At 39.3% G+C, this 142,576-nt stretch overlaps 10 protein-coding genes and 6 non-coding genes across 18 annotated transcripts; 9 read left to right on the forward strand and 7 right to left on the reverse strand.

Annotated features, from left to right (window-relative positions):
• Positions 1–17,773: 17,773 nt before the first annotated feature.
• On the forward strand, positions 17,774–18,809 carry LOC122659268 (4-hydroxy-tetrahydrodipicolinate synthase, chloroplastic-like). Its single transcript, XM_043854401.1, has one exon. It carries the CDS (start codon positions 17,778–17,780, stop codon positions 18,744–18,746), a length of 969 nt encoding a protein of 322 aa, XP_043710336.1. The 5' UTR covers positions 17,774–17,777; the 3' UTR covers positions 18,747–18,809.
• Positions 18,810–22,828: 4,019 nt separating this feature from the next.
• Positions 22,829–22,951, reverse strand: LOC122649259. The gene has a single exon (XR_006331228.1). It is a non-coding gene; the product is annotated as a small nucleolar RNA snoR83 (small nucleolar RNA).
• A 947-nt stretch (positions 22,952–23,898) lies between these two features.
• Positions 23,899–23,968, reverse strand: LOC122649241. The gene has a single exon (XR_006331214.1). It is a non-coding gene; the product is annotated as a small nucleolar RNA snoR60 (small nucleolar RNA).
• A 92-nt stretch (positions 23,969–24,060) lies between these two features.
• Positions 24,061–24,130, reverse strand: LOC122649243. Its single transcript, XR_006331216.1, has one exon. It is a non-coding gene; the product is annotated as a small nucleolar RNA snoR60 (small nucleolar RNA).
• Positions 24,131–30,904: 6,774 nt separating this feature from the next.
• On the reverse strand, positions 30,905–31,029 carry LOC122649258. The gene has a single exon (XR_006331227.1). It is a non-coding gene; the product is annotated as a small nucleolar RNA snoR83 (small nucleolar RNA).
• A 771-nt stretch (positions 31,030–31,800) lies between these two features.
• Positions 31,801–31,870, reverse strand: LOC122649244. The gene has a single exon (XR_006331217.1). It is a non-coding gene; the product is annotated as a small nucleolar RNA snoR60 (small nucleolar RNA).
• Positions 31,871–31,968: 98 nt separating this feature from the next.
• LOC122649242 lies at positions 31,969–32,038 on the reverse strand. Its single transcript, XR_006331215.1, has one exon. It is a non-coding gene; the product is annotated as a small nucleolar RNA snoR60 (small nucleolar RNA).
• A 7,235-nt stretch (positions 32,039–39,273) lies between these two features.
• On the forward strand, positions 39,274–55,641 carry LOC122641437 (puromycin-sensitive aminopeptidase-like). Its single transcript, XM_043834673.1, has 31 exons — positions 39,274–39,282; positions 39,553–39,693; positions 39,897–39,972; positions 40,127–40,203; positions 40,694–40,807; positions 41,450–41,524; positions 41,621–41,728; positions 41,824–42,036; positions 42,131–42,189; positions 42,275–42,302; positions 42,405–42,491; positions 42,607–42,632; positions 42,791–42,854; positions 43,002–43,082; positions 45,786–45,833; positions 45,954–45,972; positions 46,108–46,112; positions 46,598–46,609; positions 46,762–46,818; positions 51,692–51,801; positions 51,888–51,968; positions 52,066–52,249; positions 52,667–52,815; positions 52,934–53,072; positions 53,181–53,327; positions 53,412–53,493; positions 53,623–53,798; positions 54,398–54,508; positions 54,928–55,041; positions 55,155–55,226; positions 55,420–55,641. The coding sequence occupies exons 2-31, from the start codon at positions 39,631–39,633 to the stop codon at positions 55,498–55,500; spliced, it is 2,658 nt and encodes an 885-aa protein (XP_043690608.1). The 5' UTR covers positions 39,274–39,282; positions 39,553–39,630; the 3' UTR covers positions 55,501–55,641.
• A 1,556-nt stretch (positions 55,642–57,197) lies between these two features.
• LOC122641360 lies at positions 57,198–58,263 on the forward strand. Its single transcript, XM_043834575.1, has 3 exons — positions 57,198–57,630; positions 57,711–57,839; positions 57,965–58,263. The coding sequence occupies exons 1-3, from the start codon at positions 57,286–57,288 to the stop codon at positions 58,154–58,156; spliced, it is 666 nt and encodes a 221-aa protein (XP_043690510.1). The 5' UTR covers positions 57,198–57,285; the 3' UTR covers positions 58,157–58,263.
• Positions 58,264–59,810: 1,547 nt separating this feature from the next.
• Positions 59,811–65,698, reverse strand: LOC122649076. Of its 2 annotated transcripts, none has more exons than XM_043842438.1 (9): positions 65,499–65,698; positions 65,273–65,353; positions 64,459–64,554; positions 64,067–64,233; positions 60,719–60,788; positions 60,532–60,611; positions 60,351–60,413; positions 60,146–60,222; positions 59,811–60,027 (listed from the first exon to the last, which is right to left on the reverse strand). In XM_043842438.1, the coding sequence occupies exons 1-9, from the start codon at positions 65,574–65,576 to the stop codon at positions 59,927–59,929; spliced, it is 813 nt and encodes a 270-aa protein (XP_043698373.1). In that variant the 5' UTR covers positions 65,577–65,698; the 3' UTR covers positions 59,811–59,926. The 2 variants fall into 2 exon arrangements, with proteins under 2 accessions (XP_043698373.1, XP_043698374.1); XM_043842439.1 differs by having other exon boundaries at positions 64,465–64,554; positions 65,499–65,696.
• An 8,590-nt stretch (positions 65,699–74,288) lies between these two features.
• LOC122672232 (UPF0496 protein At3g49070) lies at positions 74,289–76,057 on the forward strand. The gene is made up of 2 exons (XM_043869729.1): positions 74,289–74,415; positions 74,984–76,057. Exons 1-2 carry the CDS (start codon positions 74,364–74,366, stop codon positions 76,042–76,044), a joined length of 1,113 nt encoding a protein of 370 aa, XP_043725664.1. The 5' UTR covers positions 74,289–74,363; the 3' UTR covers positions 76,045–76,057.
• An 8,521-nt stretch (positions 76,058–84,578) lies between these two features.
• Positions 84,579–87,130, forward strand: LOC122672227 (BAHD acyltransferase DCR-like). The gene is made up of 2 exons (XM_043869724.1): positions 84,579–85,134; positions 86,200–87,130. The coding sequence occupies exons 1-2, from the start codon at positions 84,652–84,654 to the stop codon at positions 87,082–87,084; spliced, it is 1,368 nt and encodes a 455-aa protein (XP_043725659.1). The 5' UTR covers positions 84,579–84,651; the 3' UTR covers positions 87,085–87,130.
• Positions 87,131–93,967: 6,837 nt separating this feature from the next.
• On the forward strand, positions 93,968–102,085 carry LOC122648761 (ATG8-interacting protein 1). 2 transcript variants are annotated; one of them, XM_043841980.1, is made up of 3 exons: positions 93,968–94,032; positions 95,161–96,037; positions 101,697–102,085. In XM_043841980.1, the coding sequence occupies exons 2-3, from the start codon at positions 95,180–95,182 to the stop codon at positions 101,793–101,795; spliced, it is 957 nt and encodes a 318-aa protein (XP_043697915.1). In that variant the 5' UTR covers positions 93,968–94,032; positions 95,161–95,179; the 3' UTR covers positions 101,796–102,085. The 2 variants fall into 2 exon arrangements, with proteins under 2 accessions (XP_043697915.1, XP_043697916.1); XM_043841981.1 differs by lacking the exon at positions 93,968–94,032 and adding an exon at positions 94,095–94,113.
• Positions 102,086–114,892: 12,807 nt separating this feature from the next.
• Positions 114,893–115,648, forward strand: LOC122655704. The gene has a single exon (XM_043849993.1). It carries the CDS (start codon positions 114,893–114,895, stop codon positions 115,646–115,648), a length of 756 nt encoding a protein of 251 aa, XP_043705928.1.
• Positions 115,649–115,952: 304 nt separating this feature from the next.
• On the forward strand, positions 115,953–122,925 carry LOC122656953 (N6-adenosine-methyltransferase non-catalytic subunit MTB-like). Its single transcript, XM_043851662.1, has 7 exons — positions 115,953–116,191; positions 116,985–119,938; positions 120,232–120,315; positions 121,583–121,687; positions 121,812–121,920; positions 122,134–122,285; positions 122,397–122,925. The coding sequence occupies exons 2-7, from the start codon at positions 117,119–117,121 to the stop codon at positions 122,838–122,840; spliced, it is 3,714 nt and encodes a 1,237-aa protein (XP_043707597.1). The 5' UTR covers positions 115,953–116,191; positions 116,985–117,118; the 3' UTR covers positions 122,841–122,925.
• Positions 122,926–128,677: 5,752 nt separating this feature from the next.
• On the forward strand, positions 128,678–133,890 carry LOC122648680. The gene is made up of 2 exons (XM_043841900.1): positions 128,678–128,874; positions 132,253–133,890. The coding sequence occupies exons 1-2, from the start codon at positions 128,782–128,784 to the stop codon at positions 133,555–133,557; spliced, it is 1,398 nt and encodes a 465-aa protein (XP_043697835.1). The 5' UTR covers positions 128,678–128,781; the 3' UTR covers positions 133,558–133,890.
• The last annotated feature ends 8,686 nt before the right edge of the window (positions 133,891–142,576 follow it).

Consider the following 142,576-nt stretch of genomic DNA (forward strand, 5'->3'; position numbering starts at 1 on the left):
TTCCACCGTGATCCCACGAACACGCCGGAATCCGAGAATTTAACCCGATTTGTGTTTTCAGTCAAAACCTAAGCGTTTGGGATCTTTTTTTCCCCCTTTTTTTCTTACTGCGCTTTCCTGGACTGTTTGGTAGTATTTAAATGCGATTTAAAAAATTCCTTAATCGAACGCACGAGTGCACGGCAAGACTGCTCAGAATTACTCTCGGAACATGTCCGAAATTACCATAATAACCCGAGTTTTGCAAAGAAACGAAAGCCATTGGTTTGGCACTTTGGCCTCTCTTGGTCTATCAAACTGTCGTGCTGGTGACAAGAGGGATGCAAACCGTAATTATATGAACAGAGAAGGACAATTTTTTAACATTCTACCCTTTGTTTACTGAACCCGTGGCACGTGGATCACGGCAATATCAGGAAAACCTATGTGGGCCAAGATTGCCTTACAAGACAGTTACACAGTCCAGCTGTGTCCTGTGTGGGTCCCATAATTGACGCTTTACGCCTAGCAGCTTGCTTTTTGGCCGCTTGCAAAGAAAGCCCTCGTCTTAGGTCCATTTTTTTCGTGTACGGTTTCTTGATCGGTGTGGTTTCCTAAATGCCTCTCACAAGAGGGGGTGGGATCCACCTGGGGCATCTGACCAAACACCTTGCCCAATTGGGGTCCATCCTCCTCTTATGAGAGGCACTAGGAAACCGCACCGATCAGGAAACCATAGATGATAACAATTCCATCTAGGTTGGGCTAACACGCTCCCCTACCCTTGACGATTAGGGCTTTCTCGCTTGTTGCCTCCAATCTATGACCACCTGTCGTTTGCCATTTATTAGTAAGGAGGAAGCACTTGGGCAGAGTTGTCACACCCAACTTGTGTCCATAAAAAAAAAATTCCTTGATTTGAGTCTTTTTCATTCGTCATGCATTCGGTTAATTGTGTTAGGTCAATCACTTGACTTGACTTAAGGCCCGATTTCATCTCCTTTTTTCATGATCTTGAGTCTTAATTTATATAATATATAAGATTTGTTTACCAAAAAAATGTATATATAAGGTTTAAGATGTATATTTGTTCTGGTTCCACCGGTTCCTAATTGCTAGATTTAAAATTGAACCAATAACTTATCAATATATTTGGAACTGGACCCATGATTTTGCCATTATCAATGCGCGAGGTCTTCGTAAGCAATTCGTATAGCACCTCCATACGAATTTGCGAGATCTCTTACACTCTCAAGAATACTAACAGGTCAGTCAATAGTACTTCGATCTACTACTGCTTCATTTCTGATTATTTCTTCTTCTTCTTTGTTTAATTTCTCAGTAATTTGTTTTGTTTTGTTTTCTTGTAAGAGTAGAGAGATAGCGTCGGGGAAGATGCTGGATCCGGGATCGTTGAAGGGGAACGATACGACATTGCTGGAGGTGCTGGTGAAGGTGTCGTACTCGATACTGTTAAGCTTGGTGATGAGCCATAAAAGTAAATAGTCAATCAACGAGTGACACGTGACCGGTCCAGAACCGAGCAAAAGAACCCGATCCGTGGAAGAACCAGACACTGACCCATCTCAGACGGTGGATCTAATAAAAAGACAAACCCTTCAGGGTCGGCAAGAGACTGAACTTGTCAAGGTCGGCAGCAAGGCAGAGCCTACAACGGTCAGCAAGGAACCGAGCCCTCCGCAGTCGACAGCAAGGTAGAGCCTACAACAGTCGATAAGGAACCGAGCCCTCCACAGTCGGCAACAAGGCCGAGTCATTTATGGATGGCAGACAGGCCGAGTACTCCAAGATCGGCTATCAAAGGGACCATCCATGGTCGATGGTCAGGCCAAGCCTTAGTGATAAGCCGAGCCTCCCACAGTCAGAGGCCCATCGGACACGGGGGTTAGACCGAGTCATGTACACTCGGATGTAGGGTCGGATCCCACATCCTCGGGGTAAAGATGAGCCCAGACAGCTCCACCCCTCGATGCCAAGCTCAGTCTGGCCTAAAGATCATCGACATATCTGAGAATTAATGGTCGGACAAATCCAGCCGAGTCATAATACGAAGCGATATTTGTAACTCGCCTAAGTCAATATCGCCTAAGTTGTGGGGCCACATCAACGCATTCCGACGTTCACGGGATATGCTGAGTCAGCTGAATCTGGCCGTTATCCAACGACGGAACCGTATCACACTCAAATAAGGACTCTTACCAAGTGAATAGTTCCTTTTCAAATATAACTCTACTTAGAAGATTCCTACAAAAAATTGGACTCTTACCATACAATGACTCTTCTCCACCGCCCTTTATTGCTCTATAAATTCCCAGGTACGAAGCTAAAACACCATCTCACTTTTTGCAAGGTAGAATTGCTACTAAAACGGAGACTTAACTTTGGCTTCGGAGAGCCCTCGGCTGGAGCCACACTGGCTCTCCTTTGCTTACTCAGTTTTTTGCAGGTTCATCCTAGGTGGACCAAACTGGAGGTTTCCTGACGCAACACTTGACTAGGGATTTGGCCAAGGATTGGGACATTGATTACGAGCTGGTGTTGGGTCTCACCGTCGACTTGCCCATCATTGGTAATTTTACCATCCCTCTTATCGCCAAGGGAGAGCTCAAGCTGCCTAGCTTCTCTTATCTCATCTAAACTTACTCTAATTCCTTTTAATTTCGCTTTCTAAATCCCAATTTCTCTTTCTTTCTTTCTTTCTTTCTATGTAATAATAATGGAATCTGTATCGTACTTTTTTTTTTTTTTTTTGGGGTCTAACTACATGTAAATTTATGAGAAGAAATGAAACACTAGTCATGGTTGTTGCATCTGGGGTTGATCTTTCTAAACATTCGTTTTACAAATCAGATACAGGTCAATTTTAAACAAAGTTTATCCTCACCATCGGTGAGATGGAGGGTCATAAATCTCTGGACAAACTTTTACTTGATCCATTTTGAAGGGTTCATCCATCCATAATTCTAATGAAAAAAAACGAGGCGGTAATAGTGGGAAATAAAGAATTTCCAGCAGTTTTGAAATTCCAATTTCACATATTTGGATAAATGACTTGCGCTTCAGATCATTCCAACTCAGAATATTGGAATTTTGTAGCCTGTTGAGGAGATCTTCCTCCACTCTTTCTCTTACCCATCCAAACTTGTGAGTTATGGATATCGGAAAGTCTACGATTTCCTCAAGAAAGAAGGTAGTGTTAATGATAAACCACCATAGCTGGTTATACACCGAATCATTTCCTATGTAACTGATGTAACTGACCATGTGCCTCTGTTGAGCACTATGGTTCACTCAACTTGTATATATATTGTAATGACCTGCCAAGTGATTTAATGAGAAATTGTTTCTTCTATATGGTATCAGCTTTTTCTCGTGCTCATGTGAGCTTTGTCAGATCCTGTTGACCTGTCTTGAAAACTCTCTTGCGAACTTCTTTTTTTTTTTCTTGAAAGCCTTTTCTCTTTTGTCTTTCCATGGCTTCCTCTGCATTTGAGACGAGTTCTCTGAGTCCTTCCTCTGTGTCTTCTTCGGCGTTTCTTGCGCCCAATGTCACTCCTCATCTGTCGTTGAAGCTTACTTTCGACAAACTACATGTTATGGCGTGCTCAATTTGTTCCTCTTCTCCGTGGATATGGACTTCTTGGATTTGTTGATGGCTCAAATCCGAGACCTGCTCCATCCTCACCGCCGACGGATGCTGAGCTTGCTGCTACCACTCTGTGGGATCGCCAAGATCAATTGATCTTGAGCTGGCTGATCTCCTCTCTGTCTGAAGCTGTTGTTTCTCACATTGTCAGTGCGACGACTGCTCTTGACGCATGGACGATCTTAGGCAAAGTCTTTGCTCCTACATCTCGTAGTCGAGTTCTTGACCTTGAGGATCGTCTTGCTAGGGTTACCAAAGGATCTGATTCTATCACGGATTACCTTCTGTCAATTTGATCGATTGCAGATTCGTTGGCAGTGATCGATCAACCGATCTAAGATGAGGATTTGGTTCTTGCAACTCTTCGTGGTCTCGGTGCTGAGTATCATGACTTTGCTACTTCAGTCCGCCTTCGTGCTGATCCGATGAGCTTTATTGAGCTTAGTGGTCTGTTGTTGAGCCACGAAAGCTTCTTTCGCTCTCTTTCTGCTAAAAATTCCTCGTGTGTGTTATCCACTGCGAATGTTGCTACTGTACGCCCTCAAGGTGCTCGAGGATATGTCAATGGTGGTTATCGAGGTTCTGACCGTGGCAATGGCCGCTATCGAGGATTCTCTAGCCGTGGTGCTAATCGCGGTCAATACCGTGGCAACAATTACTCCAACCAGAACACACCTCCACCCGCACAGCAACCTAGTGGTTATCGTTTTGCAGCAAACACTCAAAATCACTCCTCTGCTTCGGGTGGTTATCGCAAAGGTTTTGATTCACAAGCAACTCAGGCTGCCTACAGTGACCCATCACAAGGATTTGCTCATCCGCCTCGTGACTGTTGCCAGATCTGTAATGGCTTTGGTCATACGGCTTCCCATTGTTCTAAGCGTTTCAATCACGCCTTCATGGGTATGTACACTTCCTCTTTTGTGTCTCCATTTGCTACTTGGATTCTTGATTCTGGTTCTAATAACCATCTAACCGCAAACATTAGCAACCTTGCTATAAGTGATCCCTGTACTGGCCCTGAGCAAATTGTGGTTGGTAATGGCCAAGGTCTGCCTATTACACATTCTGGTTCTTGCACATTTATTTCTCCTAGCTGTTCTTTCAAAGTTTCTAATGTTCTTTGTGTTCCTGGGATACATTGCAATCTTTTATCTGTCAATCGATTTGCTATTGAAAATCAAGTATTCTTTAAATTCACTCTGATTTCTTTCTCATCAAGGACAATCACTCGGGGAAGATCCTCTATCGCGGCCAGAGTAGCAATGGCCTTTACTCCATGCCACTTTCATCTGCTGCTGTCTCCTGTCATCAAGCTCTTGCTGCTACTTCCACCACCGATTGGCACAATCGTCTTGGGCACCCCTCGTAGCGTACTGTGGATGATGTTCTTCGAACTTTTGATTTACCTTTTTCTACCAAGTGTTCTTTTAAGTACTGTGACTCTTGTTGTTGTTCTAAGAGCCATCGGCTCCCATTTGCACCTTCTCTTTCTGTTAGTTCTCAACCCTTGGAGCTGCTTCACTGTGACCTTTGGGGTCCAGCTCCAACGGTGTCCATGGACAATCATAGATATTACATTTTGATTATAGATGACTATAGCAAGTACACCTCGGCATATCCTTTAGCCCGTAAGTACCACGTTTAAGTCTTTAGTTGAGAACTTCTTCTCTTGTAAAATCAAACTATTTAGACTGATGGTGGTGGTGAGTTCACAGCCATGGCACCCTTTCTTGCCTCTCATGGCATTTCCCATCTATTGTCATGCCCACATACCCAAGCTTAAAACGGGGTTGTTGAAAGGAAGCACAGGCATGTCATAGAAACTGCATTGTCTCTTTTGTTTCATGCGCACTTGCCTACAAAGTTTTGGTCCTATGCTGTCCAGACTGCAGTCTATCTAATAAACAGGCTGCCCACACCAACTATTCAGAATGACAATCCTTACCACAAACTCTTCCAAGTGGAACCAGACTATAAGTTTTTGCGCACCTTTGGATGTCTGTGTTATCCATGGTTGCGCCCATACAGCTCTACCAAGCTTGAACATAGGTCTCGACCTTGTCTATTCCTTGGTTACTCAAACACTCACAAATGATATAAATCCTTGATGTTTCCTCTGGTCGTCTTTTTGTCTCTCGACATGTAACATTTGTAGAATCTGTGTTTCCATATTCAACCTTGCAAACACGTTCTCCCACGCCAGAGGATTCCACACAGTGGTTTCCATCTTCTCCACCGGGGGTTCATCATTTCGGGGCCTACTGCAACTGGGCCTACTGCGACTGGGCCTACTGTACCACCAACGGAGCTTATTTCAACCACCATAGCTGGGTCATCTCAGTCCAATACTGAGCCCACTCTTCTACCCATTACTGCAACACCTAGTCACGGGTTTGTTGATGTTGAGCCCAATGGAACTGCTACTACTGCGCCCAATGGGCCATATGTGGATGCCGGATCCAGCAAGCCTCGTGGGACTGTTGTATCGTCTCACCCTATGCGTACACGTACCAAGATTGGCTCTCTCAAGCCAAGTCAGAGGCTTAATCTCACGGCTACTAAGCATGCTCCAGAGCCTAGTAATGAACCCACATGTTACACAAAGGCCATGCAATCCACTCCGTGGCGAGCCGCTATGCAGGATGAATTTAATGCTTTATTACGCAATGGTACTTGGGTTTTAGTCCCACCTCAACCATCTCAATATGTCATTGGTTGTAAGTGGGTATTTCGTTTAAAACGTACAACCACTGGAGAAATTGAGCGCTACAAGGCTCGGCTAGTAGCTAAGGGCTTCCATCAAAGCCCTGGAATAGATTTTAATGACACTTTTAGCCCAGTGATCAAGCCGGCAATAATTCGAGTTATCCTCTCTCTTGCGGTCACTAATCATTGGCCCATCCGCCAATTAGATGTCCAAAATGCTTTCCTATATGGAACACTACGTGAGTTTGTCTTCATGACTCAACCACCCGGCTTTGAAGACCCTGCTGTTCCTCACTATATGTATCGGTTGACAAAATCACTCTATGGGTTGCGACAGGCGCCACGGGCCTGGTATGCCAAACTCAGCAATTTTCTTCTCTCACAAGGTTTTACCACATCCAAAACGGACACTTCATTGTTCATATATCGCCAAGGAGACATCGTGATATATTTTCTAGTGTATGTTGATGATCTACTGATCACGGGCAACTCACCGTCCTTAATTCAGGATCTAATCCGTGCTATGTCTACGGCGTTTGCTGTGAAAGACCTTGGGCCCTTGCATTATTTTTTGGGCATCCAAGTAACCTGGACTGCTGATGGGCTGTTCTTAAGCCAGCGCAAGTATATCTCTGATATTCTGGCCTAGTCCAATATGGTTGATGCTAAACCTGTCTCCACTCCAATTGCAACATCACCTCTTCAGGCCACCTCGGGTTCTCCATTGGCGGATGGCACCATGTATCGTCGTATTGTTGGTCCTCTACAATACCTTACAATGACTAGACCAAATATTAGCTACGCCATTAGCAAAGTGGCCCAATACATGCATTGCCCGACGGATGTGCATTGGAGCGCTGTTAAGCGCATCTTACGCTATTTGAAGTCCACAATGGTGGATGGTCTTCATTTCGGCCCACGATCGTTACTTACTTTCCATGGATACGCGGATGCTAACTGGGCTGGATGCCCCGACGATCGCAAATCCACATTAGGTTATGGGATTTATCTAGGATCTCATCTGATCTCTTGGTGTTCACGCAAGGAGAAGACAATCTCCAGATCATCTACTGAGGTGGAATATCGCTCTGTCGCTGCTGCTGCTACTGAGTTAATATGGGTCAGGTCATTACTCAAGGAGTTCGGTGTCTATCTAGCTACCACTCCACTGATTTGGTGTGACAATGTTGGTGCGACCTATTTGTCTGCTAATCCAGTATTTCATTCTCGTACTAAGCATATCGAGATTGATTTCCACTTCATTCGTGATATGATTGCCAAACACCAGCTTGTGGTTCGTTATCTCTCCACTGTCGATCAAACAGCAAACATACTCACCAAAGGCCTATCTCGACAACGCTTTCATTTGCTTCGTGGCAAGCTCAATGTTGGTTCTCCCCCCATTGGCTTGAGGGGGCATGTTAGTGATAAACCACCATAGCTGGTTATACACCGAATCATTTCCTATGTAATTGATGTAACTGACCACGTGCCTCTGTTGAGCACTATGGTTCACTCAACTTGTATATATATTGTAATGACCTACCAAGTGATTTAATGAGAAATTGTTTCTTCTACAGGTAGGGGGTGATACAGAGAGGAGAGACCGAGTTCGGACTCAGTGAAGACGAAACGATCCATAATTTGCTCTTCATCGAGTAAAAGAGGAGAGATGAGAAGTTTAAAAAAAACAAGTGAAAATGAAAATGAAAAGTCAAATTTAAAAAGTGAAAATTCATTTTTCAATTTTGGTCATTGGAACTACCTTGCCACATGTTGAGCATCTAGGGTGAGAAATTGGGAAAATAGGTTGAGGTTAAATTTATCATTTCACTTTTTGGTTTGATTTAAGTACACGCCGTTACTTTAGAGGGGGATGGATGAGTATTTTCAAATAAGAGGGGGTGAGTTGAATATTGTTCGATTTTCAAGGGATGTTACGTAATTTACCCTTGAATTTTTAAATGATTTGTTTTATTATATGTTACTACAAAACTTGACATATGAACAAGAGACTTGAGATCTATTCTCCACAGATTTCAGAATCATTGGACCTGCAATATAGCAAAGCTAGATGCCCACCCATACTCTTGTATGCATGTGAGTGTATGGATATCCTTGCCCATAAGTCTTGCTCCCATGTATGTTTCTTTTGAATGTTGGTCAATTGTACCTCGACATGTGAAATTTTTTTTATTTTTTTATTTTGAAAAAAACTGCAAGAATGAGATATGTGTAGGTCCTTTACTACTTTGATCCATCTTTGTCCATCCAAATTTGAAGGGAAAGGTGGACAATCGATTTGGTTGATTTGTTGTGTCTTTGATTATCAAAGCTTTGGCCGAAGCTTATACTTATTTTGAGTCTCCTCCCAGACACCTGGGTGCTCAGTCAAGGCACTCCCTTTCTTGCTCCTCTCCCTCTGGGCCCACTGGGTACCCAATCCCCCCCTCTAGACCATCATAATGGTGTGCAGCGTGTGATCACCATTGGCACAAATTAAAGGGAAAAGTATCTTCTAGAGGTTGGCATACACAACACCTCTACATATTTTTTTAAGAAGAGGGTTATCAGCAAGCAATATTGTGGAGTACACGAACCACAGTGTCATACATTAAAGGGCAATGAGATTATTTTATGTGAGGAGAGAGAGATAGACAGAGAGGTACTAGTGTCCAGCATCAGAAAAACTTTTTTTCTAAATTTTATTATTATTTTTAAAAAATATAGAGAAATAAATAATTTTTTTAATGAGAGAGCGTAGAGTACACCGACAGCGCAGAGACCATTGGCCCAAGTTTTAATTTGAAACAGCCGATCCAAATTTGCCACATGGCAAAAGTGTTTTATCGATGCGCTGTTTAGTAGACGTGTTGTTTTTTAGTGGAAACCCGTTCGTCATTTAATTCTTTGACTGTGACATTCAGTAGTCTATCTACCAAAAAAAACAGACATTCAGTAGTCTAAGAATCGGATAAAACCCAAATATTTGAGGGTTTCGCTGCCTAGGGAGGGAGGACGCTTGAGAGGCTGAGAGCTGAAGTCGTGATGGTAAGTGCCCTCTCTCTTATCGGAGCCTCACAGCCGAGTGATCGTTACTCTCAGTTTTTAGATTCTATCTTTTGCAGTATCATTTTCTCTTTCAGGTCAAGTCTCAGACTTCAATTTCCTATCATTTGCAGCCTCTCTGAGTCTCTTCTTTTGCCGGAATCGGTTTGAGTTTGAATTCTATTAGTTACAGAGAATTCCAATCTATATGTTGGATAACATTATTGTCATTGGTTTTATGGAATTAAGTTTTATTTTTGAACAGCTAGAAACAAATCGGTTTATTTGTTTTTGGTCGTTGTTATTGATTCATTCTACTTCTGATTTCCACCTGCTACTTATTTCATTTTTCAAGTTTGGATCAGAATATTAGTTACAAATTATTATTATTATTTTTTTCGTTTTACTTGCTGAGGTTGGATGGAATCATTCAAATGTGTTAAAATGGTAAATGAGTTCTCAAAATGCAACAGAAGGCAGGGAACTTTTCTCGTTTGTTGCCTGCAAGACATTCAAAAATGTCTCTTGATAGTTAGCACTTTCTCTTGTAATGCTGCCAGAATATAAAGTTTAATGATAAATTTTTTCTCACCCTGCTATCAAGTATGCGAAGGTGATACCTTTCCTTAGGCAAAAAGGCATTATAAATGATCCTTTTTTATTCATTTGAAGGATACTGGGCTCTTTCCATGCCATACCGCGTTGTTGTTGCCCTGTTTATATTTGTGACATGTTGTTGTTGAGGGATGACTCTTTGTACCTACAAAACGAATATCCTGAAAACACTTCAGCTTCATCTTCTAAGTTGCATTTGCTTAAAATGATAGTTCTGTAGTTGTTCTTCCTTAGTTTAACTTATCAAATCGGATGTACTCGTGGAAACTGTAATGCTCTTTCACATCGACATAGCTGATTTTTCTCTGTTTTACTGCACACCACCTCAACGGTGCTCGGACCTGCTCTAGCTCCACGATCACTACCTACTTGATTGTTCTTTTCATTTTCCCATCATTACAACTAAGCTTCCATTATCTATTAGAGTAGTCACAATCTTCTTTTGTCTCTTACCACTCTCTTACAAAACAAATTTGTTGGAAAATTCAATTGTAGAAAGTACATGTTAAGCCCTAACATGTAGCTTTTGGATTTAAAGCATCTGAGTGCCTGATTATTAATTCTTTTTACGTTGCTGGAGTGTATTGTTATTACTAATATAATACCATCTTATTGTTCTGTTTGGTGTTCACAGAATATTGTAGTTGGATCTCATTAACACTGCTCTCAATTAGTCTCACAGATGCGTTCGTTGAAGAGCTGTAGTGCTCTCTTAAGGGAGGCAACCTTAAAGCTGCCACATTTTGCAGGCATCAGTAACTGTAAGAGGTCTCTCTCTCTCTCTCTCTTCCTGAAGAAGATCCATTTGCCTTATTTATGTTTAGAACTTGAAGAATGTGGTTATGAATTTTCTCCTGGCAATTTTCAGATTATAATCTGGTTAATCTAATAAAAAAGATAGGAAGGTGCTTCAATTTCATTATTTATCTATTTATTTTGATTTACATTCCTACATCTGAATTAATAAACTCTGTTACATACTCATTATCCCACCTTAAATCGTTGAGTGTCTGGGTTGGGGGAATAGATGGAATATCTGCTTAACTTTTCATTGGAGGAAATTTGCTTTTTAACCCCCCCCCCCCTTTTTTTTTTTGGGGGGGGGGGGGGGGGTGGTTCTGGTTGTGTCTGAAGTTTGGCTACAACACTATGCAGTTTATTGCACTAAATTCTTTCTATGTTCAATAAACAGGTGGAATGTAAGATGGTGTTCTCCAGAAGCAGCCATTCACCAGGATTCCCATCTTCCGATGCCCAGTCTTGAGGACAAAAACAGGTAATTCATTATAAATTTAACAGAAGCCTCTCCTAGATTGTTTTATACTCGACCACCAATTCTCACCAACCACTTTCTATATTGACCTTGTGATTTTATTTAATTTTTACAATTCTTGATTTTTTTCATTTTCTATTGTGTAACTCTTCTCAATCCATATCTTCTATAAATTGGACTGGGATTGAGCCTTTAGTTTTCCAGTATGTTTTCCATCTCAATTCGTTAAAAGAGAGTCCCAGTGCATGAGGCTCCTGCAGGGTTTGGGAGGGGCAAATTTATGCAGCCTTATCCCCTACTTCGCAGGAGAGTCTGTTTCCAAGTTTTGAATCTGCAACCAATAGGTTGCAATAGTGCAACTTAACCGTTGCACCAAGGCTCACCCACTTTTCATCTCAAGTCATTGAAAAAATTGATTACTTATAATTTTAATAAGTCTTATTCTTTTCTGTTAGTTGATGTCTTCTTCCTTAATTTGATTGTGTGAATCAAATTGGCTTACAAATCCAAACTTTGTTTTCTTATAGTTGGAGTTTGGTATATTTCTAATTGGGACAATTTATACATTTGAGTTGATTATACTTTTTCCATAGTGCTTTGTTAAATATGCCCCCTTTTTTTTAATGTTTGTAATATTTTTCTCTTGGACTCTAATTCATTAATAAAACACTTTTGAAGTCTTGAGGTGTAACCAAGGTTTTAAAGACCGGTATCGGAGGCTGGGTCGGTGGCTGCCAATCCTGATGTGATATGGACAATCAGCCCGATATCTTATTGATATCCACTAGTATTGGCTGGTTTCTGATCGATTGGTGATGCAAGGAGGGTTGATGCAGATTCATCACTGAAATGGGCTTCTTTTATTAGGAAAAAGTCTAGGGTTGGGTTATATACATGTTGAGCCTTTGATCCCATGGGTTTTCTATGTAATAGGCCACTTTTATGGGCCTGAAGTTGGGGTACATGAGTTGCATACGGGATTAGCCCTATACATAGTTTCTTTTCATGTTTTCAATGTTTTAAATTGAACCGGTTCAAGGCTGGTTTGAACCAATGGTTCAATTTAAGTGATTTATTAGTTTTTCTTTTAGTTGTTTAGTTGGGCTGTGGATTAGGACTCTATTTTGAGTCTATTTTAGTTTCCTAGTCAGTTTAAGTTACCTAATAGGTTAAGGATTGGGTTAAGCCTTTCTTTTTTAGTGTAGGAGTCTAATTTTGAGTCTTTTATATAAGGTTGTAAGGGGGCAAAGTATTGAACACGAATTTGATTAATAAAAAAAAACTCTTGCTTGCTGCCATTGTTGTTGCTGCCTTGCTCTATTGAATGTTGCCTTGTGAGCATAGTTGTCATGGCGTCACGGCGTCACGGCGATCCAAGTCTGTGGAGGGGTGTCACGTCGATATATCGACATGTCACCCGCTATGGCGAGCATGTCGACCATGTTTTATTTTTTATTTTCTCTATTTTTAATGTTTTAATAGATGTATACTTAAGCCATGTTTTATTTTTTCTCTATTGTTTCTCAAGTTTTAAGAAGAAAATTCAGAAATCGAAGAGGGAAAGAAGAAATCGAAAGAAATCGAAGAGGGAAAGAAGAAATCGAAGAGGGAAGAAGAAATCGAAGACAGGAAGAAGAAATCGAAGAGGGAAAGAGAGACAAGAAGAAGAAATCAAAGAGGGACGCCATGGCGTAGGTCGCCATACAACCTTCTCCAGCGCCAGGACGCCATGGCGATGCCGTGACAACTATGCTTGTGAGTCATATCAAGGTGAAGGGACTGGTGGATCTCCAGTTGACTCCTTGCGTCTTGTAGACTGGGAGGATCTGTTATAAAGGATTGGTGGATCTCCAATCGACTCCTTGCATCATGTAGATCGGGAGGACCTGCTTCTAGTCTTCAAGCTGCTGCTATTGAAGACCTACAACTCCAAGAAAGTGTTTAGCATTATTCATCATTCCCTTCTGCTCCTAATCGTCTAACCTAACCCCCATCGATCCCCATTGCCAATACTCAATCCTCAATACCTTCCTCGTCCTCCATTAATACCATAGATCCATTAGAACCCTAAAACCTGCAACTATTCTTCTTCCCTTCTAGAAGGTCACATGCAAGGTGATTTTCGCGAGAATTCTGCCTAGCCAAATCTAACCGTTAGAACTTGCTAAAATTTTGATTGAATCTTCGTCAAACCCTATGAGAGACTTGATCCAAATTTCAGTACCATCCATGCAGCCGATTGTCGGAAACACTTTTACCCCTCTCTCCTATTTCTACTAGGAAACCTTCATAACTCCATATTTAACCACCTGATTTAGCTGTAACTTTCAGCAATTCAGCATACATTCCCCTCAACCCTACCCACACTGGACCTAAATATTAAGCCCATTCAACCACCTGATTTCTTACCCTAGATTCCATCATCTTTCACCTTTCAAAACCCTAATCCTAGTTGCTGCCCAGATCCATCTAACCTACTTCCACCCATCCAAAACCCTTAAACCCTAGTTCATTAGACTCCCCTACACCTGCCTAGCGTTACCATATAAGACTTACCCCCATTACCCTAAATCTAACCCTAAATTTGACCTAAATCCTCAAACCTGTCCAATCAAACTAGCAGTTCTACAGGTCCTGGTTGTCTGGCACCTAGTAGGTCTCCTGCCTATCTAGGGCTACATTAGGGGTTGATAGAATAACCGCCCAATTAAGATCCCAAGCTAACCCAACTCAGATAATCAACCCAATAGTTTACAGAAAATTCAACTCTCCCAGATGAGAGTCAAATTCTGCGAATCAATCACAAATGTAGAGAATAGGGATCATTGAAAAGATGGAATTGAGTTAACGGTCAGATTTAAAGTAACTAGAAGATTACTAAAATCTGAATCTGAAAATCAGAAATCAATGGACCTCAATTAAATCAGATAAAACCAATAGAACAAATTGAAACTTGGATCGAATCTCCCTTTCAGCAGTCTTAGTGATTCCCCAAAATATGAGATCCATCAGCTGGCTAGATTGAAAGTAATTTAAAAAAAAATTTCAAATATGAAATAGAGAAGTTGCAGAAATAGGAGATTTTTAAGTAGCAGCAGTTAAAGACCTTAGAATCAGTCAAAACTGGGTCGAGTTCTACTCCTAGGCAGCCCTTGGAAACCTCGAAAGATGGGCTCAATCTGATCTCCAGATCAGCCTGCGGTTGCAAAGAATTTAGGCTGAAATATCAACTCAAAACAGGGGTGCCGTAGGTTAACAAAGGTGGGGTTAAGGGGTTTTAAATTAACAGGATCATAAACCACAGATTTGAGAATATAAACTCATACAAACCCAATTATTAAAACTAAGATCAGATGTGCAGTGTGCTAATTGATAGGAGGAAGAAATCAGCACCTGGAGTGAAATAAAACAGAGAGTATGAGAACAAATATAAAGAACTCAGGTTTCCCAGCCAAACAGATCAGATTCCCTCTGTCTAAATAGCTTTACGCCATGCTGATTCTCTCAGGATATGCAGAGCAAAACTTCAGTCTGAATAGCGAGGAGCCAGGGCTCTTACAAAGTTTAAATAGAAAAGCGGCAAGTTTACTCCTATTCTGAATAGGAAAACTAAATCCTTGTCTAATTAAAAGAAAACATAGTTTAACTAGGAAATTTAACAAATCAACTTAGGCAACTCAATTTAAAGTTTACGTAACTAAACTAATAAGCCCACATCTGGGCTGGAAAGCCGACGAATTGGGCTGGACCACCTAGCCGAGAGCTAGACCTTCAGTGGGGGCCTGAATGCCTGATGCCCCTTTTCTTTTTGCGGAAATAAATTTTCAGCTCCTTCTCCCCTGCATCAATTGGTGACCACCGATCTCCTTTTGATCCGGTCAATTATGCATAATCCTTGAAACCATGGGTATTGCATCTTATTGGTACTGATTTCCTTTTGGGCAAACTGGCAAAAAATCTTTAAGAGAATAGAAAAAATAACAAGATAGCGGCCATTTGGTACTGATTGCTATGTAGGGCATGCAGTCTCTAAAAAAAGGCCATAATTGCTTTGTATACATGCAGTATTTACAAGAAATTTTTCATTGCTTGGGAAATGGCTTTGTTAATTTCTTAGGGAGAAACAGGCCCTTTGGCCTTTGGCATATTGTAATTACATCAGCATGACTTTGGCTGGTGGGATTCCAACCTCCCTCCGAGATTGACCTTTAATGCTCCTTGGAAGAATATACATTAGGTGCTTCCTTTTTAACCTTCATGTATCAGATATGATGTAGGGAAGGGGCTATAGGATCTGGTTTTGGGAGGACATTTTATGGGTGAGACCACCCTTATGATAGGTTTCCTAAACTTTATTCCATATATATCTCCAGGAACATGCCTATTGAGGTTTGTGTTTGTTTGTCAGATAGCGGCATGAGCTTGAACCTGGGGTTCAAAAGGTTGCTTCGGGGACTTTGGGGTTGACATTGTTCAGTCCCTTGTTGAGTGCCTTCGAGATGTTTTCCTTATTGAGAACGAGCAGGATTCAAGGATTTGGATTCTTACTTCTAGTGGTTGCTTCTCATCAATCTAGATCTTTTTTTTGAAAGCCTTGTGGAACTTATTTTATCTTGAGGATCACTATCACCCTCTGGGACCATACCCTTTTAAATCTATATGGAGATTTCATGTCCCATCTAAGTTTAAAGCTTTGGGGCAGGATTGCTCACAGAAAGGTCTTACTGCTATCTGTTCCTAAAGAGATCCAAGTCGATTTCTCTCTCTTTTGTACATATACATGGACAAGGCCGGGAGTTAGACATTGACTTTGGCAAAATTTAATTACTGAGACGTGTTTATGTCTGAACTCTTTCCTTGATCTAACTGTCACTCATGATAACATTTTTGGCATATGTTTGATGCTTGAATGAGACATGGTATTGGTCCATTGGATGTGGCCAAGTTTGAAAGGGAGTGCCCTTGTGCATTTCCTAGTCGATTGTCTAATGGAGTGTGGTCGAACCTTCTAATAAGTTCAGAACCAGTCCAAGATAACAGGATCACTACACCCAAAAGTGATCAGATTTAAGAGAAATTTTCAAAATTCAAAATAGACTAGATGCTGCTGATTAGAGAAGTCCAAAACAAATTAAAGTTATTGTAAACAGGGTATCGCTGGTCTGTTATGAGTGCAGTATATCAGTATTAACTCAGGTTCTGTTATGCCCGAATGGTCAGCAATAAGTTGTCCTCAGATAACCCATATGAACAGCAGTAACTAAATTGAAATAAACTGCATATACTCACTTAAAATTGCAGAGACAAAATAGAGGAAATAAGATAGAAGAACAAGGATAAAACTTGAAGAGTCTCACCCAAAGCCTAGGCTAGTATCTCACCAACCACCCCGGCATCTCACTACAACTATTTCTCCCACAGAAGAATGGTAAAAACCAAATTTCATTCAATTTTTTATTTCAAATGCTTACAGGTAGCTCCTTTTATAGAGAGGCTGGAAAGGTTCTAGATCCTCATTGGAATTTCCTTCTAGACTTAATGGCATGTACATTTCCAAGGACATGCATTGGGACATCTTTCAAGATATTTAAAGAACTTTACATTTTCAATATCTTTCACAACTAACAATGAAACTAACCCACTGAGACCCCGAGGCTTCACAACTTTAGAGGACTAGATACAACTAACTAGTTAAATTTGTATGGACTTTCAAAATAGGCCCATTACAATAGAAAACATAAAAATACTATAAGCCCATGGCCTCGTATAACCCATTAAGCTCCTTATTTAATTCAATATAGTAGGATTTGGGCTTGCTTTGGCGTGAATACTTGTGCTGGAACCTCTCTTGATCTGCATCATCGTCTCCCTTTAACTTCAGCATGTGGTTCCGAAAGTTGTTTTACCCGGGGATACTTGGTAAAATGAAACAGAAGTTACAAGATTGGACAGACTTGCCTATATTTTCTAAGGCGTGTAACAGCTAGACCATAACATGTTCCGATGTTTGCACCAATATTCTTCATAAATTTTTAAATGGATATTAAAGTTTCTTGATGTTGATGCAATTGATTTGCTCTTATTGAGTCTGCCAAGTTATATTGATTGATGTTAATGTTTGTTTAGATAGTCCGTACAAACCCTGAATTGCCTCCTGAAGGTAGAATAAAAAATCTAGTGCGTTCAGCAATGTGAAGTGAGGAGCAGTTGTTGTCCAGTATGTTGACGTCTAAAAAGCATATTGTACGTGAATATTCTATATAAAGGAAGATGAAAATATTAAATAGCTTTGCTTGGGAAATAATTACAAATGAGAGGACCAAAGCCATTTAGAATTAACAAGGAAATGAATAAGACAGAGGAATGATGAAGTTGTTATAGACTTATAGAGAAAAATGTAGATAATGGAACAGGATAAAAGTTCATTAAACATTGGAGTGTAAGAATCTTACCAGTCCTGTACACTGCTACTTTTGTGTTTTACTCATGCTTATTTTGTTTCAAGATAATGTTCCTTTTAATTGCAGGACTTCGGTAGAGGAGATAAAGTCACTTAGATTAATGACTGCCATTAAGACTCCATATCTACCTGATGGCAGAATTGACCTTGAAGCTTACGATGCCTTGATGCATATGCAAATTTTAGGTGGTGCTGATAGTGTGCTAGTGGGTGGCTCAACAGGTGAAGGGCAACTGATGAGCTGGGATGAACACATCATGCTCATTGGGCATACAGTTAATTGTTTTGGCGGATTGATTAAGGTGATTGGAAACACCGGAAGCAACTCAACAAGAGAAGCAATCCAGGCTACCGAACATGGTTTTGCTGTTGGGATGCATGCTGCCCTTCACATCAATCCTTTTTACTGCAGGACATCCATGGAAGGTATGATTGCTCATTTTGAGGCCGTTCTTCCCATGGGGCCTACCATTATCTACAATATTCCAGCTAGGTCTGGTCAAGATATTCCTCCTCCTGTTATCCGCACCATTGCCCAGAATGCTAACATGGCTGGTGTCAAGGAGTGTGTGGGCAACAATAGAATCAAAGAGTACACTGATGAGGGAATCGTGGCATGGAGTGCCAATGACGATGAGTGTCATGACGCAAGGTGGGACTATGGGGCCGTTGGAGTGTCATGTGTTACCAGCAACTTGGTTCCACGATTGATGTGGAAGCTAATGTTTGAGGGCAAGAACCCTTCGCTGAATTCAAAGCTCACACCTTTGAATGACTGGTTGTATTGTGAGCCTAACCCCATTGCCCTGAACACAGCTCTAGCCCAGCTTGGTGTGGTCAGGCCCGTGTTTCGGTTGCCTTATTTACCTCTTCCTAGAGCAAGGAGGGTGGAATTTGTGACTATAGTGAAGGAACTTGGACGTGAGAATTTTGTGGGAGATAGAGATGTACAAGTTCTCGAAGATGATGATTTTGTCGTGGTCAGTCGGTATTAAGTAATGTATCCTGTTAATGTTGGTTAATTGGCCTTTCTGATGTTTACATGGCTATGTTCGCTCTGGAAAATGCCCATTTGTGAGGTACAACAGTGGCATATTGCATTAGCATCCTTCTTTTGTGGCGTGGGAACTAAGGATCTCTTTGGCATAGTTTATATTTATATTTATGATCTATTTATGAATAATAAATTATGGGTTATAAACAATAATAATTTGATTACTACTATATATAGGTCTGATAAATTTAAGTGAAGAATATAATTATGTACTATATATATTATATTATATTATATTATGTACATATATATATATATATATATATGATATTAAGAATGTCAATAGGTCGGTTTGGATCGGTTTTGGTTTGATTTCAGTAGTTTTGGTACCATGATCCAATAAAGGTACACCGATTTCGGTTCGATTCGGTTTCTCTTATCGATAGGGATAGCAAATGAGAGGTATGTTCAAGCTTTCTGATTTTGGTTATTTGAATTTTTATTGCTTGCTTTAAGAAATTTTTATTTTGTGGATTCAACCAATGGTGCTGGATCCAATCATCAATTTTCAATTGAGAAATATATCCCAACTTTCAATGGCTTGTGTGTATAAAACCAGGCACATCGTATGATATATTAGGTTTAAGACTTTATGCTTGTCACATGATTGCCAACTGGCTATAGCCATCAGGTATATTGTGGATGATGTGCTTCCTATGATTGGTTATAAAGAAATTCTACTAATAACAACATAGCCTTATCTAATACAAGATTATCAAATACCAGCACCGATTGTCTAATTATTAATACTATCAATCAGATAAGATTTTACTACAATCATAAAAGAAATCTTACGGAAATGACTCAAAGAAATTCTATTAATAACGAAATAGATATACATGAAAAATTAACAAATACGTATAAATCTATCGTCCTAAAAAATATCCTTTATGAAATATTAAGAGATTCAGTTGATTGTTGTGATAAGATTTTATCAAAATCACACAAAAGAAAACAACTCCATTGCTCCCTTCATATCAATGCTGCTCACATAACACGTTCTAAACTCAGCCACTTCTGTCATGGAGTCACCTTTTTGAGTCTTTGAAACATTAAAAATATTTTTTCTATAAAAAAAAAGAAACCAAAAAAAGGTAAAATTTCCATTACTATAAAATGAAATAACACGACGTAAAATTTTACAACATACTTTGATAAGAGTTTAAAGAGATGGCAACCATACAACTCAATTTATAAGAAATATAGATATAGCACTGGAAGGACACATGGAAGTGTAAAATGAGGCGTTTTAAAAGTTCAAAGAGAGAGCAATCATCTTACTCAATTTATAAGAAACATAGATGTAGCACTGGAAAGGCATATGGAAATGTAAATTGATGGGGTTTTAAGATGAAAGAATTGGTTTTATCAATAATAGTGTAGTGGAATTATATTTATTGTCTATAATGAAACAAATAAAAACAAAGAAAGTGTTAAATTTACCACATTTTATTAAGGGCCTTCAACTTTTATAATAACTGTATATTTATTTTAAGATTAAAGTACTAGTTTTATCAATAATCTTAAAATAGAATCTAAGAATATATTACGATCCTACTGTCCCACTCGATAATAATGAACTCTGGTGTGAACTAATATAATCCTGGGCACCCTCATCTACCGAACAGGTTTTGCGGACTGAGATCCAGGATTGTACCACTGGTATCAAAGTGGGCTGCCATGTCTACGGGTCGGGATACCAACAGGGGCAACCTATGGAAAGGGCTACCTGGTGCTGGAGGGGTCCAGAGTGAACGCCGCCATGGAATAGCCTGTCATTCCGAAAGCGTGATAAAATGTTACAATCCTGCTGTCCCACTCGAGAGTAATGAATTTTGGTGAGTATCCCACATCGGAGAGTAATGAACTCTGGTGTGAAGAAATATAATCCTGACACCCTCACCTACCAAACCTACCGAACCAGTTTTGTGGGCTGAGATCCAGGATTGTAACAGAATATTCCAAAACGAGACCTAAAAATTAAACATAAGGGTACATCTGAAGTCATGATTGTTGTGAAGTGTTCATAAATCAAGATGTTCACCTAAAATTGTTATTGCATGTTAGATCCACTGAAAAAGGGAAATAAAAAGGAACACTTGTCCATCTTGGTGGCCTAGGCAACGCATAGGTAGGCGCCTTGGTGTCACCTAACCTCTTAGGCACTCCTCCACAGCCTTGGGTTGCCTTGATTATGATTTGTCAATTGATCCCACTTTAAACCAATTGCTTAAGCCACGACATGCTATCCTAATGATATTTGGTTTTGTCCATCCCATGAACCATGATTGTGATAGCACATGCATTGCCATTTTCTACATGTATTACACCCTTCCTACTTTCTTATAAATTGGGTTGAGGTTCATTAACCCCACTGTCCCTACACAAAATTCAACCATACTTAACCAAAATAGGGATCCAGCAGTTTCTTAATTTAAACTCCCCATTATTCATGACACTCACTTCCACATTCAGGTAATAGGTATGCAAATTAATTAGCTGCATGTCTGCTCTTGAATTTAGAATGCGAAGGTGGTAATTGATGGCTTCATTGAGCAAGAAAAAAATAGAGGATACAAGAGAGGCAATATATTCCAATCATGCGCCCAATAAGACCATCGAAAGTGAGGATCAATTCAATCATTCCCTTCTCAATCTCATGAGCGAGTGAATTGGAAACAGAAACTAAATAGCAAACGAAGAAATTGAAACTTGAAAAATCCTGCTATGCTTAGAAAACCAGAACAGCGAAAATCGTTTAGAATAAAAAATTGAAACATGAAAAATCATGAACCCTATAAAGACAAAAACAGTTAAATTCAAAAAGACGAACTGGTATACATATGCACGAGTATCCATAGTCTAATGGGTGAAGTTGACCCATGTTTTGGGTTTGACCTTGAGCTCAGAATTAAATGACTGAGAATATTGAAGGAATAACTACATACAATTAAAAATTCAGGATGATTCAGACTAATGCAACAACAATCGGGCTATAAACCTAGACAAAAACCATAGAAATGCTGTGTTTATATAATCAATCAAGCAATCTTTTTTTTTTTTTGGTAGAAATCAATCAAGCAATCAAACAATTAAAAGTTGTGCACTAATTTGAAATTAGACTATTTTCATACACAACTTTACACATAGAACAAACCACACAAAATCGGCCTCTGATGCATTAAACTCTAAACGGAAAGAAAAGGCCAAAAACAGAAAGAGGTAGAGCTTACAGACCTCCTTTTGTCCTTTGGATCAGCAGATAAGATGAGAAGCCGGAGCCAAGTCAACCTTGAGCTTCAGCGGCGGAGATCTGAGACTTGCACTCTGTAGGACCACGAATATGGAACAGTTGAGAATATGAAAAGAATATACTTAAACCGTGAAGCCCACACTAGGGTTAAGGATGAAGTGTGATATTTGCAATTACATAATGTCCACTACAGTATTCTAGTTACTAGTATTATAAAAATTTATGTTATAAAAGTAATATTTAATAACATTTTATAATCGGATATGGATAAACATTTCGCATGTTGAAATAACCATCAGATATCTAATCTAAACGAATCACATAATATTTGGTTCAAAACCAAAACATATCCTCATCCGACTAGTTTCAAAATGGTTTCAGACAATACTAACACGAACTAACATATTGCCAAAGGTTCGACTAGTCCAACAACCAATGGGAGTGTATGTAATGACAATGATGATGATGATTTTGCCTTAAATTTATTTTCCAAGGAGAAAAGAAAATTCCTTTATAGCATTCAAATAGCCAATAAGAAGTCCCCACAAGAATTTGTTTACTTAGAACTAGAAGAAGAGCTCCTTGAGAGGATGATAGAAAGGTTAGAACAAGGAGATTAGTTCTATGGTTTATACAAACCACAGTTAACCTTGAGTCCAATAAAGCTGAGATCTATACGGTTGGTTTTGAATCTATAGCTTCCATGGTGGTGACATCACCCAAGAAAAATTTTACCAAAAAAAGTTGGCATATTAGTGAGAAGAATTCACTCATGTTCGGCAAGCTACTAGTAAAACACCTCTGAGTACTAAAAAGGTGTTATCAGCGAAACTTCCATGGTTAATATTGGCCTCCCATGAATCAGATAAACACCACATAGTTTTATCTGGGATTATGGAGGCACGATCAATGAATCTCTCTAAGACGCATTTACCATCAAGAAAAATAAAAAGGATGAAAAAGAGTGTTAGCAACATGATGAAATCCATGGTAGCGTTAACTCTTTCGGGAGAAAAATAACAGCATCAGATCTTCAGCAACAAGTAAATCAAACTGGTATTGGGTTACAAAGTAAGCTCCAGTCTTAACAAGATCAAAGCTTATTGTGGTTAACATGCAGGGGAATTAGAAAGAAGGATATTCAATGCAAGAAACTAACCTACTCCACACATTATCAAAACAATTGAAGTTCTAGAAGAACTACTACCAGAAACTCCAGGATGGTAAGAAAAACCACCCTACGAATTCTTTTTGCTGTAGACAAACATGCCTAGATGACTACCAAGTTTTTTAAATGATAAAACAGAGAATGACTGGGGGGGGTTAAATAGCATCAGGAACCTAAAAACTGGAATCATCCATGATGTCCCATGGGAAAATGTTTACCAATCACAAGCTTCAATGTTCTCTACTGTAATGGACAATAACAGAAAAGTAGACAGAAGCATTACAATTGAAAAAAAAACAAAAAAGTAAAGAACATGCTGCATTTGATCAGACAATAACAGAAGAGTAGACAAAAGCATTACAACTGAAAATTTGAAGTACAAAACATGCTGCATTTGATCCTTGTATTGGAAATCAACATTTACAAATTAAAAGAAGCTGACTAAGATTAAACTTTACGACTAATTACTGATCCACACCTGAACTTTTTATGCCTATGAAAAGAAAAGGGAGGGGGGGGGGGGGGTACCCTTTTCTTCAAATAAAAAAGGTAACTAATAACGAAAGCAAGGGAATGAACCATGACATTCTTCCCACTTGTTACTCTAGCTTTAACAATTAATACAATATAAGCAAATCCCCCCAAAAAAACTCAAACTCTAATACAAGAATTTGCATCAGAAACTCGAAATTACATCACCCAAATGTCTTGAAGGGGAATCCGAGTAACTCATCATCTGCTTGATCACAGAGAACTGATTGAACAAGTGCATGTACAACACAAGCATATACAAACATAAAACTAAAACAAAATTTCAAATTTATTATATGTATTTCCATCAGAAACTCGAGATTACATCACCCAAATGTCTTGAAGGGGAATCCGAGTAACTCATCATCTGCTTGATCTCAGAAAACTGAGGGAAATAAGTGTGCATGTAAATTACATTAATGAGCAACCTATTACACAGAATAGAACAGAAATAAATTTGTCAATTGATCGCACTAGAAATCAATTGAACACTAATTTGCTGAGGTATTGTAATTAAAGGTTCACCTCCCTTATATGCAAACTCAGTAACCAATCCACCTCCCTTGGATATGATTCATCAATGACGATCAGCATTCAGCCCAGCTAAAGCCACACATACATTATTTGCAAATGGTTAGCATGCCCCTTTTAATAATATACTTAAGAATAGTAGTCACAACATGGAACCCTGATGATATTTGGTTCTATCCATCCAATGAACTATGATTGTGATAGCAAATACACCGCCATTTTCGACACCATGTAACTGAGATTTTCCTGGTTTACTAGGCTATCCTCTTTCTTTCATTTTTCATACTCACTTTTCTTATCCCATTTCTTCATCCTCTTACTTTCCCTTCCCTTTGTGAGGACCTTGGTTTTTCTCTACTTTGTTTTGAAAGGATCCATGTAGCTGAGCCCATTCGGTTGGGAAAAGGCTGAGTTGTTGTTGTTGTTGTTGTTGTTGTACCCTTCCTACTCTTTTATAAATTGGGTTGGTGTCATGTACATGAGGTTCATTAAACCCAATGTCCCTACGGTACAAAATTCAACCATACATAACAAAAAAAAGAGATCCAGCAGTTTGATAATCTAACTCCCCTTTATTCATGACACCCCTTCCAAATTCAAGTTTGCAAATCAATTAGTTGCATGTCTGCTCTTGAACTTAGAACGTGAACACAATGGTGGTACCTGATGGCTTCATTGAGCCAGGTTCATTTAACAGATGCAAGTATTGGTAACTAAACTGATTCAAAAATTCATCATGTAAAAGCCCCATAATCTCAAACCAGAAATATAAGATTGTTTTCAAACATTGCAAAGCTAGTAAAAGAAACCCAAGGCTAGAAAAGAATATTCAATTGATACCAAAAAATAACAAATTTATAAGAAAAAACCAAATGAGCTTGTACCCTGCCAAGGAGCTCCAGTAATAAAGTTAATTATGAAGCCCTACATCATACCCCTATTCACTTGCGACAAATGAGCTGTTGTGACCTAAGTCTAATTGATAATTTAATATCTACTAAATTTCTAACGTGATTAAAACCCTTCTGTAGTGGATCATGTAATACTCTAATACAGACCATACAACTAGACAAGAAAACCAGTCCGACTGGGTTCCACCTGTTAATTCCATGCCCCTCACCTTTAAAAAAAAAATTCCAGGGGTGAATAAGCAAGGAAAAAATAGAGGATAGATATAAGAGAGGCAATGTATTCCAATCATGTGCCCAATAAGATCATCAAAAGCATTGACCAATATTCAATTCAATCAATCCCTTCTCAATCTTATAAGCGAGTGAATTGGAAACAGAAACTAAATATTACTCTAGCAAACGAAGAAATTGCCTCAAAACACTGATACAGTTTCAGGACAGAGTGCGTTTGCATGTAACTCTTCATTCTTATAAAATAGCCAGTTTTTTTCAAATTAAATAGATTGAAACCTTCAAAACCCAGATTGAAAATCTCAGAACTCCCAACCAGATCAGAGAAAGAACTAACATACCGCCTGAAAAGAGATTATAATTACTGAATGTTGGAAGGGGTGAGAAAGCATAGTGTGAATGGAAAAAATATGTTACGGAGTTGAAAGGGGCTGAAAATCAGGTTCGGATCCAGGCAAGTGAAACTGCAGTCTCAGTATAGCAAGTTCTTGGGAGATTTATTTGTCTGAAACATAAAAAACAATCAAGATCCAGACAAGAAGGCTAAGAAGCTGCCTTGCCTTGCAAAATTCCTTCCAAAACTTGCCACGCTTAGAAAACCAAAACAGAAATAACTGTTTAGAAAAAAAAATTTGAAACTTAAAAAATCATAAACCCTATAAAGAAATAGTTGAAACCCAAACAGATGAACTGAAATACATACGCAAGAGTACCCATAGCCTAACTGTCTGAGAATATTGAAAGAATAGCTAACATACAATTATCAGTTCAGGACGATTCAGAATAGAGAAAAAGATCCTCCCCAATTGTTAAATCTCCAAGTGCGGTGCAGTTTGGGGTCTAGAGCTCGACATGTTGAAGATGCTAAATCCAATGGTACCAAGCTCGATTGACCCAGTTGTGTTTTTTTCCTCGAGCTTGGGACCGTTGGATTAGCATCTTCCATGTGTCGAGCTCCAGACCCCGAACTGCACCGCACTCAGAGATTAAAGAATTGGATGGGATTTTTATCCTCAGAATAGAGCCCCAACAATCGGGTTATAAGCCCAGACGAAAACCATAGGAATGCTACATTCATAGAATCAAGCAAGCAATCAAACAATTAAAAGTTGCACACTAATCTGCATACAACACTTTATTCATTCAGATGCATAGAACAAACCACACACATACAATCGGCCTCCAATGCATAGAACTCTAATGGGAAACAAAAGGCAAAAATAGAGAGAAGGAGAGCTTACAGGCCTCCTTTGTCCTTTGGATCAGCAGATGAGATTATAAGCCTCGAAGTCGAGTCTATGTTGAGCTTGAGCAGCAGAGATCTCAGATTTGGACTCTAGAGAACACGAATATGGAACAATTGAGCAGATGGAAATATAAAACTTAAATCATGAAGCTCCCACCACTAAGTGTATAACTGTCGGATATCTAATCGAACCAAATAATATTCAATTAAAAATAAAAAAACTGAGATATACGTATCCGCATCCAATCTGGTCGACCAGACGGCAACCGACAAGCTAGTGCCAGTTGCGCTGCTGTAAGTTCTAGTCAACCGACAGCCTAAATAGCGACTTTTTAAGGGATTTTTGAGAGATTTTCTTGTGGATTCTTGTACAGACACCCTAAATGACTTTAAGAACTCCATTAAATGTGACAAGTTGCACGCTTTATAGGTGCTAGTAAACCGTATTGGTACTGAAATTGTCAGGGGATACAAATACAACAATCTTTAGTTCAATTCAGTATTAAACAATCAAAGGTGAGGGTTCATGGTAATGTAATGAGGACTGTAGTGTATTATTACTATGTTTGAATATGCATGAATGGATTTCAAGTATTTGCAGATTTGGAAAGATTGTTATGATAATACAAAAATGCTTAGTGATGCATGATATGTACTAATACATAAAATGCTGAATTGCTAAGTATGTGATTTGATATATTAACGTGTGATATGGAATGGTTTATGAACTCCATGGAAATGATAAATTATATGATGATGAATGAAACTGTAGAGGAGATGTTGAATAAAAGAGAAAGAAGGAGAATGTAAGGAATGAAAGTAAACGAATGTAGAAAAGAAAATGTAGTATGATTAATGGTAAAATAATTAGAACTACCATGTGGCTACAGTCCCTCTCCAATAGGGGGTTATGTATTGGATGAGGGCCTTAAAGAGAATAAGAGTAGGAACGTGTCCATCCCAGTGCTCCTGCTGTCTGGATTGAGGTACAGACTTGCCCCCAAATGCTCTTGATATCTGGGTATACGGAGTAGACAAGACTAGTAAGATGTTTTAACTTAGAGCTTGTCCTGCCCAGTGCTCCTGGTGTCTAGATACAGGGACTAAACAAGTGATCTAGCGAGATATAAATACTAGATATAAATCTTCCTTAGTGCTCCTTGTGTCTAGACACATGGAGTAGAGCGCATCTGAGATGCTAGCCGTAACATCCTCCCCAAGACTGCAATGCCTAGGACTCAAGTAGACTAATGATATGAGGTAGACTATCACCACTATACTGTATACATACGATAATTCACGAAATAACTTGACCTAAATAGGAAAAGATTGAAAATTATGGACTAGCATCAATTTTATTTACTATGCACGTGAATGCTTGTATGTATATGAGAATGCAAACCTTACTGGACTTTTAGCTCACCCCTTTGAATATTGATGTTTTCAAATGAAGAGACACATGAGGAGGCTTACAAAGCTCAAAAGTGTGAGGGTTGAGAACCGTTGAGTAGGACTTGAGAATTTAATAGATGTAATGTATTTTGCAAACAATTTACAATTTTAGGATATGTATATTGTCTGATGGATGTTTTGAAACAACTCATGAAATGCATATAACCACAGGATGGTCCGGAATTTTTGTTGTACATATTTGTAGATAGTTGCAATGAGTGTATAAACAACTTACTATATGTTATTTTATATTAATGCTTATGTTGTGTTATATGTGAGACTATGACTCTTAACTTTGTTTATGTATGAATGATGGTGACCTTATGGTTAAGGCTTGTGAGAGGAGTGCCTAATAGCCTATCTGAGTTTGGGACGTTACACCATCTGCAACAACCAGAACCCAATCAAGGTACAAGGTATTTAGTAAGCATTGACCTAGAAAGTCACAAATACACTTACAAATACCACAACAATTATCCTAATCTCACCAAAAGAAAAACAGAAGGATAAAGGTTAAACAACAATCTACGAGTTGTTGGCAAATATTTACATTTTTGTTCATTAAAAATTTTGATTCAAACATTTAAAGCATTTATATACAATCACGTCAAGAAATTGTTCACATCACAAAATGTCTTTTAGGCCATCAATCTCTAACTCTAAATTCTCCATCTTCATTACATGTCTCCTCATCTAAAAAAATAAATATCAACACATAAAAGGGTGATCTGAAATCCCAGTGAAGTAAACATGCTACTATACATACAAGTGTACATGTGCAAATAAACAGAACAATTGCATAAATAACAGATCATAAAGTTTCATTTCTTATTTAAGTCAAGTCTAGCCATCATTATCATAACATTTTGATTCTCTACTACGGATTACAATAAATGCTAAAACAGAAAGAATACAGATTTTCAACTACACATTTAGATCCCTAGATCAACAAATGGAAAAAGTATCAAGGCCATTCTACAATAAAATAAAAAATAAAAACCATGTGTTACTTGGAAAGATATGTAACAGAGAGTCAAAGGGCAGCAACCAGCTGGCCTTCTACATTGACAACTCCCTCTAATACACAAAGACCACATAGCACAAGATCTTGCCGAGATCTCTCTTCTGTCTAGATTTCATGGCCCACTGAGTCGAGATGCATTGCATTACATAAAACATACAAAATCTTGACCAAAATCTCGCTATACTTCGATTTCGGTTCACTTTGGTCTAATCAGGCCCGGTGACAAGTATGTATACCATATTTTGACCCAAAATTCGACATGTCTTGTTGGACTCAACAGAACTCACCTCTCTCGTCAGAAAAAATGCCTCCGAAGTTGAGCTTTTCACTATTTTCGTTGGAAATTTCAGATAAACTACTGGGGATTAAAGATTGATGGTTTGAGATTGTTGATGGAAGCTTCAAGAACAAAGGATGAGTTGCATTTCTTCTCAAAAATAATGTAAGGTAAAAAAACTCTTCTCAAAAACTACTTTTTGCATAGGTCCACCATGAATACTTATTAATTGTCTACATGATTTTTATATGTGATGTATCTTACAACGATCTCAAGTTTGATGGAGATAGGTTTATGGTTTTCTTAAAATATGGAATCTACTCATTGTTTGGAACCCATTATTATATATGTACCATGTGTACTACTAGTACTAATTATTCCATAGACTACCAACCAAGGGTACAAAAAATACCATTTTGGGTTTGAATTTGTAAAAATTAATGTTTCCATTGTATTTAAAAGGCCTAAAATAGTAAAATAAGGTGGATGTCAGGTTTCAAAACCTATCTTAGCTATATGGCCACCAATACTGACCACTGAATCTGCCGGCAAAAAACTACACCAACTCGCTATGATTTCAACAGAAATTGATTTCGTAGATGATCAAAACCATGGGAGAAACCGAGTACTAAAACCTTGAAAGACACTAACCAAGAAATTAGAAACAAGTGACAGTCCGACAAAAGGTAAATAGGTAATAGCAAGTCCCATTCTCAAAACCAACCATTAAAGTGACGAGTTTAGGTAGAGTGGAGGTAATTGTATTGAAAAGAGAGCAGCAAATTATAGGGGCCCATCAAAGAGGGAGAGAAAGAGAGAGAAGAAGAAAATATAGAAACAAGGGGAACACTAAAGCACTGAAAAATTCTATAACTACAGGGGGGGGAGCCACCAAATTGCCAAAATGGTTGGACTAGTCCAACAAACAATGGAAATGTATGAAATGACAATGATGATTATGATGATTTTGACATATTTTCTAAGGAGAAAAGAAAATTCCTCTTTAGCATTCACATAGCCAATAAGTGTGCACAAGAATTGGTTTACTTAGAACTGGAAAGTAATTTCCTAGGATGATTGAAATGACAGAGCAAGGAGGATGGTTCTATAGCTTATACTAACCCCACAGTTAACCTTGAAGCCAACAAAGCTGAGAATTTTATGATTGGATTTGAGTCTGACCAGACCATTCCCTATATCAGATTTGACACATCACTCTACTACACAGCATAGTAATCAAGGCATCACCTTGGTGTCCAAATGCCTTGGGCACCTAGGCCCAAGCCTTGCCGCCATGGCAGTGTCACCTTGAATTTTGACTGTCTAAAATGCCATGGTGGCCTTCGTGCCTTGATAACTATGCAGCTATGCTACCCGATACAACTAGGGGCATAATCTATAGTTTCCATGGCGGTCAGGTCACCTAAGAAAAAATTTACCATAAGGAATTTGGTGTATCAGTAAGCAGAATTCATTCATGTTCGGCAAGCTACTAGTAAAACACCTCCAAGTACTAAGAAGGTGTTATCAGCGAAACTTCCATAGTTAATATTGGCCTCCCATGAATCAGATAAACACCACAAATAGTTTTATCTGGGATTATGGAGGCACGATCAATGCATTTCTCTAAGATGCACTTACCATCAAGAAAAATAAAAAGGATGGACAAGGGGTGTTAGCAACATGATGGAATCCATGGTGGCACATAAACTCTTTCAAGAGAAAAATAACAGCATCAGATCCTCAGCAACAAGTAAAACAAACAGGTATCAGGTTACAAAATTAGCTCCAGTCTTAACGAGATCAAAGCTTAATGTGGTCAGCATGCATGGAATTAGGAAGAGGGATATTCATTACAAACTACCAACTCCAGGATGGTAAGAAATCCTACCCTAAGAATTTCTTTCTGCTGTAGCCAAACATGCCTAGATGACTACCCAGTTATATAGATGATTAAACCAGAAAATAACTTGGGGGCTAAATAGCATCAAGAACCTCAAAACCTGGATAATCCATGATGTCCCAAAGGGAATATGTTTACCAGTCACAAGCTTCAATGTTCTCTATTGTAATCGACAGTAACTGAAGAGTAGAAAAAATTGAAGTAAAAACACGAAGCATTTGATCCTTATATTGGAAACCATTATTTACAAATAAAAAGAAGCTGACTACAATTAAATTTTATGACTAATTACTAATCCATACCTGAACGTTTTATGCCTATGAAAGAAGGGGGCCATTTAAGGCAATTAATAACAAAAGCAAGGGAGTGAACCATGACATTCTTCCCACTTATTACTCTAGCTTTAACAATTAATACAATAAAAAAAACACAAAAACCCCCCCCCCCTCAATTTTTATTATATGAATTTGTATCAGAAACTCAAGATTACATTGGCCAAATGTCTTGAAAGGGAATCCGAGTGACTCATCATCTGCTTTATCACAGAGAACTGAATGAAATAAGTGCATGTGCAATACAAGCATATACAAACATAAGCTAAAACAAAATTCAAATTCCAAATTTACTGTGTGTATTTGCATCAGAAACTCGAGACTACATCACCCAAATGTCTTGAAGGGGAATCCGAGTAACTCATCATCTGCTTGATCTCAGAAAACTAAGTGCAATAACTGCGTGTAAATTCCATTAAAAAAATAACAATCATTGGGATCTTCAAAGGCATCATCTTTTTTTTAAATCGATAATTTAATTATCCAAGAAGAATCAAAAGATACTGCACCAAAATGGGGGAGTAGAAAAATAAAGGAAAAAATACAAACAGCCACCATCAAGGAACTTGAAATATCTTCAAAAGTATTATCTTTTTATTTAAATCAATAATGTAATTATATTCAATGGGCCAAGAAGAATGGAAAGATACTTCCCCAAAATAGGGGAGTAGAAAAGAATACAAACAGCCAGCCTAAAGGAACATGAAAAATCCCAAGAGTAAACACTTGATATTAGCTCTGGTGCATTCACCAAGGAACATAATTGAGAAGATGTATCATAGAGATTATAACACTGCAAGAAAACAGCTTTAAAGATTTAAAATGAATTAAAAATAAAAATATTTAAATATGAACAACAAATTCTAAAAGCTCTGGATACATCCACGTCAACAAATAATTCAAATTTAAAAGAGATAGAAAGAAGGCAATTAGAACTTCTTCAAATTTAATGAAAATATTAAACATAGAAAATTAAAAGAATATCAATCAATATTATCAAGATAGGGAAAGACTAAGCTGGAGAAAAAAAAGAAGAAAACGGTAAACAATGATTAATATACGAGGAGAAATTTCCAACCATAGGAGCTGTTCTGATGAGTCTGAAATAAGCAGGAAAAGAAAAGAAAAGATGAAAAGAGAATTTGAAAACAGCAACAACAAAAAAAAATCATTGCTTACCCCTGCTTTGTAGAGAGGCGTACTTTCCATCACAAAACTCTACATTACTGGAGAACCAACATAACCGTCGTCAGGAGTGAGGATGAAAGGAGAGGGATTCACAAAAAGATCTGAAAATAACTAAATCAAGTGACACACAAAGCTATATTCTGTGATTCTCTGGGGGTGGGGTTGAAAAGGAGCAATTCACTCGCATGAAGTAACTCTGTATGGTAAGGTAAGTCAATAACCTCATCTACAGGCCATCTCACGTAGCAAGGGTGGTAGAGCAAAGGTACATTAAGAACGCTAAGTTTTAGCTAAAGAAAATATTGCGAACGGGTGGGAACTAGAAAATTCACCTGCAAGACTACCCTCTTGTCACCAGGGACCAAGTTAGTGAAGATAGCATCATCTTCCTCAATCACTACCTCACTGCCCCCTTTCATTCCGCCGCCACGGCCCCCTACGCGGCCCTTCCGCCGCCTCGTCTTCCTCTCTCCGTCCTCCATCACTTTGTCCTCCTGATTCCAACCCCCCCCCCCCCCTGGGCCTGCAAGTCAGTAGAAATTAGGGTAGAAATGACGGACATCATCCACCACTATTTCCATGTCACTCAATAAAACACATAATAGAGATATGTAAGATTGAAGATAATAGCTAGTACACACCTTGGAGGCCTCATCGCTGTAACTTCGACCTCGAGCAGATTAGTAAGAGAAACAGTTGCTGGATAGGGAAAAATAAACGAAAAGAAGCACCTTAGAATGTGCTCGACGATGGTTTATATAACCTTCCTCAGGTCTGCTTTTAGGGTTTCGGAGGGAATTTAGGGTTTGTTAAAAGTTCTTAGGGTTTATTGTAGCTGCAGCATGCAAGGATTCAGTTCATGGTGTCCGATTGGGGAATCGGCTAGTTCCGAAATTGATACTGATACCTGTGCGTATCAAATATCAATCGTATCGGATAATATTTAACATTTTTATCCTTTTGTTTATAACATTTTTACCCAAAAGAATGTCGATATTAATATTATTTTGACCAATTCACCCTCCGTAGGGGTGTCAACCGGTCTGGCTCGATCTTGCCTACTTGGGCTTAACCAATTTCAAACCCTGCACTGTAAACGCCCATTTAGCTAATCGGGCTTAGCATGGACGGACATGGCATAGTTTACGTATAGTCGATCGGTCAATCTCGGGCTATAATCGAGCTACTATAATCGGGCCTTAAGCGGGGCTATTGACCTGTTTAACTTGATGATCTTTAAACGGACTCTAAACAGTGCAATTCTAAAATTGCTCTATAAAGTAGGTTGGAAGGAAATATCAATAAAATGAGACCCAGAAATTTCATTGAGATCCACCCATCATCAGATCTTAAGGTTTTTATGGAGTATACGACTGTACAATTGTTTGATGTTTTGGATGAACCTCAGAGAGCGAGAGAGTATTTCTCCCTTGTCAAGTGTTGTGTCATGAAACCAGGAAACCTCTGGTTTGTCTACCTGGGATGAACCTGCAAAAAGTTGAGTGAGCAAAGGAGAGCCAGTGTGGTTCCGGCTGAGGACTCTCCGATGCCTAAGTCAGGTATCCGTTCTAATAGTAGTTCAATATCGCAAAAAGTGAGATCCGCGTTTGAGCACCATACCTGAGTATTTATACAATGATAGGGCGGTAGAGAAGATTCCTCGTAAGGTAAGAGCCTATTTTTAGTAGGAGTCTATTAGGCATAGTCATATTCGTAAGGGGACTCTTCACTTGGTAAGAGTCCTTATTTGGGTGTGATACGATTACGTCGTTGGATAACGCCCTGATTCGGTTGACTTAACATATCTCGTGATCGTCGAGATGTGCTGACGTGGCTATGCAATTTGGGCGGGTTACGGTTATCGCCTAGTGGGAGGACTTGGTGACCAATGGCCGATACTGGAGTGGTCGGCTCGGTTGCCGACTGTTGCAAGGTCAGCCTAGATACCAACTTGGGTGTGGTCGGTCTGGCTGTCAACTAGGACGAGGGGGTTGACGACCTGGGCGAGGTCGGCCAGACGGATAACTCTGAGTGGTCAGCCAAGTGGATGACCCTGAGTGGTCGGCCGAGTGGATGACCCTGAGTGGTAGACCAGGTTAATGACCCTAGCGATGTCGACCGAGTTGATGACCTTGGTGAGATCGGCCTTATTGCAGATCCCGGAGAGGTCAGCTTGAGGGTCCCACTCGGACCGGCCCTAGGCGGACCGGGGCGTGGTTCCTTCTCGTGATCGGGCTCTTTCACTCGGCGCTAAATTGGACATGTGTCAATCTTTGATTGGGGATTGCTTTTATGACTCATCATCAAGCATTGGAACATGATGATGGGTTGCATAAAAAATTAGCAACCATAGTTGCACATGCCATGCATTTTTTGTGGTTGGAATCTTTATTTTATGGGATTTGGAGGGAAAAATGAGAATTTCAAACAATAATAAAGGATCAAGTGAGATCTTAGTTAGTAAGTTTGCGTATAATACACGTATTATATACGTATCTGAATGTTTAATTCAAACAAAATTTATTTTATCGTATATTTTTTTATATATGGTAAAATACTCATTTTTTAAGTACACTCGTATTAAACACGAATTAAACACGTTTAATACTTTTTAATTTAAGTTTAGTTTTGTAAAAAAAAAAAAAAAACTCAAAACTTGAAGAAGAAGAAAACGCAGAACAAAACCCTCACATAATACGATTTTGGTCTACTTCTCTTCGAATCCTAATCGTCGATTGCCCCCATTCCATTCATCTTCTTCATCTCCGTTCTCATTTCAATTCGGGTGGCTGGTTAATTGCAGCTGGGTGAATCGACGATTACAGAGGCAAATGAACTTCCATTGGTGATGTTAGCTCATCTTATGTCGGATGAGATATTTTTATTGATATTTTGATTTGTTAAATGATAATCTTATGAGCTGTAATAGGGGATATTATATTGTATTTATTTTAGTTGTGAGGTTTCTTTTTTGATAAAATCATTGTCTATGTGCTATTATTTTGTTTAGGAAAATTTATGATACATCCCCTGAAAATGAATCGAAACTCAGATCACCCCTTGAAATTTAAAAATATTCAAATCACCCCCTGCATTAGAGCCCTATACTCAAATTAGACCCTACCGTTAGTTAACTGATGAAGTCAACTAGTTAATTTTTCTGAAATCCCTAAACTACCATTGAGAAGAGTATAATTTCTATTTTACCCTTAGATATAAAAACATAACATTTACGCGTTTCACTTTCTCCAGCACCGGAGCCATATCTTCTCCTTCTCCATCTCCGACCAACCTGCATCTTCAATGGTTATGTTCTACCCTCTCCATCTCTCTTTTATCTCTCTCTTGTAACTCCCGGAGGTGGGTTTCTCAAATGTATTTGTTGCTGGTTGTTGGCTCTTCATCTGATCAGTGTGAAATTGTGGACTTGGAGACCAGTCAACAATTGTTTATATATTTTGTTGGTGGATTGTTGTTTGCTGGCCAGATGGATCGTACCTAGCTTTTATAGATTTCTTGATTTTGTCTCCTCTGTCCTCTCTGTTTCCCTCTCTTCTTCTTTTTTTTCGCTATTTTTGGGAAGTGATTTCTTCCCGAGTTGATTCCCTCTCTCTTCCAGCGGTGATCCATCTCCCATGGTCCTTCGAAGCTTGTCTCACACTGATGTCCCTGTTGCTGTGTCCGTCAGTGAAGCCATCTTCATGAGGTTTCTTCACCGGTTTCGGACGGCGCTGCGGCCGACCGCCTGAATGGCCAGCAGAAGTGCAACAGCGAGGGCTGGATTTTGGATTTTCAATTGCAGGTTTTTCCTGCGTTTTTAGGGTTTTATTGGTTGATGGATTTGATAATCGCTCGTTGGATGTTCCGTTGCTAGTTCTCTGTTCGCTGCCGACACTTCCTGTTAATTTCACGGGCAACACTGTGGAGGATTCGGTTGTTGACAGACGCATTGAGACTCTTAATTTGGTCGACTCTGGGTTCTCTCCTGACTCCCTGGTACCAGGGACTTGGAAACAACTACTAGTGGATAGTGATGCAAATGCTTCCATGGACTGGGAAGGTTTTGATACTCTCACTCCTGCAACACCCCATGTGGGATTCAACGTAGGCTGTTTTTCTGAGTTACTGGCTGAACCCCCTCTGGAACCCACCGGTTTAATCTCTGCTGCACCCTCTGTTGCTTTACCCACTTCATCCCCCGCAGCCTCAAGTGATGATTCATTTATTCATGCCCTACTGATAAAACCACCACCCCCACACTTTTGAATTCCGCCTTTGATTTTTTTCATTTTTTAAAAATCCTTTTTAGGATTTCTTTGTTTCTTCTTTAATTTTACCTTGTTAGCTTTTGAATTCAGAATTCATTCTCTGTAATCGAATGGTCATCTCGCAGTGACTGCGCCTGAGAAACCCACCTCCGGGAGTTACAAGAGAGAGATAGAGGAGAGATGGAGCGTGTAGAATATAACCATTGAAGATGCAGGTTGGTCGGAGATGGAGGAGAAGATATGGTTCCGGTGCCGCTGCTGGAGAAGGTGAAACGCTTTAGTCCTTCATCCCACTTGATTTTTGGGTTAAAATTGTCTTTTCAATGTACAAGGGTAAAATAGTCATTTTACACCAATAACTAACAGCAGACTAACACCGTTACTATAAGAGTGATTTGTGTATTTTCAAATTTTAGGGGGTGATCTGAGTTTCGATCCATTTTCAGGGGGTATTTCATAAATTTTCCTTCTGTTTATTAGGTGGTGCATGTCTATTACATAGTGAATATATATCCGTATTTTTGTTTATAGAGCAATCGTATTAAACACGTATCAAATTATTATCCTATGCATTTTATTACATCGAATTTTTGAAAAGTATTATTACCGTCTAGTCTGTTTAATTGCCAAACGTATCTATTTTCGTTCAATTGCCATTTCCAAACTTACTAATTAAGGGTGAGATCAAGTATATAATCAGTCGAGCGTCCGACGGGGAGGACCTTACACCGGGAATGATCGATTATTAAATTTATCGGGCTTAAAGCCAACACGTTTAATAATCGAATCAGTCAGGGCCAAGCTTTAACCAGTCGGCCTGTCGGGTCGAGCCTAGAATTGACACCCCTGTTTGTGCCTACCTGATATCAATATCGATCTGTATACATCGATATAGATGATTTGATATTGATTCCTGAAACCCTGTTAGCATGTCCGTGGGAGTATAAAATCCAGTTTATCAGTATTTTATCAATAAATATCGCTCTTGTGCAGAGTTAGTTGAGCCCATCCTACTTTACTGTCCCTTGCGTCAACAGGCGTGGGTCGCTTCCACGGTCTCTTTGACCCTCATTTGGTTCTTCATGGTCGGATTATTAAGTGGGGTAGAGTGTCGGGCTCTACAAAGTTGGAGCAACATTGCTTCTTCGTCTCCCATGCTATCACAGTTTGTGAATTTTGGAAGCTCGGAAACTCAAGAGTTTACAAATTCTTCCCTCCGCCCCCCCCCCCCCCTTTTCGATATTGGGTGGGTATGAGTATGGTTGACCGTAATATTGATGAGTTTCTCTCCCTCTCTCATGGCTCAACAACTTGGCCTGAGCTTCTCATGCGAGTTAAAGTTCTAACTTGGTAGAGAAAAGAATGAAGAAAAAGAAGAGAGAGAGTGAGAGAGAGAAGTGCACAAGAGATACGTGGTTTGGTTGATGATACAACCTACGTCCATGGTTGTGGTTGAGTGAATCAAGGAGTGATTGAATAAGACATGGACTGTAGAAAGAAACAGGATTAATCCTACAACTAAGGATTTTATCCTTGTCTTTATTACCGATTTCCTTTCCTTCCTGGGCTTCAAATTATCTTGTTCGATTGAAGTGTAGATTGAAGACCATCCAACAGCTATTGTGTGAGCTGTAGGGGATTTGATCTTATCCTTGATTGATTACTTGAGATTGTACTCAACGGTTACATGAGCTGGTGATGTATTGGCTTCTCTTACAGTTTCCAACTATAATAAAACCTGCTTACTTTTCAATCACGGTTAACGGGATCATTCGTAATTCTTTCTCTCTCTCTCCTTCCCTCGATCGCCTGCGCTTGTTTTCGTGTGGTGGAAGCAGTGGTTTCTTTTGATGTATTCTCCAGATTATTAGTGTACCTGTTGGTTCTAAGGTACGACTTTGTGTCGGTTTTCTTGCAGTTCAACACTGGTCGTCGTGCTAGTTCCTTTCATTATTCAGCAAAGGGGAAAAAAGAATATACGCAGAGCATAGAATCAACTGGATTCCCTATGTGTTATGGTTGTGTACATCTTCGTAATCAGTATAATTTGCAAATATTTGTTCTTCACATAGTGTAAATTTGAAAAGTGAATTGTTGTTATCTAATTAGAAAACATTCAAATGGTGTTTGTAGGTTACTTTTTGGAGCCATATGTCATCATAGTTGAGTTGTTTTAGAGTTTATATATGCATATCCTTTCATATCCCAAGATGTTAAATATATATATATATATAAAACTCTGATCTTATTTCACACAATTAATCTGTAGTAGATTTATTTATTTATTTTTGTGTGGATTTGAAAAATATAAGAAGTATTATTTCTGTATGAGAGATATTGTTATTGTACCTCTATGATTTTTTTGCCATGGATTTGTAGTTGATTGCTTTTTGGTTGAGTTTATTGATTGGATGCCTCAAAACTTACTTCAGAGGACTAAGCAAACAGGCAGTAGGTTGATTTGTTCAGTTGCAACAGAATCCCTACCTACCCAGGTTGAAGAGTTCAAAATGGACACCCCGAAAGAGATCTTTCTGAAGGACTACAAGGTGCCAGAGTACTACTTTGATATGGTATGTATGATTAGTTTGAAATTTATACCTGCAATTTCATTGACTTCGTGTTTTTATATGTTCTATGGCAGAAAATCGAGCATTCTTGCACTGTTTTATTGGCCATTTCTATCTATATATGTATTCGTTTTCATGGATGGTCTTTCGATTCATGGTGTTAAATTCATCTTTTAAATCTCCGATCACTTTGGTTTGTGGACCAGGTGGACTTGAAGTTTTCTTTGGGAGAGGAAAAAACAATTGCTCATTCCAAAATTACTGTTTACCCCAGAGTTGAAGGTGATCTGCAGCTTGTTTGACTTGTTAAAAGAATAGTGGTTTATCTGTAATTTTCTTCTATTCTTGTGTGACGCTCTTGCCATTTTATATTACATCTATATAGTTTTGGACTTTATTTTAGAGATGTTCTGCTGATTGATTTGTTGGACAATAGGTGCTTGTTCTCCATTGGTATTGGATGGGAAAGATCTAAAGCTGGTATCAATTAAAGTCAATGACAAAGATCTGAAGGTATATGATGTCCTATAAGTTACGTTAGTGGTGCTTTTGTATCATTTTATGCTCTATCATATTATGTTCTTTTGACCTTGTTGTTTTCTTAAGGTTTTCTATGAATCTCCTGGATGATTGCTAAAGGTTGATAGTAAAATTTAAAAGCATTATTCCTGTGTTTGCTTTTACTTTTCATATGTTTCTGGTGATTACTCTTGGGAGTCCAACCTTATGACTTCAATTTGAAGTTGCTTTTAAGAGACTACATGATTTCTTTGCAATCTGAGTGTGTAGGAATGTCATTGAGTGCAAAAGGGAGGGCTAACTGTGGGTTGCCTGGCATGTTCTTGGATGGGATTTTAGGCTATCCAGACTGGTCCAAGAATTCCAGGCCTATCAGAACTGCTGGGCCCATCCACAGCCTTGTCATATATACATAAATTAGATGGTTTGTCATATTTTTTACCAAGCCAGCTTTCCCTAATTGTAATTTGTTATTGTCTTGCAGGAAGGGGATTTCCACATGGACTTACGCCATCTCACTCTCCCCTCACCTCCAAGTACTAGGTTCACTCTGGAAATAGTTACTGAAATATATCCTCAGAACAACACATCTTTAGTGGTAAAACTGTCTTTCACCCCCCCCCCCAAAAAAAAAGAAGGAGATAAAGATTTACTAATAGGGCCATTTCTCTGTGTTGTGGTAAAACCATGAGCAGCCAGCATTTAGACACATGTTCGAGTGAGGCAGCCACTTTGTGGAAAAATGCTGAAAATTTGACCCAATTCCGGTCAACCCATCCCAGAACCCTGCAAGAGTGGGAATCGTACTGGGTTACAGACCTATAGATAAAGATCACTGATCAGAAAACAGCAAGAGGGAGAGGAGGCAAACTACTCTACAGTGTATGCAGTGTTTGCAAGGGCCAGTAAGAGTCCAGAAACACTGTGTAGAGAGCGCACAACCAGAAAAACCAAAGAGCTACTGTAGGATATGTTATTTTGATTCCTTTTCAAACTGCTGTCCTGATACCCCTCCCCCATATAACTATATAAGTTGTTGAGCTTCAATTTTCAAAACTTGCCGTTTATGCTCATTCCAAATAGACCAGTAGTAGTAACAATACACTGCAGAATTTGAATTTATATCTATATTATGTGCTTGCAATTTACAAGCCTATTCCTTGTCCTTAATGTTTGTGTGTGCTTGTAATTTACAGGCCTAATTTCTTGTTCTGTAGTTATTTTTCTTCCCTTGTTGCAGGGTCTTTATATGTCCTCTGGGAACTTTTGCACACAGTGTGAAGCTGAGAGTTTCCGGAAGATCACATTTTTCCAGGTTAACTTTCTCTTCCCATAATTGTTTTTGTGTGACTCATTATGAATGTTACGGACATGTTTTTAGAATTTGTAACGTTTATGTTTGTACTATCAGGACCGACCTGATATCATGGCCAAATATACTTGTCGCATTGAAGCTGATAAAACCCTATATCCTTTATTGTTATCTAACGGGAATCTTATAGAACGAGGGGACCTTGAGGTGAAGTTCACTTCTTTAATAGCTAGGGGACATTGAAATCAATGGTTGTCATTATGTATTATTTTTCATGATGACTCTGTCTCTTTGATTTGCAGGGTGGCAGGCACTATGCCCTTTGGGAGGATCCATTCAAGAAACCAAGTTACTTGTTTGCACTTGTTGCAGGACAGTTGGAGAGCAGAGATGACACATTCATTACTCGTTCAGGGCGGAAGGTGTCCTTGAGGATCTGGAACCCTGCAGAAGATATACCGAAGACGGTCCACGCTATGTATTCTCTTAAGGCAGCCATGAAATGGGATGAGGATGTTCGTTATTCATCTTTTTCCACTTTTATCTACAATCTTGAAGCTGACTAAGCGGATTATAGTCTAAAAGCATGCTTTGCTCCACTGGTAACAGGTTTTTGGTCTCGAGTATGACCTGGATCTCTTTAATATTGTGGCTGTGCCGGAGTTTATGTAAGATGAACATTCTTTAAGTGAGTTCTTAGAGTTTGGTATATACATGAAATGCTGAATTTTTTTTTGTTGTATTGATTTTCAGGGGAGCCATGGAAAATAAGAGTTTAAATGTATGTCTAATTTCTTAAAACATTTCGAAAATGAGTAACTTATTACCTCCATGGTTTTGCAATTGATCTTCTGAAAATAATATTTGAAATGCTTCCAAACAGATATTTAATTCAGAGGTTATCTTGGCATCTCCTGAAACTGCCTCAGATGCAAATTATAATGCAATTTTAGGAATTGTTGGTCATGAGGTTTGTTCTGATGCATTGAGGATTTTGAACTGTGTAATGTTTATGATTTTCTATTCTGGTTTTAGATCAGCTAATTCACACTGATTGAATTTTTTACCCCACGTTATTGTTGCAGTATTTCCATAATTGGACTGGAAACAGGTTTGCTTATTTCTCACCTGGTCAGGAACTTTGTTTGTTAAATTTTGTCAAGTACCAACTACATTGTAGCCTAGTGGTTTCTATTTTGCATTGGTTTGTATGAATGAGACGTGGTTCCCTCCACTTTAGTTTAAGTTTTGTACTTAAATGTGTGGCAGAGTGACTTGTCGTGACTGGTTCCAGCTTAGCTTGAAGGAAGGTCTCACTGTCTTCAGAGATCAGGTACAAAAGATAGTGTATGAATTATGATAGAGATATTTTCTGTTCCCAGTAAGTTTATAGTGCTTTTAGCCTTTTTGGGAGCATCATCATATGTACTGAATTGTTTTTGGATTGAGCTTTTGCATAAAACTGTATTGCAATGGGCAGGAATTTTCTTCTGACATGGGAAGCCGTACAGTTAAACGGATTGCAGATGTTTCGGGGCTTCGCAATTACCAGTTCCCGGAGGTTCTAGTTTCAATGATCTATAAATTATTTCATTCTATTTTGTCCTTTCATTTTTCTTTGGTCATTGACTTTCCCCTTATGGATATCTCAAGCCAAGTTATATCATACTGCATCAAGTTAGCAAAGACATGAATGTGGGTGGCTAACATGATGGAAATTATATTTATTCTTTCTTTATATATAATGCTTATGTGAAACTGAAAATCTTGGTGCTAGATGCAGAAATAAACGCGGTTATGCAGATAAAACATCGAATTGATTATTTTAGTGGAAATAAGCTTTGGGTTGGGTTATATATGTGTTGGGCCTTTAGTTCAATGTTTGTTTTTTTAATATCCATTTTAATGGGCCTAAAATATAGGTAGGAGGTAGGAATACAGGATTTATTTTATTAGTTACTGTAGTTAGAGTCCTTTTTTTTTTAATTGTTATTAAAGTGTTTTAGTTGGGTATGAGTCCAGTCTTGTTTCATTTTGTTTGTTCATTATTTTATGATATCCTTGTCAGTTAAGAGTTAAGACCACTTCCAAGGTAAGCTATTGGTTAGAGGAGTTTTAGGCTTAGTATGGGTTTTGTTTCGAGTCTTCTATGGAAGTCTATAAGGAGCTACCTTGCACACGAATTTAGTGAATGAAAGATTAGCTTTGCCTTCGGTTTTTTGGTGATTAAGATTTCACCCTGCTGTGGTGATTCAGTAAGATCCCTGCTGGTGATTCCAGGAATCCTTGGTGGTGATTTCAATGTTGGGGTACTGCTGGTGATTCCGGCCTTGCAGATCAGGTGGTGATTCCTGATTATATATTTTCTATCTTCCTTCTATTTCTTTCTTTTTTGTTTTATTTTCAGTTCAGTTTGAGCCCCCAAAATCTAATCGATTTCTAATCCTGGTTCTATTCAACTTCCTCAAATCTGAAATTTCTCTATCTGATTTCTAATTTTCTATTTTCAAATTTCTAGTGTTATTTACCTGCCTGAAGGCCCTGAACCTCTAATTAATATCTTCATTGAATTCTGGTTTGAAATCTTAGAAACCTGCCAATCGAATCTGCTATTTCCATGGGTCTTCAGTTTTCTACCTACAGTAGAATACTTCAGTATCTTCAAATCTAACCGTCGGATTTCTATCAAACTTTGTTGAGTTATTCTACTCAATGGACTAATCAACCTAAATATTTGGCCTATCTTATCTATTTTACCTGCAAGTTTTGTCCTTTTTCCTGCGATCCTGTTGCAAGTTGATCTCCCACTGGCCTTTACTGGTTCGGATTTAGTTCTGCATTACACGGGATGTCTGACAAGCAGGAACTTTGAATGAACTGTCCTTCTCACACATCACTGTGCTATAATGATATTATTAGTTGTTGTGGGAAGGTTATAGAATTTTATGAGGCTCCACCATGTGGGGTTATGAGTAATTTTGCAGGACTATTATGATTTGTATTAGTTGTGCATTTTCATGTTTTTTGTTTCCCAATTCAGTAAACTAATTTGAAATGTAGGCATGCTAATGCAAAGTCGACCTCGAACCAGGGAAAACCAGTGAGAGATCGATTGCAGCCAGGATCAACACAATAAGGAAGAACAAATTGGTTAACTGAAACTTCTATTGCTTTTTTTTTTTTTCTTTCTGTTTACATATGAAAGAAGAAACATAAAAGGATAAGAAGAAGAAGAAGAAAGGGATATAGAAGGGGGGATAGGATCAGGTCTCTCAGCCCATCATCCTCTCACTCAGGGTCTCTCACCGTTGCCGGGTCTCACAGCTTCAACCATAACTCTTTTCTCTTCAATCTCTGTCCTTCTCTGCTCAACCTCATACTCTTATTTATAATAACCCAATTACAAAGCAACTCAGTCCCAATCTAATTAAGAAACTAAATAAATCTAGAAAAGGAAACTACTAATTCATAAAACCTATAAAATGGAAACTTCCTATAAAATCTAGCTGCCATACATAAAAATAGAAACTTCTATTTTAGAGAATAAAATAAAAATAGTAACAAACTAAAATTAGAAACTTGAGGAAATAGAAACTTAAGCCTACTTTCTAGATATGAAAATAGAAACTTAACTTTGGTAGCATTAGGATAGAAGCTTTCTCCACTTTTAACTTTGGCAGCATTAGGATAGAAGCTTTCTCCACTTGATGGGCCCACAAGATCTTCTAAAAAGCATCCCCACACAAGGCAAATATGGGTTGTGACACTGTTCACGTGAACAGTATCATAAACAGTGTTTTGGTCTTTTATTCTTCATATTTCGATCTACATCACATGCTTCCTGTAATGAATTGGATGGAGTTTGGGAATGCCAAAGAAAGAGGCATGCAGGGTTGTTTAGTTCCTTCTGTCTTGCCCTAGTTTGGTGACATATGGAACCTTCTTTTAATGGTCAAATGTTCCTATTTTTTAGCCTAAAATATTGCCTAGTGGGACCAATTACTTCTTTTTCAAAGGTAAAATTGGACTGTGGGAATTGGTTCAGGACCCAAATAGTTGTTGATGCTTCTTTTGCATTTTGCACCTTTTGTATTGTGATTGAATATGCTTCTAGGGGAATACTTGCTCATTTTTTATAGATACCATACAATTACTTTTATTGCTCATAAAAGTAGGTATTAGTTCAGGACTATAAACAGAGTTACTACCTTAAGAGGACTGTTTTTAAAATGGCAAAATTTTGTACTCTTATTTGGTTCTTCAGGATGCTGGTCCTATGGCTCATCCAGTTCGGCCACATTCATATATCAAGGTGAGAGAATCACCCATGTTATCTTATATTTTTTTCCCTGATATACAACATTGTAATTTTGTAGTCATCACTCATCAACCATAGTTTTACTGACTGCTGTTTTATCTTTATTTTGAACAGATGGACAACTTCTACACAGGTGAGTTTGAGCATTTTCTATCGTTACGTGAAGGTTGGCAGTGGTGCTCTTTTTTTTTTTTTGATCTTGATGTGTGAACTCTTTGGATGATGCTGTAAATTGATCTCGCTGGGCCTCACCTACTGCAACTTTCAGAAACGGTATGCTTCACAGTGCCTTTCTCTCGTAGATGTGATGTCTTGTCTGTTTTGCATGATCATTCACTGGGACTGGCTTGGGTGTTCAAATGTGAATGGCTACACATTGGATTTAGAGAATTTATCTTTAGGATATCTTACAAATTTTATGATGGACACAAAGACTAGTGTATATCGCCAAATTTTCTGGAAGAAAAACATGTTATTTTAATATATGGAAGTTGTTACTTTATCTAGTGCATGTAAGGTATGGCTGGTATAAGTAGTTCTGAACAGTATGGGTAAATTCCAAGTGTTGAACCACAGTCCTCAGGGTGACAAGATGAGTCTAGTAAAAGACTTCATCTTTAGGGTCCATGCAACATAGGTCATTGTTATTCACCCAAAAAAAACATAGGTCATTGTTTTTCTTGTATCCTCTCGTTTTACAATTCTATAAGTGCCTAACATACTTTCTTTTCCTGTGGTTACTGTTTTCTTTCTTACAGGTCTATCAGAAGGTTTTCATCTCCTTTCTGCATATATTTTGTCTCATCACTCTCTCTCTCTCTCTCTCTCTCACACACACACACACACACGCACACACAAACAGTCACTAATTTTACAATGAATATTTCTCTGAATTTTGATAAGTGTTATGTCTACTTCACAGGGAGCTGAAGTCGTTAGGATGTACAAAACATTGCTGGGCAGTGAAGGGTTCAGAAAAGTAAGACACAATTTACCTGATCCTCATGACCAATCAACAGTTCCTGCTCTCTCTTTTTCTCCCCCACCGTCTCTATTATCTGATTACCTGCATAGATGCATATTTTTTTAATTAAGAAAACTTAACTTTGTTTAATATGTGTCAATGAGTATATTATTTTTATGAGGCTTTTTCTAGAAAATGCCAAATGGGTATTCCGCAGCCAATAACACTTCATAAGGAAGTATTGTTAAATCCGTGCCCAAACCCCGATTCAAAGCCTGGTCTAACCGGTCTGGTTAAACTTGTGTAGAATCGGCGGCGGTGTACTCCAGGCAACTATGGGCAATGATTCTCAAACCGTCCCATAAGATCGTTAACTTTGAGACGGGGGAGGTCGTCGAGGATAGGTTCATCGACAAAGACAGGGGGAAGTTTGTAAACAAGGGAGTGTTCTTGGCGTACCCTCCGCAGGAGGACCCACGGGGCCCGGCCAGATTCGATGTACCGCTTTACGACGACTGGGAGTAAGTCATTATTCTTATACTCCATTTTAAGCATAGATGATTGGGCTTGGGTGTATAGCACCCCTTTAATTTATAGATAGAGAAGGCCTGTGGGCCTCATAAAGTTGAGGCCCAATAACTTGAACTTGAAACTAAGTTTTGGTGTCCAACCAAACAGACCCTAGAGCATTTAGGCCTAAGGACCAACATCCAGCCAAACAGGCCCTAGGGACCTTTTGGGATAGATAACACCAAAACCACTATTCTCATCTCATTCTAAACCTAAATTGATTTGGGGGAAAAGAAGAGAAAGAAGAGAAAGAAGGAGAGGAAGAAGGAAGAGAGGAAGGGAGGAGGATTCACTCACTCACCATCTCCATTTGGTAAGTCCCTCACCTAACCACCATTACTTCTCTCATCTCCATTTAACCTCTCCATCCTTGGATTTTGGGTGGTGTCCTACCATTAATGGCTTCACCAACCTATTGGAGAAACCATTAATGGAAGGTACTAAAACCTCCTTGATATGGTAAGTAAAGGCTTCCATCTTCCCCATTTGGTGACCTAAGCCATCAATGTCAACTCTAGCTCAAGAATACATAAGCTAGGGTTCATTGATTTTAAATCTATAACCCATCTCATGTGTAAGCTTGGATTTATAAACCCTCTTGTTTAGTAGACCTAAAACCCTAGATTTGGGTGATAACTCTAACCATAATAGTATGGTATAACCCTAGGATATACCCATTTAAGCCATGAAACCAAAGCCCAAGCAAAATATTTCAATGTAGGTCTTTTCTGTAAAAAAGTAGATGCAGTCGGCTCAAAAAGGTAGAAGCAACCCAGGTGCCCTTCTACCTTTTTCAGGCCTGCCTTTCTACCTTTTTCTCTCTGCCTAAAAAAGGTAGAATGAAAACGGTAGAAGCAACCCAGGTACCCTTCTACCTTTTTCAGGTCTGCCTTTCTACCTTTTTCTCTCTGCCTAAAAAAGGTAGAATGAAAACGGTAGAAGCAACCCAGGCACCCTTCTACCTTTTTCAGGTCTGCCTTTCTACCTTTTTCTCTCTGCCTAAGAAGGTAGAATGAAAACGGTAGAAGTAACCCCAAAACCTTTCTACCGTTTTCAGAAATTGCTTCTACCTTTTTGCAATATTAACCTTTCTGAACTCCTATTGATTCCTATCCTTTTGGGAACCTTAGTAGTAGCCTCTTGTGTGTCTTTTTGTGCATCTAGGGCACCCAAACACGGGGGTCGACTCACATTCTAGCACGCCGGATCACCCACGACTCGATCAAACCAAAACTCAAGGTGAGGAAATCGGATACCCGAACCTATGTTTGAAAATGTGTTATGCTTCATGGTTGTGATTTACCTTTATTTACATGTATGAATGATTATTGAGCATGGTTGGTTGATGGACCATGTGTTGTAAGAAATGTGTTGATTGAAATGCTTACATATTACATGTATAGCTAGGGTGCATTTTACTTTAAATTCTTCGATTGCGATATGACATTGGCATGAGAGCATATGGTGTGTGCGTTGAGATGGATAACATTATGTGACGTTATATTGAAATGTGAGAATGGTTAATGATGATGGAATGTGTGAGTGTGATGGGATCCAAGTACCGTAGTGTGCGCCGGGCTTGGGATCGATATCTGTATTGTGATTGTATGTGTGCGTGTAAAGCTGGGGGGAGCGTGATGATAGCGAGCCCGGCGGAGGGATTATGGACTTGGCCCCTGGCTTACACGTGTACATACTCCCCTTTTCTAGGTACTAGATGTCGTTGGTTAGGTCGATATCGTAGCCCGTACTACGACCCTTGCCAACAGGGGTTTACGTGTTGGATAATCCCCCACGGGGACACCAATGTGTTCTGATTGAGGTGCTGGGAGCGGCGATTCCGACGCGAGGACCGGAACCGTGGCAGTGGGATTAACTTTGGGGGTTTGCTGGGTAAACTAGTGTGTACCGATTGAGGTGCTGGGACCGGTGAGTCCGATCAAGGACCGAGACCGGCAGGCTCCCAGCGCAACTCGGGTTTGACATCGTCGGAAGGCCATCCGCGTGAAAGAGATGGAGGGCCGGGGATGCTACCTAGGGCGTTGCAGTAGTACTATACCTGACTTAGAAGTTAGAGTTAGGTGCACATGTAATTATTGCTTCATGCATCATAACGTTATCATCCATGCATATTGTAACCCTTTGCATGATTTGATTTACTCATTGGGCTCAGTGGAGCTCACCCCTCGTGGAAACTTCTTTTTAGATGATGATGCAGGTTTGGTGGAGCCAATCAACTCGGAGCCTATGGCCCCTGAGGACGGCAGTGGCGAGGACTGGTGGGCCCCTGAGGAAGGGGAGCATGGACCAGACTGCTACTGTGAGACTTGCTACTTAGGAGAGTAGCTTCTTGAGACATTGGGCCGATGGCCTCTTTTGGATATTACTTTTGGATATTACCTTTCGATACTAACTACTTCATTATTTTGATCCCGTCATGAAGAATGTATTATTTATATACTATGTAATACATAAGTCCTGATGGGATGTCATCATGGTTTTGAGTATGTTTGTGGCGGTTTATTGAGCAGAGATAAACATTGACCGTTATGTTATTATAATATCATTTAGCTTCCGTTGCTCTGATTTAATTATATATTATATTCTCTCCTGATTATTTGTGTCTTATGCGGTGTGGAAGAGTTAGCTTAAATACTGCATCTGTGATCTTGGCGGTATTGCGGGAGCATATTTTTACGCTCCGGTCACAAATTCCGGTGGTTCGGAATTCAGGGTGTGACATGTATCGTTCAGAGATTATAATTTTGTTTTTTGTTTTTTTAGGATACTTTCTAATCTAGGATGAGAAAAGCCCTCTGAAAATAATATGGAAATGATTGACAATGGGTAATTGGAGTATTAGAGATGTGACAGATAATCTTTAAGGTGTAAGTACTCATATGTTACATCAAAGACTTGTAGTTCAGTAGTTTTAGACCACTTATTTGCATGCATTTGGAAGTCTGGTAGAAGTGACATATGTTCGGCAAGAGAAATACACATACTTGATGTTGACAGGTAACTAGCGGGTACAATATTTTGATCCCTACCAACTTGGTCCCACTTCATAGGTTGACAGGGCCCGAAGTTATTATGATTCATGACCATCTGATCCATCGTCTACCATCCTGATTGGGGGGGGGGTTGGGGTTCAATAGGAAGAGATTTCTTCCATATGAAGGTATTCAAGATGTATTGTTGCAATGATTTGATTATCTTGATGCCCAAATGAGGCCTTACATGGGGCCATTTCTTATCCCCAATGTCAGAGATGTGTAAATATTTGGTACCGCAGGACTATTGCAGGCCTTATTGCCCTTGGTAAACATTATTATTAAACCATGAAGATGGCGTTGAAGTATGTTCTACAAGGAATAGTGCCCCGCCAAGAATGCGGGCCTTCACCCTTTACATCCTCATTCATTGATTTCCGAGGTACCCCATTGATATCTTGTTCCATATTGGTGATATGTAATTGCTACTTATTGCTTGTATTTGGTGGTTGAAGAAATCTTACTATAGCAGACAGACACACCATAGATATCTCATTCCATAGTGGTGATATGTGATTGCTACTTATTGCTTGTATTTGGTGGTTGAAGAAATCTTACTATAACAGGCAAACAAACTTCTAAATTCTCTTAGACCATTCAATTCATCTCTCCCCCCCCCCCCTAAAAAAAAAAAAAAAAAAGGTGTCATAGGCCAGTAAGAGACCTTTTGCAAAAGCAGGAAATGGTGTTGTCTGACATTAATGTTGGTTCAACACCTTTTATGGAATGTTATCTAGATTTTTTTGTTAGATTGAAGAAAGACGAGTGTTTTTGGTGGATTCTATTGACGAAATATTATCATCATTTTAATTTAACTTTATTAGTTTCAAGTTGTGAAGCTTTTTTCTTCTAGGGTTTCTTTATCCTTTCAGCCATAAAAATCCTGTCTGCTAGGATGAGTCCTTGAAAGTAGATGTTTAAAAGCAGTATGGCCTTTTTATTTTACTAATATGTTGAAAGCCCATTCCAGCCATTCCCGATAATCCATTTATAATATTAGCACATGCTGCAGCTTATTGGAACTACATTGTTTAATATTGCATTTTAAGCTAAACTAAATTCTTATAGAAACATATTATTTGATATATAAAGATCTGTCTTAGAAATCTGATCAGTGATGGAGAACAATACAACTATGTTTATAGCTTTGTTCTTGTTACATTGTCCATGTCAGCATTTGATAATGATTTCTCTCTCCACTTATGTCGGTTTGGTTCGTCTCATGGAAAGTTTTAATAGTTGACAAAAATTTTATGATGGTTCAGGGCATGGATCTTTATTTTAGAAGGCATGATGGCCAAGCTGTAACATGTGAAGATTTCTTTGCTGCCATGCTGGATGCCAATGATGCAGAACTCTTTAATTTCTTATTATGGTATGGTCGTGGCCAGACTTGTTATGCTGTGACCTCATGCGTTGTTTGGTCGCTTATGTTTGTAGGTGAATAAATAAATGTTACAGGTATTCTCAAGCAGGGACACCCCTTGTGAAAGTTATTACATCCTACAATGCTAAAGCCCAGACCTATTCTTTAAAATTCAGGTACAGATGTAAAGGCTTTTGTTGCAAATCTCCATCAACTCAGTTATTTGGCTGATTGCATCATTTACTCACCTGCTTTTGGATGGGTTTGTCACAGTCAAGAGGTGCCACCAACTCCAGGGCAGCCAGTGAAAGAACCCATGTTCATTCCAGTGGCAGTAGGTCTCCTAGATAAAAATGGGAAGGATATGCCACTCACTTCTGTGTACCATGAAGGGATGCTGCTGTCAGTTGAAAAGAATGGTCAACCTGTTTTCACTACAGTACTCCAAGTAAAGAAGGTTAGCTCTATGTTCTCCAGATGGCATGCTGTGCCTTCTCTTTTCCATCTGTTAAAGGTTTCATGTGTTAGATATTTGTCTCCCATGCCTATGTTTTGTCATGTTCTCATGGTTAACTTATAAGTTTGGGAGAAGAGGGATATCTAATGGATGTGAAATGCCACTGAGCAAACCTCTGCCCCTTTCTTTCTCAGCATAAATGATCAGTACTGCTTGTAATAGAAAATGGTGAATATGATTTTGAGTTTCATTGATGGTCAGAGATTGAAGTTACCTTGGTCTTCTCTTTGGCATCAGTTGAGCTCGTGAATTGTTATTAAATCAATGTCGGATTATGAAACCGCTGCTGATTTTTATTAATCCTTTCAATGATTTTTCCTGTGGTGTTAAGTGATCTTGTTTTTTGTTAATATGCAGAAGGAAGAAGAATTTGAATTCTCTGATGTATTTGAGCGTCCAACTCCATCTTTTTTACGGGGTTACAGCACTCCTATCCGTCTTGATTCTGATCTCACTGATAATGACCTGTTTTTCCTGCTTGCTCATGATTCAGATGAATTCAATCGGTTTGTCTTTTCTAGAATTTTATTTTCTAATTTTGGTGGGGGGAAGCATCTCTCTCTTTTCTGCGGTCAATGTACAGTTGTTAGTGTGTTATAATAATGGATATTTTTTCTCCTTCAATTGGGAAGCAGGTCAGGTACTCGCAAAAAAGGTGATGCTCAGCTTGGTGTCTGATTACCAGCAAAACAAATCGTTGGTTCTTAATCCGAAATTTGTGAATGGGATCAAAAGCCTACTTTCTGATTCAAACTTGGATAAAGTACGGGGAGGGGAAAAGGCCCAGTTGTTTTTTCTTTCAGAATTCAGAATTTCCATTGAAACCAAAATTGAATCTACCAATGATTTTTAATTCTTTTTTATCTTCTAGGAATTTATTGCTAAAGCAATAACTCTGCCAGGGGAAGGGGAGATAATGGACATGATGAAAGTTGCGGATCCTGATGTTGTGCATGCCGTTCGGACTTTTATTAGGAAAAAACTTGCTTCTGAACTAAAAGCAGAGCTTCTCAACACTGTAAGCCATTGGCAGAAGTGGTTAATAGTTTTACTTAACATTTGACATCATTTCATAAGTTAACTTGTGTATATATATTAACAGGTTGAGAACAATAAAAGTTCAGAGCCCTATGTATTTGACCATCCTAATATGGCCAGGCGAGCTCTAAAGAATGTTGCTCTGGGTGCGTGTATTTGGAAATTTAACTGTCCAAGATGGGCGTGTTTACACATGTTCTACCATTGATAGTTGATACTCTTCTGCTGATTCTTTTTATTTATTTGTTTATTTATTTTTTTAACTTTTTGTGTAGCCTCTCTTGCATCACTGGAAGATCCAGAAATCAGTGAGCTTGCTTCGCACGAGTACAGATCTGCTACGAACATGACTGAACAGTTTGCGGCTCTGGCAGCGATTGCCCAGAATCCTAGTGAAACCCGCGACGATGTCCTTGCTGATTTCTATAGCAAGTGGGAGCATGACTTTTTGGTGAGTTCCATCCCAATTCCAACATTGTCAGAATTAACCAAGTGTTTTGCAAGGCTTGTTTCTCTATTTTGCACCCCCTAAATTTATCTTCCATTATTAAAGATGGAGTAGTATAAAGAGTTTTTGGATTTGATGTCTCTTTAGTAGTAGTCCTATAATTTTGTATTATCATGCTACAAATTGCTAGTGTCTACAAATGATGAAGATTGCATGAATCTTCTATTCTATTATGCTCCTTTTTTTTATTTGTAATTTTTACTATTATGCTATGTATAAGACACAACTAATGGAAACATAATCATTGTCCCATATAACTCAATTATAATATCTGCATTTTTAGCTTGAAGTCCTCTATATATTTTTCAGCTATACAAGTACATATAATACCTTAGTTTATTTTTTGCTAACCCATTGAATGCTAGTTTCTAAAAAATGCTGATGTACGCTTCTTTGTGAGAGTTCTATTAAATGCATAGAATCTAGTACATCATCATAGGGATGAGAGATGAGGTTTTATCCTGTTTCTGCTTGTGATGGCTGTTGTTGCTGCAGGAGTTGAAAAAAAGTAAGCTTGTAACAATTTTCATCTTTGCCTTCAGGTTGTGAATAAATGGTTTGTGCTGCAAGCCATCTCAGATATTCCTGGAAATGTTGAGAATGTCCGTAAACTCTTGAAGCATTCTGCCTTCGACTTGCGGAATCCAAACAAGGTGACCACATATGCTGAGGACTGCCATTTGTCTGTATTTATATATGTTCTGTTTGATGACGATTACCCTAGGGCATGAGTCCAAAACACAATTCAGTGGGTAATCACCATAACAGAATAATTTTCACGTAATCCTCTATTCATGTGGTAACCTTCAGCCTGGATGTATTTTGCCACATGAGGATTACAACTTGGGGAAAAGAAGGTTGAGAAATTAATAATTTTGGAGCAATAGTAGTCCAATTCCATTTACAAAGCAGTTGAAATTAGACGCACAATTAGTAATGAGGCTAATCTAGAGAGACCTACATGACTTTCTTCACTGGATGGCCACATATGCCGTCATTGTGGCAAATATAGCTGCCTGTCTAGGAAACTGTCGCACTTGTTACTAATTTGGCATTTTTTTTCATGAATCAGGTGTACTCACTGATTGGAAGATTTTGTGGATCTGTGAATTTCCATGCGAAGGATGGATCAGGCTACAAATTCTTGGGAGAAATGGTGGTGAAGCTAGACAGATTAAACCCACGGGTATGGTCCAAAAATGTGACTTCTGAATCATAGGACCCCACCCTGTTGAAGATGCACACTTCAGTCATCCTAACTGTTTATTCATTATATCTCTATTTTGTATGGATTTACAGGTGGCATCCAGCATGTTATCAGAATTCTCTAGATGGAGGCGTTATGATGAGACGAGACAAAACTTTGCCAAGGTAATATTTCCCCCACTTGTTTCTCCTTCCATCTATAATTTGATGTGGGTAACAAGTTATTCAAAAATGGAAGTGATTCTCTTGGAAAGGGCTAGTACTATTGGCTAGCTTCAGGGAAGGGAGGAAAAGCTGAGGGTTTTCATGTTTAAGCATGTTAGTAATACAAATGTGTATGGTGTTCTTTTCTGTACAGGCACAACTAGAGATGATAATGTCCACCAATGGACTATCAGAAAATGTGTTTGAGATTGCATCAAAAAGCTTAGCTGCTTAATTTTGCTGTGGAAGCTGTTTTACCTGCTAATCTATATTCCTCCTCTGTTGCCCTGAAATGTTTTTCTTTTTGTAGTTTGGTGTTATTGATTTGAATTTGACCATCATGTATAGACGTCTTGACTTTTATATTCAATCAACAAGTTGGCCATGTAAACTCCCAGCTTACCATGGATTCAACTTTCTCCCTTGAAGCTATTCTCAAAGATAATCCTGTGGATGCAGTCATGGAGGATGATCATTTTAAGATGCTGAAGAAGGGGCTTAAAAAATAAAAAAGTTCTCCTTTATGAACTAACTAGTAGAACCTCCCCAGTTACAATTTACAACTATACTAGTTCTTTTAACAAATTCGTTGCCACTAACCACAGGAATACATTACCCTTCCTCGGTGAGAACATATTGTGAATGTTGTTGCAATATGGAATTCTTCATGTAATTAGACCCTTCTGATCATTTTAAACACATCAGTATGTAAACTTTGCTGGAAAGTTTCCAAGAACTGTACTCTGCAGCTCATGCGCCCATCAGGTCGTCCACAGGGAAAACTCTATGCCATCACTGCGACCGAGAGCCTTGTTATCGTGTGTTGGACCCAGACCGAGCTGCCCCTTTCCTTTATGCAGTCCTCTCCCTGTGGCAGCTGCTGCTGCTGAAGGGTCTGGTTCCGGCCTATACGGTAGCTGGGTACGCTTCATGCGACTGTCATTGCGAGTGTGAAAAGTTGACACAGATCTCTTTGAACCTGGATCAACTACTTGTACGTATACACTTCACATATGATTTGGTGATGATGTGTTATTTTGTTTCTATATTTATTCTTTCGTGCGGCCATTAAGAGTGCATGGAAATACTTTTATAGAAACTAGAGAACACATACCAACAACTGCCTAGCTCAGTTGGTGAGTCGTGGTGCGTTTCATGCCCATGCTCACCAGGAGGTCTCGAGTTCGAGTCTCCTGGCTGGTACCTTATCCCCTCCCTGGTTCGATCCCCCACCCCTCTATACAAAATATATATGAAGCTCTCTATTCAAAAAAAAAAAAAAACTAGAGAACACATGTTATCACCTAACCATGCATGAAATATACACATATGGGTAGGTGACCCAGACTCAATCTAGATCTCTTCTTAAGTTCTACATAAGGTTTCTCTGTATAGAGTGAGACTGAGGCCAAAAGGGTTTGTTTACAAATTTATATTGGGTGCAACTTGTTCTCACTAAAGTAGTGAACTAAGAAGTACGTCATAACGAATAAAGATAGGAATTGAATTTTTTTTTAATATAGGGGTTAAAAAGAGTTTTTCAAAAAATTGAAATTTTTTTTAATATAATATTTTTGTGAAATGATAGGAATTACCAAGTTGAAAAAAAATGTGATACTAGAAGGGCAAAAGAATAAAGTCACTTTTATTTCTCCATCAACCAGATTTTCCTTGTATATTATTACTGTAAGAAAGAATATGCATACTGTAAGGTTCCCTGTTTTTGGATCTGTGAATCGATTCTAAGGGTCTGGGAATCGGATCGGAATCATTACTGTCGATTTAGTCTCCAATTCCGCATTTTTTAAAACCTTGATTTGGATCCGAATCTTCGGATGCCCGATGGGTTCACCGAACCGAATTCTTTATTCTCTTACGTCGTTAACTCACGAAACTTTGCCTCTTCATGTGCTTACTTAGGCCTCCCATTTTTTTCCAGTTCTTTCATCGTCGATCTCTTCCCTGTGGTTTTTGTCATTCTTGTTAAAGAAATTTAAATAAAATAATTAAGAGAAGAATTATGAGAAAGCAGAGCAGATGCTGCTCCTCTGCTTCAATTCTGGTCCGGCTATTCCTGCTTCTCGCTCTGATTTTTATAGGTGGCATTATTAGAGTTGCAGAAGGAGGGAAGAGAAGGGTTCATATCCCAGATGAGCTGGACGACGTGATCGATAACGAAGAAGACGAGGACTGGAAGCGATGGGGTCAAAAATCAACACCTTCGGAAGATTTCGAATTCGCTCCACCTTCGCCCATGGATTTCACCAAGACGGATCCATCGCAGATTCAATCTGAAATGTTGAATCGCCATTCCGGCCCTTCCTTTGGTTTCGTCAAGCTCCGATTAGGTGTCCGACGTTCACCGGTAACATAGAAACTACACTTCCCGTCCTTTCTCGTTGTCAATTTCTTCCATTTCCTGGTAATGCTGGGGTTTCTGTTCAGGATATGGTCGCGGAGATCGCTATGAAATGGACTAAGGTTCTAAAGACCGGATCAATTGAGGCCCATTTCATGGCTGTTGATACTAACACCATCATGTTCACCATGCAAAGAGGGAAAGACACAACAGAGGTATGCAGTAGTCTTGAATTCATGATTATGAAAATTTCATTTTTCCCGAATGGAACCCTTTTTTTGGATTGTGGATTTGTCATTTGAAGCTCAAATCACCTCCTTCTTGTCTCTTTGATTTCTAGTTGAAAGAATTTGTACTGAATCAACCAGAGGCATATGAGATGAAGATAGGTGATCATGTCTTTCGAAGACCAGGAGATCCTCCTATAGAAGAAGTTATCGAGAAGCTTCGTATTGAGAAGAATGAAGCCCACGAACATCATGCACATAGTTCTGCTGAGTCGTCAGAGCAACTGAAACACGAGGAGCTTTAATGCTTTTTGATAACACAAGTAAAAATTTTTTCGAGCTTATAGTGAATTTAATCTAAATTTTCTTTGTCAGGTTGATTCGATTCGATAGTTTATATATCAAAAACTTCATGAAACTCAAAAGCTCAAGAAAATCAACCTTGAGATGTAAACACTCACTTTATTTTAGTAGGATCAAAGATGTGTGTGATTAGTCTATTTTATAGTTTAAGGTTGTTTGGTATCATTCTCATAATAGATTTTAGGTCTGGAACACATTCTGAAGTGAAAAAATAGTGAAGAATCGGGTTTCATAATGCATTCTAGACCCAGAATTTATTACATTACAATAATACATTCTAAACACAGCCTTAAACTATTCAGAAAATGTACAGTGACATACCCATCTAATGAGAGTACTTTTCGGGAGAGGTTTTACTTTTACCCGACATGGATCCAATTAGGTGTGTCAAATACGGATCTTTATCGCCCCCAGTACCGGGGGGGGGGGGCCTGTGCGCATTGTGCGATGCAGTACGATCCATGTGTACATGATGGGGCCCACTGTACACACATGGATCATGCTGCACCGCACGATGCGCACAGGACCGCCCCAGTACTGGGGGCAATAATTTTCAGTCAAATACAATGAGAATCTTGACTCTTTGATGTTAATTCCAAATAATTTATAAAGTGATTCAAACCAACCAGAAAACCCGAACTGAACAATTACCAGTTTGGCTTCCGTTTGGGTTTTTAGAAACCGGTAGAAATCAAAATCGACTGAAAAACCAAAAAACAAACTGAATCCGAAAAGAATTCGATCACAAAACAAGGAAAAATAAAAACAGTTTTTTGGTTAATGTTTTATATATTTATTGGGAAGATGTTTTCTGTGCCGCAGCGCAGCCTGCGCCCAGGCACATGTGGGGGTACAGCCTGCATCCAGGCACATGGGCAGCCAGTGTAGGGAGCCAAGGTGGTCATTGCGCCCACCCCCATGTGCCTTGGCGCAAACTACACTGTGGCACAGAGAACAGCACCCCGTATTTGTTATAGGGCAAAGATGGGCAAACCACCCGCTTAAGGGTGTTAGTAGCGTGCACCTATGTGAGTGCGGGACAAGAGAGGCAGGGACTCTTTTCCAGGGAGGTGGGGAGAGGGATAGATGGCACCTATGTGAGTGGATTTTTTTCCTCTCAGGTTCGCTGTCCGGTACGGTTGTCCAGTTCCTCTCATAGGGCGGCAGAAATGACGACTTAACCTCACTCGAACAGTGTGTTCAGGCAGGGGGTTAAGTCATCATTTCCGCTCTCCAATGAGAGGAACCAGACAACCGTACCGGGCAGGGAACCTGAGAGGATAATGATACAAACTGACCAAACTGAAAACCGGCTGTTTGATACCCCCAGATTCAAAAGAAAACCGATTTGAACTGACCAAACTGAACCGGCCGTTTGATACCCCTAGATTCAAAAGAGTGATCATAGCTCATAAAAAAAGGACATGAATTGAATCTCTTAAGTAAATTGGTCAGAATCTTCAACCAACATTTGGATCCAGTTAGGCTTGTGTCTACATAGATCTTCCTCATTAAGAATAAAATGGGTGGTAGCTTACCACTTTACCAGCCTTGACATATGCCATAGAGGCATAGATTAAAGTAGAAGTCCATTGGAAGAAAAAGAACTGGGTCAACCCTTGGTAAGCAGTATGTGAAGACCCATTATTTCTTCTGCTCTGCCAGTAAAGAGGAGGTATCAAAATTAAATAAAGTAGGAATGTACACAAGACTTATTTCAGCTTCTTGCTGAAGTCAGAGAGCCCAAGAAGGTTAATCCTGGGAATGGCTGCTGCTTCCTCCCTCTCCTTTTGAGTGTTGTACCCCCAGTCCCCTGCTCTAAGAAAAGCCAAATTAGCTAGCAAATCCATGCACCAAAATGAAGCAAAATGGAAAATATGAGGAAAAAGAATGAAAGCTGTGATAGGGAAGAAGCAGAAAGGCAACATTACCCAGGTACAAATTCCATCCATCTAACTCGGGCTCTTTGATGACATTCTTTAGAGTAGCAAGCCGATCCTCAACAAAACTGCTCAATGAAATCACAAAACTTATTTCCCTTTCAAAGTAACTCTAAAGATGTAGTGATTTTTGAAAAAACTCATTGAAGTATAAATATCCATTGCTGTTTTATTGTTGAGGAATAATGATTCTTACTGGAGTGTGAGACCCTGATGTTCTGGTTTGGCTTGAAGCTGTTTCAACACTTCTACTTTGGGACTGAAAGAAAGTTACAAACAGACCATGTTAAGGAGACAAAACACATCTATGACTGATGCAGTGGCCATGAAACAGAGACCAGCTTTAGCATTTCCTAACTAGGTAACAGTTTACTGACCCAGTTCCCAGACCATAGATTCTATCAGATGGCATTGCAACTCCTGCCAGCTCTTGCAGTAATGCATCAGCAAATCGGCTCTGAAATGGAATAAATATACAGGGTAAGGCAATCCATGTCTTATAGTTCAATGGAAAAGAATTAAAGAGCAGAAGTCACAAATAATGATAATTATCCCAACATTCACCTGTTTAGTGGTGACAATATATACTCTCGAGCTTGCAAATTTCAAAGCGTCGGATACACCTGGATAAAATCTGTATAGAAAAGTATTATCCGATCAATTTTCAACTGCCACAGGCCATCTTCCACAGGTAAAGCTCCCAAATATAGAAAAGCAATGCCAGCAATTTCAGAATACTATATTATATACCTCGAAGGTAAATGTGCTATCCATATAAACAATCTGATGACAAGCTAGGAGTTATTCTTTTGGTGGATAGACCAGCATAAAAAACAAAAAATTTATCATCAAGCTTCATCATGGAATGTTAGTGGCTGTTCTCAGTTCTCACTAACCATTGTTTCTGTGAGAACATAAAACTCATAACAAAAACACTGAGGAGGTGTTTACTCAAAGCCCATCATCAGGATTCAGTAGCTATCGAACTTGGAATTATTACCAATACTGAGAAAATTCTCTCAGGCTTAATTCAGTTGAAGATGTATAATGGTCAGGTGAAAAAATTTGAACCACCACCACCCAAAAAATAAGAGTAAATTACTCTGACCTCCCCTGACCTTTCTGACAATTCAGCAAATCTCCCCTGCGTTTCTGACAATTACTCAAACCTCCCCTACTTGTCAAACTTGGTTTCACTTAGCCCCAGTCCGTTAACGGTGTTAGTAAAACACTTGCTGTGACCAAAACGCCCTTACTTATAAAGGACCAACATCAACGCACCCTTTCCCTTTTTTTTTTTTCCATCTTCTTCTTCCTCCTGCAAACCCACCTGCTCCCACCCCTCTGCAACCCAATCCACGCAGGCTGCAACCCCAACTCTCCTCCACCTGTTCCCACCCCTCTGCAACCCCGTCCACGCAGGTTGCAACCTGCTGCTTGAAAATAGAATAAAAAATGGAGATTTATCAGATGAGGATGAGAGCAAGAAAGAGAAATTGCCAAACCCACTTCAGGCTGCCGGTGTATCGGCGCTTGCATTCACGATTCGAGCTTGGCGTTGGTGGTTTTTGGATGGGTTGGTGCAATCTTGAGGAAGGCACCTGTGAAGAGGTCTTGTTTGAGGGTGTTGGTTGGTGGTTGGTTTGCCATGGCTATCCTATGGATTAACCAAGTTGATTGGACAAGCTGGACATTAAAATGCGTTTTCCTTCTTCTTCTTCTTCCTCTCTCTCTCTCCTTTTATCTTGTTTTGCTGTTGTATATTTTGTATTTTTGATTTACCAGAGGAGACTTTGGCACTTTTGGATACATGCACTTTCAGAAGATGACTTCAGGTGAAGTTGCAGAAGGCCAAAAGAAGGGTTCAACATGTGTAGATCCATATTAATTATAGTCTAAGATGACTCCAGATCAACTAAATTTTTTGTTTGTATATGATCCCCAAAATCTTAATTGTAACAATGAAAAGGATAATAATAAATAAAAGATTGGGGTTGTGTTGTCTTGTGAGTCATGCAATGTGGAAATTTGATCTTTCAATAAAACACGACTAAGGAACAAGAATGGAGGTGGCAACTGGTCATCAACGCAGCAGCAGCAGCAGGGTGAGAGAGAGGACATCGCTGTTGCCGTTGCCGTCGCTGTCGCCACAGAGGAGTCGTGAGAGGGATTGCAGAGGGGTGGGAGCAGGTGGGTTTGCAGGAGGAAGAAGAAGAAGAAGAAAGGGAAAGGGTGTAAAGGCAATAGGGTAACTTCCTAAAGGGAAAATAGGTATAATTGTCAGGTTTCTTAGGTTTTTCAAATTTATCCATTAACTAGCGTTAATATACTAACGGACTGGGGTTAAGTGAAGCCAAGTTCGAAAAGTAGGGGAGGTCTGAGTAATTGTCAGAAACGCAGGGGAGGTTCTCTGAATTGTCAGAAAGGTCAGGGGAGGTCTAAGTAATTTACTCAAAAAATAAAATAAATGAAAAACAAATCTCTTATAACCACATTTCAGTTTCTATACAAGCATGAAAGTAAACCTCGATGTAATAGTTGATAATTAGCTTAATTGTTGGTTAAAGCGTTAAGGCTTATGTTTGCATGCTATGAAGGCTGGATCTGCCAATGAAAACAGACCAAAAGTGGAAGTGAAAGGTTTCACAAAACCGCTTTTGCTAAACTCAACAGTGATACCGTCCTTCATTAGAAAGATATTCAATACTTTTGAAGATGCCACCTTGTTAAGACGGTAAATCTTGACCAGGTGTGTACTCTGTATCACATAGCTGGTATCAAAACTTTCACCAACTACATGTCAAACTTATCCACTAGCCTGCCTACTGCCCCCAAGGAAAATAAATAAATACTAAATGCAACCTAATCAGTATGAGAATTATGTGCCCAGTGAGCTTTTTCACTAAAAAAAAAAGGTTGTACCCAATGCACAAGGCTCCCACGTTTTGCAGGGTCTGGGGAGGATCAAATGTACGCAGCCTTACCCCTGTTCCCAGAGAGGCTGTTTCCAGGACTTGAACCCGTGACCAAGCGTTCAGCAAGTGAGCACTTGACCAACGCGCCAAGCACTTGACCAAGCTTTTTCACTGTGTCACCTAATTTTTTAGGCTGAGTACCCTTACTCTTTAAGTTAAATATATATCCACAACTGAAACCCTCAACTGAAGCTGTGAATAATAGTAGCTATCTCAATCCATATTTGGTACCTTCAATATGCATAGTTGTACTACTTTTCACACCACTGCTGTTTATGGCATTCACTGCTCTTTATATAATTCAAATGTAATTGTGCAAGGTTAAAGTTTTGATTTTAGGTTGCCCTTAGCTGCCTCTCATTCTTAGGTTGTTCAATACCTTGAATCCTTTATGGATGATGAGAAAGATATCTAACTTAAATTCACAAAATAAATCATAGTTTCAAGTTCATTGATCAGCATACGAGTGTTTTAACCCATGCTAGATTCTGACCCTTATTTATAAGGATGACTATTTCTTCTTGTCTTCGAGATGCTATGTGGAAGCTAAAGCTTACAGGAAAGGCTAAAAATGCTTGCAAATAAAGCTTCAACATGGGCTAGTATTGGTGAATGAGTAGTGGTATATCCACTTCTCCCCTCTATTTCTTGAGACATTTGACCTGATTCAGCTTGTAACAACCTAAGGATCTCCGAAATGCATATTACAACAAATTGATCAATTACGGGCAGGTAGGATAGACCTCAATGTTTGGGACCTTTTTTTTGTTTCAAGCACAGGGGGCATAATCCTCATGCCTCTAGAAAATCCAATTTGAGTCAGATATCTCTAATAGTTTTATATTTGTGTGTCAATTATTAATACAGTACCTAGTTAGTTTGTCAGGTGATCCAAATCAGCAGATTTACAGAGGTGAGTTTGCTCAAAATAAATTACCTATTGGCACCAATCCAACTTGATAGGTCACTGTCTATCCATTCATCCCTGACTTTTCCAAAGAGTTCTACTAAAGAATCTCTGTTTTCATTCCACTCCTCCAAAATGATAGGCTTCAACTTTGACCAGTTTTCCAATATCCCGTCGTTAGTGAGTTCAGCTGCAACCTAGTACAGCAAGCCTTGTCGTCAGATCTAGACCATGTTTACAAAAAATCCAAGAATTTAAAGCATGGTGTTGTTCTTGTTGTGAAGGATCTGAAATTGCAACACAATCTTTGGTTTTTAATTTCCAATTGAAAATCAATTCCAATAAGGACATGCTGCTCATCATCATTTGTTACTGAATAAACAAAAGAAATATACGATAGAAATCCAGAGAAAGTTTAGCACACGCACCGAGGACTTCTGAATGGAAGGCATCCGGATCTCCAATAGCAACCTCACGAGTAACAAATTTTCATATCCTGTTTCCACCACTGGACGAACCTATCACAGTACACTGCATTGGTTAGCTCTAGCACAAATTTCCTCTATTTTAACTCGGAATTAAATGAAATCATTTGGATTATGTTTTGTAATGAGAATCTTTAGAAGTATGAGACACTCAAAATCAAACTAGAAGATTGGGGAGACTAAAGTCCTCACCACAAAAACTGAGGAAGGAAGGGTAAGTTAATGTGAAAAATAGATGTCTGCATCAACTCACTAGCCACAGAAACTGCTTATTGAATCAACTGGGCCCATGAGCATGTATAAAACCTACCCTTTTTCATTATAAGGATAAAAAAATCTCCACTGAGAGAATTTAACAGTGCATTGGCTTAATTGTAATGGTTTCAAGTGCCAGATTAATCTCATGATGTTTTCAGTAAGAATACAAATACATCCAAGTTCTGATTAGTGATGGGTTTGAATCTCTTTCAGTTGTTTTCACTGCTTTTCAACCCAGTCAATCGGATATAGGGGAGAAGAGGAGGGAGGGGGGGAGAATTAATGAGAATCAATAGCAAAGCAAAAGAGATTCTGTTGACGACCTTTTTATGATTGAAACAAATCATCAAAGGGATAAAAATGGGAGAATTCGGTCAAATAACATTAGTAAGAGATCAATCGAAATCCAGTCCAAGCCAAGGAAAAAAAAAGAACTAAAGAAACGAAAAAATAAAATAGAGTACTGAGATGGAAGGAAAGGGAGAGAGCTTACGACGTGCATTTGATCAATAATCCAGCTTTCCATAGCAGAATCCACAGAATCGAAGAGGTTGGGCCATCGTAGTTTGGCAGCCTTCCACACAATGAGACATGAATGAATAAATCAAAGTTGTTACAAATTCGAAGCTTTTTTATTTTTTTATTGGTAAGATACAATTTCGAAGCTGAGATATGTAAAGAGTAAACAACCTTGTAGAAACCCTAACAAGAAAAGTCACCTTAAGAGCAGATACAGAGCTCTCGCCACAGCTATCACAGATGACTCCATCAAAATCAAGGGCATACAGATCCCCCATCTTCTCTCTTTCTAGTTTTGTTAGATTCTTTTGTCTTTAAACTTCAATCTTCCCAACAAAAATGGATTTCGCAGTTCTTATGTGATTGAATGGAATTGCAGCGCAGCAGGTCAGCAGACACGTTTGCCTTCTTCTCTCCATGGACTATGAGGAGTTGAAGACGAATTTTATCTTCCACTGTTCTCCAATGAGCACTTGCCACGTCATGCAAGTCTTATATTCTATGGAGGTGTTGGACTGTTGGGTGGTCGCAGTTGTTGAAGAAAAAAAAATCCTCTCTTGGATTGTGGTGCTTCATAGTTTGGGTTGAGAGCTTGGCATGTGTAAGATGCTTCATCTAATGGTGCCAGCTTGATCCATTTTTTTATTTTTCTTTCTTCTTCAGCTCAGCATCATTGTATATCACATATTTTACATGTCGAGATTTAAGGCCCAAACTGCAAGGCACTGTAGAGGATTTATTTTTTTTTTTCCGTTCTAACCATCACCTTTAATTAATTAGAGGTTGTCAAACGGTGGGTTTGATTTGATTTTATACATATATATGGTTAGACCAAAATTGAACAGTGTTTGGGGTTTTATGTGTTTCATGTATTCTTTTTGAATTTAAAAGAAAATTTTATAGGATAGTTACAAGACTAACTATGATATATGACGCGGATTGTTGGGCAGTTAAGAAACATCATATAGATAAACTCAGTGTAGCGAAGATCATGACGTTAAGATGAATGAGTGGCAAAACTAGGAAGGATAAAGTAAGAAATACTCCTATTAGATATGATTTGGGAATAGCTCTGATACATGACAAGCTATGAGAAAATCGTTTGAGGTGGCATGATGATGTTCAACGGAGGCCTTTGGATGCTTCAGTATGGAGGAGTGATTTGATTCATATTAAAAGAACTGAAAGAGCCAGGGGCAGACCTAAAACGACCTTAAGAGAAGTGGTGAAGAAAGACGTGCATAACTTAGGCCTTGTATCAAGTATGCACTCCAATAGAGTTGATTGGAAAACAAGGATCTATGTACTTGACTTCATTTAGTTGAAATAAAATTGAATTGTTATTATATCAATATCTTAATGAGCATTTATTATTATTGATACAGTCTTGAATTTTCGTATTTAAAAAAGAACAAGTGTATAAATTCATTGAATTTTTTTCCTTAAATTTTGGTCCAAACGATTGGTTCGATTGGTCTGTTCAACTGATCGAATCGATTTTGGTCATTATAATCAATCCCGTCTCATTTTTGACACCCCTACAATTAACCTTCTCTATTCATTTTCATATAACCTGTGTCATTATTTTTCATTTAAATAATGCAATCCATACGCATTTTGCAACTCCGGGCTGGTTCTAGGCTAGACCACCCAACCTTAGACTTCAGTTTGAGGCAGCCCAAAAACCTTGGGCAGGCAAGACTTGTGTCTTCCGTATTTGCTTATATCATAATAGAGAAAGGGGTCAACATGAAGTGTGGGAAGGAATGAATGTCTCATGCAAAATCAATGGGAGCACGATAAGGCCGCATGATTCATTTACAAGAGGGACAACGTTTCATGCAGGAGAGAGAATGTGAGAGGACTCGTAATGCCAACCGTGTGATCATTGTTTTCTCATTATAATATCTCTCCCAACCACAAACTTAACCATCTTCTTAATCCTAAACTTATAAAAAAAATACTGAAAAAATTCAATAATTTGATGGTTGCATTGTTACTTAGTCAATTAAGATTATGTAGATTCATAAAGTGGGTGTCTCAGAATAATTATCACCTCCAATTCGCGGGCAACTCAAATTCCTCCAATTCCTCTAATGGGGGGGGGGGGGGGGAATGGACCCCACCTTGGGCAGTGTTTTCGGGCAAGGGGTAGGGTGATCATTTCCAACTCATGTGAGGAATTGGAGGGTTCAATCCATTGATTTTAAGCTCTTGTTATGATTCGGGTGTCTCATAACAAAACCTTAAATGAATATTGGATGTGAAATTAAACTGTTGGACAAGTGTGTGTCCATCAACCCCGGTTTGATCTGGTTCAACCCGGTTCACCTTGTATTGAACATTTATGCATTTTAGTTTGATATTATTGTTGGACAAGTGTGTGTCCATCAAACCCGGTTCGGTCCGGTTTAACCCGGTTCACCTTTGTATTGAACATTTATACATTTTAGTTTAATATTGTCACATGCGATATAAACTTTTTGAGCATTATGTGTCTGTAAGTTATACTTAAAATGGTAGTCACGACTAGGGTTTGGGTGGGCACCCTTATCATATGGTCGTCGCATTGGGTATGCCTAGACATGTGATGTCGGGAATGCGAATGCGAGTGCTCACATGTTTGATGTGTGCATTGGCGAAGAATCTACTTTGTCGATTCCCTCATGTATATCTTGCCAAATGTAGGAAGGGATAGACATGTGTCACCGACACGCACTGAGGGAACCCCGCCACCGCAAAGTGTGATCGCATTCTTTGGTTCATCAATGACCGAGACTCAAGCGAGTCAAAGCCGGTGTTCGGGAATGCGTGAACACTTTGTGAGTGAAGGAGTTATCCAACACGGTCACCCTTGCCCGATTGGGGAACACCAAGATAGAGACTGTCTGTGCATGGTCGGATCAGAATCTGGATCCAATACCGTTTTGGAAATGGTTTTGCAAAATCTATTTTATATAAAATGATACATTATTTATAGTTATTTCAAATAAAGTGTTTTATCGAGTTTTGGGACCCGATCGGATGCACGACGCTCTTATATGGACATGTACTATGGATTGGGGTTTGACAGTACATGTGTACATGCCCTAGATTCCATAATGATGGTGTTGATTAGTGGAGGGGTTGTATATGATAAATTGTTATCATATAGGAGTTATTTGGAATTTGCTAATTTAATTGGCTCTTTATTTAATTAATGGATTTGGTGCTAATTGTAATTATCCATTAATAATTAAATAAAGAATCTAATTAATACTTTCCCTATTAGATTCTCGCTTTCACGTGTAGCACTTTGAGTTTAAACAACGCTCCAGAGAGAGAGAGAGTCGACTCTCACTAGGGCTCTATTAAATCTAGCTAGGATTTAATTAAACCCTATTTTTATAAATAGGGGACCAAAAATACGCGAAGAGAAGCTCTCCACGTTTTGGGAGGACACTCCCTCTCCTGCGTTTTTGGTTCTCTCTCTCCCTCTTGTGATCTCTCTTCTTCTTCTTGATTCTCTCACTGTGTTTGAAAGTTAGGGTTTGTGAAACCCTAGATCTCGTCTTGAGGAGTTTGAGGGCATCCGGGATTGGCGTGTAGAACCTTGGTAGCACCATTGGAGGTTCGGGACTGTTTGCTTGAGCGCTCATTGGAGGAAGAACCACTGTCTATTGGAGGAGCAACACTTGAGGCTCACCAGTTAGCAGTTCTTTATTAATTCCTTCTGTTCATTGATTATTAATATTTATGGGATGCGAAAGAAACTTGAATCGATTATTTTCCACTGCACATTCGAGTATGGGATGGATCCCTCTTGCCATGTGATGGACTAGAGACGAGTTTCTCCGTCCCTATTGTGATAATTAATTTTATGGAATGCAATAGAGAAGGAGAAACCCTAATAGGGATGCACCAGGGTTCCCATGGGCGACCATGGAAAATCCTAAAATTAAAATGGGGCACCCATGGGACACCATGGGCTAACCCAGGGCGTGCAAAACCCTAAAGATAAATATCTTGGTCTCCCTAGGGAACCATGGTTTGATCCCTGGACCGTTGTTTAGCCAACAATTATCACATGCGATATAAATTTTTTGAGCATTATGTGTCCGTAAGTTTTACTTAAAATGGTAGTCACGACTAGGGTTTGGGCTGGACACCTTTATCATATGATCGTCGCATTAGGTATGCCTAGACATGTGATGTCAGGGTACGAATGCAAGTACTCACATGTTTGATGTATGTATTGGCGAAGAATCTACTTTGTCGATTCCCTCATATATTTTCGCGGATGTAGGAAGGGATAGACAAGTGTCACCGACACCCTTTGCCTCGAGGGAACCCCTGCTGCTGCAAAGTATGATCGCATTCTTTGGTTCATCAATGACCGAGACTCAAGCGAGTCAAAGTCGGTGTCGGGAATGCGTGAACACTTTGTGAGTGAAGGAGTTATCCAACATGGTCACCATTGCCCGATTGGGGAACACCAAGATTGAATTGCTCTGTGTATGGTCGGATCGTAACTGGATCCAAGGCCGTTTTGGAAATGATTTTGCAAAAATCTATTTTACATAAAATGATAGATTATATGATTATTTTGAACAAAGTGTTTTATCGACTTTTGCGGGACCCGATCAGATGCACAGACGCTCTTATATGGGCATGTACTATGGAATGGGGTTTGGCAGTACATGTGTACATGCCCTAGATTCCATAATGATTGTGTTGATTAGTGGGAGGGTTGTATATGATAATTTGTTATCATATAGGGAGTTATTTGGAATTTGCTATTTTAATTGATTCTTTATTTAATTAATGGATATGGCGTTAATTATAATTATCCATAAATATTAAATAAAGTAACTAATTAATACTTTTCTTATTAGATTCTGCTTCTTTCCCTTTTAGAAGCACTTTGAGTTTAAACAGAACTGTCAAACTGAGAGAGAGAGAGAGAGAGTCAGACTCTCACAGGGATTAAACAAATCTCAGGGTTTTTTAATTAAAACCCTACATCTATAAAAGGGGACAAAAACGTAAAGGGGATACAGTGCTCTGCATTTTCAGCCTGGTCCCCTCTCTCCTGCATTTTGGTCACTCTCTCTCCCTCTTGTGATCTCTCTCCTTCTTCTAGTTACTCTCATCTGTGTTTGAGAGTTAGGGTTTTAGAAATCCAGATCTGTGCTGAAGAATTTGAGAGCATCTGGGATTGACTTGAAAAACCTTGGTAGCGCCATTGGAGGTTTAGATCTGTTTACTTGGAGCGCTCACTGGAGGAAGAACCATTGTCTATTGGAGGAGCAACACTTGAGGCTCACCAGGTTACCAATTCTCGATTAATTCCTTCAGGCTCCGTTTGGTTGCAAGGGGAATTAAAGGGAAGGGAAGTGAAATTTTCATACTAAAAAAAGGAACTTTTTTAATCATTACCCCATGTGACACCATGTGACAATATATCTAACTCCAAATCATTCCATATTTGGTTATTAAATTTCACTTTACTTTGCATCCCATTTCCCTTTGGTTTAAAATGTAAAATAAATATTACATGTAAAATGTATCTTTACTAGATATGGTAAGAAATTTAAGTAATTTATACAATCACATGGGGTAATGATTACAAAAGTTTCTTTTTTAGGTTTGAAAATTTTCCCTTCCTTTCCCTTTAATTCCCCTTAGAACCAAACGGAGCCTCAGTTATTAATTATTAATATTTATGGAATGCGAAAGAAACTCGAATCAATTTATTTTCGCTGCGTATTTGATTATGGGATGGATCCCTCTTGCCATGTGATAGATTAGAGATGTTTTTCTCTATTCCTAATGTGTTCCATAATTGCGTGGGATACATGAGGGAAGGAGAAACCTTAACAGGGATGCACCAGGGTTCCCACGGACAACCATGGGAAACCCTAAAATTATAATGGGATACCCATGGAACACCATGGGCTAACCCAGAGTGTGCAATACCCTAGTTTTGTAGTATATTGATTTGCCACGGTGAACCATAATGATCCCATGGATCGTAGTTTGACCTACAAAAGCTACCATGTGACCGATATTGGATGTTAGGTGCAATTATGTAGATTCACAAAGTGGGTGTCTTATAACAAAACCTTAAAGTCAATGGATTAAACTCAAATCTCATTGGATAAGACTTTTATACTTATTTTTTTAATATTATGAATGAAAAAATTATTTATATTTTAAATAAAATTCAACGATTTTGAATAAAATTTGATTCCTTAAGTAAGAGGACGAAAACATCACAAGACTATGAAAAAGTAAAAATACGTTCATCCCATAACATGCAGAAAGAACTCTACTTGGTTGCGTAGGTGGCGCATTTTCCACAGAGACAGTTTTCTTACCATCGGATTAGAACTGTCCATTGAAGACCCTTGATATAATTAAGGCAATAAAAAAAAAGACCAATTGAATTCAATAAGTATTTCATTTGTATTTGAGTACTATTTTTACAAGTAACCGGTTGATATAATTAAGGTTTACTATAAATAAAATTGATTTAATTAAGGCATGATTCTTTCTTTGTCCACTTATTTTTATTATTGTTTCTTCTCTTCTTCACTTTCCTATTCAGGGCAATTAGCCAGGTAAGAGAGAGGGAGAGGGATTCCAATATAAGAGTGGGGAGAGAGGGAAAATTATCGCCCCCAGTGCGGGGGGCGGTCCAGTGCGCATCGTGCGGCGCAGCACGATCCATGTGTGCACAGTGAGCCCCACTGTGCACACATGGATTGTGCTGCGCCGCACGATGAGCACAGGACACCCCCAGTACTGGGGGAGATAAAGATCCGGGGAGAGAGGGAATAAAAGGGTAAGAAAGAGAAGTAACGGAAGAAGAAGAAGATTAAGATGAAGATACCTAGGGGATAGGGGGGAGAGAGAGAGAGAATGGATTTTATGGGAGAGAATTTTGGCATAATTAAATCAAAAATTTTTTTTTTCCTAAACTTTAATTATATCAATCGGTTTTACCAAAAAAAGATAAAAATTATATCAACCAGTCTTGTAAAAATAGTATTCACATATGAATGAGATATTTAATTAATTTAATTGATCTTTTTTTATTACTTTAATTATATCAATGGTCTTAAATGGATAGTTCTAATCTGACGGTAAGAAGATTGCTTGCGTGAAAAATGCGCCACCTATGCAAACAGGTAGAGTTCTTTCTCCCACAAAATAATGAAAAAAGAGACTACTAAGTTGAATCAAGAAAAAAAGGATAACTATTATGAGAAAACAACAAAACTCAATTTAATTATTTAGGACTATATTAATTAATCTAGAAGTGCCAAAAATTTTATGAAAATTTTGACTAGGGTAGTAAGGTAGTAGGGTTCCACCCAAAAAAAAAAAAAGTAGGGTAGGAGGGTCTGATCTATGTATGGTGACAATAATGTTCATGAGCAGAATTAATAGTTTTAGCAATACATCCACCAACTATAACTGTTATGAGTTGAAGCTTTTACTTCAACATGAAATCCCTTCTTCAAGAAGGAAGAATGAGAGTGATGAGGAAATGTAAAGTATGCTCCATTCACATTAATTCTTGGTCCAACCTCCAAATTAAGTTATTACCAATGTCAGCCCAAAATAAGGGGAGTGGGACTGGGTTGTCATAATACCATCAACTTATTACTTATTGAATTGCTATAATAGGGATGCGAATGTATTGTAACACCTACCCCATAGTCCCCCTTGAGGGTTTGAACTTTGGACAAGCCATGTCAATCCCATCACATCGTTCTTGGTTAGTTACTTATTTTAAGTTTAATCCAAGATTGGTAATGCTCCATCTAATAATCCAAATCTGTCTAAGGTGGGGTTCGTGTCTCATTAGCTAGTTAGTGAGGCAATAGTTTATCAACGCGATGATCAATAGTTGATATGAGAGGATGATCAGTAACACTAGGACCAAGAATTTAATCTTGGTATCGGGAACAATGTCGGTCCTGGCAGATACTGATATAAATTGTCAATATGGGTAATTGGGTGGTTCTTTGCCATTATTATTATTATTTTTGGACCATTTTACTCTTACTATGAAACGATATACACCACACCAGTATTAATATAATATCAATATCAGGTACAAGTGATACTGATACATAACGATCGATATAGCCAATACCTTGAACCTTGACTGGGACTAAAACACGACTCAGACTTTATGGAAGGCTACTACTGACTTGAACCTATGAATGACCTGAATTGGTGAATCTCCACCGTAACCCTCTTTTTGGGTTAATGTGTTGTTGTTCTTTTAGGTACATTTTAGTAATATACATACGGGAGAGGGTTGAGGTGCGGTATAATGGTATCATACGGGCAACAAGATCATTTCATGTGAGAAAGAAAAAGAGATAATCATATACATAGGTATTAGCTTACCTTACCGCAATGGCTCAGAAAATCTTTTTCCAATATATATTGGTTAATAATGTTTGAAGTTCTTAGTTATTACCTATTGTATTATAAACATCATATACCCAACCAAAAATTTCCACTCATAAATTCATTCTATATATAATCAGATATTACGGTGATTTGTGAAGATAGAAGCTCAATTACAACTTAGTAAACATAATTTAACCCATAGAATACCTGGACTTTACTTGTTTGTGTCAAAGATTGTCTTTCTTAGTAAGCATTAATTCACAATTCGATCTCAAGGAAAATATAATACTAATAGTATACTACTTCAACACTTCAAGTTACAAGTTACAACCACCCACTTCCAAATTAAAAAAAAAATTGAATCATTTCATACCATATTGTAAAGATGATAGAATTTTAAGAAGAACTACCAATATTGCTGACAACTTCCCTTGCACTTCAAGATATAAACTTGAAGATTGCCTCATTTTCCTTCACGTTTATCATTGACTTTCTACATGTTTGTGTTATCTCTATATAAAACCAAAGCAAAACAAAGGGTACTTCTTTCTGTGGCCTATAAGCTCTCATTTTCCTCATCTCTCTCTCTCTCTCTCTCTCTCTCTCTCTCTCTCTCTCTCTCTCTCTCTCTCTGAGGCATTTAAAAAGGCAGCATGACAATAAAGTTTAGTTTGCATCGCATGGGACAGTTCCTCTCTCGGAGGGGTAAGTACTAAATCATTTGCAACTTACTATTTTCCCTTTCTGTAAAGCTTCAAATGAGAGAGAGAGAGAGAGAGAGAGAGAGAGAGATTCTCAATAGATTCAATTTTAAAAGATTGCGAATTTGGGATATGAAATTTTGGTTGTGTTTGGAAGGCATGAAAAGAAAAGAAAATCGAACAGATTATTGTACGGTTTTTTTCTTTTCTTTAAAAAAATTTCAATGTTCATGAGAAGATTCTTTAATTTAAATTTAAAATTCATCTTGATTTTATCAAAATTTTCATTCGCTATCAAAATAATTTTCTCGCCCTAAAGACAAGAAAACTTTAGATTTGACAAAAATATATAGGAAGAATGTTCTCTGTGTCAGGACCCAGACTGTGTCCAGATACATGGGAGTGGGCACAATGACCACCCTATCCCCCTAAATGACAGATTCATATGCTTGGACACAACCTGCACTGAGATATAAAGAACATGAGCCCAAATATATATTTGTTCTTTTCTTTTCTATTCTTGCCATCAAAACATAGCCATACAAATTCATTCTTGTCTCTCTTTAAAGCAGTGTCCGGCGTACCACACACTAATCCCGAGTCCGGCATTGATGTTCGCGAGGAATATGCCAATGCCTTCCGTACCAAATCTTATGTCGATTTTTGGACACGTGTCCTTACCCTCACAGACGGAGATGCTGCCACTTGTCACCCTACAGAATCCTCCACCACGGCCACACACCTCCCTTCCTATAGGCTCTTTGCCGAGCACCTCCTAGAACCAGACCAACCCACGGTCATCGAGGTCCTAGCCTTGGCTCAGCCTCAAAACCATCCGGAGAACCACTCTCTCCTCGCCGACTACTTCTCCGAAACTGCCAATGCCTCGTTCCTCTGTGGTCTCCTCCTGAAAGACATCCATAAAACACGTGCCCAATACCATCCTCTCAAAACCACCGTCCGTTCCCTCGAAACCACTCAACTCCTCTCGGAATCCCACTTCCCGGTGGTCTTAGACCACATCACCGAGTTCACTCACTCTCTCAACCTGTTTGGTTCATCGGCTCTCTCGCTCTCGCAATTCCAAGCCGTGCAAGCGGGTTGCACTGGTCTACTCAAACGCCTTGAATCAAGTCGTGAGCAGGTCTGTGCAAGGCTCCGTCTTGTCAACCGGTTCAAACACGGTTCAGCCATCTTTCTTGTCGCACTAACAGCTTCGGTGGTTGTAATTGTGACGGTTCATGCTTTAGCCATGTTGGTGGCGGTTCCGGGATTCATAACAGCTTCAATCAAGCTGGTTTCGACTAAGAGGTTGGCTGGGCAGTCGGCTCAGCTGGACTCGGCGGCTAAAGGTATGTACATTTTAAATAGGGATTTGGATACTATAAGCAGGATCGTGACCCGGTTACACGACGAGTTGGAGCACCTGCAGACCATGGTTCGGTTCTGGCTGGAGCGGAAGGACCGGCTCCATCCGGTTGGAGAAGTGGCGCGCCAACTTCAGAAGAACGATTCAAGCTTTAGCCAACAGTTGGATGAGCTAGAGGAGCACTTGTATTTGTGTTTTATGACCATCAATAGGGCTAGAAGCCTTGTAATCAAGAAAGTTATGGAGGATCTCAGTAGAGTATGACTTAGTTCATATGTATTCATTGCTGCTTGGCTGCATTTTTATTAAAATAATTTTTTTTAATAATCTTTCAACTAGGATTGCAACAGGGTCGGGTTGGACAAGTATTTAAAAATTCAGGCCTCATCTAAAATCCTCAAGTCTCAACCCAAGCTTGATCCGACCCTACCAGGCTCAAGGTGGGCCTATTTTATCATTCAATCATTCGATCTATTCAAATAGTAACCAACTTTTTTTTGATAGGTCGACCCAAGGAGAGTGAAGTTATGACCTATTAATTGTAAAGTGTTGGTCCTTGCCCATTAAGTTATTCCTTTAGAGTTAATAATCAACATTGAATATATCTATTATCTCTCCCTCTTATCTGTAGGTTCTCATTTAGTTGGATGTATTAGATTTAAATAGCAACAACACAAATCCCAACCCGATTATATATACAGGGTTGGGTCGAACTCAACTGAAGGCCTAGGAATATCAACCCTGGCACGCCCTTTGGGCTGAAAAGCTCATCCCAGGCCCAACAGGGACAGGCGAAATGATCGCTGCAACCCTGGAAAATTCTGCCTTTCCATGGGTATACGATAGTCATTTTGTATGCCCCCTATGTCTGAGGCAGCACACTACATGAGCCAAGTTGGCATTTTTTCTCCTCTCAACTATACTGAGTTTCTTTTTAGAGGAAAGTACACTCCCCTCCCCTGTACTTTGTTTCAGTGGAACTCCCTTCTCTTGCATATTGACTAATGACAACTGTCTCCCCTAAGATTTAAAGATTCAACTATTGAACAACTTAGTGCTCTCTCTGTACTCACATCTCACTACTATTGTTGCTTGGAGTCCGACTTAGACATCAGAGAGTCCCCCCCTTGGAGTCCGCTCTGGGCTTCTTCTGTGTTTTTTTAATAGTTTGCATGACGTCCATGTCACCCACATAGATTCCGATCGCAACAGGTTCTTATACTGTTCGATTTCAGGTTTATGTAGTTCAATCCAGTTTGGGTCGATTTAAGCAAACGTTTTGGCTTTAAGGTTTGAAACTGAACTGAACTGAACTGAAATTTATTTTATTTTCCAACACTAAAGTCGAATTGATTTTTCGGATTCCCTTCGATTTTAAACAACAGTTTTTTTGTTATAGTTTTCGGTTTTGGTTCAAAATTGACACCCTTTTTCTAATCAAATGCTATTGGGTTAGAAAAGGAAGTAAGATTGGGGACCTATACTATACACAGCACCTACTCATATGAAACCTGTTAAAACCGTGGAAGGCTGGACCATATGGGTGGACCCGAATTTAATGTCTTCGCCTCTCAACTATAATTTGATATCTATAAATAACAAGTTAAGCGGATGACCCATCACGAATGGGCCATATATAAAAGTGGAAAATCTGAAAGGCTCCATATATATTTGGACAGCTAATGATGCAAACAAGGTTCTAGTATATGGAATTGGATAAGGATTGGTCCTTTAACAGAATCAGTTGGAACCCTAGAAATTGAAACTAGGAAGAAGAAGAAGAAAAAGTAATTTTATTAAATAAAAGTAGGAAACAATGATAAAAATGAAGATCAAACATAAATAATGGATAATTCATAAAAAAAGGGTTGTAGGAACCTATTGACATCTAAATTGAGCTTAATTACCTGATTTCAATTTGTAAATAGGCGATTCACCTAATCCAGATCTGATTCCGATTCTTCAAATCATGGAAACAAAGGCCACTATTACTTAGATCAGTAATCTAATGATTTGATGTTTGAAAGTAAAAACATACAGGAAAAAGAACGTTGCTTAGTTGCGTGGTCCCTGTATTCGAAAATAAGAGCATATAAAATTATCACCCCGCTCTCATGAAATTAAATATCCAATCCATGTTAATGCTCTTGCACGCACCGTGCAAGGGGCTACAAGGGGCTACATGAGGTGTTGGTTTTTTTTATGTGTCCAACATCTTCTTCTTCATAAATTTCAGATATGCATATTCCAAGTCAGTAGAAAATAAGTGATCGAAGGCCTACCCTCCTCGAGGAGGATGCCTTTCTATAAATGCAGCACATGCATGTGAACTGAAAATTAGCTGATATTCTTCTCTCTCAACTCTCTAGTAGTATGCAAACTATTTTGTTGGAGTGCAGATTCCAACGTGGGTCCTCTCACATAATGAGATGTGGAACTCACATTAACACTCTCTTTCTCTTGTTTTGATCCATGTGAGTCTCACAGTGAATGATACTATTGTAAAAACTGAAACCTATACATGATGCAGAAAACAAAAAGTAATAAAAGAAAGAACAATATCAAGTAACCACAATGCAATGATATCCATGGTTTGACAAACCCCACGGGCTTTTAACAGCCATTTGTAGGGGAGCCACAACACAAACCACAAAATATAAGTCATTAATCCTCAACAACCATTATTTGGATTACTGCTATTGGTGTGACGTGTAGATACCCCACCCCCAACATGGTTTTAAGTATCAATATTGGATCGGTCATAGATTTTTTTATTTTTTTTTTTGATAGTTAGGGCCCAAGGAAAGTTGAACTCCTGACATCTTTTTTGTGAGCTGTTGGTCCTTACTAATTGAGCAACCCCCTTTGGGGTGGTCATAAATTTCATTAAGGTTGTTGAGCAATTAGAAGAAATTAAAGAAATCTCAACCGGTTCTGGAAGAGTTTAGGACTATAAATATAGGGTTTGAAGAGACACTTCATGAGTTTAAGATCAGTGTATCCTTCATACAAGAAGAAGTTGAACAATTAATTGAATTATTAAAAGAATATAAAGAAGTGTTCGCATGATCGTATGATAACATGCCCAATATTAGAAATTATACTCGGATGTTAAACCTATAAAACAAAAGCTAAAATGAATGAAACCTGAATTGGCATTAAAAATAAAAGAAGACATCATTAATGATAACTTTTTTTCGTTTTTTGCTGATGAAAAAAAAAATGATGTTTTGATCCCACATCAGCCCAATAACATGGTTTGAGGTATCGGTATCAGATCACCCGATACAGCCAATATTGCACGGTTTTGAAGGTGACTGATACCGATACCTACCCGATACAGGTGATACTGTACGAATAAGGGGTAAAATAGTAAACAAATCTATTTTTTTTAAAAAAAATAGGGGTAAACTTATCCGATATAACTGTATTGGTTTTGAAGGTGACTGATACCATGCCAGATACGGCCAATCCTCTCCCTTTCCCCACCCACCACCCCCCAAAAAAAAAAGAAATAGAAAAAAGGAGTGACGCAAAGTCTTCCTCATCATGTAAATGCAGTCTTTGAAGTTAACCAAAAAAAAAAATACAGTCTGTTGCCATCGAGATCCGGTAGGTGGACCCCAACACGTGTCATCTATCTATTGGAGAGTCATTCATGTATATGTCACAGTTTTTGCATGTAATCTATGATTTCATGAGACGGATGATAATTTTGCATGCTCTTATTTCTGAACACAGGGACTACACGATCAGACAACGTTCTTTTTCTCATATGTTTTTACTTTCAAACATCAAATCACTTAGATTACTGATCTAAATAATGATGGCCTTTGTTTCTATGGTTTGAGGAATCAGAATCAGATCTGGATTAGGTGAATAGCCTATTTACAAATTGAAATCAGCTAATTGAGCTCAATTCAGATGTCAGTAGGTTACTTCAACCTTTTTTTTTTAGGAATTGTCCATTATTTATGTTTGATCTTCATTTTTATCATTGTTTCCTTCTTTTATTTAGTAGAATTACTTCTTCTTCTTCTTCCTAGTTTCAATTTCTAGGGTTCCTTCTTCCTAGTTTCAATTTCTAGGGTTCCAACTGATTCTATTAAAGGACCAATCCATATCCAATTCCATATACTTAAACCTTCTTTGCATCATTAGCAGTCCAAATATATATGGAGCCTTTAAGATTTTCACTTTTATAAATGGCCCATTCGTGATGGGTCATCCGCTTAGCTTGTTATTTATAGATATCAAATTAAAGTTGAGATGCGAAGACATTAAATTCGGGTCCACCCATATGGTCCAGCCTTCCACGGTTTTAACAGGTTTCACATGAGTAGGTGCTGTATATAATATAGGTCCCCAATCTTACTTCCTTTTTGGACCCTGATCTTTTACTGTTGAGCTGCCCGATAAGACCCTACTATCCAAACACAACAAGACGATAAATTACCGCGTTACCAGAATGGGGGTAAACAAAGAGAAAGCTCAATAGTAAAATTGATGGCAAATTCTTTCCTTAACGTCTGTTTTTATTTGGGTTCAACGAACCCATTGAATGTAGTAGATAGAACCGCAATGGTTGAGAGGAGACTTTGTGAAGCCCAAATGAAAACTACAAGGAAAGAATGATTCTTGGGGGATGGGATTTTTATCTTTCCAAGGAAAGTTAGGTTGGAAGATTAATATTGTTTAAAACAGATTGAGCTTAACATTTGATAAAACCAAAAGTTCTAAAAAACTACTAGATATCAAAAAAAAAAAAAAAACTACCTAGAGTTTTGCTTTCTGTTTTTTTTAATAAGAAAATTTATCAAAGGGAACAAAGTTCCAGAAAAGTCTGCATACAAAGTAAGGGTGTCAATCTGGGATTGGAATCGGGAACCGTTCCAATACCGTTTCGCTAAAACCCGATATCGAATCGTCTCATTAGTAAATGGGATGGTACTGGTATTTGATTTTAGTACCGAATGATAAATGGGACGGGATTCCCAACGGTACCAGTACCGAAATGCCAATTAAGTATCAGATGGTACCGAAACTACTAGTACCGTTTAAAAAGAAAGAGAATATAAGATCTTTTTTTTTAAAAAAAAATAAAAAAAAAGGGTATAAGAATTACGACTTATTAGGGTTTCACTAATTGTCTTTTGAGTACAAAGAGGAACAACAGGTCACCAGTCGTAGCTTGAAGTCTCTCCTCACAGAACCTGCTACGTGCTACTCCCTCCTCCTCCTCCCTCGACCAACTACATCTACTAGGCTCTTCTTTTTTGCATTTCGTACTTCTTACCATACAACCATGTGACATGTGTGATAAATAGAATTTTGTTTGGGAAAATAAAAGAGGAAACGCAACGGGATTCTTTCATTTTATAGGACTTCTCTAGATTTAAAAAAATGAGAAGCTTATTATATGTAATCTTAGGGAGTTTGAAGAAGTAAAACTATGACTTCATAATTTAAATTGTTTTATAAAAGCAGTAGATAACTTAGATTTCATGATGGTGAAAAAATTCCACAACACTAATACACCCACCTTGTTAGAAACAATTAAATTTCTTCTCCCTTTTTCTATAGTGCCTAGAACCGTTTAAGAACCGGTACTGTCCCATCCCGCTAGTAATCGGGACTGGGATCTAGGTTTGGTCCTGTTAACTAAATGGGACGGTACTGGGATTGACATTTTTGGTACCGATACCGATACCGTCCCATCCTAAATACCGGGAACCGTCCCAATTGACACCCTTAATACAAAGGAAGGCAAATACAAAAAGGAGGCGATTCATGCCCAACAAAGTGATGTTGGAGCCTAGATCCTTGAGATGCTCAGTAGTTTGCCACTGCATTGGCTTCACGAAGCGTATGAAGGAAGATGATTATGTCAAACCTGAGAGCGAGTTCCCAATATTCCGAAATGATAGAGGAGATTCTCCATGGGATTGACTTTGAGTCGACCTTGTTAAGGATGTTGATAACTAGTAGATTGTCTCCTTCAATGATCAGGTTCTTCATGTGCAGGCTAAGTGCCATAGAAAGAGCGAATCTGACAACCATTGCTTCCGCTACTAAGGCATAATTCCAACCAATACCAATCGAGAAACATGTTATGAAAGATGCGTTGGAGGTTCTGCATACTCCACCTATGGCCATTTTCTCTAGGTTACCGAAACTTGAACCATCCACAATGAATTTAACAAAGCTGCTTGGGAGAAGATTCCACTTAACAATACGACATCTAGGAGTATTTGGTTGAATGAATCCTTGAATGTGATCTTTTGTCGAGGCCATAGCTCTGAGAATAATCGCATTGCAATTGAACCTGGCTTGCCTAAATGTCATATCCCAGTAGCTGTTCCAGATGTGTCATACCCCCCATCTTTTTTAACCTACCCCCCTTTCCCCCCTCCCTTCCCCCCCCCCCCCCCCCCCCCTCCTTTAGACCCCCACATTTGACATTACTGACATTAAAAAGGAAACCCGAAGCCTTTCTTCTTGGTTACTGGCATGTTTTGCATTAATAAAAGATGTGATTCCAACAGTCAGATCATTGCTTGGGAAGTTGTTGAGAAGACCCACTTGTCTCCACAAGTCTTGAATAATCGAACATTCCAGAAATAAATGACTAGCAGTTTGGTGGAAAAGGTGGCAAATATTGCAAAGAGGATTGAGATTGAATCCCCTGGAGTTTAATAGATCTGGGAGGGGTAGTCTTTGATGGAAAATCTTCCAGATAAGATGTTGAATTTTGGGGGTAGTTGGAAGGTACCAAACCTTAAGCCAGAGGGGGTTAGAAGGGAGCAAGCAGCCTGTAATGGTTAGATTATAAGCTGAGGCCACGGTGAAGACACCAGTAGAAATAGGGCCCCACACAAAACGCTCATCATGGGGGAAAATAGGAAGAGGCATAGAAAGGATAATGAACGCGATGTCTGGAGGCCACCAGTAAAAAACCTCTTCCCTACGCCATGACAAAGCTAGGGGGTCAATGAAGTGAGTGACAATGGTTGGGGCTTCAGAAGGCAAGGGGAAGAGAACGGCTAAAGGAGGATGGTTTGGAATCCAATAGTCAAGCCAGGGATTAATGGATCTACCATTTCCAACTTGGAAGAAAAGGCCTTTACGTAATAGATCTCTTGAAGAACAGATGGATTTCTAGCCCCAAGAGATTTGCTTTTTGCTCACGTGAAAGAAAAACTACTTTGGAAAGAAGAAAATTTTGTTCTCTCATGAGTCCATCTAGTAAAACCCCCCAAAAAACTCATAAAAAATATATATATAAAAAATCATATTTGCATTGTTGAAAACATTTTGATTTATGATTGTGTGTAATGGATGGTTTTGTGTGAGTACTAATAAATAAGCAATTTTTTGGGTAATACTGTAATTTTTAGATAGGAATTATAAAATTTTCTATTTAAATTTTGAATTAATTTCACTTTCCATTTCTTTATTTTCCTTACATCCATGCTTTCTAGTCAGTGGAAACTCACGGAGGGTTGTTATACGCACTGAGTAAGATTGCTCCATTGTAACCAAGTGGTCACGAGTTCGAGTCTGGAAATAGTCTCTTTGCAAAAACAATGGTAAGACTGCATATATTATGACCCTTCCCAAACCCCGTAGTGGCGGGAGCCTTATGCACTGGATATGCCCTATATGAATCTTTCTGCATAATACAATTTTAATCTTTCTTAAAAATGGATCCATCGATCCGACAAAACTAAATGGGTCGATTTGGTTCAATTTAGATCCTCTATTATCGAGCTGCCCGACAGAACTGTGTTGTCAAGATACGGTGAGATGCGCAATGATCACCTTACCCCTACTCGGGAAGGGATAAGGCAGTCATTGTGCACCTCACGATCTAGAAACAAGGTGGGCACCAGTTTGGGTTTTATATTGCCAACAAAACACAATTTTTTTTTCTGGCTCTTATAATTTTGTTTCTTTCCCATAAACTTTTTTTGAGTTTACTTCTTCATTCAACCAAAATAAAGAAATTAAATTCTCAAACTTAACTTTCACATCAAAGGTTAGTTATAAAGCCATAATAAATGAGTATCGAAAGAAAAAGGCCGAGTTGAGTCTCTGAAAGTCAAATGGCTTTCCGACCAAAAGTAGTATTAATTAGGGTAGAAATCAGGTGGGAGAACACAGACAGCACAGGAAGAGGCATAAAATACAGAAAAAAATTTGACAAAATTACATGATTAGGTATTTTTGGGTTTTTATTTATAAAATTGTTCACCTTATGTTTGAATTAACAAAAATAGATAAAATTAAGTTTAATTTTACAAAACTGGACAAAACAGTGACTCTTCTTCCTTTCTCGACAGTTTTCCTTTGAAAAAATTTCTTTTCTTTTTCCTCGGTTACTTTGGGTAGCAGAGAATGGCGGTGGCTGGGACAAGAGTAGGGTTGCAGGGAACGAAGGATGCTTGGGCAAGAAGACAATAATAGGGGTAAAAATATCTAAAAAAGTAAATGTAGGAGAGAGACTATTTTGTCTAATTTTGTTATTTTCATTAACTCCAACATAGGCCAGACAATTTTGTAAATAAAAACCCAAAAGTAACTAATCATGTAATTTTCCCAAAAAAAATTTCTGCCATTCTAGTTCGATAATGGCCCGAAAATTGATTCCAACTCGAAACAAAAAATAAAGGAAAAGAGAAGATGCATTAATGGATCACAACTGCCCTTGTGAAACCATTAATGCTACCATTAACCATCTCATATGGTAACTCCTGTATAAGTAAATCTCAGCTTCTTCTCTTCTCTCCATTCCCAGACAAGCTCAGGTTTCTCTGGATCGTTTGTTCATTTGGGTTTTTTTTTTCTTTCGTGCTCTTCTGCTTCATAGTTATGGCAGCTGATAATGGGAAGAAGAAGCAGGAGGAAGGAGGAGAGAAGGAGAAGGTGGTGAAGGTGACGAACAAGAGTGTGGTTCTCCCACGCAAGGAATTGGGAGGACGAGAATGTCCTTTGGTGACATTCGATCTTCCCTTTTTGACCTTCTACTACAACCAGAAGTTGTTACTGTACAAGGGTCAGGGTGGAATTGATGAAAATTGGGAGGAGATGGTTGGGAAGATGAAGGAATCTCTCGAGGAAATACTGGTGGATTTCTACCCTTTGGCTGGAAAATTGGGGAAGGACGAGGAAGGTGTGATAAGGGTTGATTGCGACGCCGATAATGTCGGTGTAGAGGTGGTGGAGGCCGTGGCCGCCGGCGTTGGAGTTGCAGAACTTGGTGAAGATGAGTCTTCACCGTTGTTGCAGGAGATCGTTCCCTACACCGGCGTTCTAAACTTGGAGGGCTTCCGTCGACCAGTGTTGGCCGTTCAGGTAATATGACTTTCACACTTGTCCCATTCACATATGTTTGTGTGGTTTTTGGTCGGGTCGGGCCGGGCCATTATTGGAATGTAAATTCTGATTTTGAATTTAATTTTGGGAGTTACCGGAGTTAGTATGATTTAAGAGTTAAGACACCCCCACCAGTTTACCAAAAAAAAAAACACCCCCACCAGACTTCAAGACATCTCCACCAACTCCCATTTATGGATTTCACAGGTGAGACTTAATTCTCAACAGTGCAATTTGGTGGATAGTATAGATGTGATTTGATGGATAGGATCCATATTTCTATCTTAAATTATCAGAAGTCAGGTCAATCACTGGTTGCAAGACATCGCAGCTTGGTTGAGTAGGCCATGCACCAGTGCGGGGTTAATGAAAGTGTACAAAGGCGTATTGATAGGAGAGGTTGTGCGATAATTTTGTGTGTTCTTGTGTCTGGGTAGTGTAAACGCAACTACACAACTTTTTTTTCAAAAAAATAATAAAAAAACCTAATTATGATGCTATGCTAAATAAAAGGGTAAAATAATCTATCTGAAGAGCATGACTACTCTACCAAACACATGCCTCCTAAATGACCATCCTACCCTCATGAAGGAAAAACAACCAACTTTGTTGATGCTTTTGTTGTTCTACATATGCTTCAATTGGCTCCTGAGTTGGCACAAGGCCATGCTCCTAGACTAAAAGAAAAAAGAACTGTGTTCGAGAGTGTGACCTATGTCAGCACTCTCATGAGTTTATCTCTTGTTTTTTCATGTGAAAAGATTTTTCTACCCCTTATTTTGAAAAAGATTGATAGTCATATAAGAATGCTAGCGTAACCAACATTCCTAGACATAAAACTACTTCTTAAAATGAGATAATCAACAGAGTGACAGGCAACTGAGGTTTCAACCCAAAACCTTAAACATTGATGGTAAGTGATAGAGAAGTTGACTCCTAATGGCTCCAATTTCCAACACGGATAAGAATAGCCAGCTGTCTTATTTTAAAGTCGCATTCATAAAGGTGCATTAAAAAATGTTTGTTCATGTACTTGTGGCGCAGTTCACCAAGCTGAGAGACGGGCTAGCAATCGGGTGCGCATTCAACCACACCATCCTGGACGGTCACTCTACGTGGCATTTCATGAACTCTTGGGCTGAGATCTGCCGTGGGTCTACCGCTATCTCGGTCCCACCTTTCCACGACCGTACAAAAGCCAGGGACACCCGCGTGAAGATAGACCTCCCGTCGCCAGGCAAACCCCTCCGCTCCGAATCCGATGGCCCGGCCCCACCTCAGATGAGAGAGAAGATATTCCAATTCTCCGGCTCCGCCATCGACAAGATCAAGTCGAACGTCAACTCATCTCTATCCAACGGCTCCAAACCTTTCTCAACCTTCCAATCTCTTGGGGCCCACATATGGCGAGCCATCAGCCGTGCACGTAACCTCAATCCTGAGGACTACACGGTCTTCACTGTCTTCGCCGATTGTCGCAAGAGGGTCGATCCTCCGATGTCGGAGAATTACTTCGGCAACCTAATCCAAGCGGTGTTCACAGTGACGGCAGCCGGCGCGTTGCTTGCGAACGCGCCAGGTTTTGGCGCGTCAATGGTGCAGAAGGCCATAGAGATGCACGATTCGAAAGCGATCGAGTGTAAGAACAAAGAGTGGGAAGCGGCGCCGATGCTGTTTCAGTATAAGGATGCCGGACCAAATTGCGTGGCGGTGGGAAGCTCGCCGAGGTTTAAGGTTTACGACATTGATTTCGGGTGGGGAAAGCCGGACACGGTGAGGAGCGGAAGGAACAACAAGTTTGATGGGATGGTTTACCTTTACCAGGGGAAGGGTGGGGGAAAGAGTATCGATGTGGAGATCAGTTTGGAGGTTCAGGCCATGGGAAATTTGGAGAAAGACGAGGAGTTTCTTATGGAGGAGCAAGCCTAGTATTAAACTAGCAGATTTGATCTCTCTCTCTCTATAGACTAGAGAGTCAGTGAGATACAGTGTGGGTTTACTTGGGAAAATATATATTAGTTGTTGCTTGTGGTGGTCTGAAACGTTGAGGGAGGCTCTTCAATTGGTCTTCTTCACGTCCTTACAACTGCTGTTTTATTGTTTCTGGTTGATTTAGTCAAAGATCTTAATATTTGAGATCAGATTAGATTCATTTGTATTTGAAGGTTGTTTTATTCTTGATAGGGGTTTAGATGTGTATTTGAAGTTTCTATTATATCAATTATGTAAGTGTGAGTTGTGAGTTGTGAGTTGTGAGTTGTGGGCTGTATCATTGCATGGACTTAAAAACTTAATCTCATGTTGCCATGGATTTAAAAACCCGAATATGACTCTTCTTGTGTCTTGAGGTGGAGTGGTGGGAACTGGGAACCTTGTTTTGGCTTTTTCTCAAACACTTTCTACTCATAACCCCTCGTGTTATTTGTACTGCCTCTTTCTTTTTCTTTTGCACAAAATAAGTTTTTGTGCAAATTCAAAAGAATAATGAAGATCAAGAGAATACAATTAAGCAGATGTCATTCTCAAATACTAAGGATATTAATCTTATCCAAGGTATTCCAAAGATAACTATTTTCTTGGACCACAGACAGTGGAATATTCAAGAAATAGAGTAGGGAATTCTAGCCAAGTAATTCTCTGAAACAATGATTTTGATCAATTCTTTGAGTTTCCCATGATGATCAAGACTATGATCATTCATGCAACAACAATGTGGAATTATTCAATTTGGCTATTTTTTCGGATCGCTCAAACAATCGGTTTACAGTGAGATCGGTCTACTGTAATCAAATAATGTTGATGGAGAACGCGGGCGTGCCAGAGTCTTCAAGACTCAATGTGAAACAAGTTTGCATTTCTGACTTCTATCAGGCTATGTAGATCACCCTCCTGCCTCGATTGCTCCAAGGACTTTATATTAAGGACAAAATTACAATAGGTGCGATAAAGGGACAATCACAGAACAATAGATAGTGAAATGTGAAATCGAGAACTTTTATTGATTCCTGATGTGGGCACATTCAAAGGAAGTGCCACTGTTACAAGAAATTACAGAAGAACTTGATGGGGGAAGAAAGAGAAAGAATGATCACAAGGATCAGGGGGAAGAAGAGAGTTAAACTAAATGCAAAAAATAAAAGATAATAAGTTGCAGGTAGGGGTGCAAGTTTGGCCCTGTTGGCCCGAACCCGCCCTGAGCCCGAACAGGGTTTGGGTTGAGATATTTGGCCCTGAGGGCGGGTCAAGGCTGGAAATTTCTGGCCATGAGTTAGGGTCGGGTCGGGTTAGGGTTGAGACCTCGAGCTAAGTTTGGCCTGGCCCGGCCCGACCCTGATTTAAGTTATACTATAAAATACATATTGACAAAATTTATACATTATAAATTTAAATTTCACCCACATTTCTTTATATAATATATTATATATGAAGACAATAAGTGTTATAATATAATTTATTATATTGTTATTTTATGTAAAATTATTAATGTTCTTCCCAGCCCATTCCAGCCCATGCATTTCTTTCCCCCTCCCCATGATCAGGGCCAATCAGGGTCGGCCCGACCTGACCCTGAGGGCGGGTCAGGGTTGGATTTTTCTGGCCCTGAGTCAGGGTCGGGTCGGGCCTGGGCCCAGCTAAGGGGACTTAGGGTTGGGCTAGGGTTCTATAAAGCCCGGCCCAACCCGACCCTGTTGCAGCCCTAGTTGCAGGTTTGTTAATTGATCGAGAGATCTCTCCATCTTCTGCAATTTTGGCTTCTATACTTGCGAGAATGGAGTCTCCATTACGTATTCCCAAATTGTAACTGCTTTGATAGTTTTAGAACCGTTTGGGAATCATGCCCTCTTAGAGTGACTGCTATTTCGAGAGTGGTTTAGTTGTGGGTGTTTCACGGTTGTAACCGTTCTGGCTCTGCCCACGTTTTCCCTTTGTGGACAATCTACTCTGTTGACCAACCCTCCAGGGTTCAATGAGATCGGTCTTGTTTTATCGATCAATCGGTGATTTTTAGGGTGTAAACATATTCAAAATATTTAACCTTCTGGATAGCAAGTTTAGTTGGATGGAGAGTCAGAAAAAAAAAAATTTACCAGCCATATCAAATTTGGCATCTCAAAGTAACTGAAGAAGAAGAATTAAACAGGCACCCTATTCTAGAGGTTTCAAGGTTCGTTAAGAATATTTTTGTGCTAGATTATGCTATTGAAAGTCTTTTGTACCTAAGTAAAGAGGCGCAAGAAATTCAATCAAAGAATCCTAAATTTATGGTGATCGATGGTAGAAGAAAATTTGTCAATGATCTCAACATTATATATGAAAGATCTGAAGCATATTACATAGCTTCAGGTTTATATTGGTCATGAGTTGAGAACGGGAATTGAACTCTATGAGATCTAATCTCCCGTTGTACTACGCCACAATTGATATCCTAGAGGATCAATTGATGATAGCAGACAGTACAGAAATGTTCCGACAACAAGAATACAACACTGCCACATCATCAGCAAGTAAGAGTGTCAAAATGGAATCGAAAACGAATTTCGGAACCGGAACCGACCATTTATGATCGAATCGAATCGAACCGCAAAGAAATGATCCAATTTTGATTTCATAGATTCCTTTCCCAGCTCGATTCTGGTTTCAGAACAAAAAAACCGAAAGGTAACCTGGTTTTCCAATTATGGTTGAACCTCTTTCTGTTGTCCTGAAAATGTTTTTTGAAGAATTATTAATCAAAGTCCCCGGTCTAAGGAGCTCGTCGTTGTTTCTTGACTTGCATGCGAAATTGTAAGCATAATATAATTAATTGCTTTAATGTATTGTGTCTCAAATAATACTAATTTGTTTTTGAAATTATGACCATATGTGGACTCCCCATACCAAAAGCTTTTAGACCACCCTTTCTTCTGTGTAGCATATGAACGGTGGGATAATTGGCTTAGGGTACACGAACATAATAACTCTGATGGACACATGCTGAAGTAGTCAATGATTCACTGTCCATCATAATGTAAACAATATGATGGACACATGATGAAGTAGTCAAAGATTCATTGTCCGATTGCAACTTTGTCCAGCACACGCGGAATCTTATCAATAATACTGTCATGTAAAGATTCAGAATGATGTCCACGTCAACCGCATGATCTGCATCAGACAGATAAAGATCAACATAATTAAAGATATTTTTACTGTACCTGACACTTGTCACTATTCATTTACTTTTTACTATGTAAATTTTGTTTGTGTTGTAACCCTTGGTCTATAAAAAGGAAAAATATTTCTTTTGTTAGACATTCTAAGTGTTCTATTCCAGTTTCGAAAGTTCTCTTCTAGCAATAGCTAGGTGGTCTCCCAGATTCCAACTTAGTTTCTCTATCTAATGGTAAGCGTGTTCTTCAAACTGTAAAATATGACTGGTGTCCCCTATGTTGTTCATATTTTCAAGTCTTCGGACATTGTGGACTCTGATACCACTTGTTGAGGATAGCAAGTGTTATTGGCATCCCGTCTATTATGTTGTTCATATCGGATTACTCATCCTATGTGAGATAATTGCTTTCATGTGGAACCCAAACAATCTGTCCCTCCACGTGATAACATACGTAGAATTGAGATTTTCCTAGAGAGATTTTGAGATTTTTATTCATCCTCAAAGACACATCAAAGTTGTCACGTCTGGGCTCTGATACTATTTGTCGAGACTTGGGTATAACTCATCCATTTATTTTTTTTTGGGTAAACGGGTAGAACAAGTTAGTCATTAATGAGAGGATGGCTAAGTCCGTATATGTCTTCTCATTGGGCTATTCACATCTGATGTAGAATAATTGCTTTCGTGTTGAACCCTACAAAAACAACTTTTTAAAAACATTTTTTTGCTTCTGCATTGAAAAACTTTTTGGAATAAGATAAAAGACAATTAAGAGAAGGTTATAGCTTATTAGTTCAATACTTTGATGATAACAAGTTGTCGCCAAAAGAAAAAAAGAAATCTCAAATACAATAATATCTATTTTACCTAGCGAGACCGAGTTGGGACGCTTTCTTTTGACCAACCACAATCCAAATAAGGTTTGGGTCACGATTTCTAAGGTCAGCCCAAAATACAAACCCCCCTTGAAAACTAACCTTATTAAGAAATGATTTGCGTTGGGCTATTTGAAATTGGCTTGAACCAAGCCCAAAATGCTATTAATTAAATCTTCATGTGCTGTGTGGCTATGCCTTCAGATTTGAAATTGTAACAAGAACTCACTCTTTGCACTTGTTTGGAGAATCCATTCCAAGGAGCCTAAATCAAATATTTTTGCTTCTGTAAAATGGATCCCAAGTCGTAACACCCGGTTCAGTTCTTCAACACCACACAAAATGGGCCAACCAACCGGCCCATTCAATTCCTTTCTTGTGTTGTTTGGTCCAATTATGGAAAATCTTAAATGAAGTACGCATCCAAGCCCAAGCCCATTATCTCGGATTGTACTCAAGAGAATAAGTGCATCTATCATATGAGTCTATTATGAGAATTAAAGACCGTCAGATTTATGATGGATTTAAGCATCAAATCCACAACATCAAACACAACACGGAGAAACTCCCAAACCACTGAAAAGAGATGGATGGCGCAACACTAGATCTGTTTCCTTGTCTCCTGGCACCCCATATAAGGTTTATAATACAGGTATCGGACTCCGGATCGGTCAAGAATATTAATTAATAAAATACTAAATACTAGAAACTGTATAGATAGATTAAAAAAATAAAAAATCATTAAAATCCCAAAATATCACAACTATCGGATCGAATCGATCGATCCAACCTAATTGACAAATATAGGGAACGATCTAGGAAAACCTTGCCAGATTGCTCATAACTTGGGATTGGCCATGATCGATACTGATCTGATTCGACAGATATTGATCAGATCCAATCCGAGATTACGAACCACACCCTCCATATAGGGATGTAAATGAAGAGTTGAAATCTGTTTTTGTATCCGTTTAGCACTTTTCGAATCCGACTAAAAGTTAAACCGATGCGGATACGGATAGGCTATAGCTATCCAAAAAGCTAGGGCTGCAACAGGGTCGGGCCTTTTAAAACTCTAGCCCAACCCTGAGTCCCCTTAGCTCGGCCCAGACCCGCCCTGACCCTGACTCAGGGCCTAAAAACCCTGACCCTGACCCTGATGGGCCAAGCCCAGCCCAAGCCCACCCTGATTGGGCCGGGTTTGGCCTATTGACCTTGACCCTGGCCTTGACCCTGACCCTGATAGACTATATGCTTTCATTGTATAGAGTGCAAACAGACTATATCTATAAGCCATGACCACGCATGCTTTCACACAAGCAGGTAGCACTATCTCATTTTATGATATAAAGTTATAAATTTTTCGATATCAAATAACAACATGCATTACCTGCTAACTGGTATAGAAAAACAAATTTAATGAAAGTAAATCAGACTCCAACTGCTAATACTTTTATAATTATAACTATAACAATCAAATAATGAAAATTTTCAACAAAAAATGTTGTTGCTGTCAAATGAATGATCAACATAATAGCAAATACTAACAATGACACTCGCTCCAACTGCAAATTTTATCTCATTACTCACGACAAAGCTAATTAATATCAAACCTACTTGTCAACAGTTAATAAGTTATCTAGTTTTCACATTAAAAAAGTTCCATCAATGTAATATCTCCAACAATAAACAAATATTTCAAAATAGATTGCATACAAAAGATGCCAAATTTTGACTCAACAATTCTTTAAATGGGAAAGACTAAAGAGTACTCCCATGAATGTGGAGATTTGATTCTCTTTTATTTGGTTTTTTTTTTTTTACATAAAATATTTTACATCATGTTGGAATAATTGTCTCCATCTAAGAATTAATTAAATTGATTTTTGCTTTGCATTGTGATGTTGCTTTGCATTTGTACTTAAGAGGTCAAATTTTTTCTTGTGTCCCCCTTAGACCTCTAATACTTCTCAGGCACTCACTCTCTTAGCTTTTTATTTGTTCAATGAATTTACACATTAATCCTTCCTAATCCTGATAATAGATTATATAATATATGTAATGTACTTAAAAATCTAATTTATGAACCCTTGTTAATTGTTATTTGTTACATTAATAATTTCTTATATAATATAATATCATATTATCATTATACATAATTAGGTTCAAAATCAGGGTCTAGATCTGGGTCATCATCAGGGCAAAGATCAGGACCAAGATCAGAGTCAAAATCAAGGTCAAAATCAGGGCCAAAATTAGGGTCGGGCTGAGCCCGAGGCCTCAACCCGGACCCGACCCTGACTCAGGGCTAGGCATTTCTGACCCTAACCCGCCCTCAGGGCTAGAAATCTTTAGCCCAGGCCCTGTTCGGGCTCAGGGTGGGTTCGGGCCAACAGGGCCAAACTTGCACCCCTACAAAAAGTTATATTTACTTGTAAATGAAAAAAATATCCGATCCATATTTGTGTCCGTATCTGTTTATCCAAATTTGTCCGAAAACTAATTTGATGCCGATGCGGATGTAGCACTATCCGAGTCAAATCCGATCCGTTTACATCCCTAACCCATACGCCAAAATCCTAGATGAACAATAATCATTCCCACTCCGGGGTCAGAGAACCTTTGACTTACTACAGTACGTAAAACAGATCGTGCAGAGAGAGATGTTACCGGTTAAACCGGTTTCCTTTTATCTATTGCCGTGACCATCACTGTAAGTTATAAAACGATGCTTCTACCTGAACACCGTTTCTCTCGGACTCCGATTCCTTTCGTGGCTGCAATCTGCCCACCGGGCAGGAATTTTCTTCTTCATCTCGCCGGAGACTGTCGCTGGTCACACGTACTTAGGTAATTCAGTCGTCTTTATTGTTGTTGTTTTTGCAGATCGGATCTATTAAAGTTGTTGATGCTGATCCTTTGCATGTATTGGTTGCCCCTTCCAATTGAAATGGCTCAGACTTCGCTTCCATTTGAGGCGTTTGATGATATTTGGATCTATTTGTGCCTGCTTTGATGCAAAAAAAGCTAGGTTTCTTTGACATGAATGAATATGAATACGGTGTGTTGTTGATTGTGTAGGGTTTGGTTTGACATGTTTTGGTCTCCTTGAATTATTCATTTTCTCATATTTGGAAGGGAGGTACTCGAGCGGGAGTCCCAAGTCTATCCATCTCTCTTTTTTCATTCTTTTAAAAGTTATTTCTTTTGCTGGGCCCTTCCATGATTCAAAAAGTTTAGTGACTGATTGATTTCTTTTTGAACTTACGAATGCCCTGATTGTATTCATTCGTTATATTTGAATTTATCATTTGAATTTTTTTTTTAAATCGTTTGTGGTAAAGAAGAAATAATCGCTTCAGTTATGAATTATCTATTTCTTTCCGTAATCTGTACAAGGTTCATAAAGTTCCTTCTTTTGGTTATTATTGAATTGATATTTTGGCCGAGCTAAATATGCTTGGGAGGCTTTGTATTGGAGAACTGGGTTAATTCGTGGCCTGAATGTATTGAACTAGCCCTGCTGGATGACTTATGTAATTGTGTTTCAGATGAATGAAATCCTTTCTACTCTGTGCCTCCGCCCTCTCCCCCCCCCCTCCCCCTCCCCCAATTTATTGTTATCATTCCTACTCATATGAACTTTTGTATGGACTCAGAATTCCGGTTTAGTTATTTGGATACATTTTGAATTTCATGATACAAATTTTCTAGTGGTTTCATACTTGTTTGTTAAAACCTTTAATTCACCACTTGTGGATTTTTGTTTATGAAAATTTTAATTTTTTCCTTTATTGAAGAAGGTTCAAATTTTCATTTATTGAGATAAAGGTTTTTGATGTGGTGATGTGTCTAATAATTGAATGCTCTTTATACCCCCTCCCTGTTACAATGTGTGAAAGGATATAATGAGTCAATATTAATTTGGGTTCTTTTTAGTATGACTGCCAATTTCGATCATTGTTGTTGATTATGCAGGGAATCTGAATTTTGGAAAATGGCAGATAATAATAATGAGGGGGAGGAAACTTCTACCCGTGGAAATGAGTGGGAAGTTGTGTCACTCACGGCCTCAACGTACGCTGCTGCTCCTAATCAAGAAAGATTTGAATCAAACGATGATAGGGACCATGAGTTTGTGGAAGATGAGGAAACCTCTCGTGCGATGTTCATGTCTGATCACTTCGTGTTTCCACCTAGCCAGCATGAGAATCTCCCTCTGGATGCAGATAACAGTGAAATTGATAATGAAACCAGAGACATGTCTTTGGGTTCAAACAGGGTGCCTGGATTGGATATGGAGGAAGGGGACAGATCCAACAAGGAAAACGATGAAAATTGGGAGATCAAAAGATTGACAGTGCCAGAGGATTTACCCGGAATACAGTTCTTTGATGAAAAGGGTAATAGGTTGTCTGTTCATAGTACCGAGTTTGAAGAAGGGGCAGGTTTGCAAGGGCTGAATCTGGTGGATGAAGAGCAGAGTATTTACAGTGCTTCTAAATCCAGTTCTTTTCATGGTGAAGCAAATATTAGTGGATCAACTGTATATGATGATCACAAGGTTGTCGCTGAACCCAGTGATCCTTCTCAGCAAAGCTTAAATTCTTCATCAGACCCATCAAGGTCAATGGGTCACGACAAAGGAGATGAGTATAGTGGGTGTGGCCCTCCTTGTGAAGCCTGGTGGAAGAGAAGGGCTGCTTCTTTTTATGCTCATGCAAAGGAGGCAAATGCATTTTGGTCTATCTTTGTTGCTGCAACGTTTATGGGCCTTGTAATTATTGGGCAGCGCTGGCAGCAAGAAAGGTGGCAGGTTCAGCAACTGAAGTGGCAATTCAGCATCAATGACGAGGTATGTGCTGATGTCCATACATGTTGAAGTGCTTTAATCAGTGTGCTACTATTCTTCTCATTGAAAAATTAATCTTTGATGGTATTTGAGTCACTTTTTCTGCCTTGTAACAGGCTATCAACCTTTGATTCGTGTGTGTGTGTGTGTGTGTGTGTGTGTGTGTAATGACACTTCATGAAACAATTGATCTATGTATGTTCTATATTTTTTTCTTGTGAAATCCTGTTCTTTTGTTGCCATCAGTTAGGAGACTAGACAATTGACCACTGCATATTCTACCACAGCTAACGGGTGGTAAATGAAGATTTATGGAACTTGTAATGTACCAGTTGGAAATTTGGCCCTTGCATCTGTGATTGCATTAATGCCATGTTATTAGTGTAGAGTGAAACCCCACTGATCAGTTCATGTGCTGAAAGGAATGAACTCTGCAGATGCCTTGAGACTGGTTTAGCACTTCGTTGTGTATCACCTCTTGCTGTTGTGGAAGTGATGTGAAGTTTAGTTTAATGTATCAATGCTGCAGTGACATGCTGTGGGCAGAAGTTGAAGTGAGATCTTTAGTAGAAGAAGGTACCTTAATGGGAGGAATAAAAGAACGTTGTCAAGCAAATAGTCTGAGATGTTTAAGAGTTTCAGGAATACAATGATTGGAAGACTTAGGTGCTATTTTTCTGTTTTGAATTTGCTATTACCTAAGTGATTGAAGGTAAGTTGAGTGGAGAATATCTACTCAGTGTCATTGATAACCATCTTTGGAACTTCGCCCCCTTGTTCAATCATAGAGGAACTCATATAATGTGCCTCAATACTTAGATGCTAAGACACGTCGCCTTAGCTTCAGTTCCCTTTACCACTCATTCCTCTAGTAGTAGATGCTTGCACTTCTCAGGAGGTTATTTCATCCTAATGTTAGAACTGATCCAAGATCTATTTAGGAAAAGCCTGAATTGGGTGACTCTAGAAGATCTATTTAAGAAAAGCCTGAACTAGTTGACTCTGGGTTATGGACTTATGGTTTGTAATTCTTATATAGATCCTTGAGTTGAAGGGAAAATAAAATTAAAAGAATTTTATAGGTATCACTGACATTACCTGACAAATCCCACTGCATTGAGAGACAAGTTGATCCAACAAGAATGTGGATGAGTGGCAAGAACTGGATTGATGAAATCAGAGTGAACATTGATGTTTAGATGGATGTGTGGCAAGAACTGGATTGATGAAATCTGAATCAACATTGATGTTGAGATGGGTGAGTGGCAAGAACTGGATTGATGAAATCAGAATGAACATTATTGTGGATACCTAAGAGCAAGGTTTTAAGTATCCTTCCGTATTCACTGATACTAACCGATACATATCGTATCTTTAAGGTACCAATACGACACGTGATACCTAAATGTTCTTTGGCATTAGTATATATAAGGGAAAAAGATCTCTACTTGGTGGTGTTTCCTACGCCCCTCTCACAGGGCACCGTGAAGTAACACCTCTGCCCCCTGGACAGATATCCAGACGTGCTCCCCTATTGCCCTAGACGCTTGTGTACAGACCATGCGACCAAGTAGAGATCTCTTGCCCATATAAGAAACATCATTCTTTATAGGGTAAATTACACGGACCTCCCTTGACAAATGCCTAAATTACACTTTCCTCCCAGTGTTTCTAAAAACTACAGAGACTACCCCTACTTTCCAACCTAATTAACACTTAAAACCCGGGTCGTTAGTAAAATCTGTTAGTTGCTAACGGTAGGAACTTTTAATAATTTGTATGACCATTCTACCTTTGAGAGGGTAGAATTTGCCCTTAAGCCACTCCTTACCTTAATCTTCTTCTTCAACCACCGCTCCACTATGCACTCCACCGTCGCAACCTCCTTTTTTTTTGTGTATCCACATTGGTTACAATGAGCTTGCCACCGATACAGCTTTGCCCCTGTCAGCGTGTACGATCTGGTAGGGGTGTCAATTCCAGGCCTGGCCCGACAAAACCAACCGAGCCCCCCCGGCCCGGCCCAGCCCGACACTTTTAGTAATCGGGTGGTCCCGGTGTGGGGTTCTAGCCCGTCGGGCTCCCGACCGAACCGATCGAATGCTACCCCGACCTAGCACGACCTATTTTGCTGGTTTTGAAACCTTGTGAATACTGAATAGGGGTGTCATCCGAATGTATGGCTTGGGATTAACTAGTAGAGTATGACTTCAAATGGGGTTTAATGGAAAAAATAGGAATAAGGAATTCTCCTCGCCTTTCCTGCACCTCTGTGTCTTTTATGGATGTGTATATGCATATTTGGGATGATTTGCTATAAATTATTGAATCCAGCCAAAGAAGCTAAAGATAATTTTAGTAACAACTGTGCCACTATTTTGTTAATCCATTCCTCTTCAGAAGCAGTGTTGAATTCCTTCTGTTGTTAGACCTAGCAGAACAAATGGCATTTTCAATTCAGTTGCTCAGAATTTATTTCACAGATTAGGACACAAAAGTTTTCTGTTCTAACATCTTCCCTTTAAATTTGTGAAGCCGACCCATTTGGGGTTGGTATTACTTGAGTTAACAGGGGTTACAAAATTTTATTTTATTTAATTAGGATTTTTTGTGGTGTTAATCAATTTGTTACTAATTAAATGGGGGTTCTTACTTCTTAATAATATCTTTCTGGGTATGCAGGTGGTTATGAGTACATAGATATTATGATGGAGGATGATGAGAATGGAGGTGTAGGAAGATTGATAATAGACATAGATTTCAAGTCTCAGTTTGAGTTAAACATGCCCACAACCCGGTTAAGGTCCGTTTAGAGTTAAACATGCCACAGTCTGGTTAAGGCCCGATTATAGCCCGACTTGGCCCGACCAGGTCTGGATCGAAGACTTAAACGAGTGGTCACGGTGCAGGCTTTAAGCACCGTGAGACCTGGCTAGGCCTGACCGAGCCCGACCGGTTGACACCCCAACGATCTGGTATCTTTTTCCATTTACATTTACTCGAATCGCTGCTAATTTCACAAACACAGGCCGGGTATAGGTGAAAAGACTATTAATTTTGAGGCATCGGTGCAAGTGTCATCTAGGTCTGTGTCTGCAGAACTTGGCTTCTTAATAATCCTAAGAAGATTCATGAAAGCTTGTTGATTAGATTCTTTATCAACTCCACCCAATGAATCAAAACTATAACAAGTATGTTTGGATTGATTTTGTGAATAATTTGGAATTCCATGGGAACCTTGAGGTGACCCATCTTTTGCATCTGTAGGCATACCCATCGGCCATTGCATTGTTGACAACAAATCTTGGGGTTCCACTATAACGATCCAACCCCTCTCTTGGCATGATATTGTCCGCTTTGGTCCAATGGGCCTCACGGCTTTAAAATGCGTCATTCCAACTAGAGGAGGCTACTCTTTAGCAATAGCTCAAGATCTCCCTCCCTAGCCGATGTGGGACTAAGTTTGCACTCCCTCACCGATCTCCCAAACCCCCTGGTACTAAGCTGTCTCTTGGTGGGGACCCCTCAACGATCTCCTAAGCGGGCTGGTACTATGTCGCTCTCATGATTGTTTTCACATTTAGGGTCAAACCTGACACGTTTTCATGACTTTGAATCTGTTTGATTTTCCTTCCTTCTCAGAATAGATTTCAAGTTACCACCACCTTTTGATACTTGAGGATCCAAAGCAGATGATACCGGGATAGCCGGAACTGAATGGTACTAAGCTGTCTCTTGGTGGGGACCCCTCAACGATCTCCTAAGCGGGCTGGTACTATGTCGCTCTCATGATTGTTTTCACATTTAGGGTCAAACCTGACACGTTTTCATGACTTTGAATCTGTTTGATTTTCCTTTCTTCTCAGAATAGATTTCAAGTTACCACCACCTTTTGATACTTGAGGATCCAAAGCAGATGATACTGGGATAGCCGGAACTGAATCAGGTGCACTGGCGACAGGACTTGGACTGCAACAGATGGTCGGATGTCAAAAACAGAGGTGGGTTTGTAGTAGGAAGTGGTGGTATTGAAGGAGGGTTGATGGGTAGTGGTGGTGGTGGTGTTGCTTGAAAGCGACGGTTTTGGGTGGAGGAGCTGCTGGTGATGGTGAAGTGAGATGTCATGGCTATCTGCCCTTGTTCGTTGGTGTTAGACTGTTGGGTACAGGGACATCAGTGGTGGTAGTTGAGACAGGAGGTTAAAGGAAGAGAAGCAGAGCACAAAGCTGAAGAGCAGCAAGCCTGCGAGCAAGTTCCGTGAGAAATTAATTTGGCGATTATATGCCACTTGGGTTTGAGGAATCGATCTCAGTAGACCATAATCGCATTGCTGGAGTTGCCAAGAGCAATACCTCGATCTCTATTTAAGATCAACGAAAGCTTGAGCAGATCAAATCAGAGGATTGGGATGAAGAACAAGGGCTGGGGGTGAGGGTGGAGGTGGGGTGGTGGATTGGGATGAAGAACATGGTTTTGGGGGTGGAGGTGAGTTTACAGTCTCATTTAGAATAAAGGGCAATTTGGTCATATAGACATTTTATCTAACGTTTTGGGTCCCGGAGGGTACCAGGGGATACGTTTGTAGTTTTTAGAAACACGGGGGAAAGTGTAATTTAGGCATTCGTCAGGGGAGGTCCATGTAATTTGCCCTTCATTATATATAATCAATTGAATGCATTTGTCTTGTTGTACTTTGTTCTCCTTTTTGTACATGATATATTTTACATATGATTTATTTATAGTGTTTATGCTTCAAAACTATATTTTTCATATATCCTAGGCATTTCCATATATTTCTTGATCATTTCTATATGTATCTTTTGTTTCTCTGATGCAATACGATACGTCTCTTGCAATCACTCTTCCGATACGATACCCTAGACCGATACTTTAAACCTTACCTAAGAGTAGCCAATGAGAAATAAAGTGGGAGTCTTTTTCTGTGCAGGATTATGTCTGAGTTTTGGCAATCTGGAATCCTGGTTTTGATTATTACCATATTTTATGAAGTGTGTGGCCCTTGTTGAAAGTCCTTGTTAACTGCGGTTTGTTTTTTGTAGTCTTGTTGACACTGCAAGTAAATGGATATCATTGAAAAGAAAAAAAACATAGAAAATGTGAACTTCTTGATGGTTTTGCTCCCTATAAGCTGCCAGAACTACCACGCACCATGGGTTACCATGAGTAGATGAAACCTGTATACAGTTTTAAGTGATTACTTCCATTTTATCCCCTTTTTTCACTGTTTTAAACTTGCCCCAGTATTTAGAAAATGTTTGCAGAAGTTTATAATTTACTAATTAGATAATAAGAGAGGGAAAAGGCTGAAGGAGGAAGAGCAGATGAAGCCACTAGCCTCCTGCAAATACCAAAATTAGAATGGAAAGGAAATAGACAATTGGAATTCTGATGGACCTAGGAGACAATGAGGGGAAACTTGTGGAGCAGACATTGATGGATGAAGACCGTGATCTAGCGTGGGAATAGTTTTACGTCTGAGAATTGCTAGTTTTTACTGAATACATGATATATCTGATCTCTTGTTAGTGTTTCAGTGATGGTAAATGTAGATGTCCCATCTCTTAATGTTGAATAGTCACTAGTGTTGTTTTTCTTGCTGAAGCACTTCATTCTTTTCCCTTTTGATTCTTTTTATTTGCAGAAGATGAACCGGATACTAGGTCCCATTTCTCGACTTAAAGATGTGATTGTGGGCGGCCATCGCCGAGGTTCTGCTATCAGAGACGGCGCCAAGCTTTAGAAGATGATGACGAAAAATTGTAGAGTGCGAAAGAGTGAGGGAAGGGTAGGTTTTATTTTTCTTTATGTCACAGGAAAGGTGATATGTTATTTGCAAGTTTGGAGACTCGGGTGCTAAGAACTATTTGGCTTTGATTATTTATTTTAGTTTTTTTATGAGGTATCTTGAGTTTTTGACTTGTCATTGCTGTCATCCAAGAGGAGTCCTAAGCTGTTGGAATTAAATTGGGGGCAAATGTTTTTAAGGTATCATCAAAGCACACCCCATGGCAACGGTGTTGTTTCAAACAGGAAATTTTTTTAAACTGGAACCGGTAAACCAATTATTATTTGGTTCAGGTTTGGTTTTATTTATTATAAAAACTTAATTTGTTCGATTTTGTTTCGAACCGATTGTTTTTAAACCAATAAATTGTTAAACTGAAAAGAGTAAAACTAATTAATAAATAAAGCTTGTAAATTGAAATTTTTTTTTTCGGGGATAATATATCCATAGACTCCCAACTCCCATGGTTACGGGAAAGTTCTAAAACCTAGATTTTTATCCTGCTTTGTTCTTTAGGTAGATAATCATTGTAGAATTTTTATCGTCTCCTATTACAGCACGGTGCTGTAATGCATCGTGCGGCGGTTGCAGAGGTCATGTGCGCCATGTGGGGTTCGCTGTACCACATGACCTCTGTAGTGCCGCACGATGCAGTACAGCACCATGCTGTAACAGGAGAGGATAACGATTCATCATTGTATCTAACTCAAAATTAACTAAAACTTAATAGTAGAACTAGAAGTAGAACAAAAGCTAGGAAGCTAAACAAGATAGAGATAGACTAATGACAGCAAAATAGAAATTGAAATTAAGAGGAAAAACATGCGCAGGTTTAACTAATCTATATAGTTGATGGAAAGAAGAATAAAACAAAGATGTCAATGTTTAGAATAGATTGGTATTATATATAACCAAGAGCCGTGTTACCCTATTTGTACTGATTTCTTATTCTCCTTTTTGAGGAGCACACCTCTATTAGTTGCATGACTCTAGGTGGATTCGAACCACCATCTCCTCAGTAAATCCAATGTGCTCTTCCATTTTTGAGCTAAAGAGTCATCAACCTACATAAGCTATATTGTTTCATGTCATTGTTAACCCAAATGGAACATACATAACATTCTTTCAGACAATGCACCCACATGAAAAATCCCAAATGGAACATACATGAATTCTATTTCCTATTATTGTGTATTTTCTTTTGTTCCCCCCTCCTATTTCTGTACCTCTCTGTCTCTGCAAATTTTTTTCCTGTCAGTGGGTGTAAATGGAGATGGCCAGGTGCTATACTACTTCAGTTGAAGAGAGATCACATCATAAAATGGACAATAGGACCGTCTATATTGGCATGACAATCAACAGAACACTACTACTCATTTGGCACACATGATTCCAAGGCTGACCTGCAGTTTGGGAGTTAAAAACATTGCCTATTAGGATTGAATTCTGCACTGGGTTTTCCACAATCTGCAGCCAGGGACTGTATGTAGCCTATGGTGATCTAATGAGAATGATTCAAGCAAACTAGGACCAGTGAGTAACCCTCCAAAACTAGAAATGCTGAATAATCGGATCTTCTAGGTTTGTATTGAAAGATGGAATCCACATCCTTTCATTATTTTGTTCTACAGCTTCAACATGGCCAAAAATGGTGGACTTCAAACCAAACTGCATAAAGCTCTTTGCTGCTTCACTTGTTAGTTCCAAAGGGAAACAATTTCATTTAGAAGCTTAGTTCTCATCGTACCTCGACATAGAGCCAATTAACATAAAAACATTTTCGGATTTCAGACTAAATAACGAAGGAAGGTTCACACTACAAATGCATTAGACGTTATGGCTGTCTCGCGAGAATGAGAACAAAATAACATCTGCAGATCTCTATTGATCCATTGCAAGAGCCACACAGGGCACCTTCCTTTAAGATTAGGCCTGTAAAAGGGTCGGATTCGGCTCGGATACGGATAAGATGTAATTGGATTCGGATATTTCTTGGTCGAATTCGGATGCGGATCGAATTCAGATTTTCGACCATCCGTTTACACCTCTGCCTTGTGTAAGCCAAACCTTCCTCCCCCTAGTGGATACAATTCACTCTCAATCCATAGTTTTAGATCATGATTTTCTTTTTCTCATATTCTAGAACCTGTTGAATCTTAAAAAACCCTCAAGATCATTATTTACTTAATTTTTTATAATTAAGTATTCGGATTCGGATTTTTATCGGAGTATTTGGATTTTTTTTCGAATATCTCTAAACGAATTTGGCTGCTCCTAAACATATACGGATGTGGTTCGGATTCGGATTTTCGGTTATCCATTTACAGCCCTATTTAAGATCAACTAAATCAAGACAATTGATAGAAGTGAACGCTTATAACCCTGGTTTGATGGAGGCCCCATAGCAGGGTCATGTACAACCAAGCTTTGTGGACCGGTGGTGGGTGAATCGGCCTTACAAAAATTAATATTAAAATTTTAAACTAAAAAATTACCTGTTGATGTCGTCTTCCTGCAATAGAGAACCTGGTGTGCTCTGAAATTTCTGGAAGAGAAGAAGGGAGTAGCGGAGCGTAGCAGATGGCTTTAGATCTCCATGGCCAAAGAGGTCGTTGAACGTTTGCAAGGCTTCTCTGAAACTTTGGGAAGAAAAGCAAAAGAGTGTTGCGGAGCGGAGCAGATGAGTTTTTGGGAGGAAGAAGAAGAAAGAAGAGGAGAAAGAAGATGGGGTTCTCTGTTTCGTATAGTTTAGAACGTGTTTGGTTGCTTACATCTCTAGTTGTTACATCTTTAGACTCATGAATCTTGATTTTTTTTACCGTTTGGTTGTTTACATCCGATTTACATCCTAAGATACATCAAATCTAAAGATGCAGCATTTTACACTAAATATCTGAATCTTAAGATTTCACCTCATGAGGTGAAATCTTGAGATTCAAGTAATTTTACCCTATCATATAAAAAGGGTAACATCTTCAGATGCAAGAAAAAATCGTGAAAAAAGAGGCTTATCGTTGAACAAGGCAGAGAAGAACGAAGGAGAACGAAGGAGACAGTGCTGCTAGGAGAAGTTGAAGGAGAACGAAGGAGGGAACTTCGGTGAGTTCATGGTTGTAGACATTGCACAAACATCGTATCTCTTTCTCTTTCTCTCTCTCTCAGTCTCGCTCTCTCTGTTTTTAGGGCTTCTGGTGTTCGATCGAAGGAGAACGAAGGTGGAACATTCTGCTGTTCGAGCTTTCTCTGTGTTTAAGTTTCTGGTGTTTGATTGAAGGAGAACGAAGGTGCAGGAGTTTCTGGTGCCCTTTCTCTCCCCCATCTCCTACATCGAGTGATCGATCTTGTCAACAATATCTGCTGATTGTTACACCTTCTAGATTTTGAAACAGGGAATGCCTGAGAATGGACAGTACCCTCCTCAATTGTTTTAATACATTTTCCAGACTAAATATGGTTTGGCTGGTCTGCTTCATATGGCTGTGCAGCATTGGTCTGCTCTCATAATTATTTGCTTGTTCATTCTTAAATGCTTGTTCATATGCAATTCTATTGCGTATGAGAGGTCCATTCTTAAATGGTTCTGCTGTAATTTTCAACTCTTTTATTTCTTGTTTGAATAGTTTGATGCTTAAGAAACCATATGCATATCTAAGATCAATTCAGTGTGGTGTTAAACTGAAATTGCAATCCATGTTGTAACTTGGGTGAATATAAACCATATTTAAAGTCAAAACTCTGTGGAAACATTGTGTATTGAACAGCCTTATGATTGGGTTGCAATTTTATTGAATTTGCATGTTTATTTTTGTTCTCTTATCATCCTCCAATCAGTTCAATATGAAGTACATCCACCTATAGGAGTTCTAATGCAACAGTGAGTTTTGCATGAGAATAGTTCTGAGTTCTAGTGTCTTTACATTTTGATTTGTAGATATACATATACATGGATACTGTACATGAGACTGATAAGGCCTACCAAGAGCGCAAGAAAAAAATAATTGTATTAGCAACTGTTGCTGCTGTTCTAGGAGCGGAGTATTATAGAAGAACGCATTTGGTTAGACAACCATATCGTGATGAGCGAAGCCGAGGCTATGTTGAGACACAAAGAATCATAGGGGTATGTGACACCACATGTCGAAACATTACAAGAATGAGCAGAAGAGCATTTTTTAATTTAAGTAAAATGATGCGAGAGAGGGGCCTTCTACAAGATAGCAGATCAGTGCAAGTGGAGGAGCAGTTGGTAATTTTTTTACAAACAATTGGCCATAATCTTAAGAACCGTAAGGTTCTACATGATTTAGGTCGTTCAGGCGAGACTGTCAGTCGATACTTCAACATTGTGTTGGGTGCAACAATTAAATTGGCTCCAATTTTATTGAAGCCTCCAACTAGAAGAATTCATGATCGAATATCAGGTAGTAGTAGGTTCTACCCATTCTTCAAGGATTGCATTGGTGCCATTGATGGTTCACATGTCCCAGCGTGGGTTTCGGTAGATAAACATAAGACATTTCGCGATAGAAAGGGTAATATATCTCAGAATATATTAGCTGCCTGTGATTTTGACATGAGGTTTACTTACATATTATCTGGTTGGGAAGGATCAGCATCAGATTCTAGAGTATTATATGAAGCCCTTCACAGAAATGGAGAAACAAAGATGGTGGTCCCTCCAGGTAAATACTATCTGGTTGATGCTGGGTATGCAAATTAGAGGGGGTTCCTGAGGCCATACCGTAATATTCGGTATCATCTGAAAGAGTGGAGAAACTCTAATATGCGTCCAACTGATAAAAAGGAATTGTTTAACTTGCGTCATTCTTCGCTACGCAATGTAATTGAACGTGCCTTTGCTCTATTAAAGTCACGATTCAAGATATTAAAAAATCAGGCAGAATATCCTTTTAAGTAGCATGTGTTCTTCTTCACAATCATATTCTTACTCAAAATACTCTTGAAGAAGAAGAGGAGTTTTTAAAAAATGAGAGCAGCGATGATGAATCTTCTAGTAGCAGTGATGAAACAGATGAGGAAGAAGATGATGATGATGATATTGTTCCCATTGATGATGAAGGGGTTGTTGTTGGTGATGATCATTGGGATAAATATCGAGAAGAGTTGGCGGACAACATGTGGGCTGGTTGGAATGTAGGAGATGATGATGATGATTATATGACAAATGCTGACGATTGAACTATTTCATGGGTTTTTTTTGGATGATGTAATCTTAATTTTAAACATTTGAACATGTTTTGGACATTTTCATTTCCTTTAATTTTGTTTTAATTAAGTTTGTGGACTTTTGAACATGTTTTGGATATTATTCAAATATTATGTTTTTGTGGGTGTGGAATGTTAATCATTTGTTTTATGTTTATGTGGATGTATCATATTAACAGTTTTATATATTTTGATAAACTGTTTACAAATTCAAATAGTTGTATTGTATGATGTTGAGTTTTTCCATCAGACAGGCATTGTAAAATATGACTTCAATGGAATTGGGTTCTCAATCTATGACACAGGCATCCTGTCCTACTAATGTATCCAATCTGTTCCTAGAGTGCCTAATAAAACAACATAAGAGTGGGAGGTCAGGAGACAATGGTTTGAAGAAAGAACAATGAGTGGATATTGTAAAAACCATAAAAGAACGTTGCAACATGACATATGAAGTGGAACAATTAAGAAATCATTACAGAGTTTAGAAAGCAAGGATTAAAGCATTAGGTGACCTATAGAAGCAGAGTGGGTTGGGTTGGAACTCAGTGGACAACAAGTTCGATGCACCCCAACATGTCTGGAATGAATTTAAGGTAATGCATATTTTCCTATGCATGATTCAGAGATCATAACTACTATATTATATTATATTAACATTGTTTCCCAATTGTCTCTTGGCAGAAAAAGGAAGAAAAATTTTGGAGAGAGCATGGAGTGCTTCAACTGCATTTGGATGTTGCAGTTTGGATGGGGAATGAGATTGCCACGGGGAATGATTCTTTTCACCCATTTGATGCACTTCATGATGATAATATTGATTCTGTGCCAATTGATGGTTTAGACAACATGGACTTTGATGCTTTTGAAGACAGTCATGTCCACCCAAATGCCAGTGGAATTCCAGTGGGAAGTAGCAATCGTAGTGGTCGTAGGCCACGTTCAGATGCTACAAGTGGCAAACCACCGAAGAAGAAAAAAGGGGGAGCTGATAAGGTAGCTAGTCCTTTAAAGGCAATAGCTGAAGCAATGAAGGAAATGGTTAAGAAGGACCCATAAGCTGATTTTTGTAGCAATCTGTTTGCTATAATCAATGCAATTTCAGACATAGATTTTACCAAGAAATGTGCTACCAAAAGATTTTTTTCAAGACAACAAGACCTTAGCAAACATATTAATGGAAGCAAATGAAGAAGAAAGGATGGCGGTAGTGGACATGTATTTGCCAGTTTAAGATGCTGGACAAAGTAGGCTGGAAACTATTTGGTTGTGGACTTTTTTTTTAAAATTTGCTCTAAAACTGATCTCTCTTTTTTTTTGTATAAAACTGATGTGTCTCTTTTTTTTGGTACATTTCTATTTGGTTGTGGATACCCATGAAGTGTTTAATTTGGCTTTCATCAATATGTTTGGGTTGAGGTATCTTGTGTTTTCATGAATTGTTTAGCCCTATGTCTAAAATGCATGAGATTGATTTGCTTGTGTACGTTTATTTAATTGTGAGATTGTATGAATAGATGGATGTCCAATACATGGATAGATGATGGTCATTTTTTTATTTTTTGGACATCTTATGGAAATGTCCAATACTTCAGGGAGAAGAAAGAATTCAATATGGTTAATTGTTTTTAACTCAAGGAGGTCAAAGTTCCATCTAATTATTTACACCTCGAAAGTTTTAAAAACTCATCAGTACCAAGGAATAATTGAGTTGTTGAAGCATCGAATTTGCTATTCCCTCTAGGAATATGTGGATTTTGGAACAGTTTTAATACTTCAAAGGACAAGTGACGTACCTACCTTCCCTTCCCCCCTCTCATTCTTTTTTTTTATCCCCATTCCCTTAGTAGGGACAATTTCATTGTGTGCCTCATGTATGGGAATTTTCTTTTGCCTTCATTACTTTTGAGATTTTTGTCGGTCTTACCTTGTCTTTCAATGTAGATGGATAATGTGGCAAGTTGTGAGGATTGTGATCGTAAATGTATAATATTGACATCGCATACAACAACTAACCCGGGGAGACGATTCTACAAATGCCGCGTGCACAAAGATTTTTTTATGTGGGTGGACCACTTACGAATTTGCCCATGTGGACAAGGGCAATGCAAGGTTCGTAGGTGCAAGCAAGGACTTGGAGAAGGATGAGATTTTTGGTGTTGTCCACTATCCACCCCGGTATGACTACGCTTACCATAATGTATAATTTGTTTACATCCCATTCAATTAATTACATAGTATTGATTTATTTGTTTGTAGGAAAAAAAAAAAAGATTGTGGATATTTCAAATTTATAGATGAAGGAGAATCTTCAACTTCAAACCAGCAAACAAGGAATACCGCCGAAGATCTTATAATTGTCACATCAACACCAAGTTCTGACACACTATCTGCAAGGCATTGTCGAAGGAAAAATATCAGCTTCCCAAAAACATACAAAGGATTTGGAGGATATCCTGGACGTTATAAAAAAACTAAACATTAACAAGTAGGACGAGATCTTGGGAGGAAGGAAGAGAATGTGACAAAATCACGTGGCATTGTCAGACCCTCTTTTTTTTTGTTTTATGTATTTGAATCAAGTGACACAAAAATGTGAATCAACTTGTTTGACTGAATTCTATTTAACTCTTCTGTTGTCGGAAAAAATATTCAACCAAGACATCATATAATTAAAATCATTCTACCAACGCATCATATAATTAAAATTTCATATAATTAATTAAAGAGGTAGCATGGAAGGAAATGTGCACACATAATAAAATTATTAAGTAATTTATCAAAAATTAAATTATTAAGTAGAATTATTAAAATTTTTAAATATTTATATTTTCATTTCAAACATATTTTATTATTACTAAATTATAAAATAATAAGTATAAATAATCTATTTCATATTGCATTTTATCACATTTTGGGTAGATTCAGGTTTCAGAATCAGGGTAACTAAACACTTATTCTGGTAGATTCAAGTTTCAGAATCAGGGTAACCAAACAGTTATTCTGGTAGATTCAAGTTTCAGAATCAGGGTAACCAAACAGTTATTCTATCAGATTCGTTCATCCACAGATACTTTGATCTATAGATGTTACATCTGAAGGTGTGGGTACATCCAGAAATTTACACAACCAAACGCATTCTTAGGGATTTGAGAGAATATGGGTTTGGGGTTTGGGGATGGTTTGAGTAACCTTTGAACCGGTTGGGTTGGACAGTTTAGGGGTTCAAGTCACGGTTCAATGGTCTCATAAGGGTTTGTACAAAAATTTGAAAATTTTTAAATGCTTTCATTTTGAAACGTTGGATGACTGTTTTGACACGTGACGATTTATGAACGCTTGGAAATAAGATGAAAGTACCATGAATGGAAGGAATCGGATCCACAATTTATCGGTTTTAAAATGATTAGAAAGATATGTCAAAATGGATCAACATAAATGCCACCTCAACAACATCCACTCGTAGAGTAATGTCTAATACCTAGATCCGAGAAACCGGATAGTTGAACCTCTTTCCCTCAAGCCTTTAGGCCTTAGGTATTTCTGTTCATAAAGATTTCAATCTTTCACGGCTCCTGCTAGTCCACCACTAATAGGGTACAGGACGTGTGGACAGATAACACTAAGCCGATACAGCCAAAAGGTCTGGTTCAGTATCCATTATACATCCCTCCCTCAAATAAAAAGCAAGTTTAAGAGAAAAGGCTCTCCAAAGTACTGGCAGGCAGAACTGTCGAAACCAAAAGATTTAGGGTTAATTCCAAATGCCCCCCTAAAAATGGCTAAACGTACGGTTGTCCCCCTAAACTTTCACTAATGCAACGTGCCCCCCTGCTTTCCAAACTAAGTATCAATAGAGTCCCTCCCATTAGTCTGAGACGTTAAGTGATAACAGAACCTAGTTTTTGAAAACTTATGGACCATTCTGCCCCTTGATAGGGTAGAATGACAAAAATACCCTTGTTTGAAAAAAAAAATCCCTGCAATTCATCTTCCCCAAATCATTTAGGGTTTGGGGAAGATGAATTTTTGAATCTGAAATGGAACAACTGCATCTGAATTACAGCAAACAAATAAAAGAAAAGAACTTTCAATCAAAGCCCTAACCCTAGCTACAATTGAATTGCATAAGCTTATCCGACGATCTGCCGACAACAAGTTACCAAAAAAAAAAATTTTAATCCAAAATTTAAAGGACGAACAGATACAAACCTGTAAATAAAAAATCAGTGATGAGTTTAGGAAATTGAATTCGTCTGAGAGTCACAAGTAAAGAACGTCGGGATAAAGATCGTCGTCGATCTAGGGAGGTAGTTTGGACTCTCAACAGGAGGACCCACTCCGCGTCGTAATTGCAAAATAAAGCGAAACCGGATAAAAAATGGATAGATTTTGGAGTCCTCTTTACACTAATTTCATATTCAACAAAAAAAAGGCGACTCTGTATTATTCTGATCAAACCAATGGAGATTTAATCAACTGCATCTATTTGGGAAGATTTGCAGCAAACGACAAGGGAAAGAGATGGGGTTTGGGCCTTTAGGGTTCTCTTGTTCGAGAAGGGAACGAGAATCGTGAAAGGGTGAGTGAAATGTGAATCAATTGGGGTTTTGATGAGAGCGTCGAGGACCATGGGACCGCAGTCCTTGAGATCAATCTGGAAATCTTGGAGTTGGGGTTTGGAAGGGTTGTTAGGATTCCATCGGTAGATGGAGAAGATCTTGAGCAAAGAGGTGTCTTGTGCCTTGGCTTTGACCTACTGGGCTTCAGCTTCGGAGGCGTGAGCTCGAGCCCGTAGTAGCTTTGAGACTGGAGCTAATACCCTTGAAAGTCCTCTGCGGAACCGACCAGTCGCCATGGCAGTGAGCAACAAGCACCATCACGGTGGACTCTATTTGGGGATCCGGGTGCCATAACAGTGAGCAACAAGCACCAGAACGAGTTCTTCTTGGAAACCATCACCATCGAAGGGTTTGCTTGTAGTCCTGTTCATTTCGTCTGCAACTCCTAGGTTCAATCCAGGAAATAGGATTTTCTTCTCTAATAAGGTAAATTTCCATCATTGGCTTTTCTTTCAAAAAATTTTCTCGATCAGATCGATGTTGGTAAAATTTTCAACTAGTTTTCATATCCAATTGAAGATTCTACGGCCAATTGCTCAAGAACTCATCTTCCTCAAACCACAAAAGATTTGGGGAAGATAGTTGTTGGGTTTTTTTTTTTCCAGGCAAGGTCATTTTGGTCATTTGTCCATTCAAGGGGTAAAATGGTCCATCGATGTTCAAAAACTGGGATACGTTAGGTTATAACGTCTCTGTCTAACGGGAGGGACTATATTGGTACTTAGTTTGAAAAGCAAGGGGCACGTTGCATTAGTGAAAGTTCAAGGGGGCAACCGTACGTTTAACCATTTTCAGGGGGGCATTTGGAATTACCCCAAAAATTTAAATATAAGAACATTTTGACAATTGATTTTATCCATAAATGTCGGGAACAAAAAAAAATGCTAGATTGGGGGGCGGGGGGAGGGTAAGGACTTAGGACCTTCTTACCCTCTACGTTTACCCATCTAGGGAGAGGCAATTCCATCATGTCCCATGGGAGGAAGGTTAGCCAACATATTTTTGGATTATGCTTTTTTAATTTGCTGTTATCTTTGGAAAGCTTTTTATGATTTTATCTTAAATCGAAAAAATTGGACGCCAATGGAGATGATCCAAGCGGTTGAATCTACACATCTTGAATTCAGACAAGCAATCTCCAATCATTCTATGGTTGTACCTGACTCTGAATCTCTAGAATTCACCACCCCATGGTATGCATAAATTGAATTGTGATGCAACTCTCTTAATAGGAAATCTCATGAAAGAATAGGCTTCGTCATCAGAGATTGTAATGGTGCTTCAGATGAATATTGTTTCAGAACCGATGAACTTTCATTCCATCCTCGTTAGAGAAGCTCTTGCCATTTGGACTGGCCTTCTTTGCGTGCTTGTTGAACGCTGTGTTAAAATTGTGGCGGAAGTAGAGGATCCGGATCCGGGTACACTAGCATCTCTCTCTCTCTCTCTCTCTCTCTCATGAAATAACCTCGTTGTCCTATAATGTACGATATCATTTTACATTTTTACTGTACCTCATTGGTGCGCTCCTCTATGCAGCTTGCTCAGAAAACCCTCTCCCATATACTATGTACTATATAAAAAAAATGGGAAGTAGTTTTCTGTACAAGAGTGTGGCCTACGCCAGCGCTCCCATGTGTCTATCTCTCTCCTCCTTAAAACAAGGGGGCAGAGGTGTCTTTTCACATGGGGAGGAGAGAGATAGACTCATGGGAGTGCTGGCGTAGGCCACACTCCCGGACAGAGATCTTTTTCCCAAAAAATATATAGACACTATATTTATCTAAGGCCCAATCCATCTAAATTCTAATAGATCTGACCATATCACCACACATGACTTATATTTCCAATTTAATTTGTAGGGAAAAAGAAGGCGGTCAAACTGCCCATATCACTATACATAGCTTATTTTTCCAATTTAATTTTCAGGGAAAAAGAAGGTTGTCAAACTACGTGGCGTATGCACACAGACACAAGAAGGGCAAAATGACCGCTTCACCCCTCATGAAATGAAAAATTCTACCCATATTGGATGCCCCTACACGCTCTCATTGACCCCCACATTAGTATAACAGCCATGCAGTCTAGCAGTGATCCCCCTCTCTAATTCTTATTACCTTATAAGGTAAGGGTAGATTTCTACATCCCTTATTGGAGGATAAGTGTAAGGCCATTACCAGAATCAAACCCATTAGTTGCCACTTTAACTGTTGAACCAATAAACACATAAATAGCTAGTTGGATGCTTATTTGAATAATTGTGTTTTTAAAGGTGTCGAATCATATATCATATGAAGTGTTGTAATTAAAAAAAATCTTGAATTTGATCTAAAAACATAACAGCCTACTAAGTACAAACGTGATTTTTTTATTTTTTGGGGGTGGGAAGAGGGGATCATTATCGTTTCCTGTTCCCTGCCCGGTACAGTGGTCCAGTTCCTCTCATAGGGGTGGAAAATGACGACTTCACCCCCTGCACTAACACACTGCCCGAGGGAGGTTAAAACGTCATTTTCTCCTCTCTATGAGAGGAACTGGACCACTATACCAGGCAGGAAATAGGACACGAAAAAAATTGGGGGGGAGGGGGGTTGTGGTGTGAGAATCCATAAAACATACAACTTTTGTCAAATCCATCTACTTCCCCAATTCCAACTTTCTTGAGGCCAAAATAGGGAGCAAGCCTTCGTGGGCCTAGAGAAGTCTTTTAGTGGGCCGAGAGGTTTTATGTGATGGGCTTATTTGGAGCGTGGGCGATGGTACTCAAATCGACATATGGGGATCCAATTGGATTCCTTCCCTCCCCCAACGTCGAATTCAAACTGAGAAGCCAACTCTCTGTAATCTTCAGAAGGTATCGGACCTTATCGAGGCAAGTAATTCAACCTGGAAACAGGACAGCCTTACTCAGCTTTTGTCGCCGAGAGAAGTGGAGGCCATTCTAGAGATCAAGCTGTCGCTGTTCCAGACTGCTGATAGGTTGGTTTGGGGGGGTGACCCCAAAGGGATTTTTTCAATTAAATCTACGTACCACTTAATCTCCAACAAGAGGGATCTTCAAAATACCAACAGATCACCTTCCATCACTAATCACAGTTGGGATCAAATTCCGACATCCACTTGGAAGCGGATTTGGAGCAGCAAAACCTTCCCCAAGATTCAAACCTTCTTATGGCCTCCAGGGAAAACCTCTTAAAACGACAGATGCGCGTGGACCCGTGTTGCAAGAGATGCGGCATTGATGTAGAGTCAACAGATCACCTCCTTCAAGGGTGCGCCTTCGCCAAGGTCGTCCAGTTTGGCAGCAACTTATTGTTCATCGCCCCTTCCACAGAAGAACTAAGGCTCGCTTGTCTCCTCCAGAACTGGGACCAGATGAACTTTCCAAACAAGAAAAGACGAAGCGAGGCGTTGACTCTTCTATCCTTCATCATCTGGCAATTATGGCTCGCGAGAAATGAGCTTGTTTTCAAGAATATTTGCTGGACGCCAGAAGAGACTATCCACAGGGCTTATAAAGCTTTTGAGGAGTTTTCAGCTGCTTTTATAGAGACACTAGGTCGGAACTCCACTACTCCCCATCTTAACCATCCTTGGAAGCCCCCACCTCAAGGTGTTTTTAAGCTCAACTGCGACGCCTCTCTCCCAGCCAGCTCTACCATCAGTGGCCTTGGAGCTATCCTTAGAGATTTCAGTGCCTCACCTATGTGTGCTCTCTCTACTTCAGAGCAGTTCAGAGATATTTTCTTAGGGGAAGTATTGGCGGTGCGTGCGGGTCTTCTCGCAGCTATCGAAGTAGGTGTTTTGCATCTGATGATTGAAGTGGATAACTCTAGTCTTGCGTCCCTGCTTATGGACAACACCATCCCTACCCCAAGCTCTGCTGATAATGTAATCAAGGATATTAGACACTTGATGAACAGTTTGTCTGTAATATCTATTACTTGGATTCCTAGATAAGCGAATTCTGTCACTGACTCTCTAGCAAGGAAGGCCCTATCTATGACAAACAAGATAGATTGGCCAAATTCCACTCCATGGCTCCTAGATCTCTGTAATCCGGACACCTTGTGCGCCTCTTGGCCCCTTTGCAATGAAATTTCCCATTACCCAAAAAATTCATATACTATCTTTAGTAACCATGGGTCCCACACGCGACAATTTCACCCTTTTTTTTTGTTTTGGGTAGAAGACAATTTCACTGTTATTATACTCGGAGGCGCATAATGCGCACCCGGCGCATGCCTTCGTAGTGCCTTGTGCCATTAAGCATTCTGCAACCATGGATCCATGAATTTTTTTTTTCTGCAATCATATTTTCGAATAAAATAAGAATGAGAGGGAGGCTGAGAGAGAAGCATCCCTGGCGTCTCTTTCCTGCAGTGACCAGTTTCCTCTTCGTCTTCGTCGAAGATTCGAACCTGCAAACCCTGTTTCTAGGGTTTTGTAGGGCGTCTCCGACTCTCTTAAGTCTGTCATTCATCCCCACCACGAGGCCAGCGGGTACGTTTCTTTTCGCCTATTTTATCTTCTCGTAACTAATCACCATGATATGCCGTTTTCCCTCTGCCTTTGCCTTTTAGTTCTATTGGATGATCGGAGATTACTCTTTTCTGTTCCTGTTATCAAATGAATGCTCTGGTGTTCATAGGTTTACGTTTTTCGTTTATGTTCCATTCATCTGTTGTAATTTTCTAGTTCTGGCTATTCTAGTATTATTCTCGGCCTTGTGCGGGAGTAGATTTGATCGTTGACTATTTAATTTCATTCGATTTGCCGAGTTTCTATGTGCAGCAGGCCGATTTGGGTAGTTGCGTAGCGCTTTGTGTTTGTGTCTAAATATGTCCTTGGATTGGAGTTTAGGGTTTTAACTTTAGGCTCTGGAGAATGTGTGTACCATTAAACCATGTACTTTATTTAAGATCTTTAACTTAAATGAAATCCCAGAGTACTTTCCAGAAAACTAGTAGTTTGTGAGGCTGTTACTGTTTGTCTTATGAGTAGTAAGAATAGAAACTCCACCTTTCAGTTTTTTTGGCTGAGAACTAGTGCAGATTCTTTGGAAAGTACTGTGACAGTGTAAATGATGTGTCTATGCTCCCTCTTGAATCCATGAGTAACCTCTCTCAGTTAATGGCATAACTTCACTAGTAAATCACTTCATGAATAATACACATTTTGGGCTTTTCCCAAAAATGTAAATAATGAAATTCTTGGTGAATGCATTTATCCAGTTATTGTTTATAAAGAGACGCTGAACTCCCTTCTCTGACCCTGCCCCCCTTTCTGATTTCAGGATGATCGTATGAGTGATTGATCCTGCATTACATCTTTTCATTCAGAGATTCAGGAAAAATTCTTTCTGTGTTCCTCTAGTCTGTACTGGAGTTGAGCATAGGGCTTAGAAATTTGTGTGGGCTAGTGTTTGCAATGGATATGCCTGAACCCAGTCGGAGTTACACAAAATGGGATATTGAGGATAATTCAGAAATGAAGGTTGATAGAGCCGGAGACGAGGAAGATTGGGAGGGCAGTGATAAAAGGAAGCACCGATCAAGCAAGTCCAGAAAGCATAGCAATGCAGAAGAAACTGATGAATGGGATAGTGGTGGAAAAAGGAAAAGTTTAGGGGACAGAAATGAAATTCGAAAGAGGTCAGGTGGCTCGAGCAGGGAAGTTAGTGGGGGTGAAGATGATTATGACACAAGAAAGGAACAACGCTCCAAGCAGATTAAAAAAATCCAAGAGGACAGGACTGAGAAGAAATCAAGCAGTGAATATCCAGACAGAGAATCAGATAGCAGTCGCAAGGGTAGAGATGCTTCAGAGACTAAAAGTCATCTTGTGGCGGATGAAAGCGACAGGAGCTCATCAAGGAAAACAAGTTCAAAACCCTCAGTTCACGAGGGTTCCCAGGGCAAAAGTAAAAGCAAGGTGGAAAGTCCCCATGATGGCAAGATTGAAAGGATGCAGGATAGAGAAACCAGGTATTCGGATAGAAAAGAAAACAGCAGGGAGAAAAGCCGTGGCTCTCATGAGGAGAGGAATCCAAGGAGAAGATGGGATGAATCTGACTCCACCAGAAAAACTGATGAAGGCAGTTACGTTGATAAATCTGATTCGAAGAGTGGAAAGAATTCTGATCTTAAGCTTGAGAGTACGAGAGACAGAGCAATAGATGCGAGGGACGAATTTGGTGAGCGTAAAAGCAAGGTTCTGGATTCCAACATTGATAAGGTCATCAAAGCCAGTGGCAGGGAGGAGAAAAGGGTTGATGAGAGGAGCAAGAGCAGAGGCCGGACAGAGACTCAAGATGAAGATACCAGGCCAAGTTCTACCACACGTGAAGAAAGATCGGGCAATGTTAGAGATGATAAGCAGCGGAGAGGTGGAGAAAAATTGGTTGGTTTGATTGATGATGTGGAATTTAGTGCCCATAGGTCTAGCTCTAGGGGTCATTTGGAGAAAATCGAGAAGCACAGACAGCAGCGTGATCCTGCACAGAGCAGCCGTGAAATAGCCGAAAGCCTGGAGAGATCTGTTAATACAGATGAGGATGGACATGCCCGGGCAAAAGACAGAAGGGGTAGGGAAGTGAGGCACTCTAAAAGGTCCTGTAGTCCTGATAGGAGTGGGAGGCGATTCCTTGAATCCGATGACTCTGGTTCAGATAATGAAAGAAGTGTTGGCCTGAAGGAGAAGGAACGGGAAAAAGATGGGTACAAGGATGACAGGGTTAAAGGCCGAGATGGTAGCTGGAGTGAGAGGAACAGGGAGTGGGAAAGTTCCAAAGATAATTGGAAAAAGAGACATTACAGTGGCAATGATAAAGGGGCGAGGGATGGAGATGGTGATTTCAATCATGACAAGGACTGGGACTTGCAGAGGCATGAGCGTGAGAGGGCTGATAATGAAATGCTTCTTGGTCGGCCTGGCTTTAGGAAAGATAGAAACAGGACTGAAGGTGCAAAAAGCTCATCAAGCTTTGGAACTCCAAATGAGAATTCTGATATGATAGAGATCCGAACCAAGTCCGTTGATTATGGGAGAGAAGAGTCGGGATCTACATATATTGGGAGAAGAAGTGAGTCTGGGCGTCATCCTGATTTTACTTCAGCCACAAGTGATGAGGATTGGGGGTATCTGCCTGATGGTAGAGGAAGAATAGCTGATATTTATGGCACTGGAGATGATCCACAGGAGAGATATCCAGATGAGGGATCCCCTATGTTGGATCAGAATTTGGGGAGGTTTAACATTGACATGCAAGGAGGGAGAGGAAGAGTACAGAAGAGTGCTATGGGTATTACTCGTAGTGGTAGTGTCCAGAGTTCAAGTAGTGGTTCACAACCTCTGTTTGGTAATAACCAGGGGTCCGGTTCTTTTAGTAGAGTGGTTGCGCAAGGGGCAAAAGGGAGTAGATTTGGAAGAGGAGGGAGGGGAAGGCTGACAGGGAGGGATGGGCAACGGGTTGGAATGCCACTACCCATGATGGGAAATCCCTTTGGACCTCTTGGATTGCCACCAGCACCCCTGCAGCCACTGGGACCTAGTATGTCCCCAGGTCCAGGTACGCCCATTGCCCCTGGTGTCTTTATTCCTCCATTTCCAGGACCCATTGTTTGGCCTGGACCTCGAGGTGTTGATATGAACATGTTAGCTGTCACAGCTGGCCTGTCTCCTGTTCCTTCTGGAGCATCAGGACCTAGATTTGCCTCCAATATGGGGACTGGCCCAAACCCTGCCATGTATTTTAATCAACCAGGTCCTGCAAGAGGGCCGGCGCCCCCAAGCCTATCTGGCCCTGGTTTTAATGCTGTCGGGCCAATGGGACGAGGAGTGCCTCATGATAAAGGTCCTGGGAGCTGGGTTCCTCCTAGAAGTAGTGGACCTCCTGGTAAAGCTCCTTCCAGAGGAGAGCAAAATGACTACTCCCAAAATTTTGTTGACACTGGTATGCGACCCCAGAATTTCATCAGGGAGCTGGAGCTCACCAGTGTCATAGAAGACTACCCGAAGCTGCGGGAACTTATTCAGAAGAAGGATGAAATTGTAGCAAAATCAGCTTCCCCTCCCATGTATTACAAGTGTGACCTGCGTGAGTTTGTGTTGTCCCATGAGTTTTTTGGAACCAAGTTTGATGTCATTCTAATTGATCCCCCTTGGGAGGAGTACGTTCATCGAGCACCTGGTGTTGCTGACCATGTGGAGTACTGGACATTTGAGGAGATATTAAACCTTAAAATTGAGGTACATTTTATGCCCATATCTTCCCTTGCATCAAAATCGATATATTAAGGGATATTAGTAAAAATTTATGGCGGTTTACTATTCTGATGTGTCTTAAATTTTATCTCCATTTTATCCATGACATTAGTCACGGCATCAAGATCAAGATTTCAAGTGATATTGGTCAAAATCACTGGCGGTTTACTGTTCTGTTATTTCTTAAATGACATCTCCTTTTTTCCCCATGACATCAGTCACCTTCATTGTACACACAGATTTAAAGTCTAAATACCTTCATTCCTTCATGTTTACAGGCAATAGCAGATACTCCTTCATTTATCTTCCTTTGGGTTGGTGATGGTGTTGGTCTTGAGCAGGGCCGTCAATGTCTAAAGAAGGTATCTATATTAGTTGAGGGCCATAAAGTTTGATACTGCAGGGCTGCATTTTTTGAAGTGCTTATGTAGGCTTTCGGCTGGAAAAGGGCCATCATGGTTATTGGATGTGTGTTTGGTAGCGGTTTTTTGGGAGTGCTTAATTCTATAGCAGTAAGCCATATAATTAATAGAAGCAGAAGCCAGAGAAAACTATTTTCTGCTTTTAGCTTTTTCTGGAGGCCGGTGCCTGGTGGAGTCCTCAAAATTTGTTCTTTGGGTCAATCTTATTGCTGGAAGGCTTGTAAAATGAGAGATTGCCATTGCCTTTATTCTTTATTTTTATTCTATTGTTTTCTTGATATAGCTGGACATTATTCTCAAGATCTAGGTTTTTTTAGCATTTAAGCTGTTATGACATAGCATATTTTTGTTGCATGGGACTTCATTTGTGGATGTAAAGTTTATTCTATACCAAATGTTCTGTTTTACCATGTACATGGAAATCCCTGTATAATTTATTTATTTAACTGCATGAATGTACTTGGGAGTTTTCACTCTCTATGGTGATGGCAGGCAACCCCACTTATATTGTTTGTCTGGGAAGCCCTTTAAAGAAAATTAATATGTCAATAGCACCACTTAATTTTCATGTTTTTAATTTAATCTGGAACATAGTTATCAATCCCCAATGTCTTCTTAATAATTTGCAAGATTTGAAAACAAACAGGAAGAACGCCGAAACTGATTGTTTTGGGACTTTGTATGTCATATCTGCAGTTGTTTGTCTTATTTCTTTGGTCTAATAAGTTGTTTGTCTTATTTCTCGAAAAATATATAGAAGTATTAATTGCATGGGAGAGGGATAGGCACACTGCCCGTGGGCGGTGAACTAGCGGGCAGCACCAATGGGGGTGTGGGATGGGGTATCATACAGGGGGGGCAAGGGGGTCATTTCAAAGGGGGAAGAGAGAGATAGACACAGTGGGCGCTAGTTTACGGTACATCGGCAGTGTACCCAGCCTTTTCCCCAATTGCATTTATTAGGATTTGATGATTATGTTTTTGGGATAGATATTTGAATTTTCTCTCCCCCCATCCCCTGTTTTACTAAATGTACCAATTGAAAGATATTCCCCTTGCTGGGTATTGGGGAATCTTGAACTTATTTCTCTTGAACTAGTTTCTCAATTGCATCCTACAATGAGATAAGTTGGTTGAGTTCAGTAGTTCTTATGATCTTAAATGATCTGTCTGAAATTTTATTTTTACAATTGTTCCATTTGTGCAGTGGGGATTCCGAAGGTGTGAGGATATATGTTGGGTGAAGACAAACAAGACAAATGCTACACCAGGCTTGCGGCATGATTCTCATACTTTGTTTCAACATTCAAAGGTTGGTAACGTTCCTCTGCCACAGTGCTCCTATTTTGGATTTAACTGCATTATATTTCCTTAAACTGTCTCAAGCATTTGGTGTTTTTTTTTCCCGACTTTTGTTCCCTTTTCCTGTAATGAAGGAACACTGCTTGATGGGCATAAAAGGAACCGTTCGCCGTAGCACTGATGGTCATATCATCCATGCCAATATTGACACAGATATAATTATCGCTGAAGAACCTCCATATGGTTAGTACCCATGATTTTTGTTCAGAGTTTTGCAATCCTGGGTTTGTTTTGCCATCCTTGTGCTTGTGTGTGTATAATTGGTGGAAACATCTAGAGGACCTTGGGTTCTGTTATGCATAGGACCCTAACACAATTGAATATTGTGGGCTTTATTTCAAATGAAAAAAAATATTGATCAAATTTCAACTGCTGCCTGTCAAACTGACAACACAGGTTCAACAACAAAACCTGAAGACCTATATCGAATCATTGAGCACTTTGCCCTTGGACGTAGGAGGATCGAGCTCTTTGGTGAAGATCATAACATTAGGTCAGGCTGGCTTACTGTTGGCAAAGAGTTATCATCCTCAAATTTTAATGCTGAGGTACTAAATTTGGCAACCTACCTTTGTGAACCTTATAAACACAAAACTAGTTAAAATTCATTTTTAATTTATTACGGTTCCAAGGATTCAAATTACTAGCCACCTTTGCAGGCATATGTCAGGAACTTCGCTGATAAAGATGGAAAAGTTTGGCAGGGAGGGGGAGGACGGAACCCCCCACCTGATACACCACATCTCGTCGTGACAACTCCTGATATTGAGGGCCTTCGACCCAAGTCACCACCTCAGAAGAATCAGCAGCAACAGTCAACACCCCTTTCTCAGACAACAGCCAATTCAACCAATAAATGGCCAGCCGGGAATTCACCGCAAAATTCAGCAGCCCTTGGTCCGAATCAAGAAACTTCCATCAGTTCCAACCCTCAAACGCCTGCTCCATGGGCTTCACCAATGGGGGGCATGAAAGGACCGGATGCTGGGAATGTGGCCACAGATGACAAGTATTTTGATATTTACGGATACAATGCCTTGTTTGGGCAAACAAGTGGAGACCATATAGAGTTCGAGTCTCACCGAGCCCTCAATATGCTGTAATGAAATTCCAGCATGAAAATATGCTGTGTGCGGCATGTAATTCTTTTTTTCATAATATATAAATGGGAAAGAGATATTTTTTATCTGTTCTTCATTCTCATATTCTCAAGCACAAATCACAGTACCTTCTATCACAGTGCAACCGATGGAATACAAAGCATTTATATGATAAAATCACCTGTCTTTGCCTGCTAACACTAAACTTGATCAGTCACAGTTTTTCAAACCCACCTCCCCTTCCGGCTTCCCCCCCCAAAATATATATATATATTATATAAAGAAAAAGGAAAGAAACACAGCTTTGGTACTTCGTGGCACAAATGTTCAATTCCAATGATTTCATTCCAAATCTCAATCAAGATCATAGTCTGATTTGAGCATAGCAAAAAAAAAAAGTTGTGGGCCTAAAATGCTATACAAAAATTGTAAGCTAACAGAAAATTTAAGCATAGTATCTTGAACTCTGTTTTTATAATGGGAAAAATACCTCTGTCCGGGAGTGTGGCCTATGCCAGTATTTTCATGAATCGATCATTCTTCTCCCCATATGAAAAGACATTTCTGCCACGTTGTTTTGAGGAGGAAAAATGGACACACGGAGTGCTGGCTCAGACAGAAAACTACTTCCCTTTTATAATTTCTTTGCAAAGAGAAGTAAGAGGTTAGATACATCTTTTGAGCTTGGCCCTTCTAGTTACTGGGAATGTTGCCACTGGACATGCTGGTGGCTCATGGCAATTTTCAAAGGCTCTGCCACTTCTTTTCTACCTATGCACTCCAAAAATAATAGCTGGCAATAAAAGGTTCCATAATTTGTTACCCATTCCATCGAAGCTTGGACCCTACAACCACATGAGTTCTGAGTGAGGAGGGCATGGTGAAGTTCAAGCCCACCTCCAGAAATTGGTAAGACTAAACTTCGACAAATGAGTGAGGAATTGACAAAAAGACGAAGCACAGTTTCAGCATTCCAAAGGAAGAAAAGAAAGCACTGGAATAGAAAAATATCTTGAAATTAATTAGTCCAACATGCTTAACTCTTCAGCAGAAAGCGATCTGGATTAATAGGGCAAGGTGCACCTCACTTATTCACTTGTGTATTGGATTTTTATCCACCTAAGTGCAGTGGTCATCGTCGGATTTATCTTAAAGGTGCACTGGCACCGCACTTGAGAGTATAAAGATCCTCTTGTAGAAACCGAAAATCTAAGGGGGGAGGGAGGAGAGTTTATCCGATCACTCTCGCAAAGCATCGAAAGAGCTTAATGGTTTTGATTGGGTTTGCACAATTCACATACGACGTCAGTCCACTCACACTTTTTTTGGTTTAATCGGTCAATGCCCACTGGTTCATGGATTTAAATCCTTCTCAATTCCCCAATGGTGCAATGCGGTGCAATTCGGGGTGGAGAGGTCGATACTTGGCAGGTGCGACATCCAACAGTCCGAGCTAATTAACTTTTTCTTTCTTTCTTCTCGAGCTCGGAACCGTTGGATATCGTGTCTGCCAAGTGTCGGCCTCTCCACCCCGAACTGCACCGCACTGCACTTTTAGGGAATTTGAGAGGATTTTTTCCCCAAGTTCATCCTGTCCCAACCTTTACCAACTGATTATTTGGTTTTTCCCCAAACCTCAAACCAAAACCGAATCAGCCATTAACTGATCGGCTTGATTTTGGTATTATTTGGTTGGGCTCAGATAATGTAGTGATGCCCTACTATTTTCCACTTGGCAAATTTCATTTGACTGAAATTTTATATACGAGGGGTTCTTGGTGTTAACTTGTCTACAAAATTTGAGTCCCACCTGAACTACCACATGAAAAATTTCTTTTAACCCACTTAGAGATTCCTTTCTAGGCAGTCTTCTTAGAGAACCTTTTCCGTAGTTTTATTATTCAAAACAGCCTCTCCGCATCCGCAAGGCCCAAAATAATTTGGATCCTTTGCATGCAGCCCTCACACAGGCAGGGCGTGCACCCCACCCGAGCAAGGTGCTCAGGCAGTGGGTAGGGAGGTCATTTCGTCCTATCTGTGTGAAGCTGCATGTTGGCCTCACGGGAAGGTAACAGCAGAGGATTTCGATCCGGCCCAAAAGGCCCATAAGACTACTGCAAACAAAACACTAATTTTTTTTTTAAACCAGAAGAAACAAAACACTCTTAATGGTTGATATATACATCTGGCTAGTTCTGATCACAACTGGATGATGTTGATAGACTACTATAAACTATAACGGTGGGCTCAGTAAATGACCCAACACCAGAAAGACTAAAGAAAAAAAAGGGAGTGGAACAACCCCGTGAACCACCGCCCTTGACATGGACAACCTTATAGCTCCATGGGCCCTGGTTGGCTGTAGGTTTGTAGTTACTCTCAAGCCCATCACAACTAAGAGGGGGACCCACCCCATTTGTAGAAACATTAATTATTTCATCTCTCAAAAACCCGATTTCAGTTTCAGCTAATCCATGGGAAGATTTAAGAATCATATTGAATCCTTAAGCACAACTAAAACCATGAATAGTAATTAATGCAACCAAAAAAAAAAAAAATGTAACCTTAGAGGTACTGGATGGCCTTTATTTTTCCATGACTAGGTTAGGTCTAAGAGGACTTTCTTCTTCTCCAAGCCACACCTATCTTTTGAAAATTCTCTCCCATGATGTTGACCTCTTTCTCTCTTGTAAGTCTCAAGAATTAACAGAAGGGTGTTGAAAACTTGAGAGGATAGCCTGTCCAACAATGTTATAGAAAAAAGAAAATACAATAAGGAATAGGCAAAAGTTTTTGTGTATAGCCGTGTATCATATACAATCAATCACAGACCTTCGCCATTAAACAAGAAAGGATCAAAATGACCAAAAGCTCCCATTTGACATATCGTAACCCTGTCTCTCCTTATTCAGCCGTGTATGAAAACCTCCCCCTAAGGAATATATGACCTTCTTAAATAAAAGAGTTCGATGGTAAAACCATTTTTCCCCATAAGTTTATGTTTGTTTGTGGAACACTACTCTCTCTCTCTCTCTCTCTCTCTCTCTCTTTCTCCTCTCTACCCCTGTAGCTATCATTCAATCCATTCATCTAGACTTAAGGGTGTCGATTGGTTCGGGTTTGTTTTCCAATTTAAGATATACTATGTGGAAATCAAAACCGAAACCTAATAGAAGCCTATTTTTCAAACCAGAATTGAATCGGCTTAGTTCAATTTTGCTTCAAATTTAATTCATTATTCTTTCTTTTTTTTCTGGTTTGTATTCGGTCTAGGCCATATTTCAAATATTTGGGACAACCTTGTTTATTAGGGTCATATCTCACTGAACTTGTTTGAACATTAAAAAGGACTAAAATTTATCATCCACATTGATTAAAATATTAAAAATAATATAAGTTATTTGATTCCTTATTTAGTTAAAAAATGGGTAGATCGATTCGATTCAAACAGAGACAACTTCAATCTTGAAATGAAACTAAACCGAACCGAAAAAAGATTCTAGATTATGATACAAAAATTGAACCGATTTATTTTGATTAATTTTAAATTTCGATTTCAATTATGGGTTTCGATTCTAATAAATCGACAACCTTATCCACACTTGAAATTGAGGGTAGAATTGGCAAGTCACATGACACAACCACCGATATAAGTTTTTTTTTTATAAGGAACCACCGATATAAGTCATAAGATAGATGTGGGCTTTCATAGTTTCATGCCTCGTCATTATTCATTGAAAACCTTATCACGGCATTCGGAAAGTAAATAGTAAATGCCTGTGGGTTTTCCCGTGCAATTCTTAATAATTTGATTTATTTCAGTACAACCACCACCTACTGACCTACCCACTTTATACACACGTGGACCACTCCTATGGGTCCTGCCTTGTAGGACCCACACCACGGATAAAGCCACCCCTAATTTGTGGATCCACCACCCATGGCCATGACATTTTCTTCTCTTTTCTCTCTCTCTCAACCATGGTTTCAAAACCCGATTTCATTCAATCAATCCATCGTATTAGATTCTTGTCCAAGATGTAGGGTTAATGCAATTTGGAACCTATTCTAGATCGATTCTGATTAATTTATGATCGAAATTGAAATTGATCTAGGGAAACACCTCTTGGCAATTTGGCATGGCGGTGGTTACCAGTGTAATAAGGCAGTGGTTGAAGACCCGATGAAAGGTCACTGGTTCGACTCTCTCTCATCGAATATTAGACATCCTTGTCTGTCATCTCACTTTCTAAACATCTCTTCTTGGAATTGGGATGCCACCATAACCGAATGGCTTATGGGCCTTCGATAAGATCTAATAAAAAAATTGATTAAGATCGATCCAGATACCGATTCTAGGTTTATCAACCCTAATCTCATCTATAACACTAAGTTTATGCAATAGCCATGAAATATGATAAGGGGGTAGAAGCCAGAGGGTGGTATTTGAACTAGGCTTACCCTTTTTGGCCACGTGTGGGGCTGATATCTGGACCCACTATGTGTGAACCTATAAAGGTAAAACTTGGATAAAATCTAATAAAGACATGTAGAAAAGCTAAAGAAAGGTGATGCTTCAATGAGAACTAATGAAAGTATCTGTAAAGGTTAAAAAGGTGAAAAGTTATTCCCAAAACTTAGAACATAATTTGTGAAAAGTTACTACTAAACACACCTTTTGGTCCCTTCTTTGTGAGGAAGGGAGAGAGAGAGGCAGTGTACAGGCAATTGGTGTGGGAACTTGCAGGCAATGGAAACTAAAAATGATGCAGAGAAGGGATTGGGGTTGACATCCTTGTCCAACACACAAAAAGCGACAGAAAAGTTAGTTAAAAAAAAATAAAGGAAGAATTTTCAGATGGAAAGTGGGCCCCATTTCCTCTATCTTACGCACGAGGGGGGCGCATCAACGCCATCATCAACTGGATCACCCACACGTGCACTCTTTTTCTTTTCCTTGACAGTTTTAAAAAGCACTTTCTCTCTCTTTCTCTCACTTTCACATTTATCTGGTTTAATATTTCTTAATCTTAATTAAAAATAGATAAACTTGTGTGTCCTCCTGTTATCCCTAAATTAGCCTTTAAGGTAACAATAAATTCACCACAACAAGTTGACCTCTCTCCTCTCCCGTTTAAGATGAAATTTTAGTATAAACATGACAGGCCCAGTGGGCCACCCAATATCCAGTTTGGGCCCACAAGCCAAATCTCCCTTGCGTCCAAAGCTCAAACATACCACCGGCCATGCATCTCCCTTTGCCAATCAAAAGGTAAAGCATCTAACATGCACCATTTATTATCTAAGGGAGAGGGTTCTCCACGCTGCCAATGTCGTAAGAATCTCCCATGCCAACTACATCTAGTTAGAAAGAGGAGAAAGAATGTCAGTATGAATCCAAATGATTAAGATATAAGAGAGGGATTAGTGGACAAGTTCTTACTTTACCTTTGAGCTATCCATTTAAGAAATTAAGAGTAACATAAAGGGTAAACTGGTAATTAAACTATAATGGTATGTCGAAGCATTGAATAACAAATGATTAATCAAAGGAATTAAGGTCCCTTTGCCTGGAAAAAACCATGTCTTTAAATTAAGAATGGGATTAAGTTAATAATTATTTTTAGAAACTAAAAGTTTCTACATGTTTGCGTGTTTGTTTGACCTCAGGGACCGATCATTACGAAATAACAGAGAAAAGAGAGAGAATGAGACTCTGAGATAGAAAAGAGAGAAAAAATGTTTTGATTTTTTTTTGGAGCATTATTTGTCACCGTTTTCTCACTTTATGCTCCTCTTAAGGTCTTTGCAGACTCTATATCTTACTTGTTATCTACTTATCTTACACTTTTTCCGGCGAGTTTTCTACCGAGAAAGCCGTGGAGATTGAAGAAAGAGCTGCTCTTGGACGAAGATTAGGTCTATTCGATCGTGAGAAGGTGCGATGAGAGGTGTAAATAACAGTATTGAAACTGTAAATGCTGCCGCCAGTGCGATCGCCGCTGCCGAGAGTCGAGTTCAGCAGACCACGGTTCAGGTAAATCACTTCTTTCATTCATTTGCTCTTCTTAATTTTTTTTTCCAGTTAGTTCGTTTTTCTTTTGTGTCGTTGTTTTTTATGTACTTCAATTTTAGTTGTAGGTTGTATTTTAATCAGTTCATGAATTTAAGATCTGGTAAATTTCAGTTTATGCTCGTCACTGGAATGATTTTCTTCTTCTCTTTCTTGCTCTGCTTTTGCTTTGCGATCTGATATCTGGCTACAGGTAGCTGGAGGATTTCTCGGTTTGGATTGTTTTGTATCGTCTTTGACGGTTGTGTTGATAATTTTCCTCTGTTCTCTGTAATGTTTTGAGGGTTGACTTATATTTCAATGAATGAGATTTGGAGTTTTCAGCAGTTTTGCGTTTGCGTGCTATAGTTCCCGGATAGTAGAAGTAGTTCCTATGCTTTAGTCTATAAATCTATTCTAGAATCTCAAAATGAAGTCTTGGTGTCAAAAAGAACAGGTTTGCTTCGCATCATGGCTGGTCGGTGCTCCCCCCCTCCACACACACACCTCTCTCTCTCTCTCTCTTCTCAGCTCCTCCTTTTCTAAATTAGGTTGTCGTGGAATGTTTTCCTGCTAGTAGCCATAGCTATTTGTTAAAAGGATTCAATTCGATTTTTTCATATTTAGATTAGTAAGGATTCTTGGAGATTTTATGCTAGTGATTCCTTTTCTTCCGTGAGAAATATCAAACTATTTCAAATTGTGCCCATTACCATCTTGAGTGTTATATGTTGATGTAATATTTGCTTCTCTTTAGTGTGTCACTTTTGCAACGTTTAAGCCTGGATACAGTGTCCGAGCTATATATTGCAATAAGGTGATGGAAGGAAAACTTTTATCTATACTGCTTCCTACGGGTTTTTTAATGTGCTTGGGAAATAAAAAATTTGAATGCTTTTGCTGAATGATTTGGATTCTCCAAGGGTTGAGCGTCTTGAGACAACCTTTTTCATGTATGTCTTTAGTCTTTTTGGTAGATAGCAGCTTCTGAGCCCGTTAGAAATATCTTTTATCCATAATGAGGTGCCTCTTCATTTGCATTTCTAGCAGCACTATGATGGTTGAAGTAATTCTGCAGCCTCAAACCTTTTCTCCCCCTCCCTAAATGTGATTACAAGCTCACGTCGTTGTGTGGGTAATGCAATAAACAAAGAACAAAGCATGTGTAGATTCTGGATTTTGAAATAGAAACTGATATGCTATGTCAAGGGGCATAGTTTCTATTGGAATTTGAAATACTGATGGCTGTTTTCTTTACCGTGGAATTCTAACTCTGTCAATTTTTTTTTCATTTTTGGGTGTAAAGTAGCTGTTATATTGAAAGGTTAAGTATTTTGGATGCTGACTGTTATTTAGGGTTTGAGCTTCGCTTCACTTTCTAAATTCTATGATTTAACTCGAACCTGCATGCATCTTTATATCTTTCTGACTGGATATTGTTTTGTATCCAATAAAACATTTTCTTGTGTTGAACTTCATATTGTAAATTTGAAACTTGTAAGAGTTCTGGAAGTTTAAAGGTCTCACTTTGCCATATAAACTGATAATGTTTTTGAGGGATCACATCTCTGCAGGTTTGCAGATAATGTTGTGGATCAAATTTAATCTTTGTGAATTTTATATATTTTGGCTTATCTTCAGGTCTGAATACTACTCTCACAAAGATGCATAACTATTTTATTTTTAGTGCCTCTTCGCATTGTTACCCAAGACAATGTTCAAGAGGGCAACAACTTAGAAAATGAATAGGAAACCCAAGGTTTTTTTGAGAGATGAGATTTGATTGGTGAATTGTATTACTTCTATTATCTTTGAAAATGCAACTTTATTACCTTTTGACCATTCCTGACTAGCATCAATTGTTTTAGGATTCAACCATGGTTAAAATTCATGGATGGTAAGGTGGATGTTGACATTTCTTATGTACACTCTCTCTTTTATTTTGTCAAAGAACAAAAGGGGAAAAAAAACCAACTTAATGGGAATGACAACACACTTTGTGAATAGACATGAAATTTCCATTAGATTCCTAAACCAGTTATACCTTCAATTTATATCTAGAGTAAGGTAAAAATCATCTTTGACAGTATTTGTGAAGCAAAGAGAAACCTCATAAGAAACAAATCACAAGGCTGTGTTGTTAAAGTATGGAGTAGTTACCCTTTTACATGAAAGTGCGGATAAGTGTTTGCATCTTTTGCTACCCGGGCATTTAACACCCCCCCCCCCCCCCTTTTCTTTTGCTTTTTTTGTTGGGGGGGGGGGGGGGTTGGGTTCGGAATTTATGACTGGGAAAAGCATTCATATTGTACAACTTTCCTTTCTATGTATCTGAAACTCTTCATCTTAACTAAGTAATGACAGAACATGAGTTGGAGGGCGTGAATCTTTAAATAGGTTGGGTTTGAGCTATACTTGACAGCTTTCATAAATTAAAAATTGATCAATGACTACGTTATTCAGCAGAGCTGTGCTACCAGTCTAAAATTGCTTTTTTTTAATGATTTTCCTTGTAAAAAATATGAAACTTTATAGGAAAGTCTCACTGTCTGCTATTGGAAGTGTTCTTAATGGTGGAAGGGCACTTTACCTTTATTCTCCCCACAGTGGTTCATAAATATCATAGAGGCATTTATGAAGTGTAGAGAGATTCTCATTCTCTTATAGAAGTCTGCATCCACGCCGGGACGGCTAAAGCCCAGTGAAGCAGCAAGGAGCACTCAGCAATTGGGGGGGGGGGGGGGGGAGGATGAAGGTGACTCCGCCACTTGATGTTGGAGGGAAGAGTGTGGTGTTACTCAGAATTTAGCTCTGCACTTCTCCAATAACAGCAGTTCATTTGTGTTTCTTATTGTAGGTCAAACCTGAAGTGGCAATTTCAGTCCAGGCCACCTGTTCCGTGTGAAAGACAATTTAGAGTTCATTTTTGGGCCCCGCCAGGCCACCCATATTTAGGCCATTTATAAATTTGCTATACTATATATATGGCATGCATAAAAGATGATGACTTTTTTTTTTGTTGGGAGTAAATGATATAACAATATATATATGCAGTTGTAAGTTAATCAATTTATTTAGCCATTCTTGAACTGTAGGGATATACATGATAATTTGAGTTCTTAGTTGGGTAAAACATTGTGAAACCTTCCCTACAATATCGTGTCCAAGAAAATTAATTCCTGTTCAATTGCCTTTCTGAATTACTTTATTTTCTGTTAAATGTAGAAGAGCTACATGTTTCCTGCTATGATTTTTACCTTTCTTAAAACTTCTTGCATATTTTCGCATATGCAGAGGAAGTACATGTTTCCTGCTATGAATTTTACCTTTCTTAAAGCCTCTTTCATATTTTCGCATATGCAGAAGAGAAGGTGGAGCAGCTGCTGGAGTCTGTACTGGTGTTTTGGATCTCATAGACATGAGAAGCGAATTAGCCATGCTGTTCTTGTTCCTGAACCGACGGTACCAGGGTCTGCTGCTCCTGCCACAGAGAATCCAATGAACCCACCCTCCAGGGTATTACCTTTTGTTGCTCCTCCATCATCTCCTGCTTCTTTTCTTCAATCAGAACCTCCTTCTGTTACCCAGTCACCAAGTGGTTTACTATCTCTCACTGCCCTTTCAGCCAACGTTTACTCTCCAGGGCCCGCCTCTATTTTTGCCATTGGGCCTTATGCACACGAGACTCAGTTAGTATCACCCCCAGTCTTCTCAACCTTCACCACTGAACCATCCACTGCTCCTTTGACTCCTCCTGAACCTGTTCAGCTTACTACACCTTCATCACCAGAGGTGCCATTTGCTCAGCTGCTAATTTCATCGTTAGATCCCAATCACAGAAAAAGCGGGATGTGCCAAAAATTCACTATTTCCAACTATGAATTCCAATCGTATCAGCTGTATCCTGGAAGCCCAGCTGGGCAACTTATCTCACCTAGCTCGGTGATCTCAGGTTCTGGAACCTCATCTCCATACCCTGACCGGGAGTTCATAGCTGGAGGACATCCTTTTCTTCATTTTGGCGCAGGGGAGCCCCCCAAGATGATGAGCATCGATAGACTTTCTAGCCGCTACTGGAGGCCGGGACGAGGCTCTGGCTCTTTGACACCGGATGCTGCTGGACCAACCTCTCAAGACAGTTTCGTTCTGGAGAGTCAGGTGTCAGAGGTTGCATCTCTTGCAAACTCAGAAAATGGATCCCAAAATGATGATGCTGTGATTGTGATTAATCACAGAGTTTCATTTGAGTTAACTGCTGAAGATGTTGAGGTTGTGGAGGTTGCAAGCTGTGTGGAAAAGGTGCCTGCAACATTAATTGAATCTGCGACAGAAACTCTATCAGATACAGCAACAGAAACGTCCACTACTCAAAGGGATGGCATTTTAAGTGGAGGGAATGCTTTTGATTGTCGTGTGGGTGAAACATTGAATGACATACCTGAGAGAGCTTCAGGGGATGGAGAAGAGGAGCAGCAGGAGAAGCAGAAGCACCCTTCTCTAAGGCAAGGGTCTGGGAAAGAATTCAAGTTTGACAATGCTGATGGAGGGGCGTCTGATAAGCCCACAATTGGATCAGACTGGTGGGCCAATGAGAAAGTCGTGGGCAAGGAGTCAGGGTCCTGTACAAAGTGGGCCTTTTTCCCTCTGATGCAACCAGGAGTCAGCTAATCTATATATATACATGTTGAGTCATCAATTCCAACACTTGTGGCATAGGAAAGAAGTTTGACAGCATGGCCAAAAAGGATTGAATGCTGTGTCATCAACTCCGAAGAAACTCGAAGTCAAAGATTATATGCACTGAGCAATAGCAATTGTGAGAACCTCACCAGAAGAAGGTGAAGGGGAGGAACTTGGTGTACTGATAACTGATTATATGTACCATTTTGCTTGAAGTTCTGAAATTGATGAGATGTTTTTGGGCACCCCACTGGAAGAACATACAGAACCGTGAAATTCTAAGGATATGCAGCATGGAAATAACATATAAAGTTTATTTTCTGAATTTCATGGCATTATGTTTTTGGGGGAGAGGGGGTGGAGATTGGTGTAATTCTAGGGGCCTTGCACCTTGGTGCAGCTCACCGCCCCATGGCGTGTTAGGTGTGGCTCAGATTCTAGTTGTGGGTAGGTCATTCCTTTTTGAGTAAACATCTAGTAGACCTCCTGAGGGTTGTTGACTTATCTTATAACCCCTCAGGAACTAAAATCTTACTTACGGACCCATAGAACGCATGGAATACTCGTTCCGTTATAGTCAACGGATCAGTTGATGATATCAGCAAACCCTAAAAAAGTAAAAGTCCAAATTAACCTTCATCTCATCCCTAATCCATCGCCTTTCCTCTTTATTCTTCTTCCTCTTCTAGGTTTGAAAGAGAAGAATAGCGCCGTTTTCACAGCCATCATCTTCTTCATCTCTTTGCCATACCTAAATCTCTATGTTCGGAATCAGTCGTCACAGTCACAGCTAGTATTGGTTCTTCTTTGTGTGAACTGGAAGTGTTCTCTGCAAATTCCGTCAGAGCGGAACGATACAGAACGGAACAGTCAAACACCCCATTAGGCAGAGGGGATAATTGTTTGGAGTCGAGTTTTTGTCTACGTGGAATCAATTTCAATGGTAAGGAATATTAGTATTTTATAAATTCGTCAAGTGGATTTAATAAGGATTGGGATCCGGTAGGGGAAGAGAAAGAGAGGAGGGAAGGATTTGATCTATGTTGGCAGGGGAAATGTTCAGTTAAATTAGTTTCTGAGTTTCTTATCTTTTTCTTATGATCTGGTTTTCTAGCTTGAAGATCTCAGCTTGTACGGGGGTTTTGAAATGGAGGTTTGTCTTGTTAACCATGTTGGTTTGAGGTATAGTCGTGTCGATCTCTTGTTTTTAGTTCGTTTTTTAGTTTTTGTAGTGCGGGGGACTGAATCGGTGAAGATTTTCAGAATTTTTTTTGGGGAAAAGATCACGTACCTCCCCTGAGGTCTAACTTATGTACACTTTCACCCGTGAGGTTTGGGAAATTCCATGTACCTTTCCAAACTAAGTAACAAAAACACCCACTCCGTCAATTGTAGACGTTAAATGTTAGACTTTTGATTTAAATGACCAAATTGCCCTTGGATTTGAAAAAAATAAATAAAAATTCAACCATCTTCCCCAAAATAGATCAAAATGCCCTCATCTTCCCTAATTTCCCCAATACCTGAAAACCTAAACCCATTTTAGGGTTTCAAAACGCGGCAAAACTAGAGGGCCGGAGGTCTGGATGTTACTGGCGAAGGATTATCGTGCTCCGGCGACTGCGATGCCGGCATCAGATGTTCCCCTGCAGATTCCAATATTGGCTGGCTTCAACCAATTTCTGCAAAATCTTCACTCCAACATGGCCAGAAAGGAGAGTGTGCCACAGAGATTTTCAATTCTCAAGCTTTTGTTTTACAGATTAATGGTCCCACCTTGACCTTCATTTAAATCCTCTCTCTCTCTTCCTTGTTCTCTTTGTTGCCCTGCCTTTTTTTTTCCCCTCCTTCCTCCACTTTTACTCACAGAACTTTAAACAAGGAAAATTGGGTCTTTTTTAAACAAAGCAGAGAAAGCATTATTTAAAAAAGCAGACTCATGCACATGGCCACCCTCAAGTCTGCGTAGCCCTCTTCCCTATTCTCTTCAAAGACTCCAGCCATCAGATGAGATGCCTTCGAAGTCTCTCGATCTATTGCCAACGCAAGTGAGAGGAACCAGAATGGGTTTAGGGTTTCAAAATTGCAGGTGGAAACTCAGAATCGCGGTTAAACGTAGCGACCATATGCTCTACAACTTCCGGATGAACGGCCTCTAATGTCCAGATTAAAATCCTAGCCCGAGATGCCGGTATAATCGATCGGCTATCGTGAATCGGGAAAAAAACCTTTTAGGGTTTTCAAAAAACAGAACTAGGCTGCTCTTGCTGATTCTTCTTTCTTCTAACTGATAATAACCCTTACCAAATTAAGTTAACGAGACTCCAGAACGCCGAGAAGGGAGTAAAGAGGGTGGGAAGTGAGAAATTCTCTAAAACAAGAACTACTTTGGTGGAGATCCAGCGGGAAAAAGGAAAAAATTGTGTACTCGTATCGGCTTTTTCTTCTTAATCCTATATTTAAACATCCTTATTTACGCTCTCACTCCATTAATCATTCCTTCTTATTAAATTGCTTCTTCCTATTCACATTTATGAAAGTTGAAACTCAAAGAGACTCCATTGTATATTTGTATTTGTCGAAGGAGAGAGCAATAGGAAGATTTGCTCACTGAAGAGCCGCTTTATTCTTCTCTGCAACATCTCTTCGGTATTTTGATTTAGTTTTTGGGGGTGGGGCTGGGTTGCAGGAAGGATACAGGTCGCTGGAACATGGTTATCACTTGCCAGGGATCTAAAGGTCACCCATGAGCTAATTTGGCTGTGGCTGGCGCCGATAAGCAATGATCAAAGGGGATTTTCCCTTGTTTTCCTTTCTGGTTCCTTATTTCATGTTTAGGATTGAAGGGTTTCAAACCCTAATTTGGGGAAGAAGATGAGGGCAATTTGGCCATTTAAATCAAAATTCTAACGTTTAACGTCTACAATTAACGGAGTGGGTGTTTTTGTTACTTAGTTTGGAAAGCAAGGGAGGTATGTGGGGGGGAGGGGGTGAATAGTTTTCAGAAATTTGAAGTACTTTGCATAAATTCGATGTAGTTATGGGAGATTTCTCAACTTCGACGCAAGAATGAGTTCGAAAGGTAGCTTGAATGTTAAATTCTCTTAAAGGGTTTTGGCATTTTTAGCTTTATTTCTTCGTTTTTGAAAGTATTTCACATCAATGGTGTTCTCTGAGATTCTTGTGGTTTTCTAACTGTTAAGGGTTGGGGTTTCCTATGTTTACTTCTCAAATGCGGGTTGACAGAAACCATTTTTTTCCCACCGAAGGTACCATTTTCTTTGTTTTCGAATAGTGATGGTGGAGAAAAGTCTTGATTTTGTTTTATTATTCTTCTCTTCTTCATAACCCGTTAGTTACCATGGACCAAAGACTGGACTTTGCTCCTATTTAATAGAAGTTGTTAGCCTTTTCTCCCATCCTCTTCTGTCGTCGGAATTTTAGTGACCGAAGAGAGAAGTTGGAGCTTCAGATTTCACATGGACAGATGCTATTAAATAGGGATTGAGCTTCATCGCATCGCCTGCAACTCCTCCAACGGTCTTCTTTGCAACGGTTGGGCATACAGGGATTGGATTATCTAAGGTTAAAGATGATATAAGGATATAACTATAAATTCCACTTTGTAATTTTTCATTAAACATGTACACAGGTATTTTTGGGATATAAAATGCTGACATCATCACTTAACTGTGGACTATACGGAACGAGTATTTTGTCCATTATATGGGTTCGTAAATAAGGTTTTAGTTCCTAGGGGGCTACAAGATAGGTCAATAAACCTCAGGGGGTTTACTAGATGTTTACTCTTCCTTTTGTACGTGCCAGCTAGAGCCTAATTTAATTTTATCAACAGTCGAAAATTAATAAGTACTACTAAAGATCTGGGAAAAGGAAAAGGACAGCACCTTCCTCTCTCGGATACCCCTCCCTCGTCAGCTCCCCCTCTCCCCACCTTGTATGGGCACCCCGCTAGTAACCTCCCTGACCCCTGACCCACCCCACCCCTTCAACATCGGCTTCCACATTGAACTCTTTGTTATGGTCATTCCCTTTGAACGACCACACCACCATCGGATGTCGCCTCCTCAATGGGCATACCTCTTCTCCATCTTCATGTGCCGCTCCCAGATGTGCTCCAGTGAGCCCACGATCTCCTCCTAGTAGCCCTCGAAGTAGTACTGGCAACTTCAATGGACAATAAGGCCAATTGCAGTTGTGAAGTGAACTATGCTAGTGTTCTCAGGGACTACAGATCCACTCCAAAAGGACAGTGGTTCTCATGAACCCAAATCATTCGCTAAAGAGTAGAGACGGGGTTGGGGTGGTGAGGCGGAAGGGAGGGCATGGTGGTAGTGGGTGTGGGGTGAGTTGTAGGGGATTGGAGCGAGCAGTTGCAGAGGGGAGGCTAGGGTTGGTAGAGGCGGCTTAAAGGGACGGGTGGGCCAGAGGTAGAGAGAGAGAGAGAGAGAGAGAGAGCAGTGGGTTGCAGGAGGGGTGTAAATGAATAGCCGAAATCCGTTTCCGTATCCGTGTAGCACTATCCGAATCCGTTCGAAAGCTAAACGGATGCGGATACGGATAGGCTATAGCTATCCAAAATGCTATATGTACATGTAAACGGATAAAATATCCGATCTGTATCCGTTTAGCACTATTCGAATCTGTCCGAAAGCTAATCGGATGTGGATGCGGATATAGCACTATCCGAGTCGAATCCGATCCATTTACATCCCTATTTTCAACAGTGAGCATGCTCCAAAGGAAGGGGGAGATGCAAAGACATTGAGTGCAGTGACAATGGAGGGAGAGAGATACATCAGATGATGAATTGAACAGTTGAGATGTTTCTCAATTCTTCCAAAGATCAACAAGATGCTAGTGTGTAAAATTCCATATACATCGCTAGTGTATAGATTCCTTTTCCAAAAAATGACAAGGCAAACATCTTTCTAGTCTAGCACAAAAATTTGCCATTTGGAATAATAATGTTACAATTTTGATTGTATGGATATCTAAAAATTGGTTTAGATTGGCAACATGTCAAATTTGAGACTAAGATTCATGTATTTCAAAATTTATTTTTCTCACTTGCCATTTGGGCAGTTATCCATGTAAAAAATGGAAGGTGATATTTTTTAAAATCATAAGACAAATTTGAGCTATTCATTTTTACTTTTTTTTTTAATTTTATTTTATCTAAACCGTGTGTTTCCACTTAGAATTGGGAGAGTGCACAATAATGTCTAAAATACTATTACACATGCACGGATAGACACAAGATGTGTATCAATACAAAAGGGGTATTTGATTGACTTAGGCTCTGAAATTTGACACGTGGTTAATCTATCTCATCGAGAGGTCGGAATGGACATATCATTTGTCTGCGTGGTATTGCCTAACAGACCTTTGTGACAATAATAGTTCGCGTTACATTTTGTTTCAAACTTGTCATGTGAATAAGGGACTTATAGTCTCTCTACCCATTAAATTCTAGTTCTAACTAATTTGCCACATGGTAGATATTTGCACTAACCTAGAGATACTTTCTAGACCGGCTAAGATAAAAAACCTATCCACATGTCGTAAATCTCACAAATTTCTACACACTAAAAAATACAAGATGAACCACATGATTGAATTATAGCCTAATCTTGACACCTGGTTAAACCATAGTTGGAAAACCAGGTTTTGACTCGGCCGAATCACCCAAGTTGAGTCAAAATTTTGGAAAACCTGGTCAAGAGTCATGTAGATTAGGCCACAGTGAAAAATGATGCGACTTGGTATTGACTTGCCCGAGTCAAGCAAGACTCGATTTTCAACATGAGTCACTTTTAACTAGGTGAATCTTGTCAAATTTTAAATACATAAATGCAACTTTTTTTTTTTTTTTTGGGGGTAATATAAATACTATTTGATTATGAGTGAATATATCAATAAATATAATAAGTAACAACTAATAAATGTAAAACTAAATGTGTAAAACATTAAAATCCAAAAATACTTATTAAAACTAACGTTTTGGATCTCTCTCTTCTTGGAAATTGTCATGTAACATTTATAATCTTGTATATAAATGAAAAGAAGCCATCTCTCTCTCTCTCTCTCTCTTCTTGGAAATTGCCATGTAGCATTTATAATTCTATATATAAATGAAAAGAATCAATCTCTCTCTCTCTGTCCACATTGCAGTCTTTATCATCCAATCCATAACAATGTAGAATTTATTATTATTTTTTAATAATAAAAAAAAAATGACTCGGCTTGATCAAGTTTAACTAGGCCGAGTCACCAGGTTTTTTTAAAAGGCAAGTCGAGTCAGAAAACCTGGTTTTCTAACTATAGGTTAAACATGTTAACTCCTCTCCCATTCAAAGGTACCAGTACATTTGTTTGGCTGATTGATTGGCAAAGTGGCTACACTCCCCCATCTCAATCTACTTACACTTTCGCTTTAAATTAGGTTCTGCTAGTGGGAACCAGATCGTCTCCAGCGAGCTAGTCCCTATAGCGCGCATTTGACGACTGGGGTACCCAGCACCCATCCTAGCACATTGCCAGCCGTCAAATGTGCACCGGAGGGGCTGACACATTAGAGGGGATCCAGGTCCCTGCCAACGTGAACCTTTTTTTTTTTTATAACATCCAACGTGAACCCACTATATAACAAAACACATGACTTCTCATATGTCACACCCAAAGAATGAAAAATAGAGAGACAGAATTGCCTTTGGTATGCATTCTAGGTCAATAATATATTCTTTGAATTCGTACCAAACACAACATTAGTTTTCCAACTACGATCTTAATCATATGGATTTACTAATATTTGTCATTTCATCTTCTCAACTTTAACATTTTGTGGGTTTCGATCATCCCCACTGAAGATATCAACTCTAAATTGTGGTTGAAGAGAATGAATTACACAACTATATTTTGAAAGCGTTCGGAATTGTATAGTGGATATTTTGAAATTTAGACTGCATTTGGTGTGATTTCTTGAAATGTATAACAAACATAACCTTTCTTCCTTCCTCATTGGTGATGTGATCTCATGATTCGAGTCTTGTGAATTATTATACTCCTATCGGTTATGTACGAAGTTGAAACTACCTGATAAACCCAAAATCACACCAACCAATCAGAGGCTGCCACATGCCTGGCCCAAGGAGGTGGACCATATCGGGGCCAAGAGAAGACCAAGCGCAGGCGCCGACCAACGACATCCACAGGCGCGAACCCCCTTGGGTGCGGCCACCCTTGGGTGCCAATCCCCTCGGGCGCGGCCACCCTTGGGCGCCAACCCCCCTTGGGCGTCGACCTCCCTTGGGCACGGACTCTTATGTACACGCACAGACGCATGGATTGAGGCGCGGGTACCGGGCAGACGTAGATCAGAGTACCACCGTCACCATCTACAAGACACGCATCATCTCTAGGACTCTAGGTCACTGCCTACCAGTCCCGTAGTCTGGATGGACTCATACACCAGGAACCTCATCTACCACGTAGATAGGTCTATCCATCAAGGATACCAAGTCTATCATGACACTACATCTCATGGGAAGACAACTACCAAGTCTATCATGACACCACGTCTCACGGGAAAACAACCAATCAAGGATGAGCCCTGCTACTCAGGGACTTTATCAACTACGAGGATTACTCATCATCAACTGGGACTCTCCACACCGCCATGCTCTACTATAAAAGGGAAGGTGCTCTACCCCCAAAATCCCATCTTGAATTCTACGATTCATCTGTTTGCTCAGAGAGATCTAACTTAGGCATCGGAGAGTCCTAGGCCGGAACCACACCGGTTCTCCTTTGTCACCCTTGGTCCTTTTGCAGGTGACTGCACTCGAGGGACCGCTGAATGATTTCTTGACGCAACACTACCCTTCCCTTTTCAGTTCCTTGTGGAATCCAAATATATTAATAACCATAATGAATTAGATGAAGGAAAAATTGGTCCGAAAAAAAAAACGAAAAAAGATGTGAGAGTGTATAGGCTGGTCCTTTGATTATGAGTTTATGGAACTTGATGCAACCGCGGGGTGTCAAACCCTAGACCGAAATGGCAATATTGGATTGAGCAATTGAAATCGGCTCGAACCGAAACCAAAATGAAGTCTATTGGATCGGTTTGGGATTGAGGTTAAACGACACCGAATCCATACCGAACTGCATCAAAACCAATAAGAAACCGAACCAATCTTAGAAAACCAGTCCAAAACCAAATACAAACAAATATAATTCGGTAAGCTATCTATAGTTCTATACTAGCTCAAAATTCATAAAATACAAGATTTTCCCATAATATATTATGACTATATTTTTATGGTAAATCGAAACATAAACTGATACCAAACTGATAAAGAAAATGATACGGAATTGAAATCAAACCGAAATTTGTTTTTCTTGCCTTAAAAAAAAAAAAAAAAAAAATATTTCCCTTTTTTTATTTTTTTAATTCCAAACATGACGGATAGAATGCTTTGGGGATTTTTATCTGTTGCTGTACTGACACGCTCCATTTTGCTGCTGTACATACTTAAATGCTTGCCATGTGTTTCTGACTAATCCAACGGTCATAAAACTAAATAAAAAATTTGCTTTTTCTTTTTGTCATTTTGCATTTTAATTTTCAATTCTTTTATATTTTGTTTCAATTGCGATTCCCAAAATTCACTTTTCAGTAACCCTCCTCTCTCTCCTCAGGATCCACATCCTCTACTTCCATTACTTGTACTTCTATCCTACTTCCACGGCTTGTCAGCGCGCCACCCGTTTTTATGAGCATCCAATGGCTGGGAATGAATGAATTCAAATTTTTTTGAATTTCACCTGAACCCTGTTTGAACCACCATAAACCCCACTCAAACCAACCCAACCGGTTCTTATAGATCATACCAAACCCAGCCCACAACCCTAACTTAATATCCTCTACATCGTTTTGTTCAAACCCTTCTTCTCAAACGAACATCAAACCGCCATTGCTGCT

The sequence above is a fragment of the Telopea speciosissima genome, chromosome 1, assembly GCF_018873765.1.
Source record: "Telopea speciosissima isolate NSW1024214 ecotype Mountain lineage chromosome 1, Tspe_v1, whole genome shotgun sequence".
Lineage (NCBI taxonomy): Eukaryota > Viridiplantae > Streptophyta > Magnoliopsida > Proteales > Proteaceae > Telopea > Telopea speciosissima.

Excerpts from the sequence above, each read along its gene's own strand:
- LOC122656953 (XM_043851662.1), top strand. The coding sequence starts at position 117,119 with ATGGATATGCCTGAACCCAGTCGGAGTTACACAAAATGGGATATTGAG. Across the intron at positions 121,688-121,811 it reads CTTTGTTTCAACATTCAAAG|GAACACTGCTTGATGGGCAT; the intron begins GTTGGTAACGTT and ends CCTGTAATGAAG. Across the intron at positions 121,921-122,133 it reads CGCTGAAGAACCTCCATATG|GTTCAACAACAAAACCTGAA; the intron begins GTTAGTACCCAT and ends CTGACAACACAG.
- LOC122672232 (XM_043869729.1), top strand. The coding sequence starts at position 74,364 with ATGACAATAAAGTTTAGTTTGCATCGCATGGGACAGTTCCTCTCTCGG. Across the intron at positions 74,416-74,983 it reads ACAGTTCCTCTCTCGGAGGG|TGTCCGGCGTACCACACACT; the intron begins GTAAGTACTAAA and ends TCTTTAAAGCAG.
- LOC122655704 (XM_043849993.1), top strand. The coding sequence starts at position 114,893 with ATGCGCGTGGACCCGTGTTGCAAGAGATGCGGCATTGATGTAGAGTCA.
- LOC122672227 (XM_043869724.1), top strand. The coding sequence starts at position 84,652 with ATGGCAGCTGATAATGGGAAGAAGAAGCAGGAGGAAGGAGGAGAGAAG. Across the intron at positions 85,135-86,199 it reads GACCAGTGTTGGCCGTTCAG|TTCACCAAGCTGAGAGACGG; the intron begins GTAATATGACTT and ends CTTGTGGCGCAG.
- LOC122649076 (XM_043842438.1), bottom strand. The coding sequence starts at position 65,576 with ATGGGGGATCTGTATGCCCTTGATTTTGATGGAGTCATCTGTGATAGC. Across the intron at positions 64,234-64,458 it reads TTCAGAAGTCCTCGGTGCGT|GTTGCAGCTGAACTCACTAA; the intron begins GTGCTAAACTTT and ends TTGCTGTACTAG. Across the intron at positions 60,414-60,531 it reads ATCTATGGTCTGGGAACTGG|TCCCAAAGTAGAAGTGTTGA; the intron begins GTCAGTAAACTG and ends ACTTTCTTTCAG.
- LOC122648761 (XM_043841981.1), top strand. Across the intron at positions 96,038-101,696 it reads AATTCAGCATCAATGACGAG|AAGATGAACCGGATACTAGG; the intron begins GTATGTGCTGAT and ends TTTTATTTGCAG.
- LOC122641360 (XM_043834575.1), top strand. The coding sequence starts at position 57,286 with ATGAGAAAGCAGAGCAGATGCTGCTCCTCTGCTTCAATTCTGGTCCGG. Across the intron at positions 57,631-57,710 it reads TAGGTGTCCGACGTTCACCG|GATATGGTCGCGGAGATCGC; the intron begins GTAACATAGAAA and ends GTTTCTGTTCAG. Across the intron at positions 57,840-57,964 it reads GAGGGAAAGACACAACAGAG|TTGAAAGAATTTGTACTGAA; the intron begins GTATGCAGTAGT and ends TTTGATTTCTAG.
- LOC122648680 (XM_043841900.1), top strand. The coding sequence starts at position 128,782 with ATGAGAGGTGTAAATAACAGTATTGAAACTGTAAATGCTGCCGCCAGT. Across the intron at positions 128,875-132,252 it reads TTCAGCAGACCACGGTTCAG|AAGAGAAGGTGGAGCAGCTG; the intron begins GTAAATCACTTC and ends TCGCATATGCAG.
- LOC122659268 (XM_043854401.1), top strand. The coding sequence starts at position 17,778 with ATGCTTATTTTGTTTCAAGATAATGTTCCTTTTAATTGCAGGACTTCG.
- LOC122641437 (XM_043834673.1), top strand. The coding sequence starts at position 39,631 with ATGGACACCCCGAAAGAGATCTTTCTGAAGGACTACAAGGTGCCAGAG. Across the intron at positions 53,799-54,397 it reads AGTGGGAGCATGACTTTTTG|GTTGTGAATAAATGGTTTGT; the intron begins GTGAGTTCCATC and ends CTTTGCCTTCAG. Across the intron at positions 55,042-55,154 it reads TAGACAGATTAAACCCACGG|GTGGCATCCAGCATGTTATC; the intron begins GTATGGTCCAAA and ends ATGGATTTACAG.